The 144,179-nt window shown below is 38.2% G+C and overlaps 1 protein-coding gene across 8 annotated transcripts; it reads left to right on the top strand.

The window, feature by feature from the left end:
• The first annotated feature begins 24,945 nt into the window (after positions 1-24,945).
• Positions 24,946-113,949, top strand: ADAMTS20 (ADAM metallopeptidase with thrombospondin type 1 motif 20). 8 transcript variants are annotated; one of them, XR_005604495.1, is made up of 40 exons: positions 24,946-25,056; positions 25,362-25,708; positions 37,568-37,730; positions 40,843-41,102; positions 52,015-52,098; positions 52,812-52,936; positions 53,746-53,786; positions 54,108-54,213; positions 55,310-55,456; positions 56,113-56,254; positions 57,546-57,650; positions 65,389-65,534; positions 66,904-67,085; positions 67,180-67,316; positions 68,429-68,546; positions 72,141-72,236; positions 73,493-73,659; positions 73,769-73,898; positions 74,443-74,569; positions 75,263-75,473; positions 75,946-76,110; positions 76,840-77,004; positions 78,653-78,775; positions 79,661-79,768; positions 80,898-81,062; positions 81,275-81,565; positions 81,891-82,052; positions 83,528-83,704; positions 98,304-98,471; positions 99,703-99,876; positions 102,262-102,432; positions 103,085-103,285; positions 103,420-103,549; positions 103,704-103,798; positions 103,897-103,991; positions 104,398-104,531; positions 105,276-105,367; positions 108,196-108,300; positions 108,929-109,075; positions 110,750-113,949. XR_005604495.1 is itself a non-coding variant. In XM_039571117.1 (39 exons), exons 1-39 carry the CDS (start codon positions 24,966-24,968, stop codon positions 109,016-109,018), a joined length of 5,736 nt encoding a protein of 1,911 aa, XP_039427051.1. In that variant the 5' UTR covers positions 24,946-24,965; the 3' UTR covers positions 109,019-110,634. The 8 variants fall into 8 exon arrangements, 7 of the variants coding, with proteins under 7 accessions (XP_039427051.1, XP_039427050.1, XP_039427056.1 ...); XM_039571117.1 differs by lacking the exon at positions 110,750-113,949 and having other exon boundaries at positions 108,929-110,634; XM_039571116.1 differs by lacking the exon at positions 110,750-113,949 and having other exon boundaries at positions 108,196-109,019.
• Positions 113,950-144,179: the final 30,230 nt, after the last annotated feature.

Below are 144,179 nucleotides of genomic sequence, written 5' to 3'. Positions count from 1 at the left end.
ATAAAGATATTCTTTCATACTTGCCTGGAGTTTTAGTATATGTAATACTCATCCATGGAACAATAAAGAATGTAGTTAACAATTTGTGCTAAATTGAAACAATGTGTATATATAAAACTTGCTCACTCAGTCACTAAGAAATACAATCATCCACTTTCAAAAACTTGCATTTCAGTCATATTCAGAGTTTAAAGTTTGGAAACTGTCCCAGGTGTCTTTATCTACAATTCCATTCTTTGCTAAGTTTGTCTCTGTTTCGCTGTAGATCTGCTCAGGGTGAAGAACTGATTGGCCCTGATTTACACTACCTATACTAAACATGAAGCAAGGGGATGATGAATGTGAACAGCTTTAAGCAGAATGGGATTTGAAAACTGACTAGGGTGAAAAGTGTGAAAACTTTTATTACTGCGTGCAGCATATTTTGCCATTTCATTGTCATCAGCTGTACATCCTTTTTCACTTTTCTTTGAAAGACTTGGTAAAAAATACAAATAGACTATCTCTGATTAAAAAAATAAGGCCTTGAAACAGAATAATTAAAAGACACCTGAGAACATAACAGAGTAAAAAGGAAAGTTGTCAGGGTAGATCAAACGTTGCATTTTGCTTCATGTAAAAGATCTGTGCCCTGTTCAGTGAGAACTGCTGTCTTTCAAGTTACAGCCTGCTGTTATCCTATCCCTCACACAGGTTTTGGTTCATAACCAAACTCTTCAGACACAGGCAAGCATTAATAATACATAACCTCTTGCTATCAATAGCACTTACTATCTTGCTATCTCATTGACTCTGGCCTATAATCATATTTACATATCTGCAGTATGTAAGTGAATATCAAACTACTGAGACAAGTGAATACCTGAAGAAGAGCTGTACGTCTGACTTGCAAGAGACAATCAATTGCTTCTGCCATACCATCCCCTCCCATGCTTTAAAATCTGTCTCAGAAGTGTTGCTTCTTCCACTAATTTGCAGTGGTAACGCTGACAGCAAGAAACAGGAATTCTGGTGATATCTTCTTGGCTCATCTTTTCTGTATCTTTTGATGACAATAAAGTCTTGCAGTAGAAGCATAAATAGTGTTTGTCACCTTGTTTGGATATGCTGTTAGAGCTGAATAATTTCAGACAAGAACAGAAGAAATCTAAATCTGTCAGAGGAATGAAAGACTGAGCTGTCAAAACTGAATGATGTGACAGCTGTGAAGTTCAGTAAGCACCACAAAAATAAACTCTTCTCAGGGACTACTAAGTGCTATTTCCAGAAATTAGTACTATTAGACTACACCAACATACCAATCTAAGTTCCTTTAGGTCAGCAATAAAAAGAGACTCTAGAATAAATCAAAATAATACTAGCAGAACTGAAACTGATGTCACCAGAAGCAGAGCTGCCTGCATTTCTTAGAAACTGCAGAGATTAGTGAAAGCTGGGGATAAGAAGGACAATTTCTTGGAAATGACAGCAGTAAAGGCAGCTACAGCTAAGAGTCAGTAGATTTGGTAACCTATCAGAAAAGGGACTGTGCTCTGTCCCCTCATTTCCTCTGCAAGCTGGATTGCAGTGTAATGGATCAAAGTTTCTGTTGCACTGGAGCTTCACTCAACCAGAAACATGAAGGGCGCTCCTATGCCAGTACAAGTCCCAACTACTGCAGAGCCAAGAGCTGTTCTGAAGCCTGACAACTTCCAAAAGCTTTTCAGGAGCAAGGCTGGCTGCAGCAAAACATGTCTTCGTCTCTGTGGAACAGTATGTGTCCAGCTGTGTGATCAAGCTCAGACTGCAATTCAATAAGTTAAATAAAGTTTGGAAAGGGCATCAATTTTTCTGAGCGTCCAGACAGCCCTACTTCACTAAAGTATTGCATTAGTGAATGAGTGAACCTGGAGGTGAGATGGAAGGAAATTACACTTCCTTCTACACACACATGCCTCTCATACCGAAAGAGACAAACCCATTTTTATTCACTTCTGCACAGCTTTATTTCCACACTTTATTCACTACAACTTTAAGTATTATACGTTTTAAGCAATTTCACCTAAAGGGTTAAAAAATGTTGTCACTTTTCTGCTGTAACTTAATTAGCATATATAAGTTGCTTTGACAGACCTGAAGAATGAATTTTGGTCATCTCCAGAATAGCTGCGTCACAGTCAGAAATGCCACATTTTTTTTCCACATTGCTGTACCAATAAATTTCAGCTGCTGTTCAAACAGAGTACTTTTAGGAACAAAAGGACAGTTTAATCTCCATGTTAATTCAGTTTTTGGCTTCTGTAAAGAGACTGCCAAAAAGGTTGCCAATTAGTGCTAATTGTGGAGAAGGTTTTTGTGATGTGTGATGTGCGATGTGCACCCTTCTCCACTGAAAATTGGATTACAACCTTCAAACTCATTTCCTATGCTGCTGATATATTTTATTTAGGTCATCAGCATTTCTGCTGTTAGCCTTTTTAAAAGTAGTGCCTCATCAGACACAAAGAGAATGGAGGTTGAAAACTCATCATTATATCTAACTCTCTTTTCTCTCAATGTGTTAGACTTATTTGGGGGGGTTATGTTAGCTGAATTTTCTCAACTCATAATACACAAAAACAAAATAAGGCTTCATGAGTCTTTCAGTTCTCATGTGGTTATGTAATAATGCATTAATGTAAGGGATTTCTATTTTTAGACATCAAGCCCCTGACAGATGTTTTTGGATCTAGTTGCATTTAGTTAGTCTTCATTATTATGGCACACTTTGATCTGGAGAATTCCTTGTCTGTGATCAAATGTAAAATGAATTTAGATTCATTCCCTTTCATCTCATGTGAGCAAGACGTGTGAACCATTTACTCTGTATGATGACTATTGTCTTTTTCACTGCTTCCTGGTGAGATTTTTTTCTTTTTCTGGTAGACGAACCACCTCTTTTATATGATCTTACAAAAGACACAGGCAGAATGTCACTTAACATTTGTCAAGAGCAAGTCCCACAATCTCTTTAACAAGTGATGTTTTACAATGTCTTGCAGGAGATTTTTACAAACAGATGTTAATTAGCCCAGGAAAAAAAAAAAAGATAGCAATTAAGGCATCAAAACTGTCTTTGGAAAATCTGCAAGGTTTTACTCAACCTTGGAGAGATAGATATTATGAAGGCTTAGCACGAAAAAAGACCCCTTAACTCATCTCCTTATAACTAAGCATTGTAGTAATGAGACAAGAAAAATCACCCTTGTTTAGGAGTCTTTGCTGCCATTATTAAGGCTCCACAGAGTGTGCTGGAAGAGTTTTTCATTAATGTTAGTTTCTTTGTTTTCAGAGGTTTGCACCATGTCATTATCATAGCTGTGTGCATTTCCTATAGCTGTATGTTGTTATTACAAGGACTATGGAAAAGGCAAACAGGTGAAACAAAAGTACTTTTCCCCTCACACTTTTACCATCAGTAGTTTAAAATAAAAAGTTTTACTATATGTATTGGACACTATATGTTAACAATTTAAATTCTGAACTCTCAATTTGCCCATAATATCTTCTTCAACATATTAGAAAAAATGCTCATAGAAGCTTTGCAGAACAGGTTCTTACATATTTATTTTGTACATATGCTTTTTGTTACCCATTTATTTGCAAACTATTTTACAACTGACTCTTGTGCCTTAAGCCAGCATCTTTAAAAGTGAGATACTATCATGGACTAAAATCCTCCACACAGCACTCGCAGGAGAGACATCTTTAGACAGAACCAGGATAGTTTTAAATGCGTGGTCCTGGGTGCTCTGAGCAGTTCAGCTTCAGCTGAGATTGATCTTGGTAGACAAAACTTGAGCCAGGCACTGCACAACACCTCTGTCATTGTGGATTTCCCAAGGCGATTTGGTTATATTCTTTCTGTGTTTGTCTTGTTTACAAGGTCCTCAGCTTCCTTCAGCACAGGCTGTCAGCCCAGTTCTCAACTCTGCAGTGCTACCTTGAAATCAGCATCTCTGCTGAACCTGTTGAGTGTCGATGGCAAGAGTAAAGGCCCCCACATCTGCCCATCCCCTGGCACCCTCAAGCCCCTGGTTCATGCCCACAAGGTGGATGACTCCCCATTTGAGCTGAAACTCTTAAACTGAGATTTAGATGACCCTAGACTGCTGGAATTGTGTTTTGCACTTCTGGGAGTAGGCCAAATATCAGTACCAAAATGGAGTATAATTTCTACTTTAAGATATATTTTTTGCCCAAACTATTAACCCTTAATTTAGAAGTATCATATAAAAAGGATTACCGCCCTGATAAGAGCAGCAGTTATTTGCTTGAACACCTGTACAATGTTTTAGCTTTAATCCCAACCCATGTTTATGATATCATTGCTTTTTTTTTATTGTCAGTTTAGTGCATTTGAAATACTTCTTCAAGGAAAGCTGCTTTAATGCCACATTATACTGTAGGTTAGGAAGGAGAAGTAAAGTTTATGAAATTCTTGAAAAGGTCAGTGAAATCAATAATTGCTAAATTGAGCCAGTAGAAAAAGCCTGTGGAAGGCTAACTTTTTCTTTTCAGCCCCTTTATATCTGTGTGGGGCCTGCTTCTGGAAGATCAGAGAAATTGCTGGACAGTCTTTTAGAGTGAAAAGATTTTAAAAGCAATTGTTGCAGCTGACTGGACCGCACAAGCAGAGGCCAGGGGTGCATTGTGAGGGTGAAGAAGCAGTTTCTGTAAATACATTACTAAATAGGAAAAGCTGACTTTTGTTTCACAAGTAGAAAGATAAAAATATTACAAGCTCTCTGTGGCTGTTCTTTTGGTTGATCAGAAAGTGCAAACAAACTTCCAGTCTGAGTGAGAAGAGGCAGTAAGTATGGAGAATTCTGTAAAGTTTTGAAATTCTGTTTTTTTCAAAATAGATGTTTAAAAATACAATGTGAAGAAGCAGATGAAATCACCATTTTGTCTGCTATGGTCCAAGAAAGTTCCCACAGTGTATTGTTGTTGGTGAGCTTACATGGAACTATATCAAGCCATGGTAGCTGAGTCCCTTGAGAATGCATGGGATTCCAGTACCTGTCCAAGGCAAAGCTGTATTTTCTCTTTCTTACTACTTCATAAAACTTTCTTCTGTTTTGGCAGGAATTCAACTCAATGAATCCCTCTCCCTAAGCCAAAGCTTCAGCGGCACACATTATCTGTAGGGTAATATGCAGCTGTTACTGAAGGCAATACTAAACGTAAAGGAATAAAAAGATACGTGTGGTATGTATGACCTGAAGCTCTTATTGGCACATGATTGAAATACCTTTCATAGGCTCTTTTTACTTCAGTTATGTGAGCTGGTAAAATCTTAATGTCAAGCCACCTTAATCTTATCATTGCCTTTTTAGCCATTTTCAGTTGGAATGAAAATTCTGTATGTCCAACACATTCCATAATTTCTATTTGCTTTCTGATTGGCTGAAAAGTCTTGGCTGACCTTTTTCTCCAAACTTTTTCTGTCTCTAAAGTGACGTTTACAAGTAATTGATATTAATATTAATATTAATATTAATGTTGGGTAATTAATTAATGCCTCTGCATGGCAGTAAAGAGTCTGATGTTAGGGGAATTGTTTCACTTGAGATATTTGTAAGCCACATTGTGTTGAATATTACGTCAGGCACTTTGAATTCCCCAATGTTGCAGTTCTGGGATAATAGGAAGGCAGGGAGTCTCAGTCTCAACTGAAATGTTCCAGTCTTCAAGAAATATTTCTGGCCCCAATTTTTCTCCCAATAAATCACAACCTTTCTGGCTTGCACACAATTCCGTAGGTTATGGCCAAAAAATTTAATGCCACTTGAAATCACTTAAATGTCATGCATGCTTTCTACAGCAGCACATGTACAGAATAAATTGAAACAATCTGAAAATTGGCCCCTGAAATGGTGGATATGCCTGCTTAGGTAACTGATGGGATATTTCAACAGTCAAATTAATGGTCCAAAAGACCAATCATTTAAACTAAAAATGAATTCTGCATTTTGAGTAGCATTACATCCTGGAGAAATGAATAAACAAAGGCTACTTTGCAGCTGCGGAAAAGATTGCAAATAGTTTTCTTCTGCCAGCAACTGCCAGCCAGAAAGGGCATGCAGTGTTACGGGTTCTTGTTCTGTATGGCCATGGTGAAATTTTTTGTGCATAACAATAAAGCGTTATGCTTGTAGACAAATTTCATTCAAAATAGTAGGGCCCACAGAGGGCCCATAGTTTCATCTCATAAAGGGGGATAACAAGAACTGTGGGGCAGGCAGACAAGGAGCCTTTTGGTGCTCATGAGCATATTGGAATTAGTTAGCTATTTTCTTTCAGTTGCAGGATGTTGGGATTTTCCCTTCCTTGCATTTAATGGGGAAGAAGGAAGTTCAGTGACTGTCAAATGTTATCATCTTAGGCAAGGAGACCCTGTGTTGAGCCTAGAAACAGTGATGTTTCTAGTGATGTGTAGTGATGTGCAGCTTCTTCAGAGATACCTGCAAGATGCAGTGTCAAAGGCTTCTCGGAGATCCTGCTAAGCTTGAAGAGAGAGCTGTAGCAGGCAGGCATCTTATATTTCTATGTTATAAATCTCTAACAGCAAACCTCTGTTCCCAAAGGAAGGGGTGATGCATCAGTTACTGCCAGTGAGTAACTGTCTGATGGCATCAGCCATCCACTGCACTGCGCAGTGTAGGGATCCAAGAGGCAGTTTGGGATCTTGCTCAGTGTTGGTATTGAAGCATTTTCTACCCAGGAGAATTTACTGGAGAGTTTAAATTCTTCCAAAGAGCACACCTCAGAGAAATCTCAAAATTGGTGCAAATTGTATGCAGAGCTAGACCTGTCTTCTACTTAGAATTACAGCTAGGCAACCCTTCACTTCTGCCAGTTGACTTTGGGAGAGCTTGCCTTTTAGAAGAAACCCAAATCAGAATAGGGAGAAACACATGTAAATTGATTAAATTCTCTGTTGCTCATTTTTACATACCTGTTTAGGTTACTGTGTAATCCCAACAGCCATATTCCATAATCTTGTTAAGAAGGCCCCATGGAAGAAGGTTATTGTCTCTATCTTCTTTAGGCCTGGTCTGGTTTCACCTGTGATGTATGTATGTATGTAGTCATGCATGAAACTTTTTCCAGTTGGGTTATTTTTAATGGGATATAGTAGGCAGGTTCTCTATAGTCACCTGTGAAGATTGGTTCATCAGTTGTCAGTGTCTGCACGTAGGAAAAATTTCGTTTTGTCTGTTTACTCAATGATGTATAAATCTATAAATATCAGCTTCTGACCCAATTTCCAGAATTACTTTTTTTTTCATAAAAATTGAGAGCAAATTAAATGCATACAAATGTCTTCAGTATGGCAACTTCCTGAGTTTACTTGCTGTTCCTGGTTCCTGCTGCAAACATTGCCAGGACAAGGTATCTCATAAGTGCTGTTGGAGTGGGATCATTACCTTCCATTCAATATAGTATTCTTTGGCTATTCCATTTTATATTTTTGCTTCCACAATGTGGGCAGCATCATGAGGCATATATGGATGCCTCATGACAAGGAGGGGAAAAATGAGCATATGGCAGTGTCTCCTTGTCAGTTACTTAAAATAATGGTGTAGAAAAGGTGCAAAAAGGTACTTTTCCTTACCAGACTTAGGCAAGTCTGGTTATACTACTGCTGTTAGATAAACGTGGAAATTCTACCAGAGTTCCAAGTACTTTCCCAATGTTTTAGTCTCCAGCATTTCAGTCCTCAGCTTTTCAGAGTCTCTTAAGGTTTCCCCTTTCCTAATGGAAGCAGGTACTAGATAAAGTTACAGATACTCAGAGAAGAGAAGGCTTTGGGTGACCTACTTGCAGCCTTCCAGTACCTGAAGGGAGCCTACAAGAAAGAGGGAGAGAGACTATTTACAAGAGCAACTTGTGACAGGAGAAGGGGCCAATGGCTTTAAACTGAAAGAGAGTAGGTTTAGATTAGATATTAGGGGAGAATTCTTTACTGTGAGGGTGACGAGGCACAGATTGCACAGAGAAGTTGTGGACAACCCTGGAAGGGTTCAAGGCCAGGCTGGATGGAGCTCTGAGCACCCTGGTCCACTGAAAGGTGTTCCTTGAAGGGCCCTTCCAAACCAAGCCATTCTATGATTTTATGATAACAGAATTCAGACAATGATATTTCAGGACAGGAAACTCATATTTGCTCCAAAAGATACTAAATAAAGCACAACATCCCAGGGTCTGATAACTGAGGAATACTTTTTTTACATATGCCTATTTCTAGGCAAACTGAAACACATTATCATTCAGGAAGGAAAAAGAAAGCAGCACACTATGATCCCTCTGTGTGTCTAGAGAGCATGACAATTTGACTAGTCTTGGGTATTTTTCAACAGAAACACTTCAGAATTAAAAGAACTGTCTTGCAGCAGTTTTTATCTTCCACATTTGGAAAACATTTGTACCCGTCATACTGGAACACAGAATTACAACCATAAAAATCAGGGGTTTGGATCTCACTGAATAACATTCCTCACCATTCTACATGCCTCACATAACCTGCAGTGCATTCAAAGAGGGATGTGAGAGTGGTCTCGCTCAGGCTGGAAGTACAAACTAATATATCTCTTTAAAGAATGTAAAACCACATACTTCACTCCCTCTTCACTTTAACACCATTTCTGAGATCCATGCACACTGTGGTAAGTGATACAATAACAAGGTGTTGATGATTTAGCTAAAGACATTTGTGGGAAAGGTATGTTCATTTTATGTTCAAACAAAGTCTCCAACTATGTGAACAGTGTTTTCTTGCAGGCCACATAGCATACAAATGGTAAGGCTTCAAACTGGGAGTTTAAATTAAGTTTGAAGTTCTGGACAAAGATCAAATGCAAAAGCACGTTGCATTTAAAGTGTAAGATTTTAGACTGGCAGATTAAAATGTGAAGTCCTCATATCTAGACACATTTCATGGCTCTGCTACGGGTTTCTTGAGTGAAGATAAACGAGTCATTTAAATCACGAAGTGTTACAGTGTTTTGATCTCTGAAATAAGGATAGTGACACCTGTTCATCAGGAAGGTTGTGATGATTAATATTTCAGTGAAGCATTTTGGAATCTCTGGGTGGAACTTGATACATAAATATGCAGTGTGATTACTGTTGTAACTGGGTAATTTATTTACCCTGTTTAGATGCTACTTTATACCTTATGTCTTTGTTTGCAGTGGCTTTTCCTGATTATGTTGGACTGCAAACCCTATCTACCTTAACAAGGAAGTTTGAAAGAATGCCATTCAGCTGGTATCAGAATTTATTTTTTTTTAATTCTTTCAGCTGTTAGAGAAATTGAGCAGGAGTATTTGACACTTGGCTTCTAGTATGCATGTGCAGGAATTGCCATCATGAACTGCTGCTTTGTTAAAGATAGTTTAAGATCCAAATTCACTTATCTTTTTCATAAAGAAGTATATTCTCCTTACCTAAGGAGACAGAAGATGTAATGTACACATGTATTTGAATAACTAACAATACATGAGCACCTGCTATGGAAAGATATTAAAAGCTCAGAGGTAACAGTGAAGAAAATCTGTAAAAATAAGACACACCAAATCTTTTATACAGTGGATTTCAAACTACAGACATAGTGAGAGTGAGAAGTTCTAAATCTTTATCATCTGGCTGCTTCCCTTAAGATTTTCCTTAGAGGGTGAGTATCTCTCAGTATATGGATGTCTTGGCATTATACTGTTTTTGCTCCAAATTTCTAAAATGGAAAGGAAGCAGGGTTAGAGCAAGTCTGTGCTTTGGCATCCTTAAATGATGCCTTTGCAGACAGTGACAACTCTGCTGCCCAAGAGGGATGGATATTTTCAAATAAGGGTATTTTTACCATAAAAATAAACAAACAATAGAAACAAAGGAAAGAAAAAGAAAAAGGAAAAGAAAAAGACAAAGACAAAGAAAAAGACAGAGACAAAGAAAAAGAAAAAAAAAGAAAATTAAGAAAAGGAAAAAGAAAATAAAAGAGTTGTTTGGGTATTTTTGGTTTGTATTCAAAAGTTGTTTCCCCATCACAAGCTATAACAATATAAGTTTGCTCACCAGAATGGTCTTTTTTTCATATATCCTACATCTATTCTGTTGCTTTGGTGAGGCTTTAGTCAGTCCCAGCAGTCAGACCGATATATGAAGCTTTTCATTTTCTTGTTCTTGACAGATCAAATCAGTGTTTTGGTTTGTGAAGATAAAAAAAGAGACAGGTCAGACTTTTATGTCCTTTCATAAGAAGCGGAAAAGAACCAGCTAGCACAAGTTTAAGAAAAAAATACAGACAACCACATCTCCTTTTTTTGTCTTTTTCTGTCGGTCTGAAGTTCCAAAGTATCAAATACTTTACTTTCTAGTAATGTACATAGCTGTGGTAGGTAGACCTTCTATGATTACTTAGTATTGAGACTGTACAAGGCAACCTTTTCAGGATCCTGTTGTCATTGTTCTTACCTTTACCAGACTTTGGGCTGATTATATTTGAAAAAAATCAAATAAAACATTGTATCCATCTCTGATAATTTGATTATGCAAACAATAAGTTGTTTTGCACCTGCTGAAAAAATGCTGCTCACCTAAAAGAAAGTTTCTTGGAGCAAAGAAATTTGATGTATCATAGTGGATTTTCCTTTGCATTCTCCCAGATTTTGGCAACTTACAAACCTCTAAAAATTAAAAAAATAATAGGTTGTATAATTTCATATTTTCTACAGTGCTCCAAGTAATTTTGTGACTTACACATGCTTTTTTGTGTCAATCAAAATGACAACAAACCGATCTTTTAAAATAAGAGATATGCTTCAATAATCAAGTTTTAGCAGCTTTAGAAGTACATTTTAAGCAAGTGTAAAGTTATGTTCTGGCATTTCTTCAGGACACTTTGTTTCTTCTTGATGGTGTTTTATTTTACAGAAGCGTAAAAGAAGTGACAGGTTATTGTGTACATAATCATGGCTAATTTTTAACTTCAAACACACCTCTGTGATCTTAAAAGCTTTTCATTTGTTCATAGGCACAGGTTTGTACAAGCCCTGTGCAACATCTGTACTCTGTTTTAACAAATAGCTGCAGTGGTGGCTCTTGCTCCCAAAAAGTTTAATTAGATCTGAAAGGCAGTTTAAGCTCTTACATGACTTTAACATGTATGAGCACCATCACAAACACTCCCACCTTTAATTGCGAGGTGCTACAGCTTTTGCAGAAAAATGTTGCATCGCCAAATCCTGCTGAGATTGATAGGTTTCAAGGTAAGCAGCATCTCAGAAGATGTAGTCAGTTGAACTGGGAGTATCTGGGAACTTGGAAGTCTAAGTGGTAAACCCCTCGTGCACTCTGGTGCATTTGGTGAATTTTGTACTCACATACTTAGCTGGTATTTCAATGATATTCAAGATCAAGACAATAGAAAAACATCATTGTCTAGGACCTTGTTCCCAAACACACATTCTCCATTACCACAATGTTCTCTATGTCATGGATACTCCTCCTCTGGAGGTATCTTTCATTAAAAAATCCTAAACTCTCTTCCTAAGAATGTCATACACATCATCACAGATGAAATGTATTGTAATCTCTATATATTGTTATGTATACAAGGTAATTTACTTTTCATTCAACACAGATAACTAAATAAGACAAAATTAATCACATTCATCAGTAATATTTTTAACTTTGTTGTCAGTTTAATGACATTCAAAGAAGCCATATATCTATTTCAAAGTAGTTTAAAATTTGTTAAAATGTATTATTTAAAAAAATATTAAAAATATCAATTTTTAGAGATTCATATAAAATTCCATTCCTTAAAAAAACCCCTGAAGTAATAAAGCTATTCCTGTATATTTAATATTTAAACCAGTAGTATGATTTTAAAGAGTTCTTGATGTACAATTTTGATCATTACATTTACATCCTGATAACCAAATTAACATCTTTGTAAGAGCCTGAAACAACTCTGTTTTGGAAACTTATAGCAGAAGTAAGCTCAGGGTAGTCAGTAAGAATAGAGTTAATTCTTAAACAATGGCCAAAATTTATTGCTTCAGTGAAACTATACCTACTTATGTCAACTGGTAAATTCGATACTAATTCTGTTCAAGCAAAATACATTATCACTCTGAAAAACATGTGAGTGTTTTTAGGATTCTTTCCCAATTAATTCAATCCCATAGTCCATGACGGTAGTTGTAGAACTGCTGCTCCTGTGCCAGGAGCAGCACTTGAGCCCATAAAATTTATTTTTGTGTGGTTTCTTGTGTGGATCTATCCCACTACCCAAAGCACAGAGCAAGGGGTGAGGCTTACAGTAATACCTATTTATAGCTCCTGCTTGCTCTGTGAGAGAGCAAGCAGAGAGTGAAATGGGATTCATCTGTCCTATTTGGTGGTTGTATCCTTTAGAGGAGACAAAAAGTGAGCATTGCCTGGGCTACTGAGAGAGGGACACAGCGCTTGAGTCTCCAACAGACCACCTGTAATAAGGTGGGAACTCCTTGCAGTCCACCCCCACGGCCCGCTGTCACTTGATGTTTCACATTTAATCAGTCTTTCTTTTGAATTGGTTAGTGGATGGCAGGTTTTGATAAAATGTTTAATTTCCAAGTTTCATCTTTCATCTCCTCATATTAAAGTTTTTTTTGGCACATCCCACAAGGAGCTGTCTTGACTTGCAGGTCATATTTTGATACAGAGGAGCCAAAGGTACAACAACTAAGATAATCCCTCTCCCTGCACTAAAAAGGCTAGGTAAAAATAGATATTAATAAAGCAGCTGTTTAATATCTATTTTATATGGTATAGCTCTCTTGAGTGATTGAATGTCTATCATTTAAAAAACCTAGCAGTGATGTAGGAAAATGTACTTATTCACCCTAGATGAACATCATCTCATCAATATTTCTTCCTAGATGCTGAGACAAGTCTGCTGTCATTGCTCAACAAGTCCTGTAGGGAATCTGAGGGAATTGTAAGCACGTTCTTTAGCCATGCTGTGAGTTCTGACGCTATGCACCAACCTAAAACTGATTTGATTAAACAACATATCCCCTTCTGGTGGGATCTCAGGGCTGTTGCTCACTGTCACAGCTTTTAGTTGGCACTACAGCTTACTGTCTGTCACGCTGTGCCAGTTTGGCCAAATTTAGAAATATATCCTCTGAGAGAAGGCAGGTCACCACCCCTCCCCCACCAGGTTTGGGGAAAAATAAATTTTCCTCAAAGGAGAGTGAAAGAGATAAAAGCTATTTCTTTAACAAGCACACGGGAAAAGGAAAATAATGCTAAATAATAAGATCTCTCACTGTGGAGAACAAAACCTGGGAAAGTGTCAGAGTCCTCCCTTTGGTCGCCTCGGAGCTGGGGCTTGGCCCAGGGCCAGGCCCTCTGTGCCCGGTGGAAAGTCCTCCCAATGTGCTCTGATATTGAAGCAGTCCAGTAGAAAAGGGAGAAAATCTGAAATCCCAGGGAAGGAAAAAAGTTCAACTCTCAGTCTCTTTCCAGAGAAGAAGCAACTGAACAACTGGCGAGGAACTGACCCGGGAGCAGCGAGCCGGGTGCTTCCTCGCTCCCCTGCTGCAGCTGGGAAAAAAAGTCGCTATCTCTGTGTGACCTTGAACAAGCTGCAAACTGCTTTGAAAAAGTTTTGCTCAGTTTTTCCTTCCCCCTCTGAGGCTCAGTTTAGAGGCATAGAAAGGCACAAGAATTAATTTCTGGGCATAGGGCAGCGATACGGGATACACATCATAAAGTCACCCCAAGACACACGCCTTTCTGTGCACTGAGAGGAACATGCCATACTGCAGTCCTTCTGGCTGCTGCTCTTTTTGGTGGCACCAGACTGGAGATGCCCCACCATGAGTGTTTTTCCCTTCCATTTTTGTGCATACAGGAGGAAGTTTGAGACAAGCACAAAGTCCTTCACTCTGGCATCACTGTTGGAATTAACTGCTCCCAGTAGAGATAGTTGCATGTCACTCCTCTATCTTGATATCTAAAGAGAGAACTTTCAAATTGCTAGCAGGAGTTTTTCAGGACAAAATTAGCTCTGAGTATTTTCTTTGATGTGTGCTCATTGCTCCTTCACTTTGCATAAAGGATTTCACTACAAGAGACTTACCTTTCTGCATATTTCCCAGCAGTAAATCAAGGAAGTTCCAAATGCGAAAAAAGTGCACACATTGATTTCAAATATCTGAGAATCTGGAAAGAAATACTCACTGCATTCAGCCTGCTCTGCTTTCTAATAAGGGCAAGAACAGTATGCTGTCATCCTGCCTGGCCTCCTGCCCTCTTGTTTCTGACATGGATGGCCAGTGTCTCTGTGCCTGATTTTCACCTCCACCCTGATGCCAATCCACCTTACCAGCCTTCTGTCAGGTCACTGGGGTAACTGCTGATCCCCCTAATCTCCTGCCAGGCTATTTTGTTGGCAAGAACCCATTTTGGATACATGACATTTGGTCTACTTTTACTTTTAGACTGCTCGTAAAAGATAACAAGTACATTCGCTGAAGTCCAGAGTATTTAATACAATAATGCTGCCTAGCAAATACTCTTGTTTAAAAAGAAATTCCACACAATTTGTTTTTCATAAAGTTTTTTGTTTTATTTTATATTTTGATGCGCTACACAAGTCTAAAAACATGAAGATATTAAAAATGGATATACATGGATATATACATGGATACATAAATGGATATACAAAAAAGTGGTGATTGCAACTTGCCAGTGTATAGGCAGAGGCACTTTCAAAAGATTTTATAACAGGAAATGGAAAACTACAGGGAATAAGCTGAGCCAAGCTGAAGCAACATGATCCATAGTACTATACTGCTATATGTATGATGAGGAGTTCTTATTGATAATTACTATACCATAAGAGATCTTCCCAATATATACAGATTTAGTAGTTCAAGGATGTATCTGCTGCCCTGTAGGCTTTTTCCAATGGTTACAGAGTTCACATTCTAGCTATTTTATTGCTTACAAGAAGGAATGACCCAAGTGAGGTAGATTTCTGATTGTCTAACTGTCCGTCACAGTCAGTCTTGGCAGCTAATAGATTCCACCTCTAAGACACTGTAATAAGGTTACAGATAATTATATTTAAGTGTTCCTCTGCAACGTATCAGATATCTGTCTGTAAGTGAAAATTATATCAGACAAAGGTTGCTAGCTCACGGGGCAGAAATGGTGCAATTCACAGAAAAGTTTAGTCCTCGATGTTCTCTAAATATGGAAGGAGATAATTATTTTCCAAATAGGAATAAGATACAGTAATAATAGTAGTATTATGCAAGCAACACTGTTTAGTTTCACTTCAAGATAGATAATGTGCTTGCCATATTCCTGAGTCTTTTATGATAAGTGAAATATTATATAATTCATTACTGAGTGAAGACAAGAACATATTGTTAGGGCATTCACTAATGCAAGCTATCTGTGTCCAAGCAGAGTGCTAAAATCTCTAGCAAGTGTTTCCATATATTATCAAAAATTATCTTTTAGCAACTAAAGAACATAATTCTCCATATTAGGCAAAATGTTTCAAAAATCAGAATGACTGTAGCTAATAGCCATGATTTTTGAGTAAAAGAAAATCAAATACTAAGCATAGTGTACAGAGTTGAGTCAGCTATTAGAACAATGTGTGTGTGCTTGCTAAAAAAAACAATAAGAGTACGTTTATCAGCAAATTCCTTTTGTTACATTTTTTGGAAAATGTATCATATAAAAGAACTCATAGAGGTATACCTATTGCATTTTTAAAATCTGTTTATTTGTATATTTACTGAATATGTAAGTACAAGAACTGCAAGAAAGGAGAAAAAATTCTAAATAAATATAATATAAACCATAAAATAGTATAAGTAAAAAGTTTGTTTAGAAAAAGGGAATTACAGAGCAGTTGACATTACTTCGTTGATGAAATATGATTGGATAATTTAAAGTAAAATTATCTTGTTGCGATGCATGTAGGAAGAAGAGTTACCAGCATGGTCCTTCATGGCAATCTGAGAGCAGAGAAATTTGCAGGCACAGACAGTGTGTACGCACAAATCCACTAATGAGTATCATTATCCACTAATGAGAGAACGACCACGGGGCAATGGTCATTAGGCAGTTTTTCTACTAATTTTAAAGAGCAAATTATAGTTTGAATATTAGAAAAAAACCAAAAGGAAAGTAGGTAAACAACACTGATATGTATAGTGACAACTTTATGAATTAAGATTGCTCCCTCACTTGTATATTTTTGAGCCACCATAGCTAGTTAAATTATTTTTGAAGTTACTTACTAAAACACAAGCTAAAGTGGAATAGTATTTTTCTCAGTTAAACTTTCTGATGAGGACAACTCGCTTTTTATGAAAAGCCTGACTGATGCCACCACCTGCTAACTTGGGATCATTGTATCAGATGATTTCCTTCTACCACCTGCTGTATGGAATAGAGATGGAATCCAGCTGATGTTTTGACATTCTGGTGACAAGATTTTAACTGTTTCTGTAGCCTGTGTTTTAATCTAGGCATTTCCCCTGGAATATTCTGCTAATTTTAATTAGTTCAAAATGCTGCCATTATGAATTTAAAAATTTTGAATCTGGTACTCTAGTTTTAAGAATTATGCTTTTCTTACTCATAATTCAGTTTGATCCCATACCACATCCAAATACTAAATTTACTTTAGATCTTTTACTTTTTTTACTCAATTTGTACTTGTTTTGTATAGGGTTAATTGCCAATAAGATGCCAAGCCACAGAGGATGGCATAGTATCTCTAATAACATCTCATTATATATAAATTAGGATGTAGATTGTCCATATCTTCTAGAAACAGAAAGAGGCAGCCATTCAGAAATTACCATAAGTATTATTTTTGCCTGAACAGTTTCACAGGAATGCAAACATGACAAAGTCATGTGTAATTTCTCCTTGTCAGCCCTGATTAGATGTTGCCAGTTTTAAAGAATGTTCTAGGTAACTCACTATATACACTTATGTACAGTTTCTTGCTTTATAGCAGCACTTCTCAGGAGGTAATGTGCATGTGAGCAAAGTACACACATTCCCCTAAGAGGTCAGACAGCCACTTAAGTCCCTTTGAGGCCTCTAGGTTATTCAGTGCCTAGGGAACAGTCTTACAGTTTTATTAAGTACCAAATAAAAGTGCTCATTATTGCCTCAAAGTGTAATGAGAGATTTTATCTTTATGCATGTGTGGGAGACGTTAAAATGACAGTGGAACTAAGGATTTCTCATTCTTTAGTAGTAAATGCATTATTGAGTACAGAAGTTTAATACTTCTCTGGTTTTAGAAATTAAAATGCTTAAAAGAAGAGGGACGTAGTCTTAGAAAGATAAAAGAGGAAATGAATCTGTCTTGTTGACTCAAATTCAAAGTACTTTTGTTTATACTACTGTTATTTAAATATTGTCCATCTTGTGACTCTCCAAGGTCTGAAATCAAATGACCAGATGATTTTGCTTCAGTATTTAGCAAACAGGGTCTACAACACAACACCCTTTGCTTGGCAGGAAAGTCTTAGGATTGTTAATAATAGTTATTTGAATTTTGCTAGTTACACTAGAGTTTGTGTCCTAGGGTACAGAAAGCATACACATGCTCTCTCAATACTAGTTTTAAACAAATGCCTCAGTTTTGTACCTCTCACTGGCTGGAAGTTGCTTTATGGATCTTACATGAAGTGAAACAGTGGCATCTCAGGAAAATATTGCAAACTCTTATTAAATCAGTTTTTGAAGCACTGAGGAAAGTATCCTTGTACTGCTATATCAAATTCCCACAACTAATAAATGCCTTGGTGACCTGTCCATTGAGCAGTCTGAACTTCAAATCTGTTCAGTACAGTAAGAACTCAAGACATGTGTTTTAGGTCCTGCTTGGTACCATATAAAGTTATTACCTTTTTGTTCAGTGGCTGAACCAATTTTTTGTTTTAGCTCCTTCATTCAAACCTAATCAAAATTATTTTTTCCTCAAAATTTTTTACTAGAGGATGTAAAAAAATTGGAAAAGCTTTCAGTTTGATGCCATTTCTTTCAAGCTTGCCCAATAACTCTGACTTAGAGATCTCAAGAAGAATGATTCTTGCATTCATTTCCTTTTGGAGCCTTAGTGAGCTATGAAACCATGCAACAGAAAGCTGATCTAACTGCTATACAGTATGTATCTGTTATACAAATTTTCTGATAGGGAAATGGTGAGTTTGTAGTGTATAGAGGAACATCATCAAGAAAATGAGTAACAAATATGCCCAGTTTACTCTATTGAACAGTTAATGGAAACACAAGATCAAATTTCCTTTGGAAGAAATAGAATTAAACATGGATTTTCTCCTGAATGAATTCTGTAACTGCTGGATGGGATAAAACAACTCTCCTTAATTCGTTTTGTAAATCTAAAACTAAATTCAGAAGAAATCATCTTCTGAACTTATATATATTTATCAAAGTAACAATTTCTCTGTAATCTCCTTGCGTAGTTAGGGCATCACTACCTTCTGCAAAGTCAGCATTTTTAATTTGGCTATCAGGAGATAATCTTTCGGAATTACTAAAGATGGAGAGACAGCAGAGGTCTTTACATGCAGCTTTGTATTGCTTTGCTATGGAAGCCCTCATCCATCCATTGTCTTGGTGATCAATTTGGTATTTTTCTTGTGAGTCTCATAGCTGGGAAAAATAGTGTCTGAAGGAAAATAAAAATATTCCATATCTGAGAAAAGACCAGAATGAAGATGTTAGTTTCTGGTTTGCTAATTCAGTGACTATCAGCTGGCAGAGAACTGACAACTCTTTTCCTAGAAGTTTCTTGCAAGACATGAAGCATATACTCTCTCCAGGAAAGCCTGTTAATACTACACATGATTTGCCTCTCCTTTTGTCTTCAACAATTTCATAGTCAGAGTTATGAATTCTAAAACATGAATAGTATTCTAACAATGAGTAACAATATTTGGTCCAGTAAGATATTGCAATGATCCATGAATTTGTGATGTTCCAGCATTTGTGTGATACAACTATGACCATACTGTCAGAACAGTGAAATTAATGCTAAACAAGCTCACATCTCCTTTTGAAACACAGCACTGGGATATGAGGATGTCTCATGATGCTAGTGTTGTGCTCTAAGTAATCTTTTTCATCATGCTATAGAACCACACCTAGCAGAGTGATTTGAGCTCAGATGCCTCTGGCTCCTCCTAGTCTGTGTGCAGTTCACCACATGGACACATACTTTAATGCAAATCTCTGGGTTTGAGGAGTCAAATTCCTGCTGAAGCCAGCATTTCTAAATGGCACAGTGTACCACTGGGCAAACACAGATTTGAGTTAGCACAATTAGGGACCATTTCACTTGCTATTAATAATTAGATGCCTGATTTTATGACTGCTGTTAGTGTCTTGGAATGTTAAATTTATATTCTCTTGTAGACTAATTTTAGGTACTACACAGAGTGGAACTCTGAAAAAGGCTGGTAGCTAGGAGAGTGCTATGTGAGCCAAACTATCCTTGGCATAACTAACAGTGTTGATATGAGAGATGAATTGGGCCCTATGTCTCTTTACTTTCTCTCCAGACAGAGAAACAGCTGCAGTGTGCTTGTGACTTTAAAAAAAAAAAATAAAGCATGCTTTTTGGCAGTGAGTGTACATGCCTTTGTCTTCACATTACAGTAATTCTTATTTTTCTGGATTATTTGTACAGAATCACTTTACATCTCAGGTTAGAGGTTTTTTTCTTGTGCATGCTTCTCTAGGAGTTTGTGGTGACCTACATTTGCCTCTCCTTGAAATTCTCCCATCCAATACAACAGGTGCTCTGTGCTGATGGAGCACAAAGACAGGGTGAAGTTCGAAGCAGGATTTCTGACTCAGGGTTAGTAGAAGGCACAAATCAGTCTGCTTCTGTCCTGTGTCACTGAGCCCCAGTACACCCATGGTACTTGCCTGCACCAGGATGGGTGCAATACCTTGTAGCTGGCGTATTCCTCTTGGCTGTCCCTCCTGGGGAATTTGTGATGATTTCAAAGTGCTTGTCTTCACTTGTTACACAAAGAAATAACATTAATCAATCATAAGCTTCTTAAATTAGTAGTTATGATTGCCTGGTATATATCTGTTTGCAAATAATACTTTTTACCAGTAAGTTAGTATTTAATAGACAATATTACAAAATTATTCATATAAAAATCATTCAGGATCTCAATAAAACTAAGTGAAGCAAGTTTAGATTACGTTGTATGGTATTCAGTACCTTTCACTCTCTATGTAAACCTATATTTCACAGGACAAAACTTGACAAACAACTTCATGTCAAATAATATAAAAATTATGAACCTGCTGTTACTTTTGATTAAGGAACAAGTAATTTACAGACATTAACCTTAGAGTAAGTCACCACTGTTGAAAAACTTCTATAGTGTGAATGCAGATAGTAGCAGAAATGTATACATACTGTGTGGTGGGGGGGAAAACTCCTTTTTTTTCCGCAGCAGTATGTATCAAAATCACAGGGCTAGTCATGCAGGAACAGCTCAGCTGCCAACACACAGAGAACACTGATTGACCCACCCAGACACCTCCCTCCAACAAGTCCAGCTCCCGCGGCTCCCTGCAGATGGAGTTGTGCAGGAGGCATGGTGGGGCACAGATGGGAAGGGCTATGGGATAGGCAGCGAGCCAGGCTCACTGCAAGGCTCAGCGTCTGGACAAGGCCAGCCTGCTCCTGAAAACAGTAGCCTTGAGCAACAGGGACTCGGGCCACTCTTGTCCCTGTGCTGGAGTTCAGATGGCTCCATGGTGTGTGTATATATGTATATATATATATATATATATATATATATATATATGGTATTAATATCTCAGGATAAGTGGATGAATCGATTTGTGCAATGTGCTTGGTGTCCTGTTAAGAGCAGTAAATAAGAGCCTGAAGGTCTGATTTAAATTGCATTCCACAAGACAGAAAAATGCCAAGATATAATAATAAAGAAGTAAAAACATACATTGCAAAGTCTCCTTTTTAAAATAAAATTTGTTCATAAGTCTTACTTTTTAAAACAATTTTGCTTATTTGTGAAATATTGTCTTTGCCTTTTCTGAATGAGTGACTTTTATAACTCTATTTGCCACTTTGTGATTTTCAGCCAAAACCACTTACAAAAGGACACTTAAATCAAAAAAATGGAGTCAAAAAACAAGTGAAAGGATTTAATAGCCAATCTGTGGTCCTAAGGAAGAAATTTATTAATTTTTTGTTATGCATTTTCAAAAATCCTGTTCTTGTATCTGGTAAGCTTTATCTACTGCAGCATTTTAAGTGCACAATACAAATATTTGAGTAATCATGACCTAATTGCAATTCATTTTGTCCATGAAATCCTAGTGAAACCCCAAGGAGGACAAGTGATTTCAGCAAGCACAGACTATCCGTCTATTTCATTGACTTGCGAAGTAACTGGTGAAACATACTTCATTCCAAACATATCAACTGAAAGAGATAAGTGACAAGAACAAATACTGTAAATAGATGCATTTATTTCACTAACGTAGGAGGCATTTTAAAGACAACTATTCAATAGCAGGCTCTAATGTCAATGCGGATTTAATGAAGTCAGAATACATTACATCTCTGAGGACTGCACTTGCAGATGCAAACCAGCACAGTTCCACTGCCTTAGCTGGAGCTTTACCAGTCTGTAACTTCTAGCCTTGAAAAATCTTATTGAATATTCTCAGTTGTGCATCCTTTCTTCTTTTTCTTTGTAGTCAAAGACTATTTTCTCCTGATTTTTCCCCTATATCTCTGTTCTTTTAATAGGTCTTTTCCTTTCCATTTTCTTCTCCACTTCAGTCTTTTCAGCTTTCTCCAATAACCTTTTGTTAAATTTTTGTTCCATAGAATCATAGAATACTCTGGGCTGGAAAGAAGCTCTGGAAGTCACCTACGCCTACCTCCTGCTCAAAGCAGGACTAATTTCAAAGTTAATTCAGGTTTCTCAGGGTTTCCTGACCAGATGAGTTTTGAGTATATACAAGGATGGAGACTGCACAACCTCTCTCTGTCTTCTTGTTTCAGTACTTAACTCCCCCCTTTTTTTTTAAATTTAGTTTTTAATATTTCATTATGGTTTTTTTGCAGTTCTGCTTCTTTGAATAGCTTCCATAATTCTTCATTTCATCCTTAGGCCTGTCTCTACCCTTCTACCTCTAAAAGTTATAGCAAACATACTATTTCCATGGTTTCTATATTTTCTGATGTACTTATTTTTCTTTTTAATAGAAATATACCTCTTGCTTTGATATGCAGGGTTGTATTTGCCCCTCACAAGATTCAAACTGATGCCATATGGGTACAGGTCAAATGAATGACCGCAGCTTATTGCCTAAAGCCATTCAGGTAACATGAACACTACCAGATCTGCCTTAACCCCCTGCCTTATTGTCCTTTGCTCCTGCACAGCTAACCCATCTTGCATTTGAAAATCAGACGTGTGCCTAATACCTGTAGAACTTCAGCGGTTTTTGAAGGAATAGTGGCTGCTAAGTATAAAAAGGTGTTCAACTGTCAGGCCTCACATTTCCTGAATCACCAGATTCATGTTTGGAAATTTACTTTTTGTTTCAGTTGAAAATTTGGAAAAAAAAGTGGCTTATCTGGTTTTTGTCCATGGCATTGACAGGAACTACTGGAACATCTGTCAGTCTAAATGAAGGTTGTCAATTTAATTTAGATTAAATTGTTCTAAACAGTCAACTTCAAGGAGAGATATACCTTCAATATTTACCATAGAAGAGCTGGGATTCTATTCTCACAAAGAATACAGGGAAAGCCAAACACATTAAAATGAGATTTAAGAAAAGTAATTTTATTGCTTTAAAAATATTTGCATTTGAAGTAAATGTCTTTCCTAAAATACTGAAAATACATACATTGTTAAAAAATGGAGTAATCTTCTGATATTTTCTTTGAAGTGATCTACAACAAAGCTTTGTGCTTGAATTGGGAGCACTGAACCTTTGACTTTCCTGATGCTTAGTGCTTCTGTTTATTTTTACAACAAGTAACTTTGCAAATCATAAACAAGTGAGACATCACATCTGAATCAGTGGGTATTTGCTTACATTTAATGAAGTAGTGCCCATTTGCTTCATCACTGACAGCCATTTACGTTGACTGGGAAGGAGATAACTTGCTGCACTCTGAAAACTGTTTCAATGAGTAAGATCCAAGAAATGGGAAAATTCTAATTTGCTGGAGAAATCTGAGACATGTACAACAATTGCTCCTCTCGATTTAATGTCTTACTATTCTTTGTACATTTTATGCCAGTAAAATCAAAGCACTAAACTTTGCTCTACTTTTGCTCTACTCTACTTTGCCCATGTGTGTTCTACAACAGGACACCTCGGGATGCTGGAATGAGTCTTGTATCTTCATGCTTCTGGCGTGTGCAGAATGGACCTCTCTCCTCCCACCTCCTATTCTTTCTCACACCCAATTCTCAGAACAGGAGTTCTGTTTACCTATCATGATCAGTGTGCTCTGGTGTATGCAGTTTAAAAGAAGTAGTTTGAAATTCTTGGTTTTTTCTTGGATTTCTTTGATATTCATGGTATTTGGAGACATAAGCTTTCTGTTTGCTTTCACTTTGCAGAACTCTTCAGATTTCAAATATTTTTTTTCTTTTCATATGACTGTGCTTATCAGTGATCCCACATAGAGAAAACAGTTTAATATGCATCTGAGTGGGTCCATCTTCTGAGTAGTCAAGAAGAAATTCAGTATTCCCAACAAGACTCAATCTTCTCAAGATTATGCTGGATACCAATATACACTGGAACAATCCAGATATTCCTTCTACAATCCTGGATTCTTGACAGGGGATGTATGATTTTATTCTATCAGTGAAGACTGTTTCAGTACTACACAGCTTCCCTCAAGGCCTTATTCCCTCATTTCAGGAGAAAAGTATTGTCTTCTAACATGCTTTCAAGTAAAACAGATAATCCACACGCTCCATGCAAGGGATGCCGGGCTCCCTGAATGGTGGGACAAGCAGCTTTACGAAGGCTTTCCCCAGACAGAACAACCTAAGCAAAGGAGCTGGAGCTAGAACAAGTCCTGTCTGTCGACACCGTGGTGTCAGGCTCTGCCGGGACATCCCCTTCATTCGAAGTTGCGTGGGGAAACGGCTCCCCTCCAGAGCTGAGGGGCAGGGCACGGTGATCGGCGGGGTGTCGGTGACACTGAACCTCTGGGACACTGACACCGCTGGATTTCACGCCACGGCCTCTGCCGTTCCCGGTGGGAATGCGGCGTTGCCACGCTTCTCAGAAGCCCGTATTTTTGCTAGAGAGACACCTCTCGCGTGCGGTAACGCCGCCCGCACCCGGGGCGGGGGGCGGCGGGATGGGGCCGAGAGCCCCGGGCCGGCTCTGCCCCCGCCGGGGGCGGCCGGGGAGAGGGGGCTGCCCTCCGCCATTGGGCGGCTCGTGTCCCGGGGGCGGGCCGGGCCCGCGCCCGCTGTGAACTGCGGGGATGGCCCCGCCTGAGGGCAGCGGGCATCTCCGCGCCGCCCCGCCGCCCGCGGGGGCAGCGGCACGGGAGGCGGAGGCAGGGACGGGACGGGACGGGAAGGGAAGGGAAGGGCAGGGCCGCCCTCGCCCACCCCGGCGGCGGAGAGCGAGCTGGGGGAGCGGAGGCGAGGGGCGGGAGGAGAGGGAGCACGGGGCGGCTTCCCGCGGGCGTGTGCGGGAGCGCGCAGGCGGCGGGACACGAGGAGGGGCGCGGGGCGCATGGAGGAGCGGCGCGGTGCGGGGTCGGCCCGGGCGGCCGGCGGGCGCTGAGGCAGCGGCGGCCCGGGGGCGCTGCGGGCACGGCCGCCGCGGGGCGAGCCATGCGGGGGGCGAGGCGGCTGGCGGGTCTGCTGTGCCCCCTCTCCCTGCTCGTCACCGCGTCGTGGGGAGTCCGCTTCCACCCCGCACAAGGTAAGCGAGCGGCAACAAAGGCGGCGACCGGCCCGGGGGTCCTGGCCCCACGGCGAGCGCCGTGCCCTCCGGGGCAGCCGCCGCTCGCCGGCGGGCGGGAGGAGGGAGCGCTCCCTCCCGGGGGCGGCGGGTGGCGGGCCCGGGCGGCCGCCGCGGGGTCTCGCCGGGAGTGCTGGCGGCAGGCCCCCGCCCCCCGCCTGTCACCGGACCCCGGGCTGCGGCTACGGGGGCCGTGCCAGGAGCCGTGCGGATGCCAGCGAGGGGTTGCTGCTGTGTCAGGCTGAGCCTCCTGCCTTCTGTTGCAGAGACCTTAGTGAAGCAGCTCTCCTCTTATGAAATCATCACACCTGTCCGAGTGAATGAGTTTGGAGAAGTTTTCCCGCACACGCATCACTTCAAAAGGAGGAAAAGGAGCTTGGACGCACCGCTGGAGCCCGCTGCTTTCCGAACACATTACCAGCTCAGTGCGTACGGGCAGGTCTTCCAGCTCAACTTGAGTGCTGATGCAGGCTTCGTTGCCTCTCAGTACACGGTGGTGCACGTCGGGGCCCCGCAGAAGCAGTCCTCCCCTGACTTGCGCCACTGTTTCTACCGCGGGCATGTCAATTCCCAAGAGACGCACATGGCTGTCTTCAGCATCTGTGGTGGTTTGGTAAGCATGTTGGTCACTGCTTCCTGTCTCCATTCATATTCTCCTCCCTGAAAGAAATGTAGTGGGATGCCTTTGCTGGAGAGCTAAGCTGGAAATTCTTGGGCGTCATTCCAAGTAGTTGGTCACGAAATGTCTTGGCATCAGCCTTGTGCCGTCATGATGATACTTTTCTGGTGGGATATACAAATGCTGCTTTCAAAGGATCTGTTGCTGGCCAGTAATATGGTTGGTTGATGTAACTCCTGACACCAAGAGCATTATAATGTAGGAAAAAGCATGGCTTAGAAACACAGTAAGCTATTGATTCGATAAAATGATGCTGTCAGTTGGCATTGGTTATGTGTTTGTAGCTTAACAGATATTGTGGTTGTGAATGAGTAGTAATGGTAGTTGAGATGATGAGAGGAGCTGGTGTTGATCAGTTTCTTCCTCAGCTTTCAGCAATACTGGAGAGGTATGTTATATCCTTGTAAGTGTGCACCAGTGCTCTCTAAACACATTTCTGCTAAAAGGGAATAAGAAATTCTCTAACTTAAGTGGAAGTGTGTCTTTGAAACACTTCTTAAGAACTAAGTTGAGTAAACAAATCAAAACTCCAACGATATACATTCTGTACTTATCCCTTGATAGCATTTGTTGTGTCTTCCAAAGTGATAATGGAGAAATACTACTGCACAACTGTCTATGAAAACAGTTGTGCTGTGTTGCTAATTTTTATAGTTTCGTGCCTAGAAACATGAAGACTGATACCTTGTGCTTTACCACATCTTTGCTTATTGAAATGCCAGGGACTAGTTGTGTGACATGCCCACTGTAGAAATACAGCATTGTAAATATTACTGTGAATTTAAGATCCATTTTTTTAAATTTAAGTTCCATTTTTTTTGCAGTCAGTCAGGAAAGTAAAGGTCCAAGACTCTTATTTTTGGGACTCAAGAAAATCCAACTTCATATACTAGGCTTTTTCTAGTAGCATACAGAAAATAGAATGCAATTGGCTGGATGCATTTAGGACTGTTTAAAGTGTATTAAAAGAAGGCGATACACAGGACAGAAGAGAGAATCAGAGAGAATCATGGTATTTGAGAGAGACGTCTCTTTCTTGTGCGTCTTGGATATTTGGATATATACCATCTTGGTTTTGGGTTGAGGTGTGTAGACTTCGGATAGTCCTTGGAAATTACTGGAGAAGCAAACATTTGAAAACAGCAATTCTGTATTCATCCTAAGTTTTGTCTATATATCTTGCTTTACAAACAACTGTCATTGGTTCTTGACTACATTATCCAAAACCCAATTCAAAACTATATCAAATACCTTGATACGTTTACTGACTCTACTAAGAGAGGGAGTAGGAAAGATGAGGAATCACAAATATGGTTGGCTTTTTTTTATTTCTTCCATGTTTCATATTTTAATAGATGCTCAAATACCGTGTCATTGAGAATAGTGGCATACTTTATATGGAATAAATAAGAGAAGTTTTAAAGACTTCTACTTTCATAACGTTTGCTGCCTGTTGGAATTCTACTCCTGTAAACTCTTGCTTTGCATTACTTGAAGTGACCTCATGCATTGAAAATAACTTTTCTGCAAAATATGTACTTACTGCTGTTAAAAGTTGTCTCAACTACCTTATTTATCAGTTCTCAAATTCTTCATCACAAGACCATCTTCTTCCCTAAACCAAGATGAATGTGTCACTTTTTGTTTCTCTCCCCACTCCTCCTTGCTGATACATTACAGTATCTTCATGTATGTGTATGGTCAGAGATCCCTGAGTGCCTTTAAATTAGGCCTCCGCCTCTTCTAGATGAGCCTTGTGAACTTTCACTGCAGCTTCCAGCTGTACTTTGTGTCCTCAGTCATTGCCTGGCTGATGGAGTGCCCAGTCTGAGCCACCAGCAAAGACCTTTCTGTCTCGGTGCTCTTTCACCTCGGTCCTTCTCTCACCTCTCATTTCACCTTCTGCCCAGGCAGACACAGCCTTGGAAGGTAGTATAGCCAGTGTTGTGTCTGCTTTCCCCTCAGTGGTGGAGGTTTTCAGAAGAGGAAGCAGAGCCTCCATGGATGCTCTTGCACTTCTGTGGGATATGCCTATAGTTTGCCAGGGAGGGATTGTATGGTCGTCATAGCCAGCTGCTTGCATGTAACTGCACAGAGTGTCCTCCAACCTGACTCAGAACCTTCAAGCTAATGTTCTTCCTCATCTTCATGGAGTCTGCCTTGTGTGACTGCCAAAGGAGAAAAATTTTTTGGTGTTTAGAGAAGAATGGATGTGAAAAGAGGGAACTACAGACCAAGTGGAATTGTCTCGTGAGATCTTCTCCTCCCTGAATGCATTCCCTGTTCCTAGATGGGACTACCCTCAAAAATGAGTAAAAAGATGTTTTTATTCTCAAAGTTTTTAAAATTTCATGGGTTTGTGCATTCAACAAATATACCTGCAAAAATACATTAGTCAGTTATTGCTCTTTTAATGAACGGTGCCATGCATTGTAAGTACATCCAGACATTTAAAGTCTGACTGCTGCTGAGGTAAGATACTATTTATTGTAAGCAAGACAGTAGAAACCAGACTAGTCACTCAGTGGCCTTGTGTTACTATATTTATTTTAAGTAAAATCCCTTCTCTTTGTAGGATTGCTGAACTTGAATTTGGTGTATGGAAGTTAAGGTACTGCTTTCAACTATTAGGTATAGTTATATCTTCCAGCTTTGCATATATAAGGCAATTGCTTTCACCAATGCTGTAAAAGCTAGGGAGGAAAAAATGACTTGTACTTAGTTATAAAGGTACAGGAAGTGTAACAGTGGAATTTTAAAAATTGCTCTGGATATATGCCTGAGTCATGTGAAGTGAAACCAGGTACCTGTGTTCACTTTATCCTGCAGGCATCTGTCCCCATGGTCTGTCTGCATTCATTCACAGCTTCATTCTTCCTTCTCAGGTTCCTTCTTTTCTTTTTTTTGCATTCTCAAGTTGCATGTGCTCTCCCCTTCCACTCTGCTTTGCCATTTCACCCTCAGTTAAGCCTTTTCCTGCATGTGCTAAGAGCATGTACAACCCAGAGTACCTGTGGAGCACTGCTTAATGGCTCCTGACACCCTGTGTGCAGTTTTGTTGTGTTACATTTCAGAGCATGCCCTGGGTTCAGGGGCGCAAATGGCACAGGGAGGTTAGGAGGTCAGCAGGGAGTCTGTAGTAATTGAGAGGAGGGAGTGTATAATTAGGGAACCTTGGGATCTATCAAAGGCAGAAGGTCCTTTGGAGTGATGGCCTGGCTGAACATGTGATCACATACAGGCATATTTCTTGCATCTTTAGTGTAATTTTTGAGATTTCATGCTTTATTTCACTTAATTTTCTTAAGTTCTATCTTTTTTACTTTTACTACATTAGTCAGTTTTAGCTTCCTACAAACATGGGAAATGGGATCTTCTGAGGATGTCCCTGGATGCTTGTAGACTAAAGAGACCTTTCAAATGTTATCCAGGCAGCAAAATCAAAGAGGTAAAACCCCAAATAGTTAAAAATCATTTAACTTTTGAGAACATATGACTTACGAGTTTAATGACAAATGCAAGCAAATACCCATGAATGAAGTGTCTTATAAATGATGATAGCTCACTTATTTTAACTAGAATGCATCTTCAGTTCCTAGCAGGACCCCATCTAAAGAAAGGAGCTTTTTATTTTGTTTTGTTTTGTTGTTGGTTTTTTTGGTGGTTTTTTTGTTTGTTTGTTTGTTTTTCCTTTTTTTTGTTTGTTTGTTCATCCTGAATGAATGCTATAGAAACAGTTTGTCTAGTCTTTTGAGAAGCCTGGTACTTTTTCTCAGGGGTTAGGAGGGTGTTGACTGATGCTGAGGATAGTTAAAATCAGTTTTTGTGAGCTAGAAGAGTGCTTAAGTGCCAAAGGTGTTTTATGTGACTGCTGTGAGAAAGATAAGAAGGAAAACATACATCTTTTTGGGTGTATGGTGTGGTGTGTAGAGCAATTTTACATGCTCACTGACTGGGAGAAGTTAGGAATAGGAAAGTACACATGAATCTCTTCTTGCATGGATTTGCCAGCTGTCAGCTTCCTGCAGCCCAGGAAGGCAGGACCGCTTTGTTCTAATGTAGCTTTGGAGTGTGACAAGTTCCTTCTTTGGCAGCTCAAGGAAGCCCTTGGGTAACACACCCTTACTGCACATCAGACTTACTTTTGTCTGGAGAATGGCAAGAGCATGAACCTAAGTGTGGACCTTCACAATCCTCAGTACAGGAGGCTGTGTTTATTTTTTATTAATATGAGTCAGTGAATCACCTTTCTGAGAGGTTTCGAAAACAGCTCTGTCTGCTGCTATGGATGGGTAGAGTGGCTTCTTTTAAGAAAAAGCAGGCAATCCTGAAATTTGTCTTAAAAAAATGGATTTTTAATTGTTCGGTTAAAAAAACCCAACAATACAAAGCCCAAAAACTTGCTAGAAGCTACTGCTAGCATAGCCAGCATCTAGTTTCTAGTGGAGATGTAATGCAGGTAACAGACTCCAAATATTTGCTCCCTGGTTTTGTGCTCCTTAGTACTAACAACTTCAATGAGTGAAACGACTTTTTTTTTTTCCAAGAACCTTTAACACTTGTAACGGGAAAATATGCTTACCTTGATGTAATTTAATGCTTTAACTCATAAGCTATCACTTCAAAAAAGTTACTTTCTAAATCTGGAAGGCAGGAGAGTTTCAGCATTCAGGTTACATTTATAATGCTATGAACATCCATAAGGCACATACTGGGTTTCATAGTTTTTTGTCTTAGTGTATTGATTCCGTCATAAGCTAGAAAAAAATCCTATTAACATTTCAACTCAAGGCAATTGATTCTTGCTTGAGCAAACAGTCTTATTGCTACTGGCTGAGTGATGTGAAGACTTCCACTTAGTAGTTCTGGTTTCTCGTGTCATACACATATATAAGCTGAGACTCCAGCTCTGGATCTGCGAAACAGGAAAAGCTTCAGTGCTTCCATTATAGCCCTGTGCATTTTCTCTGTCTCTGATCAGCACAAAGAGGTTTTAAGTAAAAGGTTTCACTTTGCAAGTTCAAGATGAAATGTTCTTTCTTTTTGGCTTGTTATAAAATAGTAAGACAATTTAGGTCCCCCCTACAGCTGTTCTAAAAACCCTGAAACTTCTCCAGTATGTTTTCCTCAGGCTGTTTACATCTCTGCCTTTCCTGAAAATATTTCCAGAGATGCAATACCTTCACACATGGGCCAGCACAGATCAGCAAATACAGGTGGTAATTGCAGTTTTAAACTGAGAAGATACATGGAGTTGCAGATTGTGCAGGTGAAGGTCTGTCACTGAAGGCTGCCCTGCCTTCTGCCCATATCTATGTCTAGTGGCCTTCCTCCTTGGTGGCTACTTGGGCACATTCTGTTTGCCAAATAAATTGTTTTGATGACTGCAGCTTGTTCTTAACTACTGCCTTTATTGTTTGGATCTATGTGACACAGGCAAATTTGCTGAAATGCTCTGGGCAGCCAAAGGAACTTTGTTTTACTTTTATTTCTCTATATATACACACACACATGTTCATTAAACTTCGAGGAAGTACACAGAAGTTTCTGTGCATGAGTGTGAGTGATAGGAGTGTCAGGGGAGGGCAGAGTACACAACATATGGCCCTTTGCTGTCACTAGGTAAGCTAAATTACTGGTGTGTGGTTACTGTGGTTTTGTGTGTGTGTGGGGGAGGGTTTTTTGTCTGAACTTAATGTTTCCAGTCCCAGGTGGCCGTCAACAGCTGTCATGGATCTCAGGAAACTTTGTACTCTTGGGGAATAGGTAGGCTTCCCACATGAGATAGTGTGTATCTGCAATAGTCTCAGTTCTCATTCTGTTTCAGGCATATCCTCATGCAGAAAATGGGGAGATTAGGGTGGCAAAGCCAGACACTGAGAACAGTTAATACCTTCTGGGAATGCACATATTGACAGAAGTACTCAAGGTAGCTTACTGTGTGGCTGACTAAGGTGAAAATCTAGCCATAGCTTGTGTGTTTTTGAGCGATAACTGCCTGTGATGGTGCTTATGAGGTCAAAAGGACTGTATGGAGCTATTCATCTCCTAGTGAGAGAAGAAGGTAGTTCTGCATCTGCTTAAAAACATCAAAACTAGGAAGTTCTCTTTAAACAGAGATAAGTTGCAAATGTAAATTTGCTTGACATTTTCTGAGGCAGACAAGATGATGATTGAGTTTCCTCCAAGATAAAGTGTACAGATCCCCTAGCTCTGCATTCTGTCAGAATACTTAGCTTGATGATAGTTTAGGTGTTAAAGCCAAGTCCCCTAAAACTTAAAAGCCAAAAATCCACTCCTTCCGAAAGTAACCCCCAAACAAACAAGAAAATCCGTTTATGTATATATACATTTTGTTTTGCCAATTTCAGCCGGTATTGCAAGATAGCTGCTTTTCTGTAATGGAATCTCCATGTATATATCTATTTTAAAGTTGTTATGCTTATTTTTAGTTGATTAGTCTAGCTTGTTCATTGTGAACTGTATATAAAGGTAAAAATAAATAAATGACCCCTCTCTCTTCCTTCCACTCCAATGAATCTTGTTAATTTCCCTGAACCTCTACTCTTTCCAGATGGCTTTGAGATTGTTTTTTTAACATTCTCACAAGTTGTCTGCTATTTAGCCCCTCTGTTTTTGCTACAAATTTTATTTAGAAACTCCTGGAATACAGTTTTCACCAGGCTTCAGCCAGACTTTCTTGCCTAGAATAGCTTCACAAAGGAATCCTTAGGGTACCTAGTGCTGGGTTTTATACTTTCTACAAGAATAATCTTTCCCCTAGATGTTCCTTGTTCCTGAGTGAAAGTAGCTTGGCAGTAAGGACACTGGATCCAGTGCTATAGTTATCATATGGTTATCGGTAAAGTGTGATCTAAACATACAAATAGGTAAAATCCCTTTAAGCATTTACATAGAACTTAAATTTCAGTCTGGAATTAAGAAATTTTATCTAACCAATGGTTAGGTGTCTTTGCAGGACACGGCACTTCCAAGCATAGGTGAATGCCCCATTGTCATGGTATCCTGCAGTAGTAGGGAGGAGAGGAGAGATCCAGCAGCCAGGCATTGTGCAGCAAGATTCCCTTATTTAATTATTTTACGACTCTTTTATAGGCTTTTTTCTTCATAGTCTGATTGGTTAAAGGATCAGCCACCCCTTGGGGTGATTGGCTAAAATCCTAAAACATCCATTGTCAAAATATTTTTCTACTGTACCATAAACAAAGCTCTGCAAGGTCGCAGGTGTTCATAGTTTTTATAGAACTCTGCTAATATCTTCTGTGAGAGAGAAAAATACCTCGCGGGACTGGAAGGAAGCAAGAGAAATTCTTGCTAGCAGCAATATTTGTATCCATACCCCATCAATTCCTTTAATTGTGTGATTACTGTCAGCTCATGCAATCTTAACATCACAGAATTTGTAAGATGTAATTAGATGCCTATAACAAACTTTTAGCATTTTATTCTCTAAGAACTTCAAAAGTAATGTTGCTTTCAATCACTTCTAAAAACGTATTCTACCAGAAAACATTCATTGCTATTTATTCATTCATATTTCTTCCCTGCTGCTTTGCTGGTGTTATTATTTATGATTTTATTACTATTTTCTTATTTCTATTATATTAGGTCTGATCTTAACACATTAGAGCTTGAACTGCTATCTCTTACTGTGTTTCTAGCTGAATTATCTTCTAGTAGAAATACTTCTTCCAGATGTTGGCAGTGTATTATGATCACTCTTAATACTTTTTTCTTTAATTAAGCAATGCTTCTTAAGTCTTTAATTATAAAATATGGTAACAGTGAAGCAGGAAGAAAAAAGTGAAGGGCTTCTTGCATGATTCAAGAGCTTTGAATAAACAAAAGGGGAGGGATAGGAGAGAGGAAAAGAATAATATAAAAGGAAGGGATTTTGTAATTTGCTTTGGCTGTTAAAGTGCTCTTGCTGTAAACTACTTGCAGGTTTTTAAGTGAGTTAAGAAGCCATACCTGAAGGACATGAGGAGTACTTGAGCACAGGAGTTACCTGGGAGGGAGTCTGCCAGCTTAGAGTCTAGTTTTCCGGAACAACCAGCTTCGGTTGCTCTTTTAGAGTTTTTATGAAACCATTCCAATTGTGCTTATTGGAATGGTTGGACGTATTAATTCCTCATTTCTGAAATCTGCTATATATCCCTTATGTTTTCCATGTGTTCTGCAAACTTTATAAGCAAAGATGTAATTTGTATATGGGCATGGTGCATTCCTTAACCGTAATTTTGAAATATTTATTTCTGTAACTCTTGCTATAGAGTTAATATTGGTTAAGACTATACAGTTTTAAGCCACTTTAAACCACTAAGTCATACCATATAGTGAGTAGCTGTGTTGATCCCCTGAACCTTGATTTAATATAAAGTGTCTAGATAATCCATATTTTAAATTTTTAAAAAAATTATCATTCTCATGTGGTTTTCTCATAAGTTTTCTCAAATCTATGCAGATGCATATTTCTGGGTAGCATTCCTTCTTTGGACCACTTATTTATGATGTGCAAGAGACTGTTTTCAATTTCATACTCCACTTCTACAGGAGAGATCTTTTAAGTGTACTTTTATCTCTCTATCTAAATAACAGAAGTACAATGTTTCAGGCAGATTTCTTGTTAGATGATTTGAGAGGCATCTGTAGATGATAAGTAAATCCAGTGCATTTCTGATTTAATTTCCTGCAAATGCTTGGGCTCCTGTTTTAGCAACCTGCCTCTGAACATCTAAGTGACTTTTCTGTATTTCATTTTACCAAAAGTATTTTTCATTTGGATCTCACAGCTCTTTTCCTTATGTGTCCAAGATGCAGCAATAGCTCCATTTGTATCAGCAGAAGCTGTCACCACATGAAGTATCACTTTCCTGACTGGAGGACTGTAAACAGGCAGTGTAACTGGTGACTCAATTTTTGTAAATGCATGCATTAGGAAGAAGAGGAGCTAACTATATGTTTTCAGAGTGGATTTAAAGGATTGGAATGGGTGGCTACAAGTTGAATGTCTTCTTGGGCTTTGAGTGACAAATATCAAATACCTTTCTTAAGATAGAGCACTGTTTGCATCTCTTAAATTTTGCTTTTTCTCCCATACGACATAGTGAGTTCTTTTAATTGAGATAGATGTGCAAAACTTTGTCATAGACTACTAGTAGGAGGCCTTCATATCTACTCAGTGGTAGTAATTGCTTCTTTACCCATACATGGTTGTAGAGGAGAGAATTAGTTGAAGAAAGAATGAAAGCTTGTTGCATTATAAATTTTTGCTCAGCTGTTTCTTACATATCTAAGCAGGCCATTGATCCTGGGATACTGTGCGAGAATCAGTGGGCCAAAGAGTGAGCAAGAGGAAGCTTGACTCCATTTTTCTAAAATGGTTGCCCCAAGTATCTGTAAAGGTGAACTCTTGAGTCTTAAGGACATGATTGTACCAACTTGTGTTAATCTTTTGATTTAAAACAAAAAGCAAAGAATAATTCTGAGGCCATGAATCATAATAGAGGATCCTTCAAGCTGTCTGTCCTAACTTTTTGGCCTGTAAGTTTGTGGTCTGTTATTGTGAGTTTTTGAAGTTAGGAGACTCAGTCAAAAACATGCGTCTTAGTGTTTGGGGTTTTTTGTTTGTTTGTTTGGTTTTTTTTTAAGAATGAAATCGTAGAAAAATAATATACCCTTATTCTTGCAGTTAGTCTTTTCCAGTGTAAGTCTGATATTCTGGAGTTTAGTTTAAAATGCAGTACGAATTCTTTCCTTGTTAGTTCTGGGGTATTGTTCTCATAATCTGTGTGTTGTAACTGAAACCATTGCTTTGTAAAAGGAAAGTCTGTTTGTTGAAAAAGCCCTTGAAGAAACAAACTCAGATTATCTGCTCCACCTGTTTGAAAGAACTGGAGGGAAGTAAAATGTATGTGGGAACAATAAAGTTATTGCTTAAATCTAAAAGAACTTAAATAGATATTATTTAGAAATACGGTTTTTGGTATACCAGGAGAAAATAATTAATTAGCATGTTAGTGTTGACAAATAGTATGGGGTCAGATTTATGATGTTTTGTTAACTGGGATTTTAATAATATACGTAATAAAACATCAGTCTTAACAAGAAGAATTGATGCTTTGTCCCTGAGTGACAGGCTCTTGTCTGTCCCTGTCATTTACCCAAAAGGTTATACCTTAAGACTAACTGACAAGGTGTGGCATGTCTGTTTTCCTGAAGCCCTTTCCAGGTTGTTCTTGGTACACTCTATCTGCTGTCCTCTACAAATTACATGCCCTGGAAACACTGGATGTGAGAAGGCTAAACTGAATGTATAAAGGATCCAGTATGAAGACTACTTGCAAGGAATTTAAATGAAACTGAGGGGGAAAAGTGCTTCTGTGAGTTAGATTTAAACAGTCTTGAAATGAAAATACTATTTAGCTGTGTCTTTTTTCATTCTGTGACAAAGTTGGTACAGAGGATTCATCCCCAATGTGTTGACCATAGCTCTAATAATTTTATCTATCAGGCAAGATTGCATACAGGCTTCAGGTATGTGTCAGACTTAACAGGCTTTTAAACATTGGCAACTGATAACTGCTTAGAAGGATCCCAAATTCAAGGGGATGTTATAATTCCGGTGCAATACCCTGGACACTAAGGTAGTCTGGAGCAGTCTTTGGAAGGTCTTAGGTAGGTTGTTTGAAAAAGCCCTCTTCTTGCTTCTGTTCTCATTTATCCTGCTCTGCCACTCTCTCTAGAACCCTGAGTTTCAAGGTTGACATGTGCACTTAATCTCTTCAACCATATTATGTAGATTATCACTATTATCTTATTGGTCAGTTTTATGCCTTATGGGCAAAACATCTATCAGGATGCAGTGTACCTATTCACTTGATGTGTTTAATTGGCTGAAGTGAGGAAGTTGCTAAAAAGTTTGAAAATAATTTGATGAAATTGTTACATGATTTTTCCTCTTCACAGTCTCCTAGGATGAAGTACTTAAGCCATAGTAAATTATGAATTTGTTTAGAAGTGTGGTGAGAAAGAAGAGAGTCTGCTTTAGGATTTCATAATTGAAAGGATTATGGGGCAGGGGGCTGGGGGAAAGGAGCTTAATTTTTGTTCTTTGGATATGTGCCAGTGCTTTTGTTAGTAATCAGGTTACTGTGGTTCCCATTATGTAGTTACCCATGTGTGTCTGTGATGGCTGGGGATGGGGGGGTGTGTTGGGGGAATCAAGGAGAAAAACACATCAATGTTGTCAACTTTGAATTTCTGGTACTCCATTCAAAAATCTTTAAAAAGAATATCATGTTAAGACTGTTTCTAATCTATAGGGAAAATGCAATTTTAGAAGAAGAATATTATATAAGTTATGTTAAGGACAGAAGGCAACAAATCAGTCCAGAATTTGGACAGCAGTCAAATTCTGAAGTTCTTGATGGCCTCTGCTCTCCTTTGCTTAGTTTCCAAGTGGTCCTGCTTGGTCATACCTAGTTTCTCTTTATTTTTGTGGTCTCCTTTGTTTTGTAGCTTTTATAGTAATTACCTTTGATACATTGTTACTATGCAAGGTAATCTGAGTTATTCTGGTGGGGCGAGTCTCTGAAAACAAACTTCTCTTTCCTTACCTTCCAGGTTTCACTGAAATTTCCCCCATCTCACGTGCATATGTATGATCATTAACTTCAAAATATTATCATAAATAGCTTTTATTTCAATGAAAATTATTTTTATATCAGTATTTTCAGTGGAAAATAATTCAATTACTTCTCTTACTTTCAGATGGGCACCTTCAAGGCACATGATGGTGAATACATTTTAGAACCTCTGATGAAAGCGGATGGAGGTGAACATGAAGATGAACATAACAAACCACATCTTATATATAGACATGATGAACTTAAAAAAAAGTATCAGAAATCCTATAAACCTTGTGAAGTTTCAGGTATAATCATACTTTAAATTTCATTGTGACTTTTTCAGATGTCAGATGCTCTAAAGAAAAAAAAAAGCAAGATTTAATTTCATAAATAATTTTTCTCCACAGTGTGCCATTAGAACCTACACATTTCTTTCACACAGGCTTGTCAGCTGTTCCTTTTGTTTAGTGACAGTGGTAAATTCAAAAGTAGGACAAATTGTGCATATAAAAAAAACAAAACCTGTGATATTGCAAGAATTTAGGTGTGGGTTTGCTTTTACACCTACGTTGTCCCATATGTAAACACTGAAAGAGTAGATCCACAGGAGCTGTTGCTTATATTCACGAAAGATAATGAACTTACTGCAAGTCTAACAGATAATACATGACATTGGTCTTCCTTAATAATGGAAGGATCTAATATTACCCATTAATTTATTATTATCTAACCTTACCCGGTAATGGAGATATTTTTTCTTATGAGTATTTTAATAATTTATTCATGCTACATATTAATAATATTTAATTTTATTTAAGGTTAAAGGAAGGGGGTTAACAGAACCTCTGCCTTGGACTTTCAGAGGGAGGACTTTGGCCTGTTCAGGGCACTGGTTCAAAGTGTCCCTTGGGAAACAGTCCTTAATAACAAAGGGGTCCAGGAAGACTGGGCATAATTTAAGAAAGAAATTTTAGAGGTACAGTAGTAGGCCATCGCTGTGTGCTGAAAGATGAGCCAGCAGGGAGCACCAGCTCCCTGATCAGTCCCTGGGCTGAACAGGGAACTTTTTGCTGTTCTTCTTGAGGAATATCTATCCAGGTGGTTAAAAATATAAAGATTAAAAGAAAGGTGTAGCTTGGGTGACTAGTGTTATTAATTTTGGAAAATTCATTAAACATATTTTATATACTCTGAAGCATTATTTTGAGAATTCTGCTTTTCTGTACATACTAAGGCCAGAAACTAACCATTGCATCAAGCAAATGTTCTTCCTGTGCCATTTTTGTTTTCAATGATAAGTAATATGTACTGAACCAAATTAGAGGTCTTTCAGTTTGTTTTGTGTTTTTTTTTCTTTAATCTAAACAAGTTGGTGTGAGAAAAAGGCTCCAAACACTAAAAACATAGTACTTTTCTCCCTTTTCATTTTTGGGAACAATTACAAAAGACTGTGAGTCAGGGATTACTGTCATTTTGGGAGGGAGTGAAGTTGCAGAAATGTTTATGAAGAAAAGCTTTGTATTTTTATGTTTCTGTCCTTCTAAAGTAGAGATGCGTCTCCTTTAATGCTAGTCTTGCTTGGTTATTCATATTCTTTATTCACAGAGGAACAAATTATATCAGTATTTGGAATCATGACAGTTTCTCTACTAAGGGAACCTTGACAGAGGAAATGGAGGAACATAGCATTCAACACATATTTCTAGTTTGAAATTGGACAATGATAATTCTGAAATTGTCTACCCAATCTTTTCTTCGCTTTGTGCTGTTTTCTTCTAAAACTAACTTGCCGATGAAAAATAGTGTTGAAACCCTGATATATGCCATACTCAAGTCAGGATAGGATATTTAATGCATTTCCTCAGTCCATAAGTTCTGTTTCCCTAATATGTGGAAGTTCATCAGAGTTTGTCAGAATATGTTTTGGATAAATCTGATAGCTGTTACTTATCCACTTGTTGATTTCTGGTGTTTGTAAACAAAATTGATTTGTTCTTGACTGGTCCATAAATTTTGATAATCTTTAAACTCTCCCTTTAAATATAAATGTTATTTCCCATTTTGCTGGTACTCTGGCATCTCAGACACCTTCTGTGAGTAAAGATTGTGTATATGAAATTGCTTCAGCCGGTTCTTTTCAGTGCATCCAACTCAGTCAGTCTGAACACAGAGTATATGTGGATACTCAAACTAGTTCCTTTTCAAAGCCAGTCCCTTCTTTCTTCCCTCATTGTTGTAAGTGCTAATGGTTTCACAATTAGTATAGCTTTATTTTGTGATTGGCTTTTAAACAATTACTCAGTAAAGTGCTTGCTGTTGTCTCTACTGTTTTTCTTTCTGGCTGTATTGTGCCCTAACTTTAAGGAAGACAGACTATGGATCTCTGAAAAGTAGCTTAAAGTTTACACATGAGGGCTCTTCCTTTGAATAATGGAATGCATGAATTTAAATCCCCACAAGGTGAGGGCAACAGAATTGTGATCTCTGAGTTCTTGGGTCAGTGCTGTAGTCACTAAGTCATTAGAATAAAATGATTAGGAGGCATGTCCTTTGGCCACTACTTTTTACAAGGGAAATCTAGTTTTCAGAGACAGTGGAGGGTTCTTCTGAAGGGGCTGGAGTGTCCAGTTAGCTGCTTAAGTTCTAGAGAGTAATGAGAATTCATATATGCTTCTCCATTAAGTATTTTTTATGTGAGCTGTCGCTAAGGTGACTCCGATAAAGGCATTGGTTTTTATGTATCAGGGATCAGAAGCCTCTGGGGGCTGGACTATACAGCATAATTGGCGGTATAACAGTACTTAGTGTGGAGATATCTGAGCATATTGTGTATCTCCTTTCGAGCCTGATCCTGTATAATAAATATTAACAAAACTGTGAAGGAAGTCACTTAAGGTTTTTGATGTGTACTTGCTTATGAAGTTAAACTCCATATTTATTTAAGTACAATGTCATGTAAGTTTGAAAGTCAGTAGGGACTTGAATTCAGGAGCTGGACTTAGTCTGTTTTTATTTGTTCTGCTGGTGCCAAAAGTTTGCATATAAAAATGTGTTTTGTTTAACTAACTTGCTTCCTTTGTTGTACTGATTAAGCTGTAGTACTTATCTCCTTCCAGCCTTCCTGTTTGGATTATACTGCATTCTAGGAACTATGTAATATTGCTGTCTCTTAACTAATTTGTAACAGAATCCATTTGTAATAGAACTATGTAATAATATACAAGACATCTCATTTGATGTTCCTGTTACAGTCTTCTGTGTTTCATATTTTGGGGTGTTTTTTTTTTTTTTTAGTTCTTGCACTGTTTCTCTTGGAAATAAGATCATAAATATATGTTTGTCTATTTTGGGCAGCCTTTTGCCTTTTTCCATTTAGCAACTGCATTCAACAGTAAATCTTTTTTTTTTGCTTTATAGAGAAAGAGTTGAAGAAGAGCACTTTATTACATCCAGCCTTCAGCAGTTTAAAGGAAGAGAGCAGTGTTTTACAGAAGTCTCTTGGTTTAGAGTATGCTTTAAATAACCTCTCTATAGAGGATCGTGGCAATCCACATTCCAGGAAAAAACGTTTTCTTTCCTATCCAAGATATGTAGAAGTGATGGTCACAGCTGACACCAAAATGGTTCGTCACCATGGGCAGAATTTACAGCACTATGTACTAACATTGATGTCAATAGTAAGTAAGTTCTTAAGTATTAGGAATTTTAATTATTTCTGTTGTGTTGTTTTCTTTTCCGCAACTTTCCTGTCTTCTGGTTTGATAAAATTCTGTATAAAAAAGAGATTACATAAACTAGTTGGGTCCAAATTTCAGATTATGGATCTTGTCAGATTAATGCAGTGTAAGGTGTGTAGGTGAAATGATGGGACCCATTTCCTGATTTTCTGTTGCTTTAGAAGGACTCTTAAGCTTCAGTGAGTGAAACATGCAGATTAATTACAGCAGACAGATGTTAAATGGCATTGTGGAAAAAAGAAATGCTTAGTTACAGTAATCCTAGTTTTTCAGTTTTTCAAGAAATTCCAGATTAATATGGGTCAGACCTTGAATTGGCATCATTTATTTGCAGTCTTTATGTGGTAAATTCTTTCTTGAACCAAAGGTCACTACTTGTATTGATTCAGAATATAGTACAGTAAGCTCTAAAATCAAAAGTTTTACCCTGATATCTGTTGAACTGTTTGTTAGGAGAAGGCATGCCAACATAGTCTGCATTGTAATTATTTCTAGATTTCCATCTTTACATCTATTCAAGAAGCTTAATTTATATGAAACTGCATCTAGCTTGGGGCCTAGCAAATTAAAGCACCTACCGTACAAGTATCTGTAGAGACATCTGCTTTTTAGACGGCTATTAACTTGAGCAGTTACAGACATCTACTTCTGGATGGACGGAATAGCTCTGTAGTTTTCACTAGGATCAATTAATTTGCTTCATAGAAGTGCCCCATGCCATTTAAGATGCTGTAGGACGTCTGACTTGGCTTCAGCTGCTGCTTCACAAAGGTGTGCAAGTCTCCTGTAAATCATGTGTTGCATCTGCCAGTGGAGCATAGGTTTTTGATAACCTATAGTGTGTGAAGGGATGCTGGATAATACACAGACAACTGAACTGAATTCTGCTCACTCTAATATTGACATCTCCAGCTGATGACACCAGAGGTGCTGCCATCTATTATACAGATGACGTAGGCACCTAAATTTAGAACATGGAATTTCCTTTAACTGGTTTATAAGAAAAATAATGGTTTTAGGGAGATTAGCATATATTAATGTAAGTCCTCTGAATTTTTCTACTTTTAGTGGTGTGAAGATCTGAAAGTTCATGTATTACAAACAAAAAAAAGTTAGTACCAAAAGTTGTTTTTTCTCTTATAGTACAGACTTAGTTTGGAATTCCTTTAGAAACAATTATCTCAAAGATGCCATTTTATTATAATTTCTTCCTTAAAGAGCTTTACTAAGAAACAAAATAAGTGGTAAATACATTTCTGTAAAAAACAGCTTCTATTTTAAAGTACTTTACAATAAGATGAAATAGAACATTTATTATATCATTTTCATGAGGAATTGTTGTGATTATAGGTAATGTAATTCCTGATTTAATTTTTTTTTAAGACGAAAACATTATTCCTGCATCTGTAGATGTTATACATTCAGCTACTATTCCTTACAGTGCAATGTTTGTCTTTTTACTTACACAATTGGACTTCTAGGTAAATAGATAAGCATTGTGTAGTTGCTATTAAAGAGAACCTATATATGAACTGTTTTTAAAATTTGACATATACTCTATGAATGAAAGAATACTGGTTCTTTTCTAAAAAACTTGTCATTTCTTTCTTGTGCTTTCCTATCTGTACTGTAAAACTAGGGTTCTACACTTACTGGTGGCTTTGAGGTAATAGCATCCAGTAAGCCACTACATCTTTAGTGTGAGTTTAATATCTCTGAATACCACTGTAGGTGGTAAGATGTATTGCTTGCATCTTTTGGCAGCTCTTACTCCACATATATATGCAGAAGGTAATCTCGAAACAAAAGTTTCTTAGGATGCTATTTCTAGCAATGTTGAGCTTTTATAAATGCAGATGTAAAGCATATAAATTCAGATCTTAGTTTTAAACTATTTTCTTTACAGTTCAGTTAATTCCATGCACTCTCCCACCCTCACCTCCATTTCCCCCAAAGAATACATATCCCAGCTTGTATCCTGTCTTGAAGCATTTCAGCAATGTCTCAGAATCCCAGAACAATTGGAAGTCATCTGATCTAACCCTCTCCTGACATACATATGATTTGTCAAACAAATAATGCATATGAATATACAGCCTTCAGTCTCTTCTTCTCCATAGCAGTTATTTTTCAGTAAACTACTAAAAAAAAAGTGAAGGACAGGAAAACAAATGGCTACCATTCTTTCCTATGTAATCTGCATTAGAATTTATCAGTATACTGGTGGGTCATTTCTTGACCCACAGCCTCTTAGAGTTTGAAATAGAACCATCATTAGTCTTATTTGATTGCCCATAAAGGAAATAAATGACCCTTTAAAATTTTATCCTTTCTGCCATTATACAGATAGCTTTGATTATTAGATTTAACTGGTACTTATGTCTGGTCAAGCAACTTCTGTTATGGGAAATTGTCAGGTTGCTGGTGTTTTAAGTGAATCAAGCATTATACTTTACTCTTGTAATAATTCTGAAACTTTTAAAGTTATTCAGTTCTGGCTTGGACTTTAAAGAAACCTAAAATCTTCAAGCATATAAATCCCATTAAATTTTAATGAAACTTAGGCATCTAGCTCCCAGCAGAACCTTTGAAATCCTGGCCCATTTTTCTTTTATTTTCTTTGGGGCTCTTTTTAGCATCAACAAAAAGCCACCAAAGTAAACTTGATGCTGTTTTATGAGTGGAAAATAAGAACTGAAATATACTGCTAAATATTTTTAGGGTTTTAAGTGTCTTGTCACTCATCCAATTCAACCTGAAAAGGCTTAGCTCTCAGCATGCAAGTAATCCCATTGAACTGGAACTGGAATGCATTTTCTCATTTATTTAAAACTGCATAAATGTTGGCAGTAAGAGTATTCACATTATTTACATTGTCTTGGAAATACTTACTCATTCTGATTGAAATACGTACTTCAAGATAGAAGAAATACGTTTACCGTAGGATTTTATGAAAAACTTTATTGTATTTCAGCACAAAGAGTGGCATTATTTAATGTGAAACAATAAATAAAACAATAAAGAATACTGTGATTGCTTAACTTGCACTATTCCTTCTTGTTCCTCTAAGCATTATAACACAGAGCAGGCAGTAGGCACTGCCAATAGATTTAGTGACTGGAGGACTTCATCTTAGCCTATGTTCTGAAAGTTTAAAGCCCCAAACATGAAGGCTTGATCTTAGCAACTGAAATAATTCATTAGGACACTGGAGTTTGCTATAAAATTCAAACCCACCTGAAATTTGGTTCCATGAAACATTTTGAGGTACTATCCTCATTTGCTGAAAAAAGAACCTGATTATTGACATCCTTTAAGTACTGTACTACTTATATAGTTAGTTTGGTACTAAAAAACCTACTTGGTCTGTCCTTCCTCTGCTAGCAAAAAATTTGTAGTTTTGTCTTTCTGAAAAGAAATCATGACATGCAAAACCTGTGGCAGGGCTATGATGGCCAGCTCAGATTGTGAACTTGGCTGGCTGCCTAGTCATCTGAGTGCTAAAGTTGGAGCATGGGAGTGGGGCAGCCATGCATTCAAGGAGAGGATTGAGACAGCATCAATTTAGATCATTTAACTTGCAGTGAGACTGTGAAACCATAAAGTGGTGTTGTGTCATGGTAAAACAGTGCTATTATGATGTGGTGTTAAAAGCTGGTGCTTTTGATTTTCATCAAGACAGGTTCCTGGCTTGGACTGCTCGTAAATGGCTTTGACTCTGTTGTTTTGTTCATTCTGTAGTCTTTCAGATCTGTGCAAATCAAGCTGCCATCTAAGTACCTTGAAAGAGTTACTGTCACTTTAGTAAAGTTTTGTGGCTACCATCTTTTACTGACATATGAAATGGAAGGTAATGAGTAGTAGGTCTTAACATCAAAAGGTTTTTCTAGGTATAGTCTTATTTATACTTTTTTATTTTTCAATTGTAATGGCTCATCATCAGCATTACTTATGAAGTATTTTCTCTATGGAAAGATTTTGTGCAGCAATATGCCCCATCAATAAAACCAGACAAATTATTTTATCCTAATATATATAGGGTGAATTTAAAGAATTCTTTTATACTTTCTTTGCAGTTCATACTATGCAATAGTATAGCATAGTATCGTAAAGTCACCCCAAGACAAATAGTTAGCAGTTTGTCTTTCCAGTACACACTGGGAAAACATAGATGCATCCTGGGCTTTAAGAATATTTTACTGATTCTGCCTATAGTCATCATTTAAAAATAGGCAGTAGACCTAAATATTTTGTAGGTTAATAATATGATTTGTATGACTACCATCTGAAAGGCAATGAATATAGTTACATTCAAAATTTGGAGATGAATATATGGTTCCTTATATCTGTTCCTTAGAACCTCAGTAGTCTGTTTTATCCCTTTTTCATTCAGATCAGTGTATTAGTACTAATGCTACAGGAATGTTCAGTGCTTTTTATCTCTCATCCAGTAAAAACTAGAACGCCAGCGCAAGGCATATTTTTCTTGGCATAAGCCAAGAATATACCTTATTATGTTTCTTCTGTGTATATAAAACCCCATGATCTTGTGCATCTGATGTGGTTAAAATGAAAGTAGGTATTTGTTTATGCACCAATGACTATGTAGCTGGAAACAATTGTTTTCAAAGTATCATTCATATAAATTCTTTGAGCTAGCCTTCTTACTTATCTTGACGTATGGGTATCTGTAGGGGTATAAAAGCCTACTATTCTTTTAATTGTGACTGTCCTTGTATGGTGCCTGTATATTAAATGTCATAATGATACCTCGCTGCATCTTGAGGTCCACCAACTTATACAGAGGTATTAGTGTGCCCAGGTAGCCAAGAAGGCCAATGGCATTCTGTCTTGTATTAGAAATAGTGTGGCCAGCCAGACCAGGGCAGTCATTGTTCCCTTGTATTCAGCACTGGTGAGGGCTGTGTCCAGTTCTGGGCCCTTCACTCCAAGGCGTTGAGATGCTGGAGCATGGCCAGAGAAGGGCAACAAGGCTGATGAAGGGTCTGGAGCACAAGTCATATGACAAGTGGCTGAGGGAGCTGGGGGTGTTTAGCCTGGAAAAAAAGAGGCTCAGAGGAACCTTATCACTGTGTACAACTACCTGTGAGAAGATTGTAGTGAGCTGGGGTGTCAGTTTTGTCTCCCAAGTAACAAGTGAAGGACCAGAGAAAATGGTCTCAAGCTGCACAGGAAGGTTTAGAAAAAATTACATCATGGAGAGGGTTGTGGAGCATTAGGTTGTGAAGTAACAGGCTGCCCTGGGAAGCAGAGGAGTCACCCATCCCTGGAGGTAAGTAAAAGATGTGCAGATGTGGTGCTTAGGGATAGGGTGTTGTAGTGGACTTGGCAGTGTTTGGTTGAACTCAATGATTTTAACGGTCTTTTCGTACCTAAGTGATTCTATTTTGCAGTATGTAGGCAGGCACATACTTGACTTTATACTTCACTGCTGGTAGTACTATTTGCTGCTATTTTTGTCTACGTGGTGGTTGTTGGTTAGATATTTGATGATTAGATAACTGCTTGTCTCTGTGACTTTCTCTTCAGTAGTACATGGTTCAAGGGCTGTTCCTAAGGTGAAGTCTTGGTACTGTTTAATTATGACAAAGGCCTTGCTTTAAGCTACCTGGGACCCATCTCACATAATAAGAATAGGAATAAGGAGACACATTGCCAAGCAGCATGTCTTTGAGTAGCTTCTAATGGCTAGAGAAGCCTGTCTATGGCTGTCTTGTGAAATGATCTTTTAAGGTAGTTTCTTTTAGATTCTGAAAGGAAGGATGCATTGACATTGTGCTGTACATGATGGCATTTGATATGATCTGATTATAACTGTGGTATGTATTTTCATTGAACAGTTGTAGATGATGGTGATCATGACTGTTACCATACCCTGAGTTATTGGAATACTTAAAGGGATATCTTTACATCCATCTCAGTCACAAGTTAGAGATAAGAGAGAACACAGGCATTCCTGATAGGGTGTCATGGTTTCACCCCAACTGGCAACTAAGCCCCACACAACCACTCGTTCATTCCCCCACCACCAGGATCAGGGAGAGAATTGGAAGGGTAAAAGCTAGAAACTCATGGGTTGAGATAAAGACAGTTTAATAGGGAAAGCAAGGAATTAATTCACTGCTTCCTATGGTCAGGCAGGTGTTCAGCCATCTCTGGGAGAGCAGGGCCCCATTACATGTAGTGGTTACTGGGGAAGACAAATGCCATCACTCCAAATGTCCCCCTCTTCCTCCTCCTTCCCTCCACTGTTTATACTGAGCATGATGTCACATGGTCTGGAATCTCCCTTTGGTCAGTTTGGGTTACCTGTCCAGGCCCTGTCTCCTCTTAGGCACCCCCAGTCTCCTCGCCAGAGTGCTAATATGAGAAGCAGAAAAGGCCTTGGCTCTGTGTAAGCCCTGCTCAGCAATAACAAAAACATCTCTGTATTATCAACCCTGTGTTCAGCACATATCTAACGTACAGCCCCATACCAGCCACTATGAAGACAATTAGTTCTACCCCAGCCAAAACAAACACAAAAGGCAACTCAGCCTTTAAAAGGGATGTATTCTTTCCTTTTGCCTCCACTAAAGCACTCTTCTAGGTGTCATGTGGAACCTCTGCTTGGTTAACTCAGGGGATAGTAGATTGAAGAGGACTTGGGTGAGGGGACAGCAGATGACCTAAAACTTACAAGGGAAAAAAATGGTAAGTCTGAGTCATAGATATACTTGTGCAAGTTTGCATGAGAAGTGTCTGCTGCCACTAGGATCCACTCATGGAAGCCTTTTTGTACAGAAATACGCATGCAACAGAGTAGGAATAGCACCAACAGAAATAACATGGCTCTTTCTCTTTCACTGAAGAAGTAACTGCTCATATATCTCATGACTTCAGACAATTTTTGGATCTTAGGAAATATATGATAGAATCGGTATGACACTGGAAAAGGTGAAGGAGAAATCTCCCAGATCCCTGGATGTCTCACATGCTTACAGCACTACAGTGATACATCAGAGATTTTGGAGCCTGCAAAAGACATACAAGCTATGAAGTGATACCATGTTTCTTTCAGGGGATATGAATGCATTTTCTTGGTACCATGGTTGTGTGTTACAGACAAGAGGAAAGAAAAAGAGGTCTTGTGATACAATCTTTAGGGGGAAAAAAGGAAGGGAAAAAAGGAGCTGAACAAGATATATCCAATTGGATTTGGATATATCATTTACTTACCTTCCAGCCTGTAGGTGTACTTGCATAGAGTCTTGCTGTTTGATCTTTTGAAAGTAGTGGTGAAAACTAAGTGTTTGGAGGTCATGAAAGTGCTCATGAGGCAAAGGATCCATACTTTGACTCACACATAGGGTTAATGAAAGCAGTGTTATTTTACATTTAGCATGAGCTTGCTTCTTCTCACAGTGGAAACAGGTATGTTTCAGATTTTGGCAGGAGCTGCTGACCTCTGGCATCTACGTGACATCATTTCAATCCTCAGCTATTCTCCAGAGAGATAACCAGTAGATAATTCAGATGGGGCATAGATACAGTGTTGAAAGTCCTGCCACAGATTCTTTTCCAGCATGCAATGTGATATTCTCCTCTCATATACTTACTCAGTCTAATGAATTTCCTCTGAGGTATGAGTAACTGGTTTTGGGTTTTGAAGATACACTTTTGCTCCAGTCTTTTAAGTGGACATTGTGTCAACAGGCAGGAAGGAAGACTCTTGGCTCTGTGTTTTGTGTTGGTTTTTTTGCCTTCTCTATGTTTCCAGATTTTGTTAGCAGCATAACCTCAACAGAAAGCACTTGCACAGCAGTAAAAGACTTTTTTCAAGGAACTATTAATGTATATGAGGGAACACCCATCAATTACAGTATAAATAGTTCTTGTTCATGATTGTAGAAGTACTGCCATGTACAAGAACTGCTAAGTTTTAATTACAAGAAGGCTCCAGCCTCAACTCCTTGCCTGGATTATTCTAATCACCCAGAAATTCTTTCTACTATAGTAGAGGGAGGCTAATTTTGCACTGAAGGTTGAAAGTCACAGTTTAGGCACTCAGGTATTATTTGGTGTTAGCTGAACCTAGTTAACTCTCCCATTCAATTCTTAATCCCTTTGCCTCTTCTACCTGATATATAGCCTTACAGTACTGGACAAAACTTGTATTGGTTTTTGTTCATTGTGTCACTACGTCAGATGACCTGCATGCTCTTTACTTGCAGCCAGTGAAATGCATCTGCTTCCTGAGTTTCAGAGCTTTCTGTTACAAAACCAGACATTAACTAGACTGATTTACAAGTTAATGAAGAGATGTTCCTGACTTACCTAGTGGCATTCTGTGATGGAGTAACTGCATCAGGGACAAGGAAAGAGCTCTGCCTGGTCATCTGTAAAGCCTTTAATACAGCCTCCCTCTACAATCTGGCCAGTAAATTGGAAAGATATGGGTTTGCTGCATGGACTGTTAGATGGATAAGGAATTGACTGGATGGCCAGTCCAAAGAGTTATCAATGGCTCAGTGTCCAAACAGAAACCAGTAATGAATGGTGTTCCTCAAGGGTCCATATTGGAACCAATACTTTTTAATATCTTCGTCAATGACGCTGAACTGTGTGCACCCTGAGCAAGTTTGCAGATGACACCAAGCTCAGTGATTCAGTTGAGTTGCTTGAGGGAAGGGATACCGTCCAGAGTGACCTTGACAGGATTGAGGAGTGGGCCTGTGTGAATCTCATGATGGTCTACAAGGCCAAGAGCAACAACCATGTCCAGTGAAAGATGTCTGTGTTCATTCTATACACGTCATCTTCTTGTACAGATTTATGCTGTAACAAATTCTCAGTTGTAAGTGCCTCTTAATATCAGCTTAAATGGTATGAGAATCAATCCTTGGAACGAGTGTCTTCCAATCCTTGGAATATGCCAAAAATCCTCACAGATCTCATTTCAGATTCCTCTCTGACGTGAGTTTGGAATGCCATATGCTGTTTCTTCTTTGCTAAAAAGAAATAAAACTTGAAAGAGCTGGGCTGGAATTAATCTACCTTAACCTCATACATCTGAAAATTAGACATCTTGTCTCCTTCCATAGTAAAGGGATGAAGAAATGAAATAGCTGCTCTTACTGTCTTGTATGAAAATATGTTTAAATACATATCTCTAGATAGTCATGTCTACAGAACAGTTCATCCCTTCTCCTTCTCGACTGACTATTGAAGGAAATTGCTCACTGTTAGTTACATGAGCTGAGATGGATGTGATAACTGTGTTATTGTAAGACAGTGGTTCCTACAGGAACATACTTTGACTGTGGGGAGGATAAATATCCAGAAATATCCTTTCTAAGTTTATCAAAGTGGATCTCAAAGTATAAAAACATGTTATGAGCTTGATTGTAGTAAAGTAATTTTGATATTAGAAAAATGGTGGTTTATTCCACTCAAGGTCTGCCTAAATTGTGCTTGAGTATTTTGGATACCTTTTCTTTTATAAAGGATTTTGATTTTGTCCATGCCCACTGGATTCAGCTCTTCAGTGTGTATTTGAGAGAGATGTTCCTTATTCCCACAGAAGAATAATTGGATACGTTCTGGTTAGTAACCAAGAAAGGAGTCCATGTGGAAATAAGCAAATAGCTGTACTGCTCTGAAATGTGTTCTGCACATGGGTTCTGAAACTCTGTCTCCTTCCCTACCCTTAATGAATCCTCTATTTCCAACTTGTTTGTCAACAAAAGAATGAAGGACAATGCTGCACATTGTGTTCTCTCCAGTTTAGAGGAAGGTAGGGCATGAGCTGGGAGCCAGTGCTCTGTCAGTTCCAAGTTTTAGCAGGATTACTTGATCTCAGGTAAATAGAATTTATATACTGCAAGGCTGTGGTTTCACAAGCAATTTGAGCTAGTTCAAGTGGCTCAAAAGACTTTTGAAAGAAGTCTGTTCTTCTTCCCCTTTCCCTCTGTCAGCACTTATGTTGGAGACTGTACCAGAAATGAGATCATATTGAGCAGTATAACATGATTAAAAAAAAAAAAATTTTGCATCTGGATCAGTTCCTTGATCACTTTTGTAGCCTGCAGCCTTAGCACAAGCTTGAAGGAAGGAAAGCCAGTACTTCTGTGTTTGGTGGCAGCTCTTGTTTATGTAAGGCTGTCATTTGACTTCTGCTTTAAGCCAGAATTCATATGGATGAGATATGAAGCTGTTACTGAGAATGTATAAACTTTTTTATTGCTTTTATGAAGAATAGCTTTCAAAGTAGTTCACTTTGGTGTATAGAATTGACTCATGATTTTTACTATCTGTCTGCAAGACTTTGTCTAAAAATGCCTGTTGGGTATATAAATACAAATTTTATGAGGGAGGAAGGATACCTTTGTATGTGTCGTGTATTTTCAATACAGTTTTACACCTCAGTCCAGCTTCCATTAAAAGCAAGGTAAAAACTTATTTGTTCAAAGCTGCTTTTTACAACTCTCTAATAATTCAGGTATTGATTCTACAAATCATTCACATAAACCAGCTTATACCTCAAGTCACAGTAACATTACTTTTTTTTTTTTTTTACTATTTTATCAGTAAACTGTATAATAAGGGTACTTTTTACCTTAGCATTTCAACATAGTGTCGTTTGGAAATGAATATAAAATTGAAGCTATTCAGGTATTAAAAATTGAGAAACTTTTTTTTGTCACCATGTCCTTGGGTAGAAGGCACAATTGGATGCATGAGATACCTGCTGTGTAGTGCTTCGTTTTCTTTGGTAGTTTGTTTGTTTCATTACAGGAGATATGGTTTACCAGGTGAGTTTAATGCTCTAATATTCTTTTTTTCTCTTTAGGTTGCAGCAATCTATAAAGATTCAACTATTGGAAATCTTATAAATATAGTTATTGTCAAATTAATTGTAATTCACAATGAACAGGTAAGAAAAAGAAAAATTTAAAAGATTTGATTCTTACATAAGAAACAAAATGCATTAATTTGCATTGCAATTACAGAGTTTAATTATTTCTAGTTTAAATATAAAATATTTTCTTTAACTATGTAGTTTTGTTTTAAAATAGGAAACAAAATGTCAAATGCAATGTTAACTTCAGAACCTGTACTTAATGCCTCTATTTTCCCGTCTCTCTATTTGCATGTCCAGTTGACCTATATTGACATAAATCAGACAGTATATGAAAGCTTATGGCAGAACTAGCAGAAGTGTGGTTATGCTCATGGAAACATGGGAGGAAAGTGACCATTTTTATAGAGGGTTTCAGTGGCAGGCTTTCAGCCCTAACAGCTGTAATATTTTAAGATTGTAGAAGTACATGCTTTTCAAAGACATGGGTTTTATATTTATTTATCATAAACTTCTTTTCACTGTATTTTTCTAATATTTAACACATGATAAATGCTCACATACATTGTTTAGAATAACAGGTTCTTATGACTGACGACTTGTAGCTAAGTTCAGATCTGACCCTTCAAACAAATCTGCTGAGGAAATTCTTATGTGGAGTCCTGCTGGCTTTCTTTCCCTACACAAGTCATTACTTTGCAGATTAGCAGCACAAATGACAATGCAGTAAGTGCAAGTGCATGAGTATTAAAGCCCTTATTTGATTTTTTTGGCCATTTCTTGCTTAGGAAGGACCAGCTATCACTTTTAATGCAGCTACCACTCTTCGTAATTTTTGCTTATGGCAGCAAGCACAAAACATTTTGGATGATACTCACCCTTCTCATCATGATACTGCTGTTCTCATCACTAGGTACAGTATCTAATATAGCCACAATTACTTAGCTAGGTGAGACAAATGCTTCAGTTTCGTTTTTACAAGATCATCTTTTAACCATTCCACTGACACTGTTCATAGGTAAGGGAATCTATCCTGCCCTTCACAAACCACTGATTATCAATATGTGAGCAATAACTCTGACATTACTATGTTGATAGATAAGCATCTGTTGATCCTTGCATTAAAGATTCTAGAAATTAATTAGATCTGAAATTGTTGCAAGGAAATTAAGTCTTTGTCTATAGTACATGTATGTGATGGGGGAGGAGTATTATATGTAATGGAGTCAGCTGAAGGATGCAGTGACAGACAGCTCCTGACAGCCCTGATATAATTAGAACTATCAAAAGCTTAAAATGAAAAGCATATAAATATTAGTATGTTTTCTTCCTGTACACAAATCACCTCAGTGAGTATTCTGATGTTCATTCATTGGAATAGTCTCTCTTTCACTCTTTTTTTTCACTAAGTTTTCCACCCAGTGTTCAAGTTTCAAGTATGCTGCAATCTGCATGTTTTTCAGCACCATTTCATACTTGATCTACCTTCTGCATGGTAGAGAAAGAAATAATAAATTTTTGTTCTTTGCATGCTAGATAAAAAGCAGTACTGTGTGCTTAGTCTGGTGAATTAAAATTACTTCTTTCACTAGAATACAAATTGTACAATTAAAAATTGAGAATCAGATTTGCAAATGCTGTAATTAGTATAGCAACAGTGAAATACTCTAAAAACATTCTTTTATATGCTGTAATGATTTGAAATCAATCTTTTCTTTCAAGGGAAGATATCTGCAGAGCTAGAGAGAAGTGCGATACTCTTGGTGAGTTATTCTTTTTTCATCAGTATGATTTTATAACAGAAAATGTATGAGAATATCAGTGTAGGGAGAAAAATCTGTTAGCAAAAGTCAGAAAATATATAGAAAATTCAAGCCCCACAGACAAAAACAATGGTTTCTCATTTCTTATTGATGTTCTCTCCTGGCATGTATGTTGGTGCCAGGTGGTTGTTCATTTTGTGTTAATTTGCTGCATACTTGAGGCACAACTTTCAACATGAGTGCCATAGTATTTACTTTAATACATGGCAATACATGAAAATTCATTCTCTTAAGCTTTTATATAAGGATTCAATTTTGCAGGTTTAGCAGAGCTAGGTACAATGTGTGACCCACTACGCAGCTGTTCTGTAAGTGAAGAAAATGGATTGAGTGCTGCTTTTACTATAGCACATGAGCTTGGACATGTGTAAGTACCTATTTCCTGGCAGGTAATTTTTTTTTAAACTTCCTTTTAAATACGACCAATTTTCAGCAGTGGGCTTTGCATTTGTAAGAGGGTGGAGTCTGATATGTTCTTTTAGAAGAATTATCATTTTTGCCCCTTGAAGTGAGCCAGATAAAGAAATTGTGGATTTTATAACTTGGTTGGTATCCTGAATTTTAGGAAAAAATGTCCAAAGAGATTAATTCTATGCTTTTGCCGTATGAACTGGTTGGGACACTGGGACATACCCTAGGTAGTGCAACATAGTCCTGTTAACTCCAACTGTATTCTAGCCCTGTTAGGAATTTACCTTTAAGAAAAGACAATTGTTAATATAACACAGAAATATTCTTCCTTGTGTTTGATCCTTTCAGAATACAGTAGAGTAACACAAAGAGAAATACATTACACTGAAAAATAAGAGGAGATGACAGCATTTTATTTTATGAAGCATACCTCATCAGTGATGGCAGAAAGGTGCTATACTCTAGCTCCATGAGCATGCCACAGTGTAGGTAACGACGACGTTACAGAGCTCAGTAGTTAGCTTGTTCATTTTCATGTGCCTGCAAGTTGACTTAGACACATGCTAATTGTCTTGGTACTTGAACTGAGATAATAAACATAAGATGATGTGTTAGTTGCATTAAGTATGATATTGATGTGCTCTGTAGTGTTTGTTACTGAATAGTGAGAGTTATGATGTGATTATTGGGGTTGCATGTTGTGGACAGACCAGCCATGGCCTGTATATTCAGTTGAGGAGATGGGTTGTTCCTTTAAAGTGGCATACTCTTAAAACACTGGAATTTTTCTGGTAAGCTGAAGAATTATATTAATTGTAAAATTCTTCCTATACCCACCACCATATAACTAGGAGCATTTGGATAAGGAGATAATTATGTAAGGCATTTTAAAGATACCTATTGCCATAATGTCAGATAGATGTATTAAGTGAGTCCCATTACATTTTAAGGCATTTTCAAACTCAAAACTCAAGCATTTGCTGCTACAGCAAAGAGAGTTTCAGTTAATTATTGCTGAATTTGTTTTGGAGTTTATCTGTTTTGCTTTTTAGGTTTAATGTGCCTCATGATGATAGTTTTAAGTGTAAAGAATCTGGAATTAAACACCAATATCATGTGATGGCTCCAACTTTAAATTATCATACAAGTCCATGGACCTGGTCAAAATGCAGTCAAAAATATATCACTGAATTTCTTGAGTGAGTGTCAATATAATGCTATGGTTCAGAGTGGGGTTTTTTTGGTTTGTTTGTTTTGTTTTTTCCTTCCCAATTTCATTTATTTCTGACAAGTATTTTAAAGGTATCGCTTTTTATATAGTTTTTGTGTTGTTCTTTGGTGTAAGCACATACTTGCAGGGCCTCAGTCCTCCACAAAAATACATGTATTTAACTTCTTCGGTGATTTATGATTTCATAAAAGTTGCACTGAACATGCAAAGCTTAGAAGATTTTTATTTTTTTTTAAATGTAGTGTTTATTGTTTACTGAAAATACATTTAGTATTATTTTAGTAAGTTAGAATATGCACCGTTTATTTTCTAATGTTTTTGTGTAAAAAATAAGTGATGGGTATAATTCAGGCAGTACCTTTTATTTTCCTTTTTTTAAAAATTAAGAGAAAACCCCACTTAACTTTGTTTTGTGGATCTAAATGCAAAATTAAAAAAAAGGAAAATCAAGTGACCTGGTTCATTTCATTATTCATTAATTTCAATTAAAGTCATTATTTAGGCAAGTAGTCATGCAAACCCGTAACTCCAGTGGGATATGCTTGTGAATGTTGTGTGAGTAGTGAGAAGGTTCCCAATGAAGTAAGAGTGATTTATTCACATTTTGTTCCTGTTTTACAACAGTACTGGTTATGGTGAATGCCTCCTAGACAAACCTAGTGGAGGAACGTACGATCTTTCCTCTCAGCTGCCTGGGTCAGTGTATGATGTCAACAAGCAGTGTGAGCTTACGTTTGGTATTGGGTCACAAGTATGCCCTTACCTGGTGAGTGAAAACCAAAGTTGTGCTTAATCTATACTAAAAAATAACTGAAAAATACTGGTTTGGGAATAATTTTATCCTGAAATAAGTAAAATTTCAGGTTATATTCTTTTGAAGGGGAAGAGTTCAGTAGACAGCATTGCAATGGCGCATGTGAGAAATGTATAGCAATAAAAAGTAGGATGCATTCATTTTGATTTCTGTATCTCTGAATGTGATAATTCCTTTAAAATATCTAAAGCTGCATAAGTTAAGGTTTGCTGCAACAACTGAAAGGGATTTATTTCAACACTTCTTGCAAATGTTTTCGCATTGTAGGTCATTAGCAGTCTCACATTAGCAGGTCTTGCTTCTCTGCTTTTTTAAATACTTTTTAGTAACTTAAAATTTAAAAATAAATAAACTATCTCAAACATTTTTGCTGAATGTTTGTTCCAATATGTAGATTCCCTCTACTTTGTCAGAGTCAAAAAATATTTTCATGACTGACAGAGTGTATATTTTGTCTACAAAACTGAGATACGGAAAGAAAGCTTGACTAGATTAATATTGAAACTTAAGTTGTGTTTTGAAAACTTAATGTGGCCATTGCAATATAAACACAAATACAACATTATGACTTTATTTGTTGCTGTCAGGATGTCATGTAGAGTTAGATTTTGGACCAACTTGTGAAATTCCTCCACCGGTATTGTATGTCTTTTTGGACAGGAAGAGCATTTAAGCTCAGATTCAGACTGAATTAAGTGGAGCTTTTTGGTGAGGTAAAATGTTGTTTTGGAAGAGTCAGGCTTTATGAGAACATTAAAGGAAAAGTAAAGGGGGCTTCAAAGACCTGAAGATAGTGTTACTGAAGACTGCCTTGTAAATTTTGTAATCCATAAGGGTTGTCTGTTAAGAGTCTTTTAGCAATTTGAAAATTAGGTTTTCTGCTTAATTTTCTAGTCAGTGCATTTAATTCTTGTTAAATTCACTTAAGAGTCTTTTTCTGAGGGATTATATGGAAACTGTGCTGCATAGTATTAACGTAACCTCTTACATATTTTTATATTAAATTTTCTACTGAAATAGAAAATGAAGTTATCTATTAATCTGATGGGATCAGTTTCAGATAGTCCACATTCCTGCTTGGCCTTAAGCAAAATCTATTTCGGTTTTGTGGGTTTTATCTATGAAAAATAGTAGTACAATAGCAAACACTAAGCCCTGCACAGTGTGGGAAAATACAAATATCACAAATAATGTCTAAAATGGTATTGCAGATGCAACAAAAGTAATCTGGTTTTCTTTTTAGAAACAGTGCAAACGCTTATGGTGCACAAGTACAGAAGGTGTTCACAAGGGCTGTCGTACTCAGCACATGCCTTTGGCTGATGGAACAGTTTGTGGTGTAGGAATGGTAAGCCTTGTTCTATTTCTCAGTACTTGCAGTTTTGGATGTAGGTACGAAAGATCAATGCTTGCTGTGTGGCAATACTGCACCTGTAGAATACTGATTGTGTGACTTGACCTGCAGTTTCTCTTAGTTCTGTAATCTTGGGACATAAAAACCCACAGTTTGTCTGTTCAGAGTAATTATTAAAGTTTACAGATACCGCACTGGTTGAAAATAGGTGAAAGAAGTCAGGGGAAAGTTGACATCTTTCCTTCTGTTTGAAATGTTCAGATCATGTGTAATAAGTTGTTTTTTTCCTGATTGGTAGTGTCCAAAGTTGGATTATCTGAAATATGACATCTCTAAAGTGTGTTTCTGCCAGTTTGTCTTGTTGAGGCTGCTTATTGAACCAGAACAAATTAAGTATGAGTCACTTAGGTACAGGTGTGTGCCTTTTTGGAAAGAGAAGAGTTTTTGGATTAGCATCTGGTCTCAGTAGTTATTTGTATCTGCATTGTATCTGTTTCAGAGAAAACAAGACTATGTGTGTCAATACCTCTTCACTCACTCCAGGAAGTGCCTTAACCACACATAGCTTGTGTTCATTTTCTCTCTTGCCTATTGTAACATAATTCAGGGTACTTGGATCTGTTCAGTGCTAAAAACAGGAGCTCTCTTCTCACTTATACCCTAATGTGTAAGACTACCTGGCTGCTTGAAGTATGGATTGAATGCTTTGACAGATTAAAAAAAAAGAAGTGGAAGTTGTGTTGCTCATTGGTTTATTTAGTAAAGACTGTTTGGGTGATGAGGGTGCCACTCACTGCTTCCTCATTTGCAAGTCTTTGAATGCAGATCCTAATCTGTAAACTTGGACAATATGACTTTCTTGGGCTGTCCATAAGGGTCATGAATATCTAATTAGTAGGTATAGTCAAGGCATTTACAGAACCTTGATAGAAACAGATATAGTGGTGCAGGCTAGTTGTATCGAGTTTCCAGTGAAGATTTGAGGCTTTTAGTTTTAGATTTGTATGTAGTTTGGACAGTGACCAGAAATTAGGTGTGTAAGTTCTTTACTGGTCTAGTATTTGGCTTCTTCGTGTCTTACTGCACTACCAGCAAACAGAAGTGTTTTCTTCTTGTCAGGGTATTGTGAGAATAAATATTTGAGATTTCTTACATGCTCAGGTATGACAGTGATTCTCTTAAGTATGGGTGGTTTGTTACATTGAGCTGCTTTTATATAGTAGTGTGCTTTGGCAGCTTCAGGGCTGTGGGAGAAATGTTAATTTTTTTTATAATTTTATATGTTCAAAGATGATAAAAACTCTAGTTTAATTTCTTTGTATAATAGGCTGCTATGTTTTACTCAGTTATTTCTAAATTTCCCCCAATAACGTTTAATCTTAACAGATTCTGTGTTTAGTACGACAATATTAGTGAGGAATTTGAAATAGCGTCTTAATGGATAACAAATGTAGGGGGTAAACTGTCTCAAATGGCTTCTTTCTGTCTTGCAAGATTAGAAAAAGTGACTTGAAGGCTGCAGTGGAAGTTTTGCTTGATTATAGCCTATGCATGCCATTGGTGTTGAAATGTTTAACCCATTTTTCAGTCACTCATCAGAAAGGAAGTTCATCTTTTATGCAAACATCATGTGTAATCTTCAGTTAAATTGACTCTAATTTGCCAGCATCAGAGGATTTCTTTTATAGAAGAATACAAAAAACCTATTTTATGTAATTAGTGCAGTGGAAGCATTTTTCTCTAGGAAATAAAGAGCTAATTACAGTCATTACCTCTGAAAGATGTAAGGAAGAAGAGCAATTAATTAATCTGACAAATTGTCATCTGTTCCTGACTAAGGGGCAGCTTTTCTCAAGCTCAGACTGCAAGTTGGTGCTGATGTTAATGGGCATAAGACATGGTGGCTATTACTTGTAATTAATATTTGCCAGCATGCTAAATCAATGTTATTTGGCATTTGCGACATTATTGCTGTGATGGATACAGAAAATATCCATTTAAAGCATTTGTTATTTTAGTATCAATTTTTTAAGCTCAGATTTCAAATGTCAATTAGTGGATCTTGCTCTATGGACTGCTCTGACAGTTGGAGTTAGTGAAGCACATCTGAGTCAAAAAAAACCCACCTCCAAAGAAGAAAAGTTTTTGACACCACCTATCTGCTAGGAGCGGCATTCTCAGAACAAGTCTTTATTGCTATGAAAATAACAGCAAACATACCCAATAAAGTGTGAGTGGTTTATAATTATTTTTTGAGGCACTTCAAAGGGTTGCACTCTGATCCTTCCTGGATTCTTGTGGAATATAGAAATATGCCTGTATTCTGTGGATTTCTTGAGCATTGGAATGGAGAGGTAGGAGGTAGCTGTATGATTCTGACCCAAACTTTTCCACGTCCTGGGGATATCCCAGTGTTCTGCATGATGGCAGTTTGCTACTTAAACATTGAAAAAAACCAAACGTCCCAGTAGTTTGGAAAAATCTCTCTAACAGCAAGAAGGAATTCACATGATACAAGTAACAGTTGGATTGGAAAGCATGTATCTGTTTGTGTTTTAGAGACATGTTAATCAATTCTATTCACTGTAGATATGTAAAGTATATTGAGCTAGCATCTAAAAATCTCTAGAATAGCTATCAAGTAAATTAAGATTTCATCCTAGTCCTTTTGGCATAAAAGGCAGGGTTACTGGGACGACTGAGAATGGGGATGCAGATCAGCAAAGAATTGCTTTGGACAGTAAAAGTGCCTGCCTAATTGTGAAGTATGTTTGCTATTCTTCAGTTGTACGTAACTACCCATTTATTGATTACTATTATTGCAAAGCTTGACTACCTCATGAATGTAGTACATGAAGATGCTGAATCTGAAAGAATAAATCATTTTATGTGTATATATGTAAAGTAAGTGTAAAAAAATCAGGTGGATTTTATCAGTTGGGTGATAAGGGAATATGTTCACCATCTGGAAAGCAGAAGCAGATCTTTTGAACTGTAAGAACAGTGTAAAGTATGGGCTCAAACCATAATTTTTTTCTCTAAACTGGAATTTCTGTGAAATATTTTTCTATGAGCTATAATTTCAGAAAAATTAGAAGGTTCAAGGGAGAGTTAAAGTATGCAGACTTTTTGCAAGAAAAAGTTGAAACATTGAAAAAATTCAAATAGTGTGTGTTTTGTAGGTAATGTCATTTGAGTAATAAATGTAGACTCATCTGAGAATCCATGCTACAGAGATAAAGACCTGAGATGCTATGGTGACACCTTCAGTTAGATGTCTTTCCAAGATCCATTTCTTTTACCTTGTATGCTCGTTTTATTAACTGCTCTGGTTTTGCTCCTTTTATATGCCTTAGGGTCCCACTTCTCATCTTGGTTCCTCGAGAAATGCACTTTCTGGATTATGTATTTTATAGGAGGAAGTCAGGGAGCACATATAGTTTGATGTACAGAAGGTTTCCTTGCCTTCATTTGGAGTAGGCAGAAGAGAGGCCTGCAGCAGTACGTTCTTTCAAGGGAATGAAGGGGAACTCTGTAGACATAGCTACAGCCAGCAAGGACAGGGATTTGACATTCATCGGACTGGGTGTTCTTATCTTTGCTCCCTGCTCATTGGGGTCATGTGCTGAATCTGTGTAACTTCTAAGATTCATATTCCTTTCCCAGTTCTCCATGATTGGAATCTGCTTTGAGACTCTTCATGCTCATCCTTAAGCTACAGGCCAGATATGTTACAGTGAATCTTGTGCTGCAGCACTTTTTAGTGTTTTTATGTTTTGTGATTCCAGCTACACCTATTTTCCTTTTCTGCAGTCAATCCACTAGAAATTTCTCTTCCTGTGCTATTCACAGTCATTCTTAGAGCTCTGTTTGGATTTTATTTTATAATGCAAAAAAAGTTCAGAACAATAAAATTGATATTTGACAAGCAAAATACAGACCATCGTGTCCACTTTTGCAACACTTTGCCCTTCTCATTTTCTCCTCATACTGAAGTGTTCAGTCATCTTGTTTCCTTTTAGAAGCACCAGCAGCTACCAGTAATATCTGTGAAAACATGTTGGTGTCTGGGAACAGGCTCAGGAAAAGCTGTTCATCTCTTTTTCTGCAGGGCTACATGGGGCTCCAATGCATGAAATTATGTCCTCAGACACTGAGCATCAGTGTGTCAGTCTTTGACTCAAGGTCTTCAAAAGCCATGTGTATCTCTGGATCATATAGGCAATAAGAGTGAATTTGGAGTCCTTTTCCAGGCTGTCTGGGATGTGCTTGATTTCAGAGGAGCTCTAGTCCTGTTCTGCATGCCTCTACCACTCTCTTTGATTCAGTCAAAATCGAGCATAGCCTGGCAAGTAATGCTTTAATAATTTATTTCAAGGTTGCTTTCCTGGAAATTTAGCAAGTTCAGTAAGAGATAAGTTGGAAGCACTCAAAATCAATTCAGCAAGTCATAGGTTAACCCGTAGGTAAGACTCAAAGTGCTCATTATAAGGAGATTATTAATAAAAACAAATTTGGGTACCCATGGGTTTATTGATTCCAAATTTGAACCATTAACCCTCCCTCTCATCTCTGAAGATACAGTAATTTGATGTGGATTTGGGTCAGAATTTCTAGGTTTTTTGACAGAAAACCAACTGTTGATCTTGACTAGAGCAGCCTTGCCACTTGCTGCAATCTGTGTTTGGAATTATGTGTGATACCCACTTTACATGATGTATACACTATATTTACCATTAAAAATATAGGAAAAAATTGTAAGCAATTATATTTAAGTTTATGAAAGCTCTGTATATCATAGCATTCTCAGTGAAGCAATGATTCAAGCAAACTCAGAGAAACATCTGGAACATGTCTGGTGCTGGAGTTTTCTACCGTGACTTCATCATGTTGCTTCTGTAGGAATGCAGCAGAATAATAGCTGAGACAAGTTTGTTGAATAAGCTATTAAAATCCCAGATGTGAGCATATGCTTTGCATTTTTATGGATCAAAATAATACTGTTGTGGGTATAAAATTTCATTTTACAACTCTTTTCTTGAAATCTCCCATCAAGTTACTGTAAATGTTTTTCTAGATGAAAGAAGAACCTGAATGCTAGGTCACTGTCCTATATTAGAATTCAGTATTCATTTTGTGGAGGGGGATTTAGACTCTTCAGCCTATAGTGTAAAAAATTATTTCCTAAGATGCTAAGGACAGCCTTGGAAAGGCAAGTTCTTAATGTTCGTCATTTAGCTTATGGCTGGACTATGTAGAAAGCCTGCCTTTGTTTGCTAGAGATTTGATGTTAGGTACTAGAAGGTTTGGATGTAAAGGTACCCTTAGGTCATCTTGAAAAAAAGTAATACAAACTAACAGTAAGCACTCCAGTGAGAATTCGTATGAAGTGAAATAATGGTGGCTTTTTGATTTTAAGTTAAAGCATTAGTCTTGGTGTCAAGTAAGTGTTGATCTCACCAATTGGTTGAATCACTTACACAGTTATGTGCCAAGATCTAGCTTTTGTTCTGTGTTTGGTTTGGGTTTGAGAATCACCTGGAATTATCATATTCAGGCATTCAGAGCTTAAAAGATATGCACTCTTGCCTGTATGCAAGAGTTGGTGTGGCAAGGAATTATGCAGGAAGGCAATTTTATCATCAAGTTGGATTAGGAACTCAGGCAGAAGCCTGAGAAGATAATCTGATTCTGTGATAAATTCCTATTTTGAGAACAAAATGGTTAATATCATGTGAACATAAGTATCAATGTAACAAAAGCATATACTAATTAGGAAAAAATTGCATCTAGGAGTTGTTTTAGGCAGTGATAAAACCACTGAACAAGATTTGAGTTTTGTGCCAGTCAGCTATACTCAGAAAGACTGTACACAATTTTTGTGTGCTCAGCAAAATTTATGTTACTTTATAGTTCCTACAATAAATTTGTAATAACTTTTGAGAAATTCTATGTAACATTTAAATTAATTGTAAAAAAAGGGGTGTAATATTTGAATTATTTTATCTTTTGTGTATCAGAGGTTCTTAAATTTTATTATGTGCCAGAGACTTTGTTATTTCTGAAGCTTAGGCTTTGCCTCTCTGCAAGACAAAACAGGCTCCAATTACCTTAAAGTCTAGAAGGATTTTGATAAATAAACTGTTGAGTTGCTATTACCTGCTCTAGTGACTGATCCATATACTGTATTTACTACAGGTAAAGATGGAACTAGCCACTCCCTGTCAATATGACTAGGAGAATCCCTCCTGACAACAAACCTAATTCATGGACAGTCTAATCCTGAGTCTGCAAATAGGCATCTCAAATGAAGAATTCTCTCTATTATGTGTGAGCACTGACCCCATGTATTCAGACCTGGCCACTGTCTTGTCTCCAGATGAGGGCAGTCTTTGATGCCTCAGAAGGTGTTTGAAGTCAAGGACAAAGTTGACAGGTTATCCACATAGAAGTCAGCAAGATATATAGTTTTGAAATTATAGTATCTTTTAAATATTCTATTTCAGTATGTAAACTATTGCACTGTGTTGTGATCAAATACACTGCTTGGGATTTTCTAAAGGATATAAGTGAATTAGAATTCCAACTGCCATAAGTCATCAGTAGGATTAGTGCTGGCAATTTCTGCGGATTTTTTTGGGAACAGTCACACATACACCAATCATAAGATTCTCATTTAGACTTCTTAGTCGTGTACTTCTTGAATAACCACTAAAGTGGATACATATTTACAGTCAGGAACAGGGATAGTAAATACTTAGAAGCAAGAGATGGATGCTTCTGGGGAAAAAAAGAGAATAGCTTTCTATAAATAATAATAGTTTACTGTTATAGTGTGGTGAAGTCTCATAGTGGACATGGCTACAACAAAACAGTCTTGCAATCTTTGTCTTCTTAATAATGTAAATCCCAGCAGATGAAATGAAAATTCCTCCTTTATGTAAATTTCTACTGGAAATAGGTAGTTCGTCACCAAGAATAAGCTCTAAAGTAATAGAAAAGACATTGCAATGTAGTACCTTGCTCTAAGAATTATTATTTCTTTACCTGTTAGTTTTTAAAATTTAACTATTCATTCCATTTTAGTCGTAGTAGCTTTGTAAAGTAAGTTGTAAATAAAAATTTGTAAAATATAAATAAAATATTTTACACCTTTTGTTATAAGTGTAAAAGTCTGAGTTCAAGAATGAATCTATAGCATCATCTTGCTTTACATAATCAAAGTCTTAAATGCTTGTCTGCTTTGCCCAAACAATCCCACTAAATAGTTAGCTTTTGAGATGTTCAAAACACCCTGATTTTCTTGGTGGTTTGTTATAACTTTTCACTTTTTGTATCAGCATGAATTCCAAATTAAACCAAAAATCTTGTACATAAAGGACAGTTGTAAATCTAGTTTTGAACTTTATGCATGAAAATGTTATCAGGAATTCAAGATATTTTAGAGATATTTGAATAAGGTGACAAGATAAATATATATTCAGCATCCATATATTCAGCATAGATTTCCTAGTGATCAAAGAACTCTAGACAGCATTTTTAAAAACATGACTACTTTTAAGTTACCTTAAAGGAAATTGGGTAAGTTACCTTAAAGGAAATTGAACATTTTAGAAAATATCCAGATCCAGATAAGAATAGTGAGCTCTTAAATCTTGTTATTTTTATGCCTAAAATATACAGTAACCTTTTACTTCAATTATAGATTTTATTTTGTTTGTCAACTGTGCAGCACTGCCGCCATGGAATTTGCGTGAGCAGAGAAATGGAGCTGCGTCCTGTAGATGGAGAGTGGGGCCCATGGGGACCTTATAGCTCGTGTTCAAGAACTTGTGGAGGTGGAATCAAGAGCACCACCAGGCTGTGTAATCGACCAGAGTATGTTTTTTATTGTGTTTTAAATTAGTGCATAATGAAGATATTAAGAAATTATGGATTGGCTCAAAATAAAATGGAGGTATTGTGGGCTGTGCAAATCAGTGTGAAGCACCAGTAAAAAATGCTTGTTTCAGCCATGTTTGGGAAGAGATTAGTCTACAGACTCTAATATGCAGAAGACTTTCATATTACTCATGTCTTTCAACAGTATGATCCATTCTTATAGATGTTTCTAAAAACTTCTTTTGGCAGGGTCTTTTTTTCTAGGTTTACTCTAACTGTTGAGGCTTCTTGAAACATTAGATGCTTTCTTTGAAGTAAGAACTGCAAAAATAAATATGTGTCTTTCCTACTAATCTCTTCAGTGAAACACTTGATTTGCTTTGATTTAAGGCTTTTCCACAACATCGCCACCAGTAACGTCCCACAAGGAGCACTGGTTATTACAGAGTCATTTACAACTTACCTTTGTAACTAGAAAATTACATTGAATGAATAATTCCATGTGGGTTTTGTTCTCTGTAGTAAAAGTCAAGGAGAACTTTACCCTTAATTTGTCCAGAAGCAGAACCATGGCTGGTGCCTGAGTAATTTCAGAGTTTTTCTAGGAAGTCATGTCAGCTTGATATTATCAGTAGGATAAATAAACTTCAATCAAATGGCCCCAGGTTATTTTATTTTCTCTGATGTAAGGGGCAGTAGACTAGATTGCCATTAGATAATGCCTCTTTCAGTCTGTAGTAATTGATAGTATCAATATGCTGTTGATTTATTCTTTTTTTCTTCCCCCAAAACATACTAATACTGAATTACTTTGTGTAAGGGTTTATAACTGTTAAAATGTATTTTAGACTTTACAGTAAATGAGGTATTTTCCACAATTTTCCCTTTTTATTCTTTTGATCCAAACAAAGTGAAACCAGTATTAGGACTACAGAAAAGACTGTACCAGCTCGTAATTGTCTTCTTTCTTTGTCACTCTGTAAAATAATAATTTCAAATTACTGAGGGGGGTGCTGCTTGTGTAAAAATAGGACTGCAATCTCAGCTAAATTGATAAAAGCATTAAAATTAATAATGCTTTTTCCCAGGCAAAATAGTTATAGCTGTAAGAGAAGTAAAAATAATAATGCATTAATAAACATCAGTAGCAAGATTACCACCTACCTCAGCAATAGTATCTTACAAGGATTGGGTTTATTTTGGGTATAAATGAATGCACAGTGGAAGTTGAGTGTGTGTGTAAGTCAGTAACAGCTGACAGAATGCTGTGTGAGGTTTTCCTCTTTAGATCAGTGGCTTGGGCCACTTTTCATGGAAAGCAGGAATTTTAGAAAATGAGTGTGTTTTACATTTACCTTTATTTTAGGCCAAGAAATGGAGGAAAGTACTGTGTTGGCCGCAGGATGAAATTTCGGTCATGCAATACTGATTCATGTCCAAAAGGCAAAAAAGATTTTCGGGAGCAGCAGTGCTCTGAATTTGATGGCAAACACTTTAATATCAATGGTCTTACCTCTGCTGTTCGCTGGCTTCCAAAATACAGTGGTAGTAAGTAATTACGCATTTTCAATTAATGCAATGAAAATGTTACTTTAAATAAAGTTCTAAAACAGACAAGAAACCTCTTGGATTTTCTTTCCAGTTTCTATGAAAGATCGCTGTAAACTTTTTTGCCGAGTTTCTGGAACAACTTCCTACTATCAGCTGAAGGACAGAGTTGCTGATGGTACTCCCTGTGGAGCAGAAACCAATGACCTTTGTGTTCAAGGCTTATGCAGGGTATTTAAATCTAAACTTATTAATTATTAAAATCAATTTCAACAGGTGATAAAGTAGATATTAATACCAATAAACATTACTGAAAATATGGTGTTGTAAGTTCACTTAAGCTAATTTTATTTCCTATCAAATTAAAGATCTGGAAATGGAAGCAATTAAGTGAGGACCATATAGTTGAATGTGAAGACCCACAGTCTTTCCTCATTAAGCCTCATAGGTGAAAGTTAATATTGTCCAAGTGAGCAGTGAGAAACTGATCCAAAATTAGCATAAGGGGAGGAAAGAAGCATGCTGTGTGATTACTAACATTGTATTTCTGCTACCAAAGAAGAAAATAGTAGAAAATCCAAGGGTAGATAGATTATGTAATTACTATTTTACTGTAAAATCAGGAGGAACTGACCCTTGAGTCAATTCAGCACTCTTTGCTTAATAGCAGCTGTGGCATTGTCACAAGATTTTGTTGGGAGAAGCAAGGAACTATATTTTAACAATTCAAGACTTTCTTATCAAGCTTTGTTGAGGTTTTGCTGATTGCAGTGAAACAGAGTAAATTCAGGATGAGGAGAAAATATAGCTTATTTTTATACTGTTGAATAAAAAGGAAATGACTGAGATTAGTCCTGTTTATCATAGTTCAAAAAAACCCCGGAAGTTTAAGTAAAGATACATAAACAAAAATTGTTCTTATGTTAGTTTAACCAGCATAGTCTATATATATTCATTTGCTTCTTTTCAGTAATGACAGACTTTAAATGAATTGATGGCCATATACATACTGCTTTTAGGATTCCTAGAATTTTAATGTAAACATGAATTTAAATTTATACACTATGTTGATTTTTTATACAAAATCTTTATGTACCGTTATGTATTCTTATACAGCTCTTGACATATTAAGTGTATTTGAATTGCACCATTATGTTTTGCCCTTACATTGCAAAATCCAAAACCATTAAAGGCATTTAATGAATTGCCAAGGAAGACTAGATATATACAGTGAACAACAATATTTTGGGGTAGTGGGAAGCTTACATTACTTATTTTCGTTGTTTTCTATTGGGCTGAGTGATAAAGGGTTTTATTATTTTTATTATTTTTATTTTTTGTAGCAAGCAGGCTGTGATCATGTTTTGAATTCAAAGGCAAGGAGAGACAAATGTGGAATCTGTGGTGGTGATAACTCTTCATGTAAAACACTTGCGGGTACTTTCAACAGTGCTCATTATGGTATGTTTGTTTTGCCTTTTTTTTAATCTTAATGCACACTTCAATATGGCTTAGAAATTATTCTTTACATTTAAGGAAGTGGGATTTCAGTGTATGTTCTTTAGGGCCTCTATCAACAAAAAATACCTTTGATTTTCAGTCATATTCCCTCTCAAGGATGCAGAGGCAAACACTATGACATACTAACCCATTCAAGTGAAAAAAAAAAATCAATCTGCTGAAAGGTCAAAGCCAAAGACATGGATAAAAGAAATGATGAGGGTAAAAGTACTTTAAAAGGATGAATGCTTCCTGCTTTTTACTTTGCGTTCTCTGGTCTGAAACTTAGCAGCTGAAGGACACATTCCAATGTCTCATTTTGGCTGTGTAAAGAGATAGCAAGAAGTTTGTGTTGTGAGCAGCTGATGGGGTTCCTTTTCTCCTAGAGTGAAAATTACAGCCTGTGAAATGTGAGCCTCCTTCTTCCAGAGAACAGGGGTAACAATATTTATGTTTTTTCCTCCTCATTGACAGGTAGTAAATGAGAAACTTCTGGATAACCCTGGTATTTCCTATTTATTTGATTTAGTTTCTCTAATAGAGCTACTGATAGTTCTTCTATAAGTAGTCTTTTCTGTGAAGTATGGAGAGACTCTTGTATGTGCATAGCAGTGCAGTTAAGTAGTTAGAACATAGAACATAAGGACAGAAGTCTCCAGGTTAATATCAGCCTAGAGGCTCCTTCGTGCTGCTTCACTGGTTGAAAGAGACCACAGGCAAAGTGAAAATAATACCTGGAGAGCTGCCAAATAGGGTCCTCATAGAATAAAGGGTTTGCTGCTGAAGAGGAAAGTATGCCAAGTACCCTATTGGATTTTCTTCTTCCCTGGCAGTGGACTCACACTCATCAAAAATTATCAAAAATCTTAAATTATACAGCTACCCTTCCCATACAAATACATGTATTTTTTCTTGTGTCTATCCTAAGAAGGTGCTTATAGATAGCACATGAATTTTGTCGTACACATATTTGTTACAAGTCCAGTGACAATTATGTGAAACTGCCATTTTGCAAATATGGTCAAAACTGTCACTCTCTGCTATTTGACAGCTTTCTATTGTCACAGACTTACTTGCTTCATATTGAAGATGGAGGGGAAAAAAGCCCCCATGTTTTGGGATGAGCAAAACCTTGCGTTATTATTTGGTTTTATGGTTACTTGAATGCTTTAAATTATGTTCAAATTATTGAAATTATAGCATATAAAAGATAATACTGAGTTATACCAAGGAACAGTATGCTGAACATGTGGGATTATCACTCAGGTGTGCTCAAATAGGAATACAGCTATGCAAACAAGAAATTGTACTTATCTGAACACTGAAACTCCAGTGTCCATGGAAGGTCTAAGACATCCCTAGGCTAATGACTGAAGGCATTGTCTGAAGAAATACTATTTTCCAAAAAAATTCTGAATTAGGATCATGAGCTAAGTATGCTGATGTGCACTTGATCTTTTTCTTTTGACTTCATTTGTTTCCCTTTCAAACCGAAATGAGTCATTTTACTAAGGCAGAATTTGAAATTGACAATAGCAGCCTGTGGTGTGTGCTTATATTCATGCAATTATGATGTTGTCAGTAACTGTGTAAACAGTAGTAAAGCAATAATCAAAAATTCATTACAGCAAAATACTAATTTACTTGGCTTCCATTTTAAGAGATGGTAATCTAATCGTGTGCACATTATTACTGTGTTGGCTATTACTATTGCATCAATTTAGAGTATCTGAGGATTTCCTGGACGATGGTCATTCTCAGTGGCCTAGTATGTGATTTATTCTCTTCTTGTATCCTTGACAACATGCAGCTTTGTTTATAGTTTCCTCCCATATTTTTTCTTCTTTCATTCTTTTACCACAAAGTCTTCAGTGTGTGAGATGAGGGGCTTTTTTAACTGTATTTTGGTTTTCTTCCCAGTATGTTGAAAGATTGACCAAACCGTGTATTTATCCAGAGCATGCAGCTTGTCAATTTGCAATTGCAGTGCTGCCCCCAGCTGGTAAATGTGATGGACCTGTAATTAGATTAAATCTTCATTTAAATGTATGGCATAGTTTTAATAGATTAAAAGCACTTGGAAGTTAATGAATTATGAAATTTGTCATGGCTTAACCCCATCTGGAGCCAGACAGCCAGTCACTCGCTTACTGCCTCCCGGTGGGATGGGAGAGAGAACTGGAACAATAAAAGTGAGAAAACTCATGGTTTCAGATAAAGACAGTTTAATAGGTAAAGCAAAAGCGCCACACACAAAGCAAAGCAAGAATTGATTCTCCCCTTCCCATGGGCAGGCAGGTGTCCAGCCAGGAAAGCAGGGCTCTGTCATGCATAACAGTGAATTGGGAAGACAAACGCCATTACTCTGAACACCCCCTCTTCCTTTTTTCCCCAGTTTTTGTGCCCGGCATGATGCCATATGGTCTGGGATATCCCTGTGGTCAGCTGAGGTCTGTCTGTATCCCCTCACAACTCCTTGTGCACCTCCAGCCTCCTTGCTGGTGGAGTGGGGTGAGAGGCAGAAAAGGACTGGACTCTGTGTAAGCTCTGCTTGGCAATAACTAGAACATCCCTGAATTGTCAGCATTTTCCAGCACAAATCCAAAACACAGCCCTATGCCAGCTGCTGTGAAGAAAATTAACTCTATCCCGGTCAACACAGTACAAAATGAAAAGGGTATTGGCGTTGAAATTTTTACCCCCAGAGGTGCATCAACTAAAGTCACAGTAATATTGTTAAACACAGTGAAATAGGTGGAAAAATTATCAGAATTTTTATTATTAGCTCAGATTACATGTTTGTATTTATTATGTTTCCAATGTTTGCCATACTAAGTTTTTCTTAGCTGCAGGTATCATTTTGAGTTCATGATTAGCTTCTGTGAGAAACAGGTTTGGACTTTTTAACCTAGGTTTATGTGCAGAGTAACTTTTTAAAAAAATAGATCTTGATGCACCTTATTTTGTTACCTGGTGGCAAGGCTACCATAATAGTACTATGAGATATTACAAGAAGTGATGACTCATTTGTGAAGCATTTGTATTTTGAAGGGTGTGCACTCAATATTTTAAGCAGGAGAAGGTGGATCAGGCATGGCTAGTTTAACAGCTATATCTACCTATGCATATGGCCTGCAACGCTGCAATATTTTGGTATTTAGACCCATTCCTTAGCATGCTGTCTTGAAATACTCTTGTGAAGAGAAAAGCTACCTCAATTGTGTAAACAGAGAATGGAGATATTTCATGTTAAGTGACTTCCCCAGATTTCTGTAAAAGTTTAAATTTTGAGCAGTCACAGTGTTTTCGGAGTCCCTCTTGATATACTTGACTGCTTTCCAGAGTAGTTCTGCTCTCTAGGGATTTTTCTGAGTCGACTGAACTCAGTGGTAAAGAATTGAATTCACATTTCTGAACACAGAACATAACACTTCATAACACGTGAAGGCATTCAGCATTGGTTGTCTGGTGCACTGTAGGGTTTTGTGAATGAAGTTAAAATATATTTTCATGTTTACTAATACTTGACCATCTTTGTATATAATTAATTTGCAGGTTACAATGTTGTAGTAAATATTCCCAAAGGAGCAACAAATATTGATATTCGACAGCACAGCTACTCAGGGAAACCAGAAGATGACAACTACCTTGGTAAAAGCCTCGTGTGTACAACATTGATGGATAGGTTTTGTGCTCTTGACAGGGAATATATTATTGAGTATACTATGAGAAGTCTGATAAAGACTTTGGAGAAAATATCTAATTACTTTTATCTTCATTTGCCTGAGTCTCTCACTAGATACTAGTTTTCCAAAAACATCAGTGAGATGTTGTTAAGGTTTCTAATTCTTAGATGAGTGTGTTCATTCATCAGAGAATAAGAATTACAGTGCCTTGCATCATTTTGTCAATTTTTTACTTTGTTGTCACAATGTTAATTGAAACACCACAAGTGAACTCAGGAATAATGTAGGTATTTGTTGTTTTAAATCTTGGAAGCATACACTTCATTTATGAACAAAGCAGTCTGACCATCAGCAAATTTATCAGTTGTCTCATATTTCTCTTTTTCTATTATGTCTGGGACATAAAGAGTATAAAGGCCATCACATGCTGATAGATTTGCAAGTGTGCGTAGGTAACAAAGAATTTGTGAGTACATCCTACCAAAAATCTTGGTTGTTCTATTTCATAGTAGTTACATTGTATCTGAAGTGCCTGAAAAAATACTGAAGCATATTTACCTTCTGTCTCTTCTTCCATTGTCATCCTAGCCAGCAAACTTCAGAATTCTCAAAATGTTTTCCTTGTCACCTGTTGCCCAGTTGTTACACATGCAGCTCACAGGACACAGAAACAACCCTCGCTCCCTGACATTAGCTTCCATTTCAAATGTAGCAATGCCTGAATAGCATCTTGTACTACAAATTTTACCTTATTTTAAAAATGTTTAACTTGTTTTTCATCTTTATTATTGCAAATTGGTCATTGTCTTAAATTACTATCATAAATGCCTCATAATTTATTTTTATTTTCAAGTTTAGTTTTAAAACCTAGTTCAGTAGAAGTAGCTGTAGCAAATACAAGGGTGTGGGCTGTAGAATAGGGCAGAAATACCAATAATTATTGTTTCCTTCTACAGTAACAGAACCTAGCCAAATTTAAAAGTCATGACTTCAGTCAGCCCTTCAGCAGAACAAATATTATTAAATTACTATAATGTAGAGAAAATCCATGGCTGAGAATATCCATGACAACTGCTCAGGTGAAAGTTACTGATGATTAGGAACGAATTCATTAATTTGAAACTGTTTGATACAACTTTTTACATGAACTGCATGTTGATGAGATTTTATTGATAGAACCTTTTAACTAAATAGATCTCCAATATTTTGTTTCACTTACAGCTTTATCAGATACCCATGGAAATTTTATCTTGAATGGAAATTTTGTTGTTAGCATGTCAAAAAGAGAAATCAATATACAAGGAGCCATTTTTGAGTACAGTGGTTCAAACAATACAATAGAACGAATTAACAGCACTGATAGAGTTGAAGAAGAACTAACCTTACAGGTGCATGTTTACTTTTTTCATAAGCCTGAAAATTTCCTACATGATCATTATGTTCTTAATTTTATGTTCAAATTCACTGAAAAACAGCTATCATTTTATCTCAATCAAGGTTTTGTGTGTAGGGAATTTATACAACCCTGATGTGCGTTATTCATTCAATGTCCCGATAGAAGATGGAAGTGATCTGTTTACATGGGATCCTTATGGACCCTGGCAAGACTGTAGCAGGATGTGCCAAGGTACTGTGAAGTATTTTTTTCACCAGAACCAAAGATCTGATGGCATTTAGGAAGGGAGTTGTCTTAAGTTCTCTTACTTTTCACCCTTACTTGTGAAGAAGAAACTTGTTACCCTCAGTAAACTTTAAGTGCACAGGGCCTTTAAGGACAGTATAGCTTCTGATTTTTGTTTTTGCTATTTTTAGTACTTATGCAGTACAATTCTATATTCAAACCTACATTTGGAAACATAGGAGCAGTTTATTAAAAAAAAAGGTTGAATCAAATCTGATATGTCCTATTAAGGTGGTATTGTATGTCTACTAAAGTTGATACCCTGTGAGACCACTGTACGACAGCTGGGAGGTGGAACAGGTGATTGGGAAAAGGTTGTTCTCCACCTGGAATGTAGTGAGCTACACAAAGCAGCATGTTTGTGCAGAATCTGCTGTATACAGCAATTTGTGTTAATGGGGTATCTCAGTTAAATTCCCAAATGATGAATGGAATCCATAAGGGACTCTTAATTTAGCCCTTTATTTACTTCTTCTGGTGCTTTTTCAAGGTATTCGAAGAAGAAGAGTGACATGTGTACGTGAAAGTGATCATGTGGTAGTGTCTGATCAAAGATGTGAATTCATACCTGCTGTACCAAGTGTCTTTGAGGAGTGTAATACAGAGTGTGAATTAAGGTAAAAAAGGTTCCTAACTGATGGAGTTATATGTGGTCTTATATGTTTTTATTGATTGATATTGAAACAAAGTAATTCAGACTGCTTTATCCTCTGTCTCTCCATCCCTCTCTACCTCCCTCATCCTTCCCATCTCTCCTTGTTTTCCTCAAATCTGTTGGTGTAATGGCTTTATACATTATATTTACACCTCTGACTCCACATAGAACTAGGGTACTTTTCTAATTTTTATTGTAAAGTACAAAATCTCTTGCTAGAATTGTGAATCTATTCTATATATTCTGGCACAAAAACTTGTATTGCTGCTTGAAATACATTTTCCACCAGAACTGTACCCACAACTGGAACTAATTTGAAACAGATGTTGTGTTTTTGCACTCCAAGATAGCCCACACTGAAGTGTTCAGAGGATGAAGAGTTAGAATTATAGCTTACATTTTTCAAAGTCACCTAGGAGATGAAGACAAAAGATCCTTTAAATTTAAAAAGTTCTTTTAAGCCTGTGAGTCAAATTCTTTTATATTGCTTTAAAAATTCCAGTCATGAGATAGAGTTTACAGTTTCATCTGTTCCCTAAAATGCATATCTACATTTACGTTATAATTCTCTGAGTTCTCTGAGTGCTTGAATTGCCATGGTCATATTTTTTTAAACATAGTTAGCTTTCTACAACAGAAAATTGTGTCATTGTAGGTGGCACAGTGTTGGGAAAAGTGACTGTACATCAAAGTGTGGCCCAGGACATCGGTCTATTGAGATCCACTGCATGAAGTACTCCATTGCAAGAGGACTCAGTGCTCCAGTGGATGATAAGTACTGTGCTGATCAGCAGAAACCACCAGCCAGAGAGCCCTGCCATGGTGACTGTATGTTAAGAAGTTGGCACTACACAGAATGGTCACAGGTACAGATTTAAAACTTCTTTATTGTTCCATTATAGTTCTGGCATGCATACCAAATTTTTATTTCTCTATATTTTTTTTAGCTTAATAACTAAAAGGAAGCGATGTTTGAAAAACACAGATTTGTAGGATCAGCTAATACCAACCTTTATATTTAAGCAACTTCCTTATATTTTTGTAAGAAATGGTAGCTTGCTTGCAGGTTGGTTTTGGAAGTCAGCAGAGAAGATCTGGTAATTAAAGGTGTATATTAATTTAGTTCTGTACAATTTTGGTTTTATTCTTCATTTAAGTTTTATCTTGGAACTATTATACAAAGTGCTGATTTTATCTCAAATGAACATATTAGCAGCCTGTGGATTAAATGGAGGACACTTTGGTCTGGCGCAATCATTAACATCTTTTAAGACTGATAATGTATTTTGGCCTGGTTTTATTGTATTCTGTTTCCTGTTTCATAACTGTACACCACAGTGTTCCAGGAGCTGTGCAAGAGGTGTCAGAACCAGAGAAGCTTTTTGTATGAACAACTTGGGTCGTCATCTTCCTGACAGAGAATGCCAGGAACTTCCAAGAGTTGTTACACAGACTTGCAATGAATTCTTATGTCCAAGCTGGTCGGTTACTGACTGGAGCGAGGTAATGAAACCATGGAAAACTTAAGGTACATTTGGTCCTAGTCATGGATATTAAAATAAGCTGCATTAAGTGTTTAGGGTTTTTATTTTATTTTGGGCCACACGGTTGTAAAAGTTCTGAAGTCCTATGATTTGTCTGATACACATCACAGATCTATGAATGGCATGAGAACTTCTGTAAAACACTCCTAGAATTCATTTTTTCCTTAATTTTGTTACATTAAAATGAGGTAGTGAAGATACGTAAAGTAAATGTATTTGTATTTCCTTTTTTATGAAGCAATGAGAACTATACAGCCAATGTATAGTTCTGTTTAATAGAATTATATTAATTTTATTATAGATTAGGTGGATATAAAAGAATCAGACAGTTTAAACATTTTTCCAGTGAAAGCTATGATATATGCACTATTATTTTAAACAAGTATTCTTTACTCTATTGGAAATAAATGATCTGTTTTATATAGTTTTATATAGTTTTATATAGTTTTTATAATTTGTAGCTTTTGAATCTTGATAGTGATTTCTTTGTATTAGCATTTGAGTTGAAGCCAACAGGAAATGGAGAGTTCATTAAAAAATAGGGTTTTTTGACTACTTACATTCATGGAATATTTTTGTTATTTATGTGATTTTTAAAATCCAACAAGTTACTAAAAGAAATTGAAGCCATTAATGCAGATTCATTAATCAGGTTCTCCGCAAACTGATGGTTCTAATAATTTTACAGTGTCCTGTGACATGTGGCAAAGGAATGAAGCATCGTCAAGTCTGGTGCCAACTTAATGATGAACAACTGAGAGATGATTTCTGTAACCCAAATGACAGACCAGAATCAGTAACACCGTGTGAACTTCATGAATGTGCATCTTGGCAAGTAGGGCCTTGGGGATCAGTGAGTACATGAGGATTCCTGGTTTCTTGTTTTATGGTTCAGGCTATGAGCAATCACAAAACAATACTTTTAAAACATTATAGTTGAATCTTTAGCAGTTGTTTTACTTGAATTGATTCACGTTTGTTTCCAGGATCCTATTGGCTATCTAACTTGTAATTTAGGAACACCCAAATATAAGTTAAATGCCTAAAATAGTAATTGATCCTGAGCCTTAATATCAAAGATGCTTTTGCACATGAGTGTTTTACATCACCAGAATAATGAAAATAAGGGTAGCAAACTGTTCAGATGAATGACACAGGTAAAAGACCAAATATTTATAGGTGAGTGGGCATATTCAAGTGGTAGCATCAATTACGATCATAGAAATGTATATGCTAATTATAGCAGGGAAAAAGACTTAGTATTTTATTGTTACATTTCATTTTTACCTTCAGTGATAAAAGATCTGCTATCTCTTTATGTGAAAGTACTGTTGAAAAATGTGTTCCTGTGTGACGCTCATCTAATATAAACCAGAGTGGATTTAAAACTCTAGAAAAAAGTGAATTAATTTGTGAAGGAAACTTTTGCCACCATATAGATGAGAATTAATTTTAAAAAATAAGGTACTCAGTTTCATGTGGCTTTTATAAGATCAGGTTACTCAAACCAACAGAAGATTATTCAGTGTTTCTTGGATGCTGGTGGGAAATCATAACTGAAGAGCAGCTGATCTTTGTTTTAATACATACAACCTGTTACTAAAATACAGAATAAATATACCTTTGGAAATGAAGTATATTTTTAATTTAGACATTTAATTTAGATATTTCTTCTATTTTTTACCTTAGAGATAAACGCACTGTTGTCTAACATAATGTAGAATTCCTTTTATGTAATCTTTTGATCACAAGGTGATGACTTTCCATTCCTACAAGCTAAATGCAAAAAGTAAATAAAAAATTAATTCAGTCACATGACAGAATTCTTATTAATAAAAAATAGTCTTCTGAAATAGCTTGTACAAGCAATTTACCAGTCTGTGTCACTAGAGCAGAGCTTTTCATTGCAGTTTTTCCACTGTACCACCATAGCCATTCATAACCAGGTTTTTACAAGTACTTGTGCTTGAACCACAACATTTATAGGATTTGTGTCATAATATTTTCAGCCATTTAATGTTTTATGGGGCTTCTTTGAGTGCAATCTAGTCAAACTCTATAGAGAAGGGAAAGACATTTAACAGCTGCAGCTAGTGATTCATTTGAAGCTACTCTTACTCTTCCCATTTCCTCTACTTTCTCTACACCAGTTTTTATTGCTGAGCATGGCATTATAGAGCATGGATTTGTCCCTTTGATCAGGTCAGGTCTGCTGTTCTGGCAGTGTTCCTTCCCAGTCTCCTGCCCACCTCCAGCCTACTCACTGCAGGAGGTAGAAAGGGGAAAAGAGAGAAAGCGTGCATCCTGCACAAGTAATGTTCATTCGTGTGCTGTGGACACTGGTAAAGTACCTGATGGTCTGCCACAGAGGAAGTTAGCACCATCTCAGTAGTCATTTCTATTCATTCTGGAAAGAGTTTTAAAGTAGAAAATGTAATTAAAAATGAAATTTGATTATAAATAGCGCTATTTCAAGTGTATTACATTCCTGCCTTCAACAGTGTGCTGTAACATGCGGACGCGGATACCAGGTGCGTGCAGTCAAATGCGTCACTGGGATGTACCGTGTTATTCTGAACGATGACAGGGAGTGCGATGCTGCCACTCGTCCTAGAGACAGTCAAGTAAGTTAAAAGGTACCTCTCTACTTACCTGTTAAAACTGTCTAAATACAACTGTTGTCTACTGACTCTGTGAGGGAACTTGGAGGAAATCACTTCTAAAATGAGAAAAAAATACTGAAACTCTATGCTTTTCTTCACAAACATCAAATTTTGCCCAGGGAATTAAGGAAAAGAAGGGTAATTTCAAGACTCGATGTTTGAAAGTGGTACGTGGTTGAAGAGTTAGAGTATATGATTTCAAGGAATCCAAAAGCCTGTGATTATTTGGCAGTGGGGGAAGCTCCAACATGTAGAACATTATAAGGACACTGCTTGCCATCCTGCTTAATAAATAATAGTACCCAACTGGCTTCTTTATAAGCTTCTAAATATAAAAGCCAGTTAATTGATATAATTTATTTCCACTTAGATGTGAAAACACTGGGTTTGAGTATCCTTTACATTTTTAATTGTGATACCTGTTTGGCTACTGACTGAAACTGGGCAAATTTATGTTCTCAGTAGCTGAAGGTATAAAGGACAGGACAGCACAGCCACCTTCTTTGCTTGGTCCTTGTGTGCTGCCTGTGGCTCTGAAGCAGGACACTGTAATGTCTATGCTCCTTGTCTCCAACAAGTTGGCCAAAACTGTTCTTTCTCAAAGTGCCAATATTATTACTTATTACTAATGCAGTTTTAAGATCAAGTAAATTTTCTTTGACACTCAGTTTAAAACAAAACAATTCAATGAAAGGTCTTTGAATAATTCCAGGGAAAATGTAAAAGACGGTATTTACGTGTTAATTAATGCTGGTTTATTGTAATGGTAGGATCTAACCATTTGCTTTTCATTTGGCTCTTCCAAAATGTATATTTCAAAAGCTTCTTTTTTCCTCACCCCCACAGGAATGTGAATTGCCCTCTTGTCCAGAAAATACAAAATTATGGACTACTTCACTTCCTCTAGTTCATGTGGGGAAGATGACCCAATGGAGATATGGATCATGGACTCCAGTATGTAATGTAGCAGTCACACCTTGCAGAGCTGTCCTCCACTCATTCACCCATTTTTCCATAAAGCTCTCATTAATATATAGATTAAAAAGGAATTCTAATATTTTCTTAAGAAAAGAAACTGTTTCTTAAGGAGCAGATAGACACTCCCAGGAAACTGTGCTTCCAATCCAACCAGAAAAAATAGTAGGAAAAAAGCAGAATTCTAGGAGCTGGGGTTCTGAGTGAGATAGTTCTCATATGATTGACAGTGTGCTAGGAAGTGGTTTTTTAAATGTAATTGATCAGTTTCTGAGTATGGAGATCATCTTTGATTTTAAAATATGATTTAAATCTTTGATGTGAATAGTAATACTAAACAGTTAGAGTCTTTCAAGGTCTATTTTGACTTTTTTGTAAAATAAGCATTATTAAAATGGTTCCTACATAAATTTTCTTCAGTGGAAGCTTTTTATTTTGATAACGTTGAAAATTAGTTTTACTTGATAGAAATGTGAAAATTTAAAATTATCTATAAAATATAGGTGTGTCTGTTAATCCCTTGAGATATTTAACAAAGCATATAATGCAGTTATATTTTTGTACAACCATTTTAACTAAATAGCAGTAAAGGGTGCATAAACTGAGGCTACTCATCAGTTCTTCATTAAATCCACCTTGAACTTCTCAGCTATAAAGGCATCAGAAGGGGCTCAGTGGCGTCTGCTAATACAAACCATAATGGCAAATGGATTGTTAATACTGGTTTTTATTTTAACAGTTGATGTAAATATTGCATCACTGTGCAATAACTAAAATGTTCTGGAAGTTACTGATGTTTCTGTTGTTGCTTGAAACTGTATAATTATTCCATGTTATAGTTTAAGTGCTGTCTGTTTATATATGCTGAAATTCTTCATGAGAATTAAGGCCATGCAACTCAGTTCCACACTAGCAGTTGTTCTTAAGGCCTAAATCTTTCAGCAGTATTTCACTTTCCTTTCTGAATGCATGGCTCTATTAGTGTGAAATGGAAATCTGATTTAATTCTAAAGTCAAGCTGATACTAAGCTGTGTTAGTATTTTAGATGCTTGCATAATCTTGTTTTAGTCTCCTAAAGTGTGATGGCCTTGAATTGTTCTCTGACAGTGCTCTGCATCCTGTGGGAAGGGCGATCGTGCTCGCTATGTGAGTTGTAGAGATGCTCATGGAGAAATAGCAGATGAATCTTTGTGTGCTTATTTACCACGACCAGCTGAAATTTCAAGCTGCTTTAGCCCATGTGGAGAGTGGAAAGTTGGAAATTGGTCCCCTGTAAGTATTAACTGTAACTTTTTTTTTTTAATGTGTGTATTTAGATTATTGGCCAAATCTCTGTTTAGTATGTATTTTGTGCAAGCATGATTGAAATTGCATCCCTTGAAAGAACAAAGTATATGTTTGTTCTTGTCAAAAGTAAATATAAATGTATTTGTTTATTAGTTATCAATGTTCTGTGACAAACACTATGTTAATCTTTTGGTCAGTGCACAGTTACGTGTGATAGTGGAATAGTGACAAGACAAGTCATCTGTGTCAACTATCATCAGCAAATCAATGAGAATTACTGTGATCCTGAAGGCCGACCTCCTAAGGAACAAGAATGTAACATGCCACCATGTCCACCGGTTTATCATCATGTTCCAAAAATACATGACCATCCAAGCCATTTTCCAGAAATAGGTTACCTCCCCGTGCACCCTCCACAAGACAATTTAAACCAGTGGAACCGTCCTTCTGTGGGAGGATATCAGTGGAGAACTGGACCCTGGGGAGCAGTAAGAAATTTCTTTAGAATATATTAATTTTTTCTGTTACATCTGTGTTAACATTTCTAGGAATATTATTGCAGTACAGATTTGATCAAAAGAGAAGCACATTAATTTAAAAAATTATTGTTGTTCTTATTGTTGTTCAGAATATATTGAATTCTAAGTGTAATTTTTCTGTGATTTCAAATTTAAAGTACTTCTACATAGTAGTCATTTTTATTTGAAAATTTCAATTTTGAATGTTAAAGTTTAAAACCAACCTGTTTTACCAACATATTTTACATTTTTCTGATCATGCAATGGCAAAATATATGTTTACCTGTTTTGGTAGTGCTCTAGTACTTGTGCAGGTGGATTTCACCGCCGAGTTGTAGTATGTCAAGATGAGGAAGGAAGAAGTGCCAGTAATTGTGATGAGGCAACAAAACCTTCAGAGTCGAGACACTGTGATTCTGGACCCTGCCCACGGTGGAACTTTGGGAACTGGGGAGAAGTAAGAGCATTTCACTTACAAAGGGGAACATTGTTTACCGTATAAGTTTAGAAGTAGGATCTTAATTATTACATGACTGTGAGTGGAACTGAACACCTTGTTTTTACTTATTTAATAGAGTTTAAAATTTAAAAATTTAAAAAGAATTAATTTCAAGCTGTTTAGCTAAACTTTATTCTTTGATCAAATCCAGAACTGTAGTGTAAATATGAGTGATGTAAATCCAAAAGAAGTAATTATTGTGTGGGGCTGAGGATATACAACATCAGCAAATCATGTGGTTGTTGTACAACATGTATCTTGAGACATAACAAATTATATTCTATTACAAAAAGCTGGATTCTATGCAGAAAAACTGCAGTGTAATAGCTAGTCTAAGAAAAAAAAATGAGTATAAGAAGCTGTAGAGAAACTTTATTCCATGTCGTCATAGGTCCTAACAATAGTAGCTGTAAGCAGTAGTAGTGGTAGTTAGAAATTGCTGGGTGGTAGTTAGAAATTAGAAGTATGGAGATAGGATCATGCATCTAAAAGTTGCGCCTGGGTTAGAACATTTTGTGAAACATTTTATTGGACAAAGAACAGTTTCTTCATGCTGTGTGATGTCATATCTTGACCACATATTCTTGCTCAAACCACTATAGAAAGAATTAAAGCTGATTATTTTTGCATTTGTTCTAATCTAACCTCTTGTGATTCTTGCCCACTTTTCTTATTCTTGAAAATCAATGACTGGAATTGAAAAAATAAGAAAAATTGGTTGAGTTGAGTGACTTTTTTATTTTACCTTTTTTTCCCCTTGTTTTGGCCAGATTTAGCGATTCAGTTCTCAAGGTCAGTCTAAATGTTATATTTTTTCTGTCCATAGCCGTAGACTTGGAATACAGTTCATACAGATGGCTGCAGTTTTTTTCTAATTTAGAATCCTTGAGAATACAGTAAAAAGCTTTGAACTATTGTAGATTGGTTTTAAGAGCTCATTAGGAATGAGAACTGGTATTGAAGAATTACAGGCAAACTGAAACCCAGAAAACACATCCTGTAAGTATTTTTCACTTAGTCTGTATAAACTAGACTGTGTAAAAATGTTCCCAGTCGGAGTTTTCTGAGTTTTTCTGCCCACTGTCTGGCACGGAAAACTAGTTTTAAGACAAATTTCCATCTTTTCCTCTTACTAAAGAAAGAGACACATGCACATTTATTCTCACAATTACTTGTCCTTAACAGAGTGTCTGTAACTGAGACCTTCTGCAGAAAATCACTTGATAAACCATAAAAATGTGGTTTGGTAAATGTTTTGGTGAGAGAATTACATGAGATTAGACTTTAAGTCCTCATTCTTGACTAGTGTCCAGGGAATATGGAAGTAGACACAGTAAATAGTATGATGTTCTGATTATTGCTATATCTTTTGGTTTCATGGTATGTGATGACTCTGTTATTAAAATTATTGCGTATAAAATTCTGTGTTTCAGTGCACTCAAACTTGTGGAGATGGAATAAAGACAAGACTGGTGATTTGTCAGCTTCCCACTGGCCAAATGTTGGGTGATCAAAACTGTGAAATTCTAGACAAGCCACCTAACACGGCACAATGTAATGTGCACTCTTGCCCTGGTGATGTTTCTTGGCATCGGGGACCGTGGAAATCGGTACGATAGCATTCACTAATATTTTTTGCTTTCTTGTTCTTTCTGTCACTCTATTTCCCCTTGTCTTTTAAAAGATTTCATATCATTATTTTATTTCATAACAGTGAAATAATAATGCATGTAGAATATAGTCTATGTAGTTTTATAAAGAAATTGTTCCTACAGTCATAGCGTTAAATGAGAAGCAGCCATGTCTTTCAGAGGGAACAGTATCATGCTCTGTAAAACATCATAGGGAATATTTTGAAAATTACCAGAGATCATCATAGCTGATAACAGTACCTAATAGGTGTTCCATTTTGAAGGGTTACAATTTGATATGTATTTAAATTTAAAGTTTATGCTGTAAGTTATGCTGTAGTATTATCTACATATTTATATTTGCAAAAACACCCCAAACTTTTTAGTGCATAACTTTTTTCCTGTAGTATATTTAAGTATAAAATAACTCACACCCATGTATATTATACTCTGTCATCAAACATTTTACTCCATATTACCTGTACATTTGTGTATAAAAGTTTATATTAGTGGTTTTAAAACAGGGACTAATTAAAGTTATCTATGTATAATTATGTATGTAACTATAATATGTTATTGTCTACATGTCACTGTCTATTAATGTGTAAAAATGCCTACTGTAATCAGCATTAATCTTTACAATTGCCACTAGCAGATTATTAACATACTGAAGTAATCATAGCAAGCTCTGCAGTATAGAGCACATTATATTTCCCAAGCTGTGAATTTGACAACAATATTGATTATTATGCTAAATTCTAAGGAGAATAAAGGCAATCAAAGGAGGTTGGATCCAGTTCTGGTTCCATCAAAATCAGCAAAAAAACCTGTTATTGACATCCCTGGGAGATGGTCTGGGACAACAGTTGTTTAGGGGTTTTTTATTAATAAAATTATGTAATTTGTCTCTTTGAATTAATATGGCAGCATTTAAAAAATATTATCCAATTTCAACTATAACAACTGATAATGTTTATATAATCTATTCTAATTTATTGCAAAGAGACTGTAAAATGTAAGTTTGAATTAATGATTTACCACAGTTATCTCTTTCTTCCACTGTGCAAAGCAGAATTTGACTTTGTGTTTAGCAGACACCAGATTATCTTATTTAGCCATTAGCCAAATAATTGGCAGTGACTCGCTACCTATTATACATCAGGTGCTGAGAAGACAAGCAGGGTTCAGCACACAGTTGCCTTTGAACTCCATGTTTGTTATCCTTTTAGGTCAAGAATTATTCACAACCTGTATGTTCCCTGAGTAATGCGGTTTGCCCTACATTAATAGATTACCTGTAAATTCTAGTGTTCATGTGAATGTTTCACATGGCTTAGTTTTATAAAGATTTTCATGTTGGTTTATATCTCAAGTGACATAAAAAGCCATTTTTTAGAATGGATTCTATTTATCAGAGAGAGAGGCCTCTTTGATATATGATGGCAAGCTCTGTGGTTAAGCCATAAGAGATTTAATTTCATCGCACTATCTCATGCTGCAAAAACAAACGTAGCAGATTCAGGAAATAAAAGCAGGCTCACATATTGAATATGCTGTCACATTTTAATAGTTTAGCTAGTGTGGATGCTGCTAACACAGAGACTTAGTTGGGTTTTTTTGCTGTTTAAGCAGAGCAAAATTTATTCAGTAAGGATGACTATTAGGAAGGAGCAGTAGAAGCTTTAGTCACAGGAGTGCTGTTGTAGCCTAGCACAAACAGCTTTGTTTAGCCATGGTTGACTAGTAATTTGCTAGTTTGGCAATAGATCATGTCCTGCCTATCTTACACATTTCTGGCATAAAATATGCTCTAATATAGGGAACTGTCTGGCTGAATGCTGTCTGGCTGCTGAAGTCCTCGAGCCTGTCACATCAACACTTACCTCCAGAAGATCACAAGAACCAGACAAATAACTATTTATTTTTTTCATAAAATTATTGAGTAATATTTCTATGCCAGGACAGCAATGCATCGAGCTTTTGTGTCTACTAGTGAGATTCTAGTGTTAGAACCTAAGCAAAAACTGAGTTATGAGACTAGATGGTCTTAGAAGTCTTTTCCAGCTTTAATGATTCTGTGATTCTAACTTCTTCCACAAGCGATTCACTATATATTTGAGAGCGGAAGACTTTTAAAACTATGCCTTCTAAGTACATTTCTTTCAGTTATTAATTTTGCACAACATAATTAAAATAAATTGTATCTTGTAAATGCACAAAAGGGCCCTTGCAAGGAAGGCTCTGTTCATGATTTGAAGCCAGAATTTTGGTTGATGCTTTCTGCAGTTTAGCAGCTGTTGGTTGTTACACTTTATTGTGTCTGTCAGTGGCTACTGTAGCTGACCCTCACAAAGCTTAAAGGCTGTGTACTCCTCTGATCCTGGTTTCTGCAGTTGTCCAAATGGATGTGAGACAAGTAAATTTCAAGTTCTAAAGTTTTGTAAATTTAATTTTTATAACTTTTCTGAAGATTTTAGGAAGCTTGTGCAGGAATTACACTGGAGGAATAGAATAAGCTGTTCATATGTGGGAAGACAGTATCTTCAGGCTTTGCATAGTGATGAAAGTTTGTTCACATTTTTGGACAACAAGAATTTTGATACATTTAGGAGTTTGACCTTATTTTTGGCCCCCTGTACTTTTTCAGTGCCTGCAAAACCCTTGAACCTCCAGGCACCAAGCAGGAAGGTTTCTGCTTAGGCAGTTGGTGGTAGCAGTTGATGCTGCCTTGGAAACTTTATATTTTATTTGGGCATTCATTCTTGTATAAGTGTGGGTAGCTACCTAAATTTTATCCTGAAAATTTTAACCAGATATGTCTTAACTTGAAATGTGTTTGGTTCTCATCCTTTCTTGTTTCTTTAGAAAGAATACATAGCTCCTTACAGAAGATAATTATATTTTGTTTGTCTGAAATGTTTATAAAATAAAGATTTTAATTCTTTTTCTTTTCCTCACTATTAGGATTTGTATGTAATTCATAAGTATTACTTGTGTTTTCAGAGGAAATAGGCATAAAAATAATGGATTATTTTCAAGGTTGCCCTGAAGTCTTAGAAATGTGTTACTGCTGTTACTTACTCCCCTTCAGACACATAATGTAATATTCTTTAAAGTGGCTGTCTTTCCAGTGCTTCAGTTTTCTACTTACTTGCTCCAGAATAATTTAGATGTAATTCTGTCTTTGCAGTAGTGGAAGAAATCTGATATTACTTTTAATGAATATGAATCTATTTTTAAAAAACAGTCCCAGTTCCCTTCCAGTGTTGTTATTGCCAGGCATCCCATTGACCTCTCCAGGAACAGAAGCAGGCCAAACTTGCATAAGTAAAATATTTATTTGTTTTCATTTTAATGCAAATATTCTTGGTGTGTATGATAAGTGCCTTCATTCACTTTTTCTAATGTGTAAAAAGTATTTATATCTTTAAAAGTAATCTTTTATATTAAAAGGGAATTCAGAATCAGTGAACATGGTTTTCAAAACCACCTTCAGATTTTACCTCTCCTTCTGCTGAGGCCTAATGTTGAACTTCAAAATACCTCATTGCCAATACAACACACTAAATTAATATCCCACTGCCTGAAATCTTGATGTTAGCATCTGCTATTCATTTTTTTAAACTTTGGAAATGGGAGGGGGGCCTTATCAGAGATAACTGATAACAGATGTCACTGCCCAAATAATGTCATAAAACAGAGTTGGGATAGTGAATTTCATTTAGGGTCGTTCTGATAAAAATGAAAGAAAACACTTGTTTCCAAATTTCAAAACCAAAATATTTGTGTAATGTTCATCGAGTTTAGAGGAAATTTTTCCTGTTTGGTGCTATGTTGCCTGTATAGCTTGAAATAATAAATAAGTTATAATGTATGCGTAATAATTTAATTTAATGACTGTGACTCGTGTCTGTGAAATACAGTTGCATTTTAACGCTTCTTTTTCATGCATGTTGTGTGGCTTTGTGTTTATATTTATTGTGCTCTTTATTAAGGAATGTCAATGTTTAAAGTCCTTAAAAAATAAAGGGTGGGACAGGTTCTAACCACTTTTGCTGAAAGTGAGGGTTTTCTTTAACCTTTGTGTTGAAATTAACTTCATATGATATTTTAGTGACATTGTTTTCATGGGGAAAGCTCTTATATTGAACAGAAAAAAAAAATATTGTTACTGATGAAAGCAGCAGTTGATGCCATTGATCAACTGGACTGACACAGATAGTTGGCCCATGGTCTTTGATGGTAAAGCTAAAAGATCCTATCTCCTGAATCTTTTGCTGGAGGTGTAATTTTATGGCCCAGTCCTGCTCCCACTTAGTCAAAACACAGATAAACACTTAGATAAAACACAGAGAAGAATGAGGATCATAGCATAATGCTTAACTCCTAATCTCAAAGACATAACATGGGTTTTTACATTCCTAAAACACTTTTGCAGAAAGAGGTTTGCAGAACTTTCAGACCCTCCATTTAGAAAGAGGACAAGTAAGAGTGGGAAATAGTCAAAATAAAAGCAATAAATAATAATAATAATAATAAAATCACACACACAAAAAACCCAACCCAAGCACAAAACCCTAACAACCAGAATATAATGAAAGGGGAAAAGAAGCAGGTGATGCTTAATACCATGCCTAAATACATACAGCCATTTAATGAGAATTAAAGGAATATTAAGATACTGGTGTATTTATTAGAACTTTCAGAAAAGCTGAAGGGTTATAGGTGGTCAGATTCTTGTGAAAATCATTCTGAGCTGCTCTGTATGTATGTGGCAGCTTTGAAAACCCCAGTCAGAACTTGTAAGTATTGGTTCAAAGTGGTTTTGGGACCCAGATTTAAAAGTTATTAAACATATATTAAAGTATTAGCATTTCCAAACATTTGTGAGGTTCAATACATGAATATTTTTATTACCTGGCATGGGTTAGGAAACAAACAGTATGTTCTGTAGTTCTGTATTGCAGGAGTTCCTAGCCCTGTCTTTGAAAACCAGTAATTTTGGGAGACTGGTTACTCCCCTAAGACAGGCTGCTCTATTGATCAGATTATGTTCTAGCAGCCATCTATCTATGGCCCTTTCACTTCAGTGACAGCAGGATTAAACACTTAGATTTCCTGCTGAATCAGTCCTTCAGAAGCTTCCATGCCTGTTCATATTTACGTACAGGAAATGTAATTTTGGAAATATTGATTGTAAGTAAATTGAAAATATACAGAAAAGTGGCTTAGGTTTAAAGGAAACTGGATTTCAACATGTGAAGGTAGGTAAAATTTTGCATTTACCATCTAAAATATACTCATATTTTCATGCTAAATTAATATTTAATATAAATTGGGAGGGGGAGTAATTGTTTAGGTGATATTTAGTTAAGTGCCATAGAAAAAGTGATATTTTGTATGCTTCTGAAAAGTTTAAAAAATTTCTGACCATACTGTATTGTTCCAGCATATATTGCTTTGTATTTCCAATTTTTTGAAGTTCAAATACAAAATCTTAGATTTTAATCAAATGAAAAAATTGACATGATGTGAAGTAATACTTTTTACAGGGGAGAAAGGCACACAGAGCTCATGTATTTGTCATTCCTTTAATATCTGAGCTACTGTTTTGCTGTTGCTAACATAACTAAAAATGATAAATCAGAGCTTGCACTTGCTGGGATCAAGATTTTCTTTTGCTCGTATTTAGATTTTTGCAAACTCAGCTGAAACTAATTAACCTAATGTTGTAAGACTGTCTTATGTCTATTTACTTTTGTAATTGGTTAATTGAAAAGACCCTGGCTCTTAAGATAATAAAATGAAGTTTTAAATAGTTAAAATATTACAAGGAAATGCTTTTTAACTGTGCAACCCCTTTGTGCAGATGTAGCTTCCGTAACAGAGATCCTCTATCATATTAAAAATGTGTTCCAGCTTTCGTTGTGAGTACCTGTGAACAAAATGTCCCTCTCAAGGGGACAAAGTTATTTTTCAGTGAGAGTGCAGATTATGTCATTCCTGTGCATTTGTTCAGTTTTCCCCAGCTTCACAGGAGGCTTGGGGCTAACCTACCTGTGATACAGTCTGTTAAACTGTGTCTAGTTTTTGGAAGCAATAAATGGATTCATTTTGGGTTGCTCTTTGGTTTTCACGGAGGTTTGTGAACACAGCTGCTGGATGGACACAGCTACACATCTGTTGTTCTCTATTTGGAAAATGTGTCAGGAATTTTACCCATTTATTTGAAACAGAGAGAAAATCCCTGCATTTCTTTTTTCACGGTGGGTTTCCTTAAGGTCTCCTGTCCCCATTTCTGCCACCCTTCTTTTTTGATGCTTGCACCTTACTGTTTCCAGTGCTGCTGCCTTCATTCCAGTGCTGCTTAAAAATGTTAGTAGTGCTACATGACTGTGGGGTAGAGAAAGATGAGATTGCTGAAGTCAGCAGTTTGACGTCTGCGATGCTGTAATGGTGAAAGTGCCCATATGAAGCTCTTGCAGACAATATCAAAGGCAGAGACCAGGACTGCAATTTTGTAAATTTGACACAAATTTCTACTTGTAGATTAGATTTTCAAAAAGACCTAGCTAGAGTCTATCTCTGTTCCTGATTGCCACTGATTTCAGAAGGAAAGGTAAGGCAGAACTGTTTGTTTGGGATGTTGGTTTTTTGGTTTTGTTTTTTAACTTACTAATGTTTCTGTATTTTTAGTTATGATTTCTCTCAGCCATCTGTCTGTTGTATATATCATTCAACTGAAAGATGATAAAAGTTAGATACACATACCAGATAAGTTGCTGTAAGAATGCTGGCTGAAGACTGTAGTTTATCTGTTCTCTTACTCCCAGCACTTAGTAAGCTGATCATACTTTTCATTGTTTTAATATATACTGGCATGAATGAAAGCATTGATGTTGCTTGAACGAGGGCTGCTGGTGAAGTTCCTAGCAGAGATACGTGCAGAACCTTCAGTGAAAAACTTAAGACTGCACATGAGATAGCTGAGCCTGCCAAATGGCTGCTGAAAGGGGCCAGAAATACCTCTTGGTTTCCTGATTCTCAGGTGGTAACCGGACAAAGTGGACTAAAATCAAGAGCATGTAAGGCAGGAAGAATAACCATACAATTCAGTTTTTACTGTAATTGAGAGATGAAATGGAAGATATAAAGGAAGAAGTAAATGATAGCAAATATGATATGTCATCACTGTTGAATGAGAACTCATTAAAATATGATTATTATTTTTAAATTTGCACCCACATTAACATCTTCATAATCCATTGTTCTTTTGTAACTGTAAAAGCTAAAAGCTTGTTTGAAGCTCTAATTGTGTTACATGAGGCATGTAGGTAAAACAAAGAGAAGGTTGCTGACTGAAAAAGCTCAGTCTCATTTATGAGATACATGTAGAGAGTAGGAATACATGGCACAGTGAATGAAGCCTTTCTGAATATCACAGTAGGTGGGGAGCTGAGCATGGTAACTCAGGGGGCGTTGGTCTGCCCACGAGCATGGTCTGGTTTTCAAATGCTCTGTAGTTGGCATCAAGAAGGATGTCAGGCTTTAGCACTGATGGGCAGAATAGTGGCGTTCATCCCGAGGGCTTTCAAAGAAGGACCCGGTCATCTGTTTTGTTTGTTCTGAACTTGAGGAAATGGATAGCATTTGAGATGTCACAAAGGTAGGCCAAATTAAGACTTACTCACAAATCTAACTGGAATGAATAAAAGACATTTTGTAGATGATCATTAAGTGGAATCTCAAGGGTTCTGGTTTTGATTTTTCCAACAGCTGCGAAGAGTATGGTTGTTCATCTGACATCCAGGCAGATTGCCATTTTCTGGCATTAAGGATACTGCCAGCTGCACTGGACAAAAGAATTCAGACCATGTGGTGTCAACTTAAAAAAATATCATCTAAAGTTTCTCAGCATCATCAGCAGAGTGTGGCTTCTTCAGATGTGAAATCCTTTTACCTTCAATGTATGTGCTGATGGTTCTGACTTTGTTTTAATCAGGGTGTCTTTAAGAGGAATAGCACATTCCTAGTAGATGCCAGATATATCCTCTCATAGCAGTTTTTCCTTCCTGTTATCCACATCAGTCCTAACATCTGTCTTTAATCCTCTTTATTCCTCCATCATTCCTACTTTTTCTGAGTTTGTATGTAGATGTATGTAGCTTCTCATTTATGTCCATCTGTTAAATAGATATGCTTCAGCATGCTTGGAAAATGGTTATTCAGGAGGTTTTCGTTACCCTTCAGAACAAAATTATCTTAAAAGGAGTCTAACAGAAGCTGCTTTTTTATGCACCTCTTTTCAAGAGAATCACTTCCATGGCTGAGGGAGCCCTCTTTAACTAAAAACCCAAACCGTACTAAACCATTACATTCTCCACCCCTCGCCTCAGTGAATACACATTTAAGAATTATTATCAAAATTACATTCACCATACAGCCTCTACTTAGAACAATAAAACTACTAAACCAAGCAGAAAATTTCCTACACCAAATTCCACCCCTAGACATTTCACTACAATTACAGTATAAATTTCCCACTATCATTCTACTTAACTTTATGACTTAATACTTGCTTTGCTTATTATTTCTCCTTATCTCACAGAAGGAAAATAAGTAAGTAATGGATATTTCGAACCAAACCACTACAAGCATACAGTGCTCAGTCCTGACAGAAAAGGTATGGCTGGGGACAGTGGCCAGCTTAGATGACCTCAGAGTCATGGCAGTCTGTGTGCTCAGCTGCCACCTGCAGAGTAGCTGTTAGATTGTACTGCAGGGCACTTCAGAGTCTCCTACACACACTGGGATTGTCTGGAGAGCGCTGGTGTTAACATCCACAGTATGCATCTGGAAGCCCTGGAAAATAATGTGGATGGTAGAAACTTGGAGTGTGCCTGCTTCTCAGCTTGTTACACAGCCAGAATATGTAGCTAGACTGAAAGGGGGGAAAAAAAGTAATAGTCCCTGTTGGGCTGACTAGAGAAAAGGATTACTAATTTCTTTTGTTTCTGAGTTAAAAAATTCCAATATTAGATGATGATACTTGTTGCAGATTGTCCTCTGGTCCATTCCACTGAGGGCAGTAGGTAATGGCAGGTCTTTTGCACGGGGGCTGTCCTTCCTGAGCTGCTGTGCTGAAGAGAATAGCTTCTGAAAAGTAAACGTTAAAATTTCCCTCATAAAAACAGTACTTTTCATTACAAAAATGAGGTATTCTACACCACACTTGTGAGTTTTTAAATTAATTACAAGCAATTGAGGTGAAATTGTTGGGGAGGAAAAAGTGATCTTCAAACGTAAGATTTTGGAGTAACACTATAAATAAGTTTTAACTCAGAGCAGTACTCTTACTTGAAAGTTATCTGAATACAGAAGAGGTGTTGTCGTAAGTACTGCAATTCTGATGCAAAAATAATATCAAATGATACTTTCTGGATGGAGTTTAGCCCAACATTAACTAGAAAGACATGATTGTAATCTCAGAATATAGTTATAAATAACTCAGGTCACAGAGGAAGGAGGATGCCTTTCTTCATATGTTAGAATAAAGTGGTTCTGGGATTCTTAAGCCTTTCATGTTTCCTAGTAAAAATATCCTGACAGCTCACAGCAATATGTTGCTTATATTGGATGGATAAGGATCCAGGGTTAAAACTGAATTTTGGAGTTTGTAAAAATTTTTCTTAATAATTAAGGTGAGGCAAGATTTAGCAAGGATTTAGCAATAATCCAGGTTTAGCAAGGATTCAGAAAGGACTATCAGGAACTGGTCACTTGTACTGTGAAGTCTTACAGTACAAGTCAAGTAGAGCTTGAACCAGAAGAATATCCACATTTTTGACCTCTCTCTGCCTGAAGCCTGGGAAAGAACAAAAGATGAACCTCATGCAAGTGAGGCTGTAGCATCCCTGTCATTGAAAACAAGACTAACAAACTGGTGTCAGGAATTGTCCGTGTATAGCTGATTCAAACTGAGCAGCATCATGGATTGGAAGATGTCTGTAAGTCCTTCTTAGCCTAGCCTTCTTCCCTTCCACTTCTATAGCTGCAAAAGCACATTCAGAAAAGTGGCAAAGCAGACTTAACAGACTGCAAATGGAAGGAGGATTTAATCAAATCAAGATATTTTCTGAACATCAGAGGAATGTGATATAACACTGAACTTTTGAAATCAAGCCATACTCAAAGAGATAACTTAAAAATATCTTCAGTGTAACTTTTGTAGTTGACATAGGTATAACTTAGATGTAATGGTAAATCATACACACACTTCTTGGAGTTCAATCCAGTCTTTCTTAGGAGTAATGGAATGTTTAATCCTTGGTCCTTTCTGTATGCATGAGCTAATGGCACAAGTGTTTGTACTTGTTTTAGTGAAGAATTACTGACTCTGAATCAAAGAATTCAGTAGGACCTAATTATAGAGTCTGTGTTGCTTCTTAACAGTTGTCAACATACTTAAAGGAATGAACAACTCTTTGAATGCTTTTAGCTGACAAATGCATATTGTGCTCAAGCATCACAAAAAGCCGTGGGGAGATGCAGCAAGCAGAGAAGGCAGACACAAGAAGATCCAGTTCTAATACGGCAAATGAGAAGTTGAAAGTTGCTCAACTAAGCAATGCTCAAAAGTATTGTTTTATTAAAGTCTTGTGCAGTTGTGATCCCAGTCTACTTCTGGAATATTAAAAGAGTCCAAACAGGCTTTTGGGCCAGCTAGAGATCAAAATGCAGTTTGCCAGACAACTCAAGCAACTACCATGTTTAATCCTGTTCTAAACTGAACTTTCTGACCAGTCACAGAAGTTCCTGATCAAAAAAAGGGCAGAAAAAGGAAGAAAATACCCTTTAAGATTTGTAATATGTTTTATCCTTTTTCAGTGTTGGTGTTGCGGCTTAACCCCAGTAGGCATTGAACCCCACACAGCCACTCCCTCCCTCCCCCTTGGCGGGATGGAGGAGAGAATTGGAAGGATAGAAGTGGGAAAACTTATGGGTTAAGAAAATTAATTTTCATAGGTAAAGCAAAAGCTGTGCCAACAAGTAGAGCAAAACAAGGAATTAATTCACCACTTCCCATGGACAGTCAGGTGTTCAGCTATCCCCAGAAAAGCAGGACTACATTATGCATGATCATTTCTTGGGAAGAAAAATGCCATCACTTCACATGCTTCTCCTTCCTCCTTCTTCCCCACAGCTTTTACTGCTGACCACTACATCACTTGGTCTGGACTGTGTCCCCTCAACACCACTTTTGCACCTCCAGCCTCCTCACTGGCCTCGATGCTGTGTGACACTGTTCAGCAATAACTAAAGTATCCATGTTTTCAACACTATTTTGGTCACAAATCCAAAATCTTGCACTAGATACTATGAAGAAAATTACTTCTACCCTCTTCTAGTCAGTCATTTATATTTTAAGTCTCTGTATATCTAATATGAATACAAAAAGTCACTATTACATGCTTTCCATTTACTGGTCTGTTTTGCAGTATCCAGAAGCCCACTAGGCTACCAGCTAAACTACACAAAACACTTCCTTTAAAGAAAAGGTTAAGGAAATTTGGTACAGAATCCACCAAATAATACTAGGTCTTCAACTTCTCAATGAAATGATAATAGCAAAAGAATCAAAAAGCTTTTAGTGAAGTTGCATGTCTGCTGCAGAAAGAGCTCTCATTTGGTAGGAATTGATGATGGCATGCCTGTCTGAGAGTCCATCTGTGCCACAGAAAGCACCAGGAGTTTTGTCAGACTGATCCCTACAGAACTTTATTGCTACAAAAAAACCATAAACAGATGAATCCTAGTTACTAGTGTTATGGAATGACTTTGAACAATAGCAATGAAATCCAGCTTTTTACTGCAGATTTATGTTTTTAAAAGAACATGACATATGGGAATTATTACTTTATCCAACGTTGAGAGAAGTGCTAGAATTTCTATGTAAAATGGTTACAGGATGGGGTTTTTCAATTTGCTTTTTTTGGAGGAAATGTTCATTTTTCTTGTAAGATTTAACATTCTAATAGATTTTTTCTTCCTGCATGGTTAATCTGCAGAAAATATATGGAAAATTGTGCTCTCTCTCCATAAACCTCCAATTGTGTGGAATGTCATACAAATGAAACCACATTATAGACAAATTGAGCAGTGGGGACCATGCTCAAGTAGTCAAGGACCATGCTCAAGTTTGAGTGGAGGGAGGTCAAGCAGCCAGAATTACTGCAGTTGTACTTTCCCTAGCCAGGAGGGTTAAGCCTTGGGAAGATCACCACCACTGCAGGATGGGCACCAAGCAGTGAGAGCACTATATTCCACGGAGAGCATGTAATAACATGTTAGGAGTTTCAAGAAGGAACACAGGCTCATGGAGGGCGAAGTTCAGCCTTGTAAGAAATGCACTGTGGACTCAATGCACTAAGAGGACAGGAGCTTACATCTCCCTGTAAGCTGCATTTAGAAGCCTTTAGGCACTTTGAAATCCCACTCAGATCTTCTATGGAATCTATATTTTCGTTAAAGGAACAGAGCAGGAGCTATACTCTGTCCTTACAGAAATGTAAAGTCATTCCCCACTTCATATTGATGAAAGGTTTCTATTCAGCATTGGAGTGATTTGATGTTCTGTCTTTGCTATTTACTCTCTGTAATGGAGGACAGGCAACGCTTTGCTACTTGTCAGGAGTCTCCCATGAGAAGTGTAGTGGACTGAAATAGTCTTCTCTTGCTGAAGGTGGGTCACTATGCAGTAAAGAATGCAGCTGAGCCTGCCTGCATCTGATGCCAAAGCACTTTGGGAGGAAGCAATCATTTTAAGAACTTTTTTTATATATTATCTAAGGAGTGAAGCCAGAAAATACCAAACTTCAGGAGAATACTGTACATACAGAGTAATATACCCTCTTGAACTTTCCACTGATGATCCTGGATCTTCTACATTCATAGCGAGTGTATTAGCTTTTTCATGTGCTAAAAAAATTAAATTAGGAACATTTCTTTTTCTTCAGTTGTGCTAAATATCATCTATCACTGTGTTTTGCCATGTGCTTCACTCACCTGCTGTACACTCAGTGTACACTTAGAGCAATTGCTTTCTTAAATTTGTTATTGAAATAGAGGAGAATCTGTTTTCAGGATGTTAATTGTCCTTATGGGTATGCAAAGCACTGAGCCGGCCAATCTGTTAAAAAGATTGTGCATGCAGGTAGAATTAGACTGTTAGAACTTTTTAAGTATTGAAAGCTGAATGACCTGAACTTAATTTCCTGAAAATAGAAGACATAGGTATTCAAAAACGCTTTGTTAAGTCAGCATGTGATGCTAATGATGTAGATGATGATGATGTAACAGAAAGGGAAGCGAAATATCTTCATTGCTTTTAAGGAGTCTATATCTAAATATTTTTTTTCATATCCACTAAAAAATTCAATTTTTACTGGACTGTTATTTTTCTACCTGAATTAATTATCTTCCTGTAGGAAATGTTTTTTCAAGTGTAAAATAAAGCATGCTCTCTTTCCAGACAGAAAAAATTGTCTCCATTGATCTAAACTTTTTTAATAGGATAATGTAAAATAGGATTCATTACAAGATTTAAAAAGAAAATACTAAACTACTTATATTCACATTGTTCATGGTTCAAGAGAAATCAGCTGAGTAGCCACCTAATTTGGAAGTAGTTCAGATGTTTGACTTCCTTGTTTGACTGAAAGCTCCGTAGGCCCTGTAGCCCTACTCTAGGTGTATAGGACAGCCCTGGTGTGAAGAATTAAAATCAAACCTCGCTGAAGTCTGAGAGCAGTCCAGCAGTTTAGCAGAGGAATGGCTGTTTCTCCAGAAGAGCCTGATCCATCAGGCACGCTGTAGTCTCGGCTAGGGTACACTGCCAGGGTGGGTTTCACAGAACAAACCTGCAGCCCCATCAGCTTTACATTGGAGGAAAGAAGGCAGGTCCTAGAGCCAGTTGTGTATATTGTAGCAGATTTCTGGAGAAAATGGGATACTAGGGTGGCAGGGCAAGTCAATGCCTCCAAGGACTGCACCTTAACTGGTGGTGTCTAATTCATACCTCTTCTCTTGCCTCTTTGCCACATACCACAAGATACCCAAAGCTCATGGAGGGGAGTTTCCAAGCAAATGTGACTTTGTAGCCTAATAGCTGGAAGCACACATAGCCGTGATTTTGCATTTTCCTTTTTTGGTGCTTGTGATAAGCATCATGCTTACATGAAAGTAGCAGTGTATGCTGGAAACAGGCAGCTGCTAGAGCATGTTCTTGTGAGAGCAGAGTATCAGCCTGTCTTCTGCCTGGATATGGATGGCTGAGCTCAGGTATTTCTCAACGATGATATCAGTGAATGAACAATATATGAGAGATATTTGGCACCTGATCAGTAATGCTCAGTACAAGAGAGCTTACAGAGAAATTTCAGAGACGTACAGCAGATATTGTCATAAGACAGAAACTCCTATAATTGTCAAGTCCATTTTGGGTGAGGCCACAGCTTCTGGTTTTCTTATTACTCTTGAGATTTTTAGCACAGTAGTGAAATAACACTTCTCTTTTCAGTGTTCTGTTTCCTGTGGAAAAGGTTTGAAGTTTCGTGATGTGCATTGTATTAACAGCTTCCAAGCAAAAATAGAAGAAGATAACTGCAAACATTTGAAAAAACCACGAGCATACAAAATATGTAGAGCTGGAAGATGTCCTTCTTGGAAGGCCAGCAGATGGAAAGAGGTATGTAAAAGCTGCCATAATAATATTCTCCATGAGAATTCTCCACAAGACAAGATCATATTCATGACACACTGCTTCAGTGGAAATAATTGTCAGTACACACATAGCAATGAAATCTACAAATTAGCAGGTACTTCATTGCGTTTTCTTTTTCTTTCTTTTAAGAGTAATGAATAATAAATGTCTATGAAAACTAAAAGCATTTGCTAATCTGAATTTTGTACTGAATAGGTACTTAGGACTTTCCTCATCTTACCTTGTAAATTAACAGTAAATTTTTAAAGTTTACTTCTTACCTTCTGCGATGATTTCAGTAGTATCACTGTATTTGCTATCTTAGTCTAAATAGTGGAATGAAGCCAGGTTTGTGGGAAAAGGACAGGAAAAAGGGCTTGTGGGCACAAATACTGGCCTTTTCCCTGGTTTGGTCTTCTAAAACATCTCTCACCTTGTTGTAAAATTGTATGTAACTGAGCACATTGCAATATTTTGCATTTCACTCGCTCTTTCAATATACCATTCCCCATGCTGGTAAAGAGACGGTACCACTCTCCACATTTTGGCCACACTTGATAGAACAATATGAACTTTATGATTGAGTTTGGGCCTTTAGGTAGGCTTTGGGACATAGTCGTGCTTCTGCCTAGTGTAAAAGGGGGCTGTTTATCTCAGACGAGCATTAGTGGTATAGTGAAATTCCTTTGGCCAGGAAGAAGGAAAAGAGGCATTTAGCATTTAAGCTCTTCAGGGTTCAAAATCCTTAGTACTACCTGCAAAAGATAGTGTCCTCACAATGTTGCACCTTTTGCAAGATTTTCTAACCTGAAACACTGAGATTTTTTTTCTCCTTGATTGTAATATCTGCATTTTAAAACAACAAACAACTCTATAATAAAGACAGTCTCTAATAAAGACAAGATGCAAATTCAGAGCTTTAACTGTTGATCTTGCAAAAATGTAAACTTTTCTTTGCATATGCCTATAGTGATTGTCCCTACTGTGAATTAAGGTAAGCAGAGAGCTCAGTTAGGTACCTCAGATGCAGTCATTTTCTGTATTTTTAAAATGTTTTAATAGTTTTGCATTTTCAACATAAATTTCTTCAGGTATTGTATTACAAGGGCTGTGAAATATATTTTAAATAATATCCTAAGATCTTCTAATGACAGCTGTACTCCTTCTGGGGACTGTCTCGTTTCACACTGACACAACTAATTTTGATCAATTTTAGTGTTCTGTATCCTGTGGAGTGGGGATTCAGCAAAGGGACATCTCCTGTCAGGTGGCAGGCCTGGGGCGAGTGAGTGACATGATGTGCAGCCGTGACCTGCGCCCCGCTAGCACACAGCACTGCCAGCTGCCCGCCTGCCTCCCGTACCAGTGGCTGGCACGTGAGTGGGAAAATGTAAGTAAGGTTTTCAACTTCTATCACTTAATTGAGTTATGTGATACTGCATAATAAATTTGGGGTTTTCTGTTCTTTTTTTATTTTCATTCCCCCTCCCACCCCCCCCCCCCGCCCTCCCCCATCTGAATGCATTTCTAGTAGCTGTTATGCTGCAAAATAAAAAGTGACCATGCTGGAAAATTTGAAGGTCAAGCTTGCAAAACTTAAAAAGTGCCAAAAAATGTCAAAGACTTTATTTATACTCTTTATTTATAATCTCTACGGGATTTGCTTGTCTATTGTAGGCAAAAGCTCTGGTGGAGCTCTGATCAGGTACCTACTGATAGGACTGTCTCTACATACTTCTTTACATAATGCATAAGATGTTTAATAAATACTGATTTTGAAATATCATTTTTAAAAGCAGCTTTTTAAGAACAGAAATGCAAAAGAAACTTCATGTGGAAGTAAATATCTTCGAGGTAAAATCTTTGGACAACAGTGTTTATAAGAAGTTCTGTATGGAAGATTTAAAGTATCTTAAAAACTTGAAGCATCTTTTCTTGTTAAAGAAAAGATAAGAAGCAAAATAAATCTCATTATTCTTCTACCAAACAGGAAGCAAGATAAGAAAATAAAACTCAGCATTCTCTTACCAAATATGCTTTTTCATATTTAAGAAAATGTACAAATACCTTCAGCAGAGAGCTGTCATTTCTAAAGGTGTGATTACTATTTTCTACATGCTAAAAATTTTATAACTTTTGTTATTTGTGCAAACATGCAAACATATAAAGATGAGGAAGAGAGAAAAACCCCAAAATTATGTATAATACCCAAAATGGTGTGCACAAGAGCCTGTCTCTAAACAAAAACCCATTTTGTGCATTTGTGTCATATTAATAATTGGCCATGCTAAATTTCCTAGAGCAACCCCCCTTGACTATGAAGACTCTAAAGTCTCAGGGACACAGTGCTGTAGAAGTGGCAGCTGTTAATATGTAAAACATTGGCTGGTGCTCTGCAGAACCCGGATTATATTAATGCAGTTCAGATATACATATTCCTCTGCTGACAAATATATGTTGCTTTCAAGTGTTCTCGTATGTAGCTGCCAAAATCAGGAATTAGTGGAATTGGCTCAGAATGTGCTTTTAGCACAAATATACACTTCCAAAGAATGAGGGTGAATTTTCCTTTGCCAGCAAACATTTGTGTATTCCAGCTGGGTATTTGGAGCTCTCCACTACAAACGCATTGTGTTTCACTACATTCTCCAGCTATTTCATAACTTCTGCATGTATATTGATGTTTTCTTGAAATTCCTGTGTTCTGTTCCCTTCTCTCACCACATTCATACACAGCACTGTACATGTAGTATTAATAGTTCAAGTGCTTATCCATCTGCATTCCACTCCCAGTGCAGGATGTCCTCCACCAAACTCATAATGTTTTACCAATCTGTCTTAGCTCTGGGTGACTGTGGGATTTCCTCACCTCACCAGTCACAACACAGCAGAAATATGTCCAGATCTAACATTTCACCGGTCTGCAGCCAGTAGACTGGGTGAAGAATTTTTTATCCTAGGGAGAAGAATGCCTGCGAGGCTAAGGTATAAAGCATCATGAAAAAATTCTTCTGCCTGTTCCCATTACCTTGTGACTGGATTATTCTTTATATGCCTAATATTCTGAGCTGCTCCATGCTGCAGAAAGTTAGCTTAGTTCAGGTACCCATAGCTGGAGACGTGCTGTTGATGTATATTACTTAGTCTGTACCATCACTTTTCTGGATTCTGGTGGCAGCAAGGTTCTTATCTTATCCTGGCAGAGCTGTGATGGCTCACCATTCCACCAGCTTGCCATGGGGAGAGGTCTGAGAACCCTCAGGGCAAAGGCACAGGCTCAACAGCTGTGGCTGCTCAAAGCTGGCACTGGCACTGGCTTGATTAATAGGTAGTTTTCTCTCCCTCTCCCACCTTTCCCTCTCCCTTTCCCTCTCCCTCTTCCTCTCTCTCTCCCTCCCTCTTGTTTTGTTTTGTTTTCAAGACCAACTTATTCCTTTCATATTTCACTGAAATCCTTTTCTGTCTCTTCCCTTTTCATATAGAAGGGCTTTTCCACTCAACCTGTCATCTTGGCTTGACACTTTCATTTTCTCCTCTGTGTCACCCAAGAGTTACATTGTCATGTTATTATATGCCGTTATTTTTTTCAGCTGATTAGAGGTACCTGAACTTTGAAAACAAAGTAAAGGACTCTGATTCAGTGAATAATTTAGTCTGATGTTGATAGCAGATGTCAAAAGGTATTGCTGTCTGGGTTTTACTGGTGTGTGGCAATCAGTAGGTAACTTTGTTCTGTAAATGGCTAGTTAAACTGGGATTATTTTCTCACTTTTAGTGCTCAGCATCATCTAGAAGAAAGGAAATATACCGGAAAGTTAAATGTGTGAATGAAAACCAGCTCCAAGTGGATGAAAGCTTCTGTGATCCTGCCACAAAGCCTCCATCATCCAAAACCTGCAGGCTATCTCCCTCTAAATATGTTGTGCTCACAGGAGAGCTGTCACAGGTACACTAATTATACTGCTCAGCCATCTTTTATATGTCTTTACATTTAAGAATGTTATATTGCTGTAAAATGTACTTTATGTATGTGGAGAAAAAAAAAAATGTATTTGCTTTTGAACATGGCTGTCTAAACTTTCTTGGCATTGACCCTCCAAGTCAGCCATGATTTATTGTAGAGGCTGTTATCAGTCCTCTGTTAACCCCCCAGGACCTATGATCACCAGCTAGAGGGGAGCTGTCCCTACCACAGGATTCCTTTGCTGGTTCCCAAGAAACTCTTGTGAGCTGGCCTAGCTGAAGTAATCAAATAGCTTTTCCTTGATTTCAGTGAAGTGATTGATCAGAGCTTTGTTTCCCTTGCACATCTGCACTACCTGTGTGTGCATATCTATGCATGTATCACAGCTGAGAGGGAATGACTCTGGAACCTCTGAGGAAAGGGAACCATGGAAGGGCTTTGTGGCTCTTTTCATGCGTAACTATTGCAGACCTTCACTTCCATGCACTCATGTTCCAGCCCAAGGTGGCACGCCTCCAATGACAGGCTTTTGCCAGTGCAAGGATCAGAGCTGACTTACCTGTAATGCAATTCTGCAGAAATTTCACAGAAATTTTCACAGAAATAATGTCTATGCTTGGGGATTTTATTTTAGTGCTCAGCAAGCTGTGGGTTTGGTTACCAGCAGAGCATCACGTACTGTGTTGGAATCCATTCTGTTCAAAGTCAGCACATCCACGGCCTTCGGACTGTAGCGTACCGAGAATGCCCGGTAGAGCCATCCTTGTACATTTATAAATGTAATGTCAAAGGATGTTCACAAGCAGCCACATGGACAGTAGGGAAGTGGACCAAAGTGAGTACAGATGTGCAAGCTCATTTTTTATAGCTGCCCCTAACATAAAAAAATGCCAAGGATAATTTGCTGACATAACAGTGGTAATTATTTGCTTCTTTCTAAACTAACTCTTAATGGCTGTCTATGTGTAGTGCTCAGCATCTTGTGGAGTGGGAATGAAGGAGAGAACAGTAGAGTGTATGACTGAGAATGGCTTACCCAGTGACTTGTGCCTGCCACATTTAAAACCAGATGCCAGAAAGATCTGCCACGAGAAAGAATGTAAGTGACAGCTGTGATTTTCTGCAGTTAATGTTTTCCCAGGTTACTTATATTAAAGCTATAAATATATTTGGAGCACAATTATGCAAAATTGAGTCTTAAAACTAAGCTCTGTTCCTGAAATATTAATATGATTTAATCATTCATTTTGAAGGTGAAATTCTTACCACCTGCAAAGATATGCAGATTAAAAAAGGGATTAGAAAGGATGGTGAATACCTGCTGAACATTAAGGGAAGGATGATAAAGGTACTGTTAATATTTATGAGCTTTTATGAGTACATATTTTTATGAAATAACACTTTTCTAATAAAGATTTTGCTAAATGGTTGCATTTTTTCTTCCAGATTTATTGCTCAGGCATGCACTTAGAGAATCCCAAGGAATATTTGACATTGGTAAAAGGTGAAGCCGACAACTTTTCTGAAGTATATGGATTCAGGTACAGAAGTGCATTTAAACTTTATGAAGTGCATTTATTCCTTCCAAAATAAAAGAATAAAATAATACTTACTTTTTGTGAGAAAGATGAGTAGGGCTTTTTTCCCTTGATTTTATGTTTTAAATATCCAGGCATGTGAGCACACATATAGAAATGTGGATACTTCCAGGCTGAAATTATGTTAGTCGCTCTAAATGTTTATAATTTTTTTTCTGTCTTGCTTTGGTAGAAATGGCTTTGATCCACATTAGTGTTTCAGTTGAGTGAAGATTAATAGCTGTGCTTCTTGTTCAGTAAAAGTTGTTTAATATTTTTTATATGGCATATTGCAATACGCTTATTTTTAACTATGATATTATGTTAAGGAAAATCTCAGAAGGAAAACTACATCTTTGCTATTCTTTAGATTGCAGAATCCATATGAATGTCCTTTCAATGGAAGCAGAAGGCAAGACTGTGCCTGTCGAAATGATTACCTTGCAGCTGGCTTCACAGTTTTTAGTAAAATAAGATTTGATGTGTCTTCCATGCAAATCAAAAGTAAGCATTTTGTCAGCTTTAGCCAATTTGAGCATTCTATTGAAATTGTGTGTGGTCACAATTACCAAATTACTACTTTGACCCACTTACAGATCCAGCTGTGCCATCTTGGGGCAAAAATTCCTGCTTATTTAATTTAAGGATTCAGTGGTAATTAAAAAAAACAACCAAAAAAAAACCCCAAAAATACCACCATTGCTTACCTCGTTAATTTGTCCCAAGTGGCCAAGTGGCATGAATCTCACAGATTCTTATTTTATATGTGAACTACTTTCATTTTCTAAGGTTTTGTTCCCAATATTTAATTTTATTTTAGTCCATGGCTTACTTTTCTTGTGGAAATCTTCCTTTCTATGCTCTGCTTAGTCCCTTCTCAGACCTTGGCAGACAATAAATAAATGGACAGGGAATCTTGCAGTGCTTTCAGACCCCTGCCTGAAGCTAGGAAGTTGGCCTACAACCAGCTCACTTGACACAGTGTCAAAGTGCACATCCATCTTCCTTCTAGCCCACTCATGTCTCAGAGAGAAATCTGTGCTTGTAGGTTGGATTAGTGGTGCAATAACCAAAATTCAAACCATAGTTTCTCAAATCAAAACAAACAACCTCCCCTTCCAAACAAGCAACAAACAAAAAAACCCCATACAAAGCAAGCAATAAAACATCCATGTTCACACTTTTCACACTATTTTCCCCTGAACTTCAAATGCCACAGTTTGTGTTGAGTAATTTTCTATTTTCTAGCCACAGATTTTCTTTTTGCTCAGACTATTTTTGGGAGAGCAGTACCATTTGCTACAGCTGGAGATTGCTACAGTGCAGCCAGATGTCCACAGGTATTTATGGTTTCTTACCTCCCTGAAATGTTTACGTAAGAGGGGGAAAAAAAATATGTGACTTGTTTAGATCTTTAAGGTTCTAAACCAAAATCCTATTCTGTGAGGTGAGAGTACAACATTTTTAAGTAATTTTTTCTTACTCTCTTCTCTCCTGTTCCATCATCCTCCCCTCTTAGTTTTTCCCTCAAATTGCCTGCTACACCCTTTCCCTGTAGGCTCCATGTATGCATATCTAGTGCATATCTATGTGTTTCATGTATTGCTCTGCTTCCCTCTGGATGTGATGTATCCTTTGTTTCCCTTAACGCCTTCACATTCTTTGTTCTCCTCTAGTGACTTTTCTATAATCCTTCATAATTTTCCTTATCTTTTCTCTGTATCTCTCCTGATGCTTCATGTCTTTGAAGACTACCAGAGGAAATCAATCTTGTTTAGCAGTATGCTTTAAAATTTCTACATGCATTTTTGTGTCTGCATTTGTGTTTTAGTTGTATTGGGTGGTGCTTTTTAGATTCATCTCTATATTGTCCCAGTTCGCTGTTTGTTGGTTCACATCATAGGGTAGTTTTGAAAGATATGAACTGGATGCCTTCTGGATGAAGATAAATCCAACAATGAGCTTCAGAGGATCTTAATACACTCTAATGCTAGTGAGGATTCAGTCCATGGGACTAGGGGAGAGTTAGTCCAAAATAAATCCCTGATTTGTGCACTGTCTACAGACATTGGGCTCTCTGACCCAGTTTTCATTCTACAGGTCTGCTTATACTGCAGTGTCCTTCTTGATGATATAGACATAGCTCTAGTCTGAACTAGTCAACCTTTGGAGCCCATTGGCAGAAATAGGATTCCTTAGAAAACACTTCAGCTTATCTTACTGTATTAGACAATTTAGGATGAGGTCAACTGTCCTCTGGAAGTGAATTTCTTTTCACTGATTATAAAGGAGTTAAGACCCACTGGCTCACGCTTGCTTGGAAGTGAATCGCTGTTGTCCATCCCTCCTGGTTGCCTAAACTTAAGACCAGCTACGTGGGTGGACACAGCCAAGGGCAGTTAGAGACCATTTATGTGCAATTTATGTACAAATGAAGTGCCTAGGTTTGGCAGACTTAAAGCCCTGACAAGAAAACAGTTGAAGTTCATTACAGTACTGGATGCCTTCAACCTGCAAACCCTTTGGGTGCAGTACAATACAAATCTGTTTGCCATGTGTAGATTCTGTTGGGAGGTCATTCTGCTTACATGGCTTGGCACTGACACATTTCCATCTAAAAGTTCTGACTGAAGCAAACACTTTTGACGCAGTCGAAAGGCTTCCATTCCTGTACTTTCAGTCCTTGAAATCTGTTCCTGGCCTTGCACATGCTGCATGGTATGTCAGACAGCTCTTGATCTGCCATTGTAATTGTAATAGCACTTCTCATTTATTTTTGCAAAATGATATCACTGTGAAAGAAGTTACTCTGGGCCTGTCAATTGTAGAAAACGTTCCACACCATTTCTGTGAATTTCCTCCTTCATTAAATGGAAGTCTTCTACTTTATGGATACTTGAAGAACAACCTACCCTATCCATATGAGTGTTTGTTAGCTGATCCTGAGTTACATGAGTGCTATAAGTACAGCAACTTTACATAGAAGTGCTCTCAAAATAAATCTTCCATACTGTGCAATATAACTGAATTCTTACAAAGGAGTTTAAGTGAATCATCATAATAAAAGCTATATATATATATTTATAAGTGTATGACATTATTAAGCAATAAAACATAGAAGCTAACATTTGCAGTAAAAAATTACTAGGTCTGAATACAGAGATTCAGGCTTTCAGTGAATAATGCAGAGGTGTGCAGTTTTCTGATTGTAGTGCTGCCTCAACTAATCATTAGGTTCTTTGTGGAGGCAGTACTTCTTCGTAACATATTGCACTTCTCTGTGAATGCAATTTAATAATTTTCTGTATCCCAGTTTGTTTACCCAGGTAGTGCAATTTGTTACTTTCAATATATTTCCTATTCTCATAGGAACTGGCTGAAGCTAGTTTTCAGAGTCTGTATTTGCGCAGACAAATGTTTTAGAATCTATAGCTTCTATATCTGTTGTGAACAGTTTGCATTGCAAAACATTCCACTTAAAAGTAAAGTTATTTATTTTAACATCCACTTATGTTCTTGTTCAATTATGATATTTGTTATACTGAAAAAGCAGTGGAAGATGGTAAGATCATGATGGTTAGACAGTGTGCAAAAATTTGAAACTTAGATGTCTAAGAAGTGATTTATCTTTACAGACAGCACTATATTTTCGTTATTTCCAAAAAATTCAGAAGCTTTAAAAAAAAATAGTCTTTCTAGAAAACCAGCTTCATTCTTGCCTTTAGCAAGAATGTACTTTTTGTAAATTAAAATTTCATATGTAGAAGGGCAAAAATAATTTCAATTGTGTGATGTTAGTTTGTCTTCATAATCAGATGCTCAGACGCTCAGGATCAGCTGATGCACAGGTGGTGCTTATTGCAGGATAACTTGGGTTTGTGTTGTGAATGTCCATAGAAAGGGCATAATGCAGAGTAGCCAGCCCGTATTTTTTACACACCTTTGAGTACTTAATGTTTAGACATAGCCTAAGCAATATGTTCAAATATGCCAGTGTCTTTTAGTGTTTCAAACTCCATTTATCAGCTCGTATTTTCCTTTTCTTCTTTTCCTTTTCCCTGTTTCTTTTTTTGTTTGGTTGGTTTTTTTTGTTTGTTTGGTTGGTTGGTTTGGTTTGGTTTTGTTTGGGGTTTTTTTGGGGTTTTTTTTCTTTTTTTTTTTTCCCTAGGGACAGTTCAGCATTAACTTGGCTGGTACAGGTCTGAGATTATCCAGTACAGTGAAGTGGATTGCTCAGGGCAACTATGCGACTGCTGACATACACAAATCCCACGTGAGTCAATGCTGTTTTCCTTTACCTGCTCCTACAGCTTGGACAAGAAGTACAAGCGTTGACTGTAGTGAAAGCTACAGTGATTTTTGTGAATCAAAAACAGCATTCAAGGTCTCTGACCCATTTAAGTCTTATTCAGCTATGTTTAATCACACTGTCCAGTATCTAATTCAGACCAGAACTGCCTGCCTACCCTTCTCTTAACTGATTTTAAGAGGCTATCATTATATTAATCGGGTTTATTAGGAATTTTGAAGATGCTTTTAAAAAAACCTAAACACAACACCCAACTCACCACATTTTGTTCAAGATCGTCCTACTACATATGATCCTTTTTATTTCTTACCTCCAACTTTATTAGCGTGGAAAACCAACAGACCAGTTAAACAAGAACAGTAAGTGTTCACAGTTTAAAACAACACTGGGTGGTAAGCCTGGGAACAAGGTGTAGAGCGGTAGTGATAAAGGGTCTCTGTTCCTGTTTTGCTAATGCTGCTGTCTCTTGATTTAGTGTTTCTAGGTATAATTTGTCAAAAGGTCTGTTGTATGCAAACCTCGAGAAGCCTTTTGTGTGACTGTGATTTCAATTGCTTTTCTTGATTGACTCTTCTCTTTGTCTAATTCCCAGGATGGTATTAAAATATATGGAAGATGTGGAGGATTTTGTGGAAAATGTGTTCCTAACACAATTATTGGTCTCCAGCTTCAAATACAGTGAGAGCTCTCATGTACTAAGAGCATCGAAGCAGGGATATTTGCCATTTAGGTTCAAATTGTAGGTGCTCTGTATATATATTTTTTAATTTTTTCATGTCTGTAGTGCTCATTACTGTAACGCTCACTAATAAGAATTCCTGTTTTCTTCAGGATTCACTCAAGGTTGTATTATTTGTTTGTGGGCTAGCAAGTGCATAAGTCACAATCAGAAACCTTCATGTTTTAAAGGAGAGGCATTTATTCGAAGTACAGTATATATTAACAAGTAAATTGCACTGAGATTACTACCATTGGTAACATTCTAAATTTTACCACAAATGTAATTCTTTACCTGCAACTAATCAGTGTAATTCTTTACACAGTATTCAGTAAAATTTATACTCTATTGGTCTTTTTGATCAATTGTGCTAAAATATAGAAAGGAAAGCTTTATTGTTATATAAAGAAGACAGGTAGTAATTTCAAATACTTCCAATGTTGTGCAAACCTGTAGGGATTATCTCTCAATAACTTACAGCAGAAATGTACATAACCAAAATGTTTGAGATAGTTTTATAGATCTGTGTGTTTCTCTGTCAGTGAAAGCATTTTTCCCCATCCCTTTCATTATATTCTCTGTGGTGCTCAAATCCTAGCAGTAATACTGAGAAGTGTGGTTTAACCTTTGTAGTCTCTGTAGCACATGTTAAGCATCAGGTCTTAGGTTTGCTGTGGTTACAGGAAAAGAAAATAAGGAAACAAATTGCTTCGAAAACTGATTTTAAATTCCTGCCTCTCGTCCAAGTATACTGTGAAAGCAGTGTATTCTGTTTACCGTAGGATCTTGTGTGTAATTGCACAAATATGTATTTGCTTAAACACTTTCCACATCCACCTTACTCCTTTAGCCTGGCCAAAGGCACTTAGTTAAGGCTGTACAGTGCATCCTTCATGGTCCAATTCAGCATAATTTTCAATAACCTTAGTGAAAAATCTGGACAGAGGCAGCATCAAGCCCCAAGGTGGTTTTGGTGTCCATCTTTGACTCAGTTTGATTTTTCAGTGTTTGTAAATACATTTCTAACATCTGCCATTTAAAATTACTTCTTTGAGAAAAGTAAGTGTATGAAAGAGTTACAAAGTTTTAAAAATTATCTAGCTCTTTGATTTATTGGTTTGTGTTACTTTACAGTCCAGAATGGTAGAAATATATGGATATACAGACAATGCATTTTAGGGCCAACTCTCAGGTATTCAGAATAAAATTTTCTACCTGCATAATAATGTATATTATGTACCAGATAACTATACATGCTTTGTCTGACAATACACATTCTGTAAACCAAATATTTATTTTGCATGCCAGTACTATTGGTAGATCAAGTGGCAGCTATATCATATTTTTACCCACAAAGAGTTAGCCATGAATTAGCAATATGTATTAATTAAAAACAGTACTGTACCACAGAAGTGTATGCAGCTTCTTTTAAGATAACACATGTAGGTAATTATTTTGTGATCTCTGCATCAGAAATGTATTTTTGCACTATGTGCCTTATAACAGTTGTAAACATTAATAAGACTATAAAATGTAATTTATAAAATATTTATATAATAAATATGCTTGTGTAAATGGTACCAGGGTACTTTTGTTTGGGTTCTTTTTGGTACTGTACTCTAAGTACAAAATGTTGCAAAAACATTTCAACGTCTTTATGCACAGAATAATTACATTCTTAATACTTCTTTACAGTGGTATATGTTGACTTATACTGGAATAACTGCCACACAAGAGGTTACAGTCATAGGAATAATTTCTATGGGAGCAAATCCTGCTTCAGAGGGAAGAACTCCATGTCTGTCTGCTCTGCTCTTTCCAGTCATCCTCTCACATTTAGCTACATCTTTCTTGGGGATTGCCCTGTAAATTGTTAACTGAAATAATGTAGAAATCTGAAATAATTTTCCTCTCTTTCTGCTAACTCAAACCAATTCCTTTATAGCATGGTCCCTTGACTGCTGCTTTGGCAGAAGGGGAACTGCTGTTCGCCTCTATCCGCAAGAGGCCTTTTTATTTTCTGGTCATGTAAAAGCTACAAAGTGTTCAGCTCTGCTGCCAAAAAGTCACTCTGAAAATCTACTACCAACCAAAGTGACTTTTAATGCAATATTCAATATATGACGTTTTTCTTGGATAATAAAAATTTTTTTTGAGTAAAAGTGTATTTTCTATACTTACAGCATATCATGTGGTCCAGCTTCTGCATAGAACGGCACTGTATTGTATCACAGTTTTTTGCATCTTTTCTTTCTTATACCCTTCAGTTAGAGTTTCAGCCATATTGTAGGGAAAAAGTAATCATATGTTCTGGCATTCTGTGACTTCCCTGTGTTAGAATTTTTATTTTGTTGAGGAAAAAGGCCTTAATCAATCATCCCAATTTCAACTTTCTAACATTTTATCCTGAGGGCAATTTAAGAAAAACATAAGCCTGATGATCAGCTCTGAAGAAATCGGAGACTTGATGATGCTGACATGTTAGGAGCCCATGCAGAGAAAAAAAAAAAGAGAATCATGGGTTGTACTTGAAGTAAGATGTTTCCATATCCTTTAATTGAAATTGCTTTGAATTTCCATTCCACTGGCCAGCTGAGATGCCTGCCAGAGTGGCAGGGTGTTCCATGACAGTGCTGTGAGCTCTACCTCCTGGGTCTGCACGTGCTGAGCTGGCCATGGCTGGTCACAGTCACACAGCTCTACAGCTTGGGTTCATGCTTAGGAAATGAAATGCTTAACTGCCCCCTCACTATTCCATAGAGAGGAAAACAAAAATGGTAATAGCTAAAGAGGATTGTAACAATGCTTCATTAGATGGCTTCTAGGATCTTTTCAATCCCATCAATGGCAGCATTAAATATTAGGTGACACAACTGCACTTAACTTGCCTGTGTGTATGAACACACACATGTAATGCTTTTCTGTATATTAAGTGCCAAAAAGGGACTAGATGTGAAAAATCTTGTTTTTTACATTTATCTAATAAAATGTCACTCGATGTGTCATGTGACAGTACCTGGGACTTCTCTTGATGAATTCATCATCTAGATGTCTTCTACTTAATTTCCCCAAAGGTTGTAGGTGGGAGGTAGCAGAGGAAACTCTGGCTCTGGGTATACTAACAGGTCTCTGTTCTAGCAGAGTTCATCCAGGTATGGTCTGTTGTGCCACTGTCCCTCTACAGAGAAGCAGGATGTGCCCAGGTGTTGGATCTGGAACATGTGTGTTGTACAATCAGTCAATCCTACGTTCGTGGGCAGAGTTGTGACTGTGTGATTTCAGCACATGTACGTGTCTATGCAGGTTTCTGATGGATGGTCAAGTGTTTTTCTCTTCTAACTGAAAGGCTGTAATATCCAAGATATACTTGACAAGATGAAGGAAAGGTTTGGGGTTTTCTTCCACTTCTGTAACCTGGAATATGTTCAGCATAACTTCTCTGTTTTGTTGGCAATTTGAAAATAAAGTTACATGTAGCAGGGAAGGGGGTTTGTGTCTTTGCAGTTTTATTGCAGTAAAATATGAGATTCCTGGGAAATTCAGAATCTGAATAAAATATTACTGTCTTGCAAGTTCTTTCTACATCTTTCAAGACTTTAAATAAGATTAGGAAGGAATATGTGGGATTGATTATTATAGGTTCCATAAAGAAACAAATAGATATATGAAAGTTGATGTTCTGTGGCTATCAAAACTGAACTTGAATTATAAGTGGATCAGAAATATGCTGTAATATTTTACCTTTAACTTTAAAAATATAAAAGAAAACTATTTACAAAAATAGCTTTGAAGCAAGATAATGGAATATTTAAACAAGGAACATTAAAATGAGCATCATACATACATAAACATCACAGCCGAGATTTCAAAGTAATCCATGTTGGCAGTTAATCCATGTTGGCAATTAATCCATGTTGGCCTTATTTATAAATTGAAACAATTTCCTACTGCACACCAAAGAAGCCTGTCAAAGCAATTTTCAAGAATTAATTCTCATGATATGATAGACTTCCATATTTCTACTTTTGTAGAAATTGAACCATGAAATACTGAAGGCTGCATTTCAATGCCTTGAGCAGTTACATGGTATCTTACTTGATACAGGTAAAGTATGACTGGAGGTCACCATGGCAGAACCAATATGAGAGAAGGTCCTCTAAAGACTAAAAAGTTGCAGCTCTGGGGAAGTATTTGTATCCTATGGATCTCCTTACGGTCTCTCTTGTATGGCCAGTTTTGCTCTCCTGTAGTGTTTCACCATCATTTCCTGAGCATTCATGATTTTTCAGGATTTTTTCAGGGATTTTTCACTGTACCTAATCATTAAAACATCAGCCTTCCCCTCTCTCTCTGGTGTGCTCTGAAAATAGGCTATATAGATCGTAGAAAAAAAGGTACTGCTTTTGAAGGGTACTTAAAAGGGTACTGCTTCACAGTACTGGCTTTTCTTCAGGCAGAGAAGAGTTGTGATGATAGTAGGGGTTAACTACCTGCATTTTGTTCAAACAGAAGTACAAATTATCTGACTTGGAGTTGGATTTGACATTTAATATTCCCATCCACAAAAGGTGGTTTGCATTTGTACAATTAGGTTTATTTTGCAATACTATAGCTTGAGAGACTTTTATGGGCTTTGTTTATCCTGGCTTTAAAGAAGCAATCTGTGCTCTGTTTCTGATAAATTTCTCCTTGTGTTCAGTTATGATAGATATTCCTTTGAGCTGACTGTATAAAAATACTGTAGCAGCAGAGCAGAGCAAAGATCTAACTGTATTTATGTCTATATTCTGCCCTTAAACATGAACAGCTGTGCATGCATTCATCTGTCTCATGTTTGACTCTGTGCTGCCATCCAGAACCTTTTCCTTTTAATAAACAAATGTTTCCCTCTTTAATCTGTGTGTGTGTTTTATCTCTGTTCCTACAACAAAACTTTCTTGTCCACATATGTTTTTCAAATCTTATTTGCATAATTAAACAAAGCATGCAACATGGAGAATCTGAGCTGTAAATGGTAGCGAATGACTCTCTCTGAAGGGCTGAAATAAAACAAGCTATTTCTGTCTTGCTCTTCATTACTGTTTTGTTTTGGAAAGCAAAACCCTTCATTTATGAATACTGAAAGACTTTTTTTGAAATAACTGTATGGTCTTATTTTGCAGTCTGGTTTACAGAAGCAAGAAACGTTCAAGGAGAGCTCACGAATTTTCTATTTGCAGAAGACTAGAGTGATTCATAGCAGCAGCAGCCTTGTAGGATGAAATCCTTTTTTGCACTTCAGCTGTCTCTGGAAGTCATTTATTGATCGTGGTAGTGACATTCATGGTCAGTTCATCATTCTCCATGAGTTTTTTGATTTACTTTTGTAAGATAGAATAATTAAAAATGTGGTTGCCCAGAACACAAATTGAAATTTGTGCTTATAAAATCAGAGAGCAGAAAGTTTCTTTTTAGTGTTTTGTATTTAAAACATCTTGCAGAAAAGCTTGTTGTAAAAACATTTATTTAACACCTCAGTAAAGAAAACAGCAGCCCTGCTAGTGTGTGTATTCCTGGAAGCTCTGCAAATCAGACAGGGCTAAGAAGGCTGCCACCCTTTCATCAGGGTTTACAAGGTATTTAACTTAGAATTCTTTTGCCCTTCAATTATTGTTTTCCGTCTTGGGTTTATTACTACCTTTGCCAGAAAAGTAAGTGTCTCCAGTTCCTTAACTAAATTTTCACTTCTAACTTCTGAGAAAGAAGGAAAAAGAAGTAAATTCATAGTTGCTACCTCAAAGGGAAACCACACAACCTGTGTACTGACATAAAAGCAGGACCAGAGAGTGCACAGTGAAGAATGACATAATTTTGCTTCTAGAAGCCTCTCTTCCATGGCAGGATTAGAGAGTCATTGCTGCTTTTTCTTTTGTTAACAAGTGAACTTTCAGTGTCATGCTGCCAAATATTTACTGAGAGGGATTATTTTGACACGGGTCTCTGGAGAATGCAGATAGGCAGGCATAAAAAAGGGAGATATTCTTTGGACTGAAACTCAGCCTGCTGCAATGAGTTTGTCTGACCAGCTGTCGACAGCATTGCTTCATATGAAATTCAGTGTTCAGGGTATTTCCCAACCAGCAAAGGAAGTGAACTGTGGAGCACTGTTTCCAGCTGTAACTTGCACCCTGCTTAAGCAGAGGGAGAGAGAAGACTTCTTTAATAAGGAAATGTGCTTCTGGCTACCTGAAAATCTTACTTAGCCCATATACAAGCAACCCCCTCACCATTGTTACCAGTGTTGTGTTTTTACTGCCATATTAAATCACATATAAGCTGTAAGAACAATCAAATTTTAATTAAAAAAATATATCTACAGGCAATTTTGCACTGCTCAGCACCTTTTTCTCTGTTTTGTTCTGTACACTGCAGACATTTTTTCATACTTCTTGAGTGTGCTTGACTCTTCTAACCAAAAAATAATTCTTCTGGAGACATTAGTTCTTAAAAATTTTTTCTTTCTGATTTAGTCACTGAAAAAAGTGAGGTCTCTTATTTTAATGATACTGCCCTAGAAACACACATTCAAGCAACCAGGTATTTTAGTATTTAAATGTTTTTACCCACCCCCACATTTACATTCTTGATCAAGCCAGTGGCATTTTCCATATCAAAAGGCAGAAGCCAGAACAAGCATGAGAACCAACTTGGCAAAGTTGTTTGGGTTTCTGTGTAACGTGCTACATTACAAAAAAATTCTGTGAATTGCTGTGACCACTCTTCAGTATAAGAAAAGACTTCTGGCTGTGATTCCACAACTCACCATATTTCTAGCCCTTCAGTGAATCCTGATAATATCCATGTAATTCTGCACTGGTGCACAGATCTTGTATGAGGATCCAGTTCCCCATGCTTGAGAGCTCAGGCTTTGGAGGTTTTTTTTGATGTTTATTCCTGGCCATGTGCCTTCCTCTAGCGTGTTGTTCAGGACAAAGCATGTGGTTATTTTTCAAAATTGTTATTTTTGAAAATTTGCTATTGCTGATAGAAATACACAGAAACATAGTTACTCTTGTGGTATTTTTTTCATCAGGAGTTGCTATTTTAAACTTGTGTCTTATTTGAAAGGTTGCCAGTTAAATTCCGCATGGCTACATAAGAATCACTTGCTTTGAAAGCAGAAATTTCATGCTCATCTGAGGGCATATTCTGCTTAAAAGATCTAACTGTATACTGTGCTGCTAATTCATGCTGCCTTTACCATATGAGCCAAAGCTAAATTATGTGATCAGTGCCATGCCAAGTATGTGCTAAAAATATCAGAATAATAAATATTAGGACAATAAAATGACCTCTTGGCATGCAGGAGACAGGCTGTCGTCCCTATATAGCTTCAACTAGCAGATGATAGTCTCAAACCTAGATCTTCTTCCTAAAAAAAGCATGATCCCATTTGCTGAATTACAGAGTATGTCCAAGAATCTCCCCTGCATATATAAAATCCCTGTTTGTTCATCTGGGAAGTGATACTCACCTCATTGACCCTGTCCTTTCTCCAGTGATAATATGCTGATTCTTTGTCATCATGAGGGCTTGGCTGTGAGGTGGGAGGGAGGGAGCTGCTTCCTTCAGCCTGGGCTTCAGCCGTCAGCGTAGAGCTCATGCCTCCACACCACCAAGGGGCAGTGTGGTAGCTGGTTCCCCAGAATCACTGGCCACCTCTCAATCTCATAGTTCTTCCTGCAGGTGCTGTCAAGGAGCCCTGGTGTCCTGTGTGCAGCTCCAAGGCTCAGCTCTGGGGTGTTTGCTGTGTCCTGCCCAGGACAGATCTCCTTTTGCCTGGCTGAAGGTCAGGAGTCAGCTGTCTTTCAGCTCATTGGAAAGAGAAAGACACATCAAACATGAAAGATTCCTTCTTGGGTGGTTTGGGATCCTTGATTGCTTGTAATATTTATTATGTGTAACAAACTTCACCAGTTCATTACTATAATAACAAGATGCTCCATCTGACATCAGTGATCTATTTCATATAACCAGAGGCCTTAGGACAGGGGGACTGTAAAACACTGAGCAATAAAAGACATAAACATGCTGTTAAAATGTGGGAAATGATCTGATGATCCAGCTCTCTGCTTACCTGCATTAGAGCCAAAGGTACTTCTTAACAAGGAAATGAGACTCAATACAGACAAGAAATATTGAACAGGTCTTGCCAGGCATCAGTTAAACTCTTGCCTTCATGGATAGCCACATCTGGCCTACTGAGTAGTAGCACAACACAACCCAGCATAGCTCATCTCCATATGTCTATAGGTATAAACCCCCACTCCAAGACAGGGTCCCTGCTTGCTGCAGGGAGCTTCTGGTACATGCTGCTCCAGAGTATGCCCACCCACTGTCTGGAGAGCAATAGAGGCCATAATAGCACCAAGAAATGTGGCAATAATTTAATGCCAGAGCCAGCAAGGCAAAGGTCACCCCATGTCCCAGCTCTGCTTCATTTGCTGGTCCAGAAGCAGCCCTGAGGCTGACAGCAAAGATTCTCCTTGTTCCTCTCACACCTCACATCTCACAGACAGCTTATACTCTTCACCTTGGCCACAGAGCATCATTCTTAGAGACCTTTGCTGCAAAAGGTGTGGGAAATGCCGTGATGAAACTCTTGCTAATATACTCCCGATGCATGGTGGTGTGCTGGGTCAGTATCACCCTTCCCTCTTCTCATAAACAGCAATGCTAAATTGGAACACTAAACTTCCCTGGTTCATTTTGAAGGGCGGGGGGGGTGCTCACTTGACAAAAACATCTCGAATTTTTCAGAAGTTGCAGAAGAGTCTGTAGTTCTGGCAGATTGTTGGGGAGGGGGAATTTCTGGTTTTGAATAACACAAAGTGGAGCCAGCTCCTCTACTTTTATTTCAAGGGTAGTTTTATTAATAATTGGGAAATACAATCTGACTCCAGATTTCTCTGTCACAGACCTCTCACATACAATGTCCTTGGCTATCACAGCAGCAGCAGGAGGCTGGCTGTGAGTTGGTGTCCATGGGCAGAGCTGGCACACAGGTGTTGTCATCATGAGCCCGCACATCTCTCTTACAAACACACAGTATGGTGAGAAGGCTTGGCATCTCTCTTACAAACACACAGTATGGTGAGTTTGCTCACAACAAATATATTTTGCTGTGCTGGGTACTGTTCAGTGGCCCTAGAAAAAGGGAGATCTGTATTTTGCTGGTCAAGCGCAAGAAGAAAAGTGCTGCAACATTGAAGGGTGTCTGGAGCAGTGCACTTACCCAGACAGCCCTTTGCTGCTGTGCAGCTCTCTTGCACTGCCTCAGCATAGAAACCTGGGACAGAAGTTTGCAAATCAGGATTGGGAAACATCTGGTTCACATTTACCCAGAAAAGTTTGCATGAGACACCAACTGCTTGGACCAATGGAGAGAGGGAGCATATTTCTTAAGTATCTTCAGACTAGACATGGTTTCTGAACTTGAAGTAATAAATTAGGCCTTAAGAAAACCATTTGAAATCAGATGGCTGAAACACAGACATTCTCTGAGAAGGCATAGCTGTTTATGTTAGCAATTTAATTTCTCTTCCCTCTTTATTGTGCCAACTTCTATAAGAATCTGCATACACCCTTTGAGAGAAATATTTGACCTGCAAATTGGAGAGCTTGCTCAGCAGCACAGTAAAGCTGCAGGAGCCCTAAAACACACTTGAAGTGATCAGAAATTTGGCAGTATGGTGTGCAAATATTACACCAGCGTAATATTAGAGCAGTCACTTTCTCACCATTTTATTCAGCACATATTGTACCCACAAGCTGAAATCAGGAGCAAGCCAGGTGTTACCCTAATGTCCCACAAGGTGGTGACAAAATAATTCTAGTAACACAACACTTTGATTTGTGCTATGTACAGACTTAGTCCAAATATTTTCTTACCATGCAGTTGCATTAAAGTTTGCTCATATAATATATTTGGGGCATATTTTAATGGCTTACTCATTTGGCAGACGTTCATTCTTTTCAAGCACTTTGTTGATTGTATTCTAAATTAACTTCAGGACTACATAGCAAGTTTCAGTCCTCCCACATTAGGAATCACAAGTTCCCTAGATGCCAGAGAAGGAAAAGCACTTTTATTGCTTCTGATCCATCCCTTTGCCAGACTGCTTCCTTTCCCTGCCTCCCTCCCTCCATTCCTCCCTCCATGCCTCCCTCCCTCCCTCCCTCCCTCTCTCCCTCCTTTTCTACCTCCTTTCCTCTCTGATTTTTTTTTTTTTTTTTTGTGAGGTCTTATGGCCCATAAATTTCTTCCTTTCTGAATTAAGCATGAAAAAGTGGCATGGTACATTAGGCATAAGAAAGGTAGCCACTGCAGAGCATTGCTCTCCAGAGGCAAGACCAGGAACAAATATGGTGGGGAAGAAGTGAGGTTCTAGGGAGGGCCGGAAACACCCTCCCTTACCCTTAGTCCCCAAATAGTTTATTAGACTTTCTTTTTATATTTAACTATGATCAGTTTGGGATAGTTGCTTCTTGGGGCAACCAAGCAGAGAAACCTGAATGGGGCCTGAACTACAGAATTTGCCTCTTGGAAGTTGTGCCCTCAAACTGGGTACTGGAGATGGAAAAAGTATTCCACATTATAAAGTGCTGGTCTTTGAAGAGTAAATGTATTGTCCAGTATTAGAAACAGCTGTTTCCCAGGGTCCTATTGTTTTAGAAACAATAAAAATTACATTCTCAAGGGACAATGAATATCCTGTGAATACAAGCTCTTCATTTTGGTCAAGGCAGGAGCTGATTTTTCATGGACTAAATGGCTCTGGCCTTTCGGGTACCTGAAAAAGATTGTGAAGAAAATACATTCCCAGCTCTACCTGTGAGTTTCTATCAATAGGTGACAAGATCAGATTAATCCTTTGGCTGAGACTTACAGATGTATTTCAGTGACTTGAAAGCCACATGACCAGATTTTCAAAGGTATTCAGTCATCTAATTCCCAGTGATTTAAATATGAACTTGGTCTCTAAATATATTCCATTTCTGGCCAGAAGTACCACTTAAAAATTATTTATGCATTCAGGAGCAAAAGCTTTTGTGATAAAACAGGGGTGTGCAGAGACGCTCAGCTTGTTCCAAACAGGCTTGTTTGACTATCAGACATGATGCACCCATGTGAGCCCGTGCAGGAAAATCAGCCCTGCTGAGGCATGTACTTAGATCGCCTCCAAAATCTCACCTCCCACCCTCTGCACTGCAAAGACATTTGCTGTGAATTTCTTTCCTATGGATTTTGGCCACAACCAACACAGGCTGATTGTGATATGCTTATGATTTTTAACACTACATATGAGTTTCAGTTGGAATTTTGTAGCAATATGTAACTCCTAGACTGGGAGATGGAATGCAGCCAGTTGGAAAAGCACACTTTGATGGCAGTGTAAGTGACAGCAAGTGCAATGGTTTGAACTTGGGGACAGCCCTGTCCTCAGCAGCAGTAGCTTAGTAGGACTTGGCAGGACTTACCGTTTTCCCACTTCTAATCTAATTTTAAGAGTTGTTCTCTCTCTCCCCCTCTCCCTGCATCTCTGTATCTCTTTCTTCAAATGCCACCGAATCTCTGTCCCATACCTGCTCCATGGCAAATTCCCTCTCAGGTGCCTCTTCTTGTTGTATGTTCCACACCTCTGCTGTTGTTTGATGCTGCATTTGAAACCTGACGGTGGAGGAAATCCTGCCCTCCCCTGCTGGCACAGCCATGCTGTGCGAGTTCCTGCTGTCTACACCCACTTTTACCATGTTTTTGCATATAAGCAAAGTGGATGATCACAAGCATAACCACACTTGTCTGGAAGTGGGCTATTCACACTTGTATAATTTTCATATAAGAAGCTAGATGCCTAAACCCATGTTCAACACATAAATAAACATGCCCTCTTTTTTAAGCATCTGCCATTCTCATGGCCTTTGCAAACATTATTTAAATGTGCCGTCTTTGGCATCCAACTGGGAAAGTTTTGGCTTATGTTTCCAGAGGCCTGTAAGAAAGCCCTTAACATGTGCCATTATTTCAAAGGCATAAATACAGAGATCTGAAAGCAGGCTTCTGGGCTTGCCATCAATCCTGGGCAAAATATCAGAGTTACTGATGAAGAGTTCTCTTTGCAACTCAGCGCTATCAGCCATGCCACTTGATATGGCTTTATGAAAAACAGTTCATCAGACTCACTGAGAATCATTTTTCAAGCTTTTTTAACACAGAAGGTTTAGCAAAATAAGGTTGGTTGATTAAGGTTTTAAGATTAAAAATTTATTTAGGCTTCTGTAGGGAATTTAACACAATCATCGTGGGATTTTTCATTAGCAGAAGCAACAAAAATGTAACTGTAGAAGAGAAAACATCCACAGATGACTGGTTTTTTCAATCGGGCCCCACAGGGACTGGTTCTTGGCCCTATACAAGAATGAGGGGGGAAAGCAATTAAGATGTGAATGAAAAATACCACATAAAATGCAGAGCCCCACCCCTCCGCTCCTAGTTGGCTTTCCAACTAGAAGGCCAAGTAGATCAGGTTGCTCCGGATCTCATTGGATATTTGAGTTTTGAATATCTCCAACAATGGACATTCCACAGTCTTTGGGAACCCTACTCCAGTGTTTGACTACCCTCATATTGGGGAAAAAAATTCTATCTTGCTATCTAATTGGAATTTGCTGTGTTGCAATTTGTATCTGCTGCCTTACACACTTCCAAACAGAGTATGGTTTCTTCTTCTCTATGTCTCCATTAAATTTTTGCAGACAGGAATAAGGTCCCTCCAAGGACATCCCTTCTCTGGGCCAAACAAACCCTGCTTAGCTTTGCTGGTCACCATCCAATTAATCAGTTTCCACGTATCCTGTACTTGGAGTGCCTTGCCCATGTCTCTCCAGTTTGGCTCCAAGGGTACTGCAGAAAGCCTTGCTATAGTCAAAGAACACAGCATGTCCTGCTCTCTCCCTGTCTGATTCCCAGTCACCTGAGTACACAGGACTACCAGGCTGTTCATCAGTCACTCCACTCAGGCTGTTCCCAAATATTTCCCATCTTTTATGTTCTTTGAAACGGCTTCCAGAAGGAACAGCTCCATAACCTTCCAATATTTAAAAGGCAGCTACAAAGAGGACGGGGGGTCTCTCTTCACAAGTAGCCACATAGGGAAAACAAGGTACACTACATACAAGTTGCACTAGGAGATGTTTCAGCTCGGTATATGGAAGAAATTATTTTAGTGAGAGCAATCATTTACTGGAATAACCTCTCCAGGACGTGGTAGAATCCCCCCCAATTGGAGAACTTCACTATGTGATTAGTCAGGGTGCTATATAATACCATCTATAATCTCCCTTTCCCACGAAATATTGAACCAAATGATCTTTTGAGGTTCCTTCCAACCTGGGATGTCCTATGAATCTATGATTCTAATTTGCAGGCATTAAGATGGGGAGACACAGCAGCAGGGAAAGTGGTTCACGTCCTTCCACTTTCTGTCAGAGCCGGGTGAAAAGACCAGCCTTCTCCTCACTGGCTGCAGGCTGGATGTGAAACACAGCCCTCCACGCCACAGCATCCCATGTAACAGGATGGGGACTTGGGCAGGGGAGGGGGATGTAAGGGGGCAGAGAGGGGACAAGCTGTGACCTCTCTAGCTGCCCTGGCAGGATCTGGCAGTGCTCTGCTGACAGAGTCCTTCAGCGTGGCAGAGGAGCTGGCATGGTGTGGTAATGCCATTCCCTCCATGTCTTCAAAACTGAGCTCTGTCATCCCTGTTGCTACCTCCATTGCCTCTCAACTAAAGAAAAAGGGCGTCTTTCTGAAATTTCTGGAGCAAGATGTTCTCTGAAAGCTGCCTTTTTCTGATCCCACCCTGAAAACACATAATGTTGAGCATAATGTTTCAGAACATGAGTGAAGAAGAAAAGCTCAGTGCTGGATTAAAGCCACTTTTGGCAAAAGATAAAAGGCAGTCTCTCCCTCTCTGTCTCATGCGCAAACACACACAGACAAATAGGAGGAAAAGCTCTCAGGGGCACAATCAATATCTCATTCTGAGATATCTCTTCTGAGCTGTCAGAGATAGTCTCTGGCACAGGCCCTGCTGGAGTGCAAACCCAAAAGGGATTTCAAAAACAAATCCTCAGCTGGTGTATACCTTGTATACCAGTATAGCCCACAGCAGTTTGTGGAACAGGAGGAAGACAAGTAATACATGACGATACATAAGCACAAGGAATATTTTTCCCTTAACTGAATTTCCTCTGGCCTTCAGTAGAGAACTAACTGAAACAAAGGCTCTGCTGTTTCGTGCTGCTCATGAAAAGTTTAAGATTTTTAGAAATTTGACTCAGTCCCAACCAGGACAGACATATCTTTACACATAGCTGTACGTATAAATGCAGACACAAATAGGAAATTCTAAAAATATTTAACTTGGAAAATTCAACATCCAATATGAAATGCAGACCTGCTGCTGGTGCATGGGCTTGTCCATTCTGCTGCTGTTGGAAATGGCTGTAAAACTAGCCAGAGTACGGATTGCAAACTCAGAGAGATATCCCTCTGGAAGGTATCGTGGAAATGTCACCCGACCTTCCTCGACAGAAACGGCAGCATTCATTTTATCAGTTACAGCTGGGAAGCACAACTCCAGCACAAATATTTGCAACCAGCCCAGACTTAAATATTTGTTCTCTTATCAGGGGATCAGCACTAGGTCATCATGACAGCCCTGTAAATCCTGACTAACGTGGCTGACATGAACTACAGAGAGCTTTGCTACAGTCATGTAGGAAAATGCCTATACAAACTTGTTAGACCTTTATGCCACAGACCCCAAATCACCACGCAGCAGCTTGTGAAGGTGTTTGTAAGGGATGATTTGGGTCTCTGTGGCTGCAGGGTATCATCTTCTGAAACTAAATTCAGTTGGAGGCTATACATAAGGTTGTACATGCTTGAGCAGACCAGGAGAGCACTAAAGTGCTGCTCATGGCACCTTTTTCTCTCCCTCTGAGGCTTTCCTAACACTTCAGGCCATAGCCAGCAGGTAGTTCAGGGCTGTGTGACATTGCTGTCTATCTCCAGCAAGCTCCCTCTCCCTTCCCACCCACCCCCTTCTCAAGCCTGATGCAAATATGTTGCTTATTCATTTTGATGTTTCATTCAGGTTATCTTACACCCTTCTGAAATATTCATTTCTGGCCTCGCTGCAGATTTTTGTGATCCAAGCCCAGAAGTGCATGGGTGTAGAAATTAAGAACCCGTCTAAGGGGACAGCAGGGACAAATCTCACCCAAGAGGGCCTGGGGAGAGCCTTTGGTTTTTAAGAGTCTGGGAGGCCTTGGCTGGGATGGCAGAATTGCAGTAATAAATTAACAACCTGCCCCGCCCTCCCCAGTTTAAAGCAGCAACAAAGACAAGTTACAAGTGTAAATTGGAAGTCTAAATCCTACTCAACATCTCTTTACATCAGGGGCAATTATTTGAGCCACATGTCTGATTAGAGCAATGGAATGTTTTACCCTTGTTGTAGCTAAGCTTAACCTTCATTGTACTTGGTACTTCAATATCTACAAAGGGCTAAAAATCTCTGCGTTACAAGCCTGGGAAGCTGGCATGGGCAGAGGAGCCCATGGATGTTGGTCCAGGGAATGGGGTCAGGATCTGACCTTATGGTTCTGAGCTAGGGCTGAAGGTTTCTGTGGTTATAGGAGAAGAGAGAGCTGCTAGAGCAATTAACAGCCTGGTTTCCAATGATCAGACCTTTCTAAAGGCTGTGGAGCTGTGCCTGAGCAGCCACCTCTAAAGTAACCCAAGTCACACAATGCTTGGTGGATCCTGTCACCTGTTTCAGCTCTGCTCTGCAGAGCAGAACTGATTTACCAAGCCCCAGTCAGGAAGCTCTGTCTGTGGCTATGGACATGCCTCTGTCCCAAGGAAGAGGCTGCAAAACTTTATTCATTCAAATTTTCACTAATTGTTACTGATGGTTAATATACACATGCTTCAAATTCTGCTGGGCATGGCATCTTTTAGCGTCACTTTTCACGTGATCACCACAAAGCGTAGCAGGAGTCACTGAATTCAGAGAGGTTATTGAAAGAGAAGCCATCTGAGGTATACAGAGAAGAAGAAATCAGGAGGGGAGAGCTCAGTTTTTCTTTCTTTTTTTTTTTTTTACATGGTTTTTCTGAATATTGTGCAGCATGTTGTGGAAAAAAAAATTTAGCCATCTGTCTGACAGATATTAGTAAAGTGGAGACTGTGTTAAAAATAAAGTGCCAGGTTGTCCTCTGTAGAAAGTTAATAAAAAGAAGGAAGTGAAAGACTGCTCATTATTTTTAATGACTGCTTTCCAGCAGAGTGCCTGTATCTCCCAGTCTTTACATTCTGCCTTATTTCAGTTCTTTATGGCACATTCAACTGCTCTGGAGAATGATGGCTTTGTTCTAAAATACCAAATATATCAAGAGGCCCCTGGCCTAGCCTGGCTAGGCTGTTAATCACAGCTCCAGTGCCAGGAGGAGGATGCCGAGAAGAGCCTGTTGCATGGGCAGTCCAGCCTGGATGCCTGGGAGCTCTTTGGCACGGAGAGCTGCAGCAGGCACTGGTGCTGCTGAAATCTGTGCAAAGCTATCAGCAGAATTGATTAAGTGGTGCTTGGCGACTTCCTGGGTGTGTTCTGCATGCACATCTCTCTCTACATTTGTCTCTCTTACTGGCTCCACCTGGCATTAACCTCTCATTCTTTGTCAACGGATATTTCCTTTATTACCTTTAAAATACAGGATGCATTTTGCAGTTCAGAAGATGAAGATTCATGAGTGTGCAATTCAGAACACAGTCCCAAGCACAGCACCCAGAGCATCCAGCTACATCTGCAGGCTCCTTGCAGCCAGCAGGTAGAAGAGTTGAAAGCAGAAGCTGCATTTCTAGATTTGAAAACAACCAGCTTTTCTCAAAAGGTTTGCTTGAAAAAATCCATGCTGTCATTCACTTAAACTTTTCTGACATGCTCTTTGATAAATCAAGGCCCATGTTATAGGTAGATTACAGTTACAGTGGTTTGTTTTGAAACAAGATGCGTATCTTCCATGGCTCAGAGAAATTATCTCAAAGGGGTCCACAGCCAGGCCTCAGGGCCTTTGCAGGTTTTTTCTTAGTAGCGCCTCACAAGTCATTTTCCAGCAGATTTGGTGTCATGCTCTGCCTCCTCTTCTTGCTTACTGATGGTTGAGGCCCTGCAGCAAAACCTGCATCTTGCATGTCGTATGGAACATGAGTGCAAAAATTCCAAACACCATGGAGAAGCGCCTGCATGGCTTGGGGCAGTAGCTGGGGATGCAGTGAGACCTCACGCAGCTGTACTCACAGCTGGAGTGCCTCCCTGGCTCTTTCCATGCCTTTCTTGTAGTTGCCACTCCCAGTCTCAACTGCTGTTCCTGAGGAAGCAGAGGCTCTGGGAAACTGCAGTGGGCAAACTCTTAACCCTAAGGGTCTTCCAGAGCAAATGACAATCCATTGGAACAACTGCCCTCACAATCAGCCTGGCAAACAGGAGGAGGATTGGATTTTCCTGACAGCAAGGCTTGGATGAGATGTCAAGGAGCCAGTGCTGATCCTTTAAATTCTAGACACAGCAAACTGGCTGATATTTTGAATTTGCTTACCTTTTAACACAGAAAAAGGCCAAAACTCGTTTATATTGGCTAACCACATTTTTTCTGCCTGTCTTAATCCAGGAAATGAAAACCATGGTCCCCTTCTCTAAACACTGGCATGCTGGTGTTTATAAAAAGAGCTCCACCATGATTCTTCCCAACTGCTAGAGGAGTGAAATGAGAGTGTCAGTCAGGGATGAAAATGAGCTTGTTCCTGTGTGAAAACTTAGCAGAGAGTCAGGCAGAGCGTTTTTGGAGGTGGGATGAGTTTTCGTTTGTTTTCCAGCTCTACCAGACGCCAAACTTGGCCATAACCTGACAACATGCTGCAGAGGACTCTTTTGTCTGTAAGTTAATGAGAGAAATGCTTGATAGATGGCTACTGGCAAGCTAATTAGACGAGAAGGGATTCGATGGATTGCAGAAAAAAAGCAAAAGGAAGGGAATGAAAATGTTCAAGAAGATCATTTAAGGTCCTCATTCCAGGAGAGAGAGAGTAACTGGTTTCACTTCCCAGAGGCTAATCCTGCCCTAATTGACTTATTATTGGAGTCTGAAGGGAAACAATCCATGTGGCTGTGATAGCAGAGCCAGGGAAGGCATGATTGTGGCTGCTGAGGGGAACATGGGCAGACAATAGCTGCAGTGTGTGAAGTGACATGGGATAGCATGTGCAGATCCCAGCAGCATAAAAACCCTAACCGGGCACAATGTTTAGTGTTACAGGGTGGATGGGGAGCATGGGGAACAGGCCCAGGATTAATTCCCACTCAGTGGTTTCAAACACTTCTGTGAGAAAAAGCTCAACCTCTTCCCAAACGCAGACCAGGGAATCAGGGATCACATGTTACCAAAAAACCTATGTGCAACCTATAGCTTACTCATGAACGATGAAAACAAAGGACATATTTACAACCCAAACTCAGGACAGTGAGATCCTGAGAGGTGACTCTATGCATGTGGTACAACAGAGTTCTAAGATGCATCAAAATATAGTAAGTCTGGGAATCAAGCAAAGGCTGAGGAGATTTGCATTTTTTGACATTGGGAAAATCAGTTGTCCTTTCTGTTAATATGGCAAAATGACTTTGAGTCCCTAGTTTGCATAATTAAAATACATAGCTAGAAAGGAATTCAAATTTGGGCTAAATTGCACTGAGGAAACTACATTCAGTTTTGATCATTTTGCTTGACATGGACTTTTTTGGTATTAGAATTGCACGGCAGATATAGTATTACTAAAATAAGAACTATTATGGAATGCCTAAGGGAAACAATTCATTACCCAGAAAAACTTTCAAGTAAGCAGACACAAATGCATGCTAAATTACAATGAAATTCCAGTGGAATTACAGCTTTCTTCCATAACAGGACAGATGACCTCATCTCATGAATGTTATTACTGTGACTCTCATGGCTCTTCATGGAACCTGAGCTTCAGGCATGATTCAATAGTATGAGAATATGATAAATTAAAGAAATCAAACACAGAAGAGGAAAATCCAGCAAAGAGTACAAATGTGTAGAAAAATACCTTCCTCCTCTTAAGATAAATTTTAATCTAAGAAGTATTTTCCTGACTGAAATGGGTGGAATTGTCTTTTCTCCCGAATGACTTGAAGGGAACGAACATGTGTTAAAACAGGTGAGTACATGATGATGCCATCAGTTATTTGATTAGTAGCTGTAGTCTGGCAAGGAAGGTATAAAAATCTGGCATCTTCTGCTGAACCAGGTTTTCTGAGACTTTTTGCTAGGCTTTTCAAGCAGAGTTAAAAAAGGAAAAGTCTAAAATTAGCTGACCAGAAGTATTTTACACTGTTGGAGTACATATATGTGCAGGCGATGGGCATTGCTACGTAAAGGAAAAGCTCATTGGAAAGCAAAGAGACAAGAGACATCACTCAAGTTTGCAATTTCTCCTGGGATACAGCTACAGGGAGACCAAAAATGAGTAATGCTCCTCTCTGAACACAGCGTGTGCTACAATCCTCCCTGAAGCAGGGGTAACTGAGGTTCTTGTTAATAATAGATCCCTTGGGGTAGATTAGAGAGAAATGACACTAAATGATCATCAGCAGGTTTATTTCAGAATTATTTGGTTGCAATGGAAAGGAGGTATTTAGCCATTTTGCTTATTATCTGTAGAAATAGAACAATATAAAAGCATAAACAAATAACAATAAAATGTATAAGGAAAAGAAAGGAAGAGAAAGAGATAAGAGTACAAAGATATCACCACCTGTGGACACAGCAATGAGATTGCTGCAATTTCAAAGTCCCTTGGTTGAAGTGATGGTCGCAGTCTTGATCCATCAGAAGTGGGGGAAGCCCACGAAACACAGGGATTCAATGGGTTTATATAAGTTCATATTTATGGAATGCCCAGGTACCTCCCCTAGGTAGGGGTGAGAGTTTTTTGTCTGATGCAACACTGTGCAGTCCTCTGGTAGAAGGCCTCAGAAATTGGTCTGGGGGAACTTTGGGGGTCTTTGAGACATGACATGACAGCTGCCTCTCACATCAGGGCGGTTGAGCCAGTTATGCCCCATCAGAAGGGACTAGGCCTACATGGGAATGTCCCGATACTTCCCCAGAGGGGAGTTTTCACATCTGAGCCAACGGTGCAAGGGAGGACACTGGCATGACCAAAGCACTATCCCACCAGGCAGGATCTGCTTCTTTCCTTATCAGGCTCAAACTCCAGCTTGCAGCCTCTGATGGTGGGTGCTCACACCCTCTGCACTGGGGCTGTTACCTTGTACATCAACAGCAAAGCTCCCCTGTTTTTTCGAGGTCGATTATTTGAGTCATTAACCCTTAATGTTTCAGTCTCTCACAACCTGTTGCAGACAAAAAATGAGATGTGTCATCCAGGTGAGTTCAGGAACTCATTTCACTCCACTGATTCAAGGTGGGAATGCTTCTGCCAACACGGGGCTCTGCTTGATGACTGAGTCAAGTTGTCAGGGAGGGCTTGTAATTCTAACAGCTGCTTGAGAACCATGTTTTTTGTGTGTACAGACAAAGAAAGACATCTGCAAATTTTAGTAAAGTACTCTGAAGTTAGGAAATTTCAGAAATTCTAAAAATCCTCTTCAACCTTGGCCTTACTGCAGACTCTTTCATGTGAAAGAACCATCTGCTGTACCACACAGTAAAGTAAAAAAACCCCAAAATAAATACAGGTGGTAGAGGCAGGGAATAATGCTCTCAGAGAAACTGGTGCATTTCTCACTTATTAGGACATTTGCTTGATTTTAAGCATAATTTATTCTGTTTCAGCCACATGGTTTCTGCACATTTCCTTTGAAACCTCTGTAATTCTTTTTGGCAGAGATCTGAGGCAATACAGTGCAGTCTCATCTGGGAAGAGTATCCTAGGAAAGCGTAAATATCACAAAGCTGTAAAGAAAATAAAAATAATAACTTAGCATTGAAGGACTTGAAAAAAGCTGGACTAGATCAGAGATAAGTGAAATCACCTCACTGGGTGACCTGGGAAAGCAGGAGGAGGAGGCTGGTGTCAGCCCATCCTGTGGGCCTGGGAGAGGCATCCTTTCTCAAGCCTCTGGAACTCATCAAACCCCATTTCTGGTGTACTCGCCTTTCACAGATGACTGATTTTTAACTCAATTATAATAAGAGCGAGACATGAACTCTCTCCTCAGTAGAATCCACCCAGGAGACAGAAACTGTGACTGAGAAGCCAATTATTTGGAGATTACGAAGGCAATGCCCTGAAATATGTTTTGGTCCCGCCAATTGCTACAGGATCATTGACTTCCCCTGGAGAGAACTCCCGCAAGAACAAAGCACACAAGCTGCTCAGTCAGACCAAGACTGGAGGTTCAGCAAGGGCTGAGCACCGAACAAACACCACGAGTGCACTGTCCACATCCCACACAGTGCAGGCTGGCCTCTCCAATCCTGTCAAGCTGACAGGTCTGTGCGGTGCAAACACATGCAGAGACACTTGCTGAAGTCCCAAAGCAGCCTGGCCACATCAGCATAGCATCCTGGCTGGCCTAATGAAAGAACTGGAGCTAATTAGGCCAGGCACAGCACCACATTGATTAGATGGTAAAGACAAAGTCCTGACATCTAGATGTGCTAGCGGGAAAACAGAGCATTGGACTTACATGTTACCGGGGTAAATCTGAGCCTCTATTCCCTGTCGCTGTCAGCATGGCCCTGCTCCCAAGCACTGCCTTCACACAGACTTCAGTGCTGCATTGCAGTTTTTTTAAAATTTAATATTATCCAGAACTCAACAGCCATCTCCCTGTTTTGTGGGCACAGTTCCTGAAGTAAGATTAACTTTGTCTCCAGGGGTCACTTTCCAGCCAGCAAACCAAAAGCTGTGCAGGAGAATGAAAACAAGGCAAAGAGAGAACAAAAATCAGGCTGTGTTGCAGACTTTCAATTTATGATATAAAAACATTTCAGGGGGCTTGGGGGGAAATATTTAAATCCACAGATTAGGATTTTTGTATTCAAGCCCTCCATATTCATCTAACTGCAAGGAACTGATGATTTCCCAGCCAGAGGCTGTTCTTGAGCATACAGACTGCATGAATCCACCTCCCAATGGATCCTACCCCACAGCCTTCTCTGTCCAGAGCCGTCCCACAGCACAGTGCCCTGACAGAGCCCTGCTCTGCAGACTTGGCTCTGGAGATGACAGCACAGCTATAGTAACCACAGGGGATCCATGCACCCGCTTTGTGTGGCCTCCATTTGCCACTTCCACTCTCATCACCTAGGATATTTCAAAAGGATAGACATTTTTTTCCTATAATATTCTAGTGGGGCTGTGAGAATATTTATGGGTCTGACTAGCTGGGAAATCAGACTTCTTCATATTGTGGTGTAACCATTTTGAAGATTCTGTTCCAAGGAAAAGTGAATCCCAAGGGCTGAGAAAAAAGGGAATATTTTATCATCTATGATCTCTCTGATCAAAGCAATACCAAAAGCATTTCTCCGTCTGCAGAGAAAAAACTGAGGAATGTGGACTAGGCAGAAAAACTAATACTACATGTGCCTGTACTTTTGAATCCTCTTCCCACCAAAAAAGGACAGCACAACCTTTCAGTCTGCAAGTATGTGCAGACATCTACATTTATCATGTGGTGAACATCTCTATTTCATTCCATTTCAGTCTGTAAAGAAATGCAAATGGACTGATTAAGCCAAATTACTGTATTCTCCTCTCCCTCCGTGGAAAAGATGTCAGAGCTGTTTTACTGGAAAGCAGACGAGAGGGGGCACTCATAGATTTCCTACATCAGGGCTTTCCTTTATGCTATGTTGGTAGGAAAGGTATCTGAGAGAGTCCTTGTTGGAAAAGGTTCCAGGAAAAATACCAAATTAACATAACACCATACAGAAGCAGAAAAATTTGTCAAAAAGGGAAAGAAGAAAAATGGGGGTGGGTGGGTAACGTAGGAGGACACCCTGGTGCATCTCACCAGGAGCCCTGACCCTGTAAATCTTCTTGGGTGGGAGGATGGAGTGCTCCAGGAACAGGGCTGGAAGAGAAGATCCTATGGCAGTGAGGAAAAGGCTGGGTCCAAAGTGTAGTCCAAGCAGTGAGCTAAAGCTGGCCTCAGGCCCCTTACAAGAATTTACATTTCCACAGTAATGAAAAAGTGCAGGATAGGGACTGAGAGAAGTTGTAAGAGATACAGCTTGTAGGGCAGTCCTCATTTTACTAATTAAACATTTTGGATTGCCTACACAGGGTCACTTGGGAAAGTTAAATAAATCAATCAGCTAAAGGTGTGAAGTCAATTTATGTAAGTTATAGCATATTCAAGCTGCATGTGAATGGTTTCATTCAGGGTAAATGGCCTTAGATTACTACATCTTAATTTTCTAGATTAGCAGAAACAAAATATGTTTTGATAGCAAAGTAAAACAAGATGGAGGGAGAATAAATATCCAGTTAGTAACTTAGTCCTGCAACTATGGTCCCCCTTTGTTTTTAGCAGCAGAAAATCCAAAGCTACCTACATAGACAAATAAAGTTTACCATGCATTATAAATATAGTCTAACAACCTTGGCTGCCAAAGGCTGTAAGGAGCAGAAGGTGTGTTACCACAGCAAGGACAAACCTCACAGTGTTTGCTGTGCCCCTGCCAGTGCCTTTTGCTGCCCGTATCACTTCATCAGCACCTGACTGGAGACTGGAGCTGAACCATATCCCTGCTGCAAACAGTGGAATCAAGTAAATATGAATTAACTTCTAACTAACAGAGTTTAACTAAATTACCAGAGAGTGGTATTATCACAAACATAACTAATTCTTTTATTAAAGACTACATTCATTTGGTCAGTTAAGTGAAATTTCAGTCAGTCAAAAGCTCTGCCTTGCTCTGTGAACTTCCCTTCTCTGCCCTTCACTCACCATTAGGCTTTCTTCAACCTCTTCATTTTGGACCAGTAAAATGAGCCATGCTTGTGTCTCTTTCACGTCTTGTAGGCTTCTTCCATTGATCTGATCATTGCACCAGGCTCTTCAAGACTTTTACTCTGCTGTAAAAATGAAGAACTTCTAATGCTACAACTAAGTAGGTGAAATCAAAATAAGGTAATTGGCTGGGGTAGGTATGTGCTTGTGGACACCAGTTTCTGAAGCATACCTGTGTACCTGCTTCACAAGGAAACCTGAACTGTAAGTGACTTCTGAAACTCATCCGTTCCCTGATACAACTTTGTAGACTGCCCTTTAAAATCAAGACTTGGATTTTCTAAGGAAGTGAGTTTCACTGGTCACTTTAGACACCTGCATCAAATCGCTGACTGAGGGTGAAATCGGGTTAGATTAGGAAATATTGTACAGAATAGACGTGATAGCATTATAGCTCTGAATTTTTTAAACTACTGGCCATATGTGAATGAATTTTTCATCAAATTCCTTTAATGCTGAAAATAAAGTCCTACTGCAGATTTTTCCCTAGATCCTCCTAGCTATGAATGTGTTAACATCCTCAAGGGTCACATTTTCCCTTTTGAAAGGGGAAAAATATCAGACTTGATTTAGTAAATTTGACTTAGTAATTTTAATATTTTAACAGGATGGATTCAGAAATATATTCCTAAATTGATTATTACAAATTTCTGTGACTATTAGGGGAAACTCCACAGGAGTGTGAAAGTGGGAGAGCAATCCAATGAGAAAATGAAAGCATTGTAGTAACACTGAGACACTTAGGGCATTCATTTTAAAAAAAGAAGTAGACTCCTGTTTGGGGACAAAATTCAGGCTGAAATTATATTACTGAGAGTTAGAAACCCCAAACGTGGCCCAAAAGGATAAAGAATCTCAAGTCCCGTGATCCTATTCCTGTTCTAGAGACAATGTGTATTCTCCATATAACACATTTGCTGTGTGAGACTGATTACATACCCTGCATAAAATGAAGATGTTACTAAACACATGAATCACTTAGGAAACCATAAACAGTGTTTAAAACAAGAGTCTTGTGATGGTGGTGCATAGCCTTTGCAGTAATCTAAGAACAAAACTGTTCTATCCTTAATTCACCCTTTTCCCCCAATAAACTGGTAGAAGTGTTATGCAATATACAGCACTTTTACAGTAGAAGACAACTGGGTTGAAGCGTACAGGCTCTATCACATCACCTAATTAACAATTAGTCTATTTCTCCGGCCATTTTATCAAACAGTTGGGTACTAATTTTGTTTTTATTGCTGTAAACTCCCATTGCCTTGAAACCACAGTAAATAGTAGCAGAAATATCATTTATTATAAAAAAACCAGCATTTGAAATGCATTTGTGAATGAATTTTTTCAAGCATTCTAACAGTGAACTTGCTCCTGGATTCAGGGAAAATTCACTCAATCCAGGAGCCTACTAGATTAAAAACCATCTTCTTAAGGTTTGGGCAGAATGCTTCAGAAGACTTTATGGGAGAACAAGGTCATGACCAAACCAGAAGTTTTAAGACTTCATAGTGAAATGACTTTCCTTATCCTTATAATTACCTGCAGGAAATCAACAAAATACCTTTTTTTTTTTTTTAAATTTAAGGACAGTTAGTTGCCATTTTAAAAAAAGACATTTTAGAAATGCTTATAACCTACAGACAGGCATCTTTTAGGATTTATATCCCTGCTTCCAGGCAACTAGCTTTCCAAGATCTTGTCTTCAGCACTTGCTAAGATTTTTCTTTGACATTTTCACTCAGCCGCAGCCCTGCTGGTCTTCAAGGCACCATCCTCTGCTCTTCCAACCCTGTAACACTGGACCTAAATTCTTGTTGTCCCAAACCCTCTGGTTTGCCCAGAGTCTAGCAGTGCATGCTTGAAAAGCTACCAGAAGTGCAGATGCAGCACAGCATTCCCCAGCCTTCCCTGGGAGCCGGTGGTGCAATGCAGCCATGCTCTCAGGCCCTCATGGCCCTCTGCCTCTGGCAACCTCTCTCACTGTGCCGTGTCCATCTCCTTTTGCTTCAAGAATAACAGAAGGAGGTTTTCAGAACACTGTGGACTTGCTCAAGTTCAATTCCTGGGAGATGGTAGCCCTGAGACTACAATTCCTCAGGCTTGGCTTCAGCTGCAGCAAACAGAACCACGGCAATTTTCAAGAACACAGAGATCAAAATTGTTCAGCAGGAAAGTAACACAAAAAGGTGTTTAAATCCTCTACAGGATAGCTAAATGACTATTTGGTGAAGGAGAAACCCTTTTCCCAAAGAATTTCTTTGTGTTAAATCCCTGAAAACTCACAGTCAACCAGCTGGAGAAGAGCCACAGAAGGTCCTGCAAGGTACTGTGACTGATCTGCTTTTTAGCTTTACTCAGCCTCCAGCATTAGGCATGTAACAGTCCTCTCAGAGCTTAAGTTTATTCCCCCATGGTTTTGTCCTATCCTACAAATTAGACACATTTTAAGAAACTAAAATATGGGGAAGAAGAAAGAAACAATTAAGCCCCTGAGAATAATACAAATGTCTCCGCTAGCAATACATTTATGAATATATTTGCACAAAAACAACAAAAGGAAATTCGTAATACTGCACACAATGTTTTAAATGCTATTGTGAAAGCAGGCCAAAATGTTCAATCTCCTTAAGCAGCAGTTGAAACAGGCTTTAAATTAATCAGAATTCTTAGAAATTCTAATAAGAAGGGACTGATGAAAAACAGCTGCACCCAATCCCTATAAAAACCTTCAAAAAGAAGGGAATTAAGTGATAATGCTGGTGGAAGGGCATATCATCACAGGATGGTCTCCTGCTGCTACAAAATGCCAGAGCAAGACCAAGTATTTTTCCAAGGAGAGATAATTATGATGAGCCTCAGCCCTGTTTTCAGGGGCTTGATTTTCACTCTGTGCTGTGGTGATAGAGGTCTCATTTGGGTAGTCTTTAAATTACTGAACACTGAGAGCAAGAGCATCCACTTCTAATGCTTATTAAAATTGGTATTCAAAATATCTCTGCCCCCACTATAGCAATTTGCGTGAGAAGGATGCGTTTCCAAAGTATGGCTTTGTAAAGGAGGGGAATAGAAATGAAAAATAAAATATATGCTTACCATTAAGTGTTGAAGCTCCTCTGAACTGTAGACTCAATAAAGTTAAATAAAGCCCAGTACTGGTGAAGGAGAAAGTATCCCACAGAGAGGCAGGATGTTAAGTCTGGTCTCAGGAAACCAGTTGTCTGCACAAAGAATCCCTTGTGGAATACCAAAAGATGATGCTAACAGGTTCTAGGAGTATTTCAGCAAAAAAAAAGATGTAATAGTTTGGCAAGATTAATGTTGCAAGAAGGTGATATTATAAAAACCCAGTAGTTTATGGAAAGGCAGAATGCTTAATTTTTGTGTGATTCTCCAAAAAATTTCAATTGTTTTTTGGGGGTTTTTCTGGTTTTTTTACAGAGAAGTGGTCAGACCTCAGTAACACCCCTTTGGGTGATGGCACTTCCGAATGTCCCCCAGGACAGACAGACACGCAGCCCACAGTGGAGCTGCAGTATACACACACATGGCTCCTGGTCTCCAAGAGTTTATAGCAACTTTCCCCAAAACTCTGAAGGATTTATGCAACACTGACAGCCTGCAGCTGCCAAATCTCCCTTACTGAACTGGCACTCATAATGTCCACTCTAGAGACTTAATCACCTGGAAACTGGGGTCTGTGTTTTGCTCAAAAGGACTTTTGAAGACTGTATGAACACATTTGCTCATGGGACTTTTCATCTCATTTTTTTGCCCTAGAACAAATTGCTTAACTTTTGTTGCCTTCGGTTTCTGTGGTTATGAGATTGTCTTAATGCTCATAGTTACCCTGGAGATTCTGCGGATGAAGATTTCAGGGCTCCCATGTGGAAATGCGCTATTGCATCAGAGCTGCTGCTTCTCCTCTAAGCCAAGTCATCCCCACAGGAGATTTCTCCGGGTAGGAGACATTGCATAAAGACATGCATCTAACATTCCTACAGAAGCTCAGTTATTTCTCTCTGATCTAATTATATGGAAAAGGTAAATCTCACTATCAGTTATCTTCACAACAAAAGGAGGTTAAAGCAGTAAGATTTTTGCTTGCCTTGAGAGTGTGGAGAGGCAAATAGAGGTACAAGCACTACAGAGGGGCCATTAAACTCACCTCATGGGGAGGCTGCTATAAATACCTCAGTGTAAGGCCTCAGCTCTCTCCATTCACTGCTTTCTGCAATCCCCACATCTGTCATTTCCCAAGATAACTAAACACCATACCCTGAAAAAAAAGTCTTGATAATGCAAATGTAGTTAGCAATGACAAGTCATTCTGAGGACACTGTAAGAGTCATAAACATGTTTGTTTTAATTGAGGTGGGGTAGGGTTTGTAGTGCGATAGAGCAATGAAAACAGACCCAATAAACAACTCCTCTCATCTCCTGCTCTGACAGCCCCTTTCTCAAAGCACCAATATTACTCACTTAGAAAATGGATTTATGCCAAGTTTAAAGTACTACTTCTTCTTTCAGCACACCAGATGGTACTAAAAATTCAAAATATTTCCTACAACAGCTGTATCTTTGACAACAAAATTAATACAAGCCGAAATACTGCTGTTGTGTGTAGGCCATAATGACCACACTCCTCAGTTTTATGTCTAAAGTAAAAAGGAGTTTGATAGTTAAAAAATATATCTGATCAACTCAGTATTGCATCAATCATGTGACTCCGTCTGGGTTTTCAAAACCCGTTGCAAAATTTAGTGCCTTTGTAGTTTAACAGCTGGTCTGATAAGAATGTAAAATACACCTCCCCCTAGAGCTATAATAAATGTGTTAACACTTTCTTACAACCAACGCTTTCCTACAACTCATCATTTTCTTGCCCCAAGATCCCTCTTTATATATTTGATGACATAAATCTTTTAAGCTGGTTTTGACCAGAAGCTAACTTCCCTAACTGTCTGGTATTGGGACTTTTGAGGAATACAATGAGACATGTTTTTCTCCTTTGGTGTTTAAAGAGGAGGAGGGAGGAGGGGGTATACGTTCAGTTCAGACAAAACAACAAATGAAAATGATGGTGCTTGCAATTTCCACCTCCTTAACACAAATGTGTACAGTAAGGTTTTTAATGATCTATTTGTTAGATCATTAACTAGATCATTAGATATAAGATGTGCAGCTCTCAAAGTTTTAGTATTTTACACAGTGTGGTGGCTTTGGCATGTCCTGAACAGTCAGCAATAAGAGAAGGAAACATGAAAATTAAAGCCAAATAGTTTGCCCATCAAAAGAGCATACTATCCAAACACTGTAATGAACACAATTCTGCTATCTGCATATGTTTCTACATGTATGTGAACATTCTTGATGCTAGCATGTGAACATCTGATAAAAAATTCAATCACTTAGGAGTGTTGTGAAGCAAGAAATAACTGTTAGCTCTTGTAGAAAGGGAGGATAGTGTGGTGGTTATTGATGCTGGACAAAGCCTAGTCTTGTGAGGCACTGAGCCACCTTAGCAGAGAATTTTACATCCCAAAGTTGTCTAAGGTCTGAGGCACATGGAGGATCTACCATGGGAACAGACAGTAAAACCCCAGGACCTGAGCTCCTGTCATTCTTTCCCCAGTCAGACACTGTCTGTGGTAGGTGACCACTGCCTTCCCCACCTCTGTGTGGCTGTCTTTACTCCCTGACAGCTGCTGATCCCTGCTTTCCCAGTGGCTCCTTCCCTGCACAAATCACTCCTCTTAATTTCTTGTAGTGCAATTCCCACCCTCATCTGTGGGATTCCCTTACCTCTGGGACTCTAGTCCTCGTTCAGCACAAGCATGTGCTTGCACAGGCCATCTGGCATTGAAATGATGTTGGTGAACTGGTACAGTCATGCTGGACACGGAGGTGGTGAACACATGGTTGTTATTTGCAGATATAGTGCTACATCTATTTTTAACCATCTTCCTTTTTGCACAACTGCAGTGCTGTCATATCAGTTCCATTTACTTGAAAATTAACATTCAAAATGTTACTCAATACAAGTGCTCCCATTTAAAAATTGTAAGTAATTAAGTCTTACATTAAGTAAGAATGTAAAATGAATTTTTTTGTGTGCATCTTCAAAACAGATACACTGTCCAAACTGATGAGGCAAATGTGTGTGACCTTATCAGATATGAGCAGATGGTCTTACTCTAGGTAAATCTCTAAATTATTTTATCTAGAAAGCTAAATTATTTATCTAGACATGTATATTTATCTAGAGGTCTCTAAATACCACAAGGGTGATGGCTTTCTGCCTCTTCTCAAATAGAATGCATCCCCACAGTCAGTTCAATTTCAAGATGAAAAATGTGTGTGACTTCTATGCCCTGGTGATAAAGTGAGCAGGATCAGAACAGACTTCTCTGATCTATACTCAAGATTGAGCTGATCTTGAAGGTTTAGAGTCATCCTTGTTTTCCCACATCTGCGGAGCCACACAGCTTATTCACTGTCAGTCAGGCAAGAGCTGGCCCACTGTGAAGGTGTGGACCTCTTTTAATTCAGGTAAAGTAATTTTAAAGCTACATTTCGGAAAGAATTCTCTAAAAGACACATTGCATCTCCTTTAATTTTTAGGGAAGAAAACAAACGGGTGATCTCTAAGCAGGATTTTCTGAGCTCTGTTGTTTTTTTGCATTTGGCCAAAATTTACTTATTTATTTCCACTTCCATTTGCAAGAACCCAACCCTCTCACACAAATCCCTGTTAATGACACACATGTAGAGCACTAAAGGAAGCTAAAGGGATGCCCACACTCTTGGTTAAGCCCCAGCTTAACTGCTGATTTGAAGCCAAACAAACTCCTCAACCTCTGAACTCCAACTCTGCCAACTGCTTTCATGATGCCTACTAAGCAAGCAGGTGTCAAGCATCAGCAAAATGCCAGCCTGTACAGGAGAACGTCCTGTGTGCAGTGTGGACAGCAAGGTGTGCTAAAGCTCAGGAAATGGTAGCCATGGGACAGAAATTTCTTCTGAACACTCTTTTCACTTGTGTCTATTTCAGCCCAGAGCAAAGCCAAAACAATCAGTATGGAAAGTGCCAGTGTTTCATGCTAATACATTTGGTTTTGCACAAGAAGATAACTGAAAGAGTTTGAAAGAACTACTTTAAAATAATTTTTTGCCATCCTTCTTGGGAAGACTTCATTCCCAACTGTGTACTCAGTTGGACAAAACCAGAGTAATTCAAGTGATGCATCGGTCAAGGCTCTGGACTAACTATCTGAACAGTCTCAGAAGCCAATGCTTTCATTAAAATGACTTCTTTCTTCAGCACCAGCTCTGCTACCCAAAACAAAATGCTGTGCATTTGAGCGATTCCTAGAAGACCATCTGCGCTTCCCAAAGTCTGTCCCTGTAAGTCCCTTTCCCAGCCACAGCACATGCATAATCACCATGGCTAACCAATTATTCCAGAAGCGTGTGTGACTCCCAGACTGTCAGATTTTCGTGGTTTGAAATGTAGACATACAGCTCCAAGCTAAACACTTTCAGCTCTAGGATAAAGCACATAAAGGAGAACAGGGTGGGTTTATTACACCTGTTCTCCATCCATCCACCAAGAACGCCATCTTTAGACTTGAGAGAAATTCACTGTAGACTCCCAGAGGTAAAAGGCAATGAATGAAGTCACTCCACAATATTTTATTTTACTGCTAAGATACCATAAGGTTGAAGGAAAGCTGACACCAAGAAAGGTTACACAGGCATCCCAAGAAAGAACTCAGGAAGCAGAGAACTCCACCCATACACTTTCAGTGCATTTCTAGCTAAGCTCCACACATTTAATATCTTGCCCTTCATCAAAAAGATTTATGGTGCTTGATAGCAGAATGGTATTGCAAAGAGGCTGTGCTGCAGGAACACTATCCTTGTGGTGTCATGCAATGACAGTGCGGGAATAAATGATCTTGATCCCTCTCTGTAGTAAGTGTTCACAATCTCTCTGAGCAATCTGTTTATGGAAAGAGATCAGAGCTGCAGATCAGTGCAAACCACATCTGATGAGCAGTATGAGGCTGTAAACCCCATCTCCTTCTCCTGTGAGCTGATGGAGGCCCCGGCTTCACCCAGTCATTTACTATTCTGATTTGTCTCTGTCACTCTGCTGTCCTTGTTCTTTTTAAGGCCCAGCCAGGGACTTTCCTTTACAATCCTCTGATGCTTTTACATTCCTCTAACTCTAACACTCATGTGGTCAAAACCAGAGAGCAACTGTGTGTAGCAACTTTAGATGCCTTCATACAATACAGGAGCCACAGAGATGTAAACTGCACCATGTCCATCTGTATTTCTCTGGTTTGCTTCTTGCTGTGTCTTGCTAGTTTTCATCCTAATCCTGAATATATTCTTGCTTTTACTGCTTGTTCTGTCACACTTTGAGCCAATTATCTGCAACTTGCTGTCCCCAAAGCCAGGATTCACCCTCAGCACTGGCGGAGCACAAAATTTATTATCCTGTGTAACCAGAACTATGCCAAGAAAAGCTCTCTTTGGAAAACAACATGCAAGCTGGAACAGATGTGAGGTATGTGCATGGCCAGTTAAGAACTACTCAGGGGTGAAATGGCTTTTCAAAAGTGGTGAAAGGTTTCTTCAAAAGTACCAAAATCAAGTGGTTGCAATGCTGTGGTCATTTGTACAGGATGAAAGACAAGAATATTTTCCTGGCACCTGGCTGAAAAAACCTAGCAATATCACTGACCACTTGCCAGTATCCTCCTCAGAAGGGGAATCTGCCTGGGAAAGGTGTTTTTGAGACAGCACATCTGTCAGAGCAGCAGTTTGCCTTGGACTGTGCCACGCTTTTCCCTGTAGCAGGTTAAGTCATCATAACAGAGGTTGGTGCTCTCCAGTGTATTTGTTCCATATACTTCTGTTTATTTCTTGTGCCAGTGCACTACAGCCCACTCCTGTTTTAATCATGATTATCTTGAAATCTCCTTTTCCATGGCAATGTCTGAAAAAATCCATGAGCCTAGTGCCTCAGTAGTCACAGTACTATCTTTCAAGTCACCTTTAGATCCCCACAGTGACCTTGATGTGTCCTTAGCCCTGCTAAGGTGACTGCACAAGTGATGGATTTTTGCAGGTCAGCCTGTGTGAGAATTTGGAATGAGCAGTCTATTCTTATCTCTGTCACTTCACTGAGTGGGTCACCTTGGAGGAGTTTGTTTCTTGTTCAATGCTTCACTCTCCTCATATGTAGGAAGAGATATTTAATATTTCTTGATGAAAAGCAATTAGCTAAGCTGTAACACAATTTCCCCTCCTAATTATCTGTCAGCCTGCTGTCTGCTGAGAGAATGTGCAAGCTATGTGCTCTCATGCTTGCAGGTGCACTGAGGCACTATTTATTTTTGTTTTTCTTAGCCTCTCTCTTATACATCTTGGGCACAGTCTTTGTGCTCTTACTCTTCATAAAAATGGACCATAATACTCTGTTCATCCCAAATCCCGCCATAGCACTCTTGACAGGTAAACATTAACTACAAAAAAAAAAAAAAGCATTAGAGTTTTAATTGATAGTTTAACTTCTGGTTTGATGTGTAAAGCAATATGAAATTTGAAGCAATTTGAAAAAAGTGATGGCACCCAGGCTCTCTGAAGACTGCATAGGAGAAACAGATCTCAATACCTGGAATTCTGCACCTTTCTGGAGCATCCTTTGGAATAGCCTCCAAGCATCTGCCAGGACAATACATGATACCTCCACACTCTGGTGGTGAGTCCACGTGCAGAGTAACCACACAGAGCCTATTTGTGAAGTTCAGTCTGTCTGGGAGACTCCAACGCCATGTTTTATGTGCTGTGTAGTCAATCTGCCTTGTGTGATGGTGGTCAAGTGTCTGGGACTTACAGACACCTGGCAACTCCATCAGCATTATTTATCTTTGTCCTTTTCTTTACATGGCCAGACATGTTTAATAGGTGCAAAAGCTCACTTTTCTCTTGACAAAGTTTCTGGATAGAGTGTGAAAGTGGGCATGTCTGGGAAAATCCAGAGGTGTTGTGTTTGAAAACTGACTAAGGCCAGTCAGTAACCCTCATCTCCCTTTTACCACCCCTTCTCTCCAAACTCCATATGAATATTTCCCTGAACCACAGAAAAAATCTTGTCCTGCCCTCTCCCTGGAATCTTCTTCCCTCTAGCTAGTTCCCTGTTCTTTGGCTGATGGTGGAGGGGAGGAAAGCCCTCTCCATAAAGGCACCCGCCTTTGTTCCTCCTTTTTGCCCAGAGCCGCCTTGCTCTTCAAGCTGCTGCTCTATCACCTCTGCCCCTTTGTTCTCCTGCTTAGGGATTTTCCACTCCTCACCTTCCTGCTGATAAAGTTAATCAAACTAATTTTCCCACTCAGTCACCTCCCTTATCACAGTCACTGCTTGGCCAGAGCCCAATGGATATGCTTTATGATTGTGCTGTTTGTTCTGCAGCTTTTTATGGCCAGGGTGAGTGATGGGTCTCGGGGTCTGTGTCAGCAGCTCTCTGATTCACAATACCTTGAGACAAATAACAAATACATTTTGAACCATTTTGTGAATTAACTGGAATTCATAAATTCAAATAATGTCATCATCAGGAAAAGATCCAGGATATTTTTGTTTTGCTTTGAAACTCTCTACCTTTAACTAGTGCTTAGTCCAAGGGATGACCACAATTTGGTTCAGCTCCTGTGCCAGTGACTGTAAAAGGAAGAAAGCAAATTTTGTTCTGCCTTGTGTTGCAGTGTAGATGTTCCGAAGACGCAGAATGGGAATATGTGTGAGAATCAGCAGGAAATATCTCTTCCCCTTGGCATCTCTAGCAGATCTCTAGTCTGATCTGCCTCCCAAGGCCCCCTCAGCAGTTAATGCAAAAGCCCATGGCCCAGTGACTGAGGAAGACAAGGAAATTGGTGCTTAACCCC

Source organism: Corvus cornix, chromosome 1A (assembly GCF_000738735.6).
Source record: "Corvus cornix cornix isolate S_Up_H32 chromosome 1A, ASM73873v5, whole genome shotgun sequence".
Lineage (NCBI taxonomy): Eukaryota > Metazoa > Chordata > Aves > Passeriformes > Corvidae > Corvus > Corvus cornix.
The sequence above is the reverse complement of the archived record's forward strand: the minus strand, read 5'-3'. Positions and strand labels throughout refer to the sequence as shown.

Excerpts from the sequence above, each read along its gene's own strand:
- ADAMTS20 (XM_039571116.1), top strand. The coding sequence starts at position 24,966 with ATGCGGGGGGCGAGGCGGCTGGCGGGTCTGCTGTGCCCCCTCTCCCTG. Across the intron at positions 57,651-65,388 it reads CAGTTTGTGGTGTAGGAATG|CACTGCCGCCATGGAATTTG; the intron begins GTAAGCCTTGTT and ends TCAACTGTGCAG. Across the intron at positions 68,547-72,140 it reads TTTCAACAGTGCTCATTATG|GTTACAATGTTGTAGTAAAT; the intron begins GTATGTTTGTTT and ends ATTAATTTGCAG.